This window comes from Scyliorhinus canicula, chromosome 17, assembly GCF_902713615.1.
Source record: "Scyliorhinus canicula chromosome 17, sScyCan1.1, whole genome shotgun sequence".
Lineage (NCBI taxonomy): Eukaryota > Metazoa > Chordata > Chondrichthyes > Carcharhiniformes > Scyliorhinidae > Scyliorhinus > Scyliorhinus canicula.
In genome coordinates this window covers 126,997,304-127,141,482 of record NC_052162.1, presented here as the reverse complement: position 1 = coordinate 127,141,482, position 144,179 = coordinate 126,997,304, and the positions used below count along the sequence as shown (strand labels likewise).

The 144,179-nt window shown below is 48.0% G+C and overlaps 3 protein-coding genes and 1 pseudogene across 3 annotated transcripts; 3 read left to right on the top strand and 1 right to left on the bottom strand.

Moving 5' to 3' along the window:
* Positions 1-4,661: 4,661 nt before the first annotated feature.
* On the bottom strand, positions 4,662-6,112 carry LOC119951748 (gastrula zinc finger protein XlCGF49.1-like; the record flags this gene model as incomplete). Its single annotated transcript, XM_038775062.1, has 1 exon — positions 4,662-6,112. A coding segment is annotated over one exon (633 nt), but the record flags the coding sequence as incomplete, so codon positions are not given.
* A 34,911-nt stretch (positions 6,113-41,023) lies between these two features.
* LOC119951612 lies at positions 41,024-112,272 on the top strand (annotated as a pseudogene).
* Positions 112,273-121,165: 8,893 nt separating this feature from the next.
* Positions 121,166-122,266, top strand: LOC119952017 (zinc finger protein 239-like). The gene has a single exon (XM_038775482.1). It carries the CDS (start codon positions 121,247-121,249, stop codon positions 122,099-122,101), a length of 855 nt encoding a protein of 284 aa, XP_038631410.1. The 5' UTR covers positions 121,166-121,246; the 3' UTR covers positions 122,102-122,266.
* A 19,387-nt stretch (positions 122,267-141,653) lies between these two features.
* LOC119951611 (zinc finger protein 239-like) lies at positions 141,654-142,673 on the top strand. Its single transcript, XM_038774792.1, has 2 exons — positions 141,654-141,664; positions 141,731-142,673. Exons 1-2 carry the CDS (start codon positions 141,654-141,656, stop codon positions 142,506-142,508), a joined length of 789 nt encoding a protein of 262 aa, XP_038630720.1. The 3' UTR covers positions 142,509-142,673.
* Positions 142,674-144,179: the final 1,506 nt, after the last annotated feature.

The window sequence follows — 144,179 nt, the reverse complement described above, 5'->3', positions numbered from 1 at the left end:
CACCACTCCTACGAATGAATTTAACTCGACCCATACAGCGGTTGTCTCTGAAATGACTTCTGAATTGGAGGAATAGGCAATAAAACTGACCAAACGATCAACAACTGCATCCCATGAATGAATTTTTAAAATTATTTTCCTGTCCCCTTAAATGTCAGCCATCTCCTGGGGAAAGCAGCCCGTTAATTGTGAACATTGGGAAAGAGGCCATCCTTTTAGCCAGACAAATAAATGTGACAAGCTGGGGGAGCAAAGGATGTCAATGTCTTTAAGAGAGAGAGAGAGAGAGACCTGGGCCAACCTTTCCAGAGTCTGCACCCTCCCTGGATTCACTTCCTTTCCCTTCAGTTGCTGCAAGTGACCAATTGAAGGTGAGAATGAGAAAAGAAATGGAAAGGGGGAGAAAAGAAAGTGTTTTACTCACAGATGTTGGAGAGGAGGAGGGTTCAGTCGGTGTGAAGCTCTGTCGTCCCACAAAGCGCGCGCTCTGATTGGCTGGAGGACCTGAGTCATTCCGGTTCCCCAATCTTCCCATTGGTCAACAACTCAGCCGAAGGTCAGAGGTCGGGCTTTCAGCCCCACATGCGCAGTCCCGGGGAAGGGGGAGGTCGCTGAGCGGCTTCTCGCTCTGGCCCGAGCCGTCTGCCGGTGGCCTGGAAACCCTGTCTGGAGGAGGTGGGTGGGGAACAATGGGTGGGGGCGGGGCTCCCGTGTCCGCGCCGGGCATGCGCACTGGAGCCCGCTGACGTCACCACGGGCAGAGTGATTCCTATTAGCTGATCCCGGCAGGGTTTTCTTGTGACGTCACAATGCGGAAGTAAGACGAAAAATTCCTCCTCTGCAACATCTGGGAGGAAATCAATGTTTCCCCCTTTCCATTTCTTTCCTCATTCTGGGGGGGGGGCATTGGGGACTTGCAGCAACTGAAGGGAAAGGAAGTGAATCCAGTCTATATATTACACACATTTTCTGTCCAGTATTGTAGACATACATCCGTCTGGCAGCCTGCAGGAAGATTTTCAGGTCTCTGTGTCCAGGACAGGAAGCAGTGAGCAGGGATCTGTCAGTCAGCCTGAATCAGCACCTTCAGGAGAATTGGGAGGGTGAATATTAGATACAGCAGAGTGAGAATGGAGGGAGAGTGTGTGGGGTGGAGATTTAGAGCTTTTGGGGAATGAGAGGAAGGAATGTTTCATAGAAACTAAATTGTCTGTTCTGAATTTCTATTATGTACTGACAGTGATGATTTATGTAAACTCCTTTTATCGGCTATCGGAACGAGAGGATTTACAGACAGAAATTTCACACCAAACGTCATATCAAAAAGTGAATGTCAGATTCTAAGAACCTACATATCATTGGCCTTTGAATCTAGAAGGATAAATGTTTGGCTATTCTGTCTGTTTCCAATGATATTAAGCATCAATGTGAAGAAACAGCATCAAGACAAACAGACAATCAAGTGGGAGTGTTCCAGTGCACTGACTGAGGAAAGAGCTTTAAGTAGTGACCCTGGCTGAAACAAATGGTACCATTCAGATAAATTGTTGACTCTTCAGTCCAAGCGCGAGCTTCACTCCCTTCCACCTGAGGGATTTAAACATTAGGAACACCCCCGGTTCCTCATGGCCTTCCAGATTCCTGCTCCCACAGCTGGTTCACAGCTCCTGCTCCCGCAGCTGGTTCACAGCTCCTGCTCCCGCAGCCGGTTCCCAGCTCCTGCTCCCGCAGCCAGGTTCCCTGCTCCTGCTCCCGCCGTCGGTTCCCTGCTCCTGCTCCCGCAGCCGGTTCCCTGCTCCTGCTCCGGCAGCCGGTTCACTGCTCCTGCTCCGGCAGCCGGTTCACTGCTCCTGCTCCGGCAGCCGGTTCACTGCTCCTGCTCTTGCAGCCGGTTCACTGCTCCTGCTCCCACAGCTCCTGCTCCCACAGCTGGTTCCCAGCTCCTGCTCCCACAGCTGGCTCCCTGGTCCCACAGCTGGTTCACAGCTCCTGCTCCCACAGCTGGTTCACAGCTCCTGCTCCCACAGCTGGTTCACAGCTCCTGCTCCCACAGCTGGTTCACAGCTCCTGCTCCCACAGCTGGTACACAGCTCCTGCTCCCACAGCTGGTTCACAGCTCCTGCTCCCACAGCTGGTTCACAGCTCCTGCTCCCACAGCTGACTGCTTCCACGCTAACTGCAGACTGCCTGCTTTCTGCGAGAAACACCTAGAATTCCAACCAAGGCTCCACCCTGAATCACTGATCCCCATGGTCACACAGACTCATTGGGATGTCCAACAGATGTTCATATTAATCGACTTTTAGCTTCAAAACCAAACCATTCGACACTGAGGTCTGCATGAAGAATTCACCTCTGTAACAAAGACAGGACAGTAATTGTCAGACTCGATGTCTCCAGGTCTCCAGCTAAAATAGCCCAGCTGCCCTTTTACAGATCTTACCCTTCCAGCTTTGACTTCTTCTGTCAACATGGGCCACACCTTGTGATTGGGAATTCCCTGAGGGTGTTTTTATCAAATCCAGAATTTCCATTTATCTTACATTTAAAAGAAAACCAAATCTCAAACTAAAAGTTATTCTGTTCTGTGTTCTGGCCGTGGTAACGATGGACAGAGAACATCTGGTTCTTTCACTGGAAAGATGATTTACCTACAAACACGTGGAAAGCAAACTAACAAACTACAATTCAGACAATGACTAATAAATTCAGTGAATTCTCCTGCAGCTACTCTAAGTGTGACCATCTTCTTGTCCGCCTCACTGCCAACTGGCGGGTGTCTCGAGTCACATGATGGATCTCTATCACCACCAGCTGGTTGGAAGTCACATATCTAACTATGTACAGAACTGTGCACAGGCATATCAACACATCCCCCTTACTCTGGAACTGTTATACATTTACATAGAAATGTCACTGCATCATATGTTGAAATGCAACTGTGCTTACACAACATGACATGCTTGATAATGTTAAACGTGACCGTTGTGCACAGCTGATTACAAGATTCTCTGTCGTTTCTCATGGTCTTGGGCCGAGCAGTTGCAATGCCAGGCTGTGATGCAGCCAGAGGTGCATCTGAAAAAATTGGTTAGAGTCAAATTGGTGAGGGTCAGTGTGGACAGGCCGCGTTTCCTTACTTTTGTGAGGAAGTATGTGCGCTGTTGTGTTTTATTTGTTGTGACGTTGATGTGCATGGACGAGGACAGATTGTTGATGATTTGCACACCTAGGAATTTGAAGCTGTCAAACATCTCCACCTCGTCACCATTGATGCAGACAGGGGTGTGGACGGCACTTCCCTTCCTGAAGTTGATGACCAGCTCCTTAGTTTTGCTGACATTGAGGGAGAGATTGTTGATGTTGCTCCATGCTACTAAGTTCTCTATCTCCCTCCTGTACTGACTCATTGTTGTCTGAGATCCAGGGCAGGGCTATGGGCCGGATGCAGGAAGCAGGGATTAGAAAGGGCACCTGGGTCTCCTCGGGCTGGTATGGACAAGATGGAACGAATGAAATGAAAAAGAAAACGAAAATCACTTAGTGTCACAAGTAGGCTTCAAATGAAGTGACTGTGAAAAGCCCCTCGTCGCCACATTCCGGCGCCTGTTCGGGGAGGCTGGTACGGGAAATGAAATGTGCTGCTGGCCTGCCTTGGTCTGCTTTTAAAGCCAGCGATTTAGCCCTGTGCTAAACCACTACAATGCCCTCTTTCTGGGCTGTAACTTTTCGAGTGGTTCTCTGGAGGAGGGATTTTAACCACAAGGCTCATATGGAGAAGCCGGGATTGTTCACTTTGGAGCAAAGGAGGTTGAGGGGTGATTGGATATAGGTGAACAAGACAAAGAAAAGCTGCTCCCATTAGATGATGGGAGAAGGACAAGGGGGACACACATTTAAGCTTTAGTACGAGGAAGATATATATCATTGTTCTCCACTGTCGCTGGGTCCAAATCCTGGAACTCCCTCCCTGACAGCACTGGGGGTGTTACTGGGCTGTTACCGACACCACACAGACTTCAGCAGTTCAAGAAGGTGCCTCACCCACCACCTTCTAAAGCAGCAATTAGGGATGGAGAACAAATGCTGGACCCAAGCCAGAAACACCACATCCCATGAAAGAATGAAAATAGAAAGATGTGAGTGTGGGGGGAGGTGCACAGTGAGTGGTAATGACCTGGAACTCGCTGCCCGTGAGGATGGTGGAAGCAGACACCCTGAACTATTTCAAAATGAAAGTTGGATGGGCACTTGAGGGAAATGGGACTGACCGGTTTGCTCCACAGGAGCCAGCATGAAGTCAATGGGCTGAATGGCCTTCTTCCCTTCCCGAATGACTCTCTGGTCTGAAGAGAACAATTTCAGCTGCTCCAGTAACTCCAACTAACTGAAGTCCCTCAATCCTGGTGCCGTTCTCGTAACTCTCCTCAGCCCCCCCCCCCCCCACTGAGTCCAGCAGAGAGAAACCCTCTGACCTTCCCACTTCACCAAGTGTCAGAATGAACATGGTTCAGTCCTGGGTGAGATTAACAGCAGCAATAACAGCCGAGTCCAACCCCTGTCATCACTCGTGAACTCGCTGGTAGCTGCGCAGGGTGGATAACAGGGAAAACGCTTCCCACACACACAGCAGATAAACGGCCAGATATTCACTGATTTATTGCTTTACGGATTTATTGGTGCCTTTAAGAATTGATGCAACACATTTCTTAATTCAGCACAGACAGTGAATGGAATATCCACAAGGCTAATGTGGAAAGATAGTCATTGTTTCAGATAATAAATAAGAACTGCTAAGCTGGAATCTAACAATGTTCCATGAAAAGTTGCTTCAAAGCCCCTTGTAATGAACAAACCATTGTCCCTCAACAAAATCTGTCGTGAAAATGCATCACAACCTGAACAACAGCAACATTCAGTAGTAAAAATGTATCAAAGCTTTAGCAACAGCAAGATTAATGCAAGCACCTTATATTTGTAGGATTGGTACATGTAGCGGGGGCACATAGACATTTCATTAATATGATGGACATTAATAAATGTTAAGTAATGCCCAATGCTTGGATAACAAATCATTTTCTCAGTGATAGACAGATATTTGAATAAATCAGGAAGCTTCAGCTGAGAAGCAGAAACCAATGAGAGTAAATGAGGGATTAGATCATTGATCAGAATTTCATTAAGAATAAGGCTTCATGATTAAAGTTTTGTTCTGAACTTATGCTTGAATAAATTCTGAACCATCTATTGATGTTCTAATATTTTCTTATGTTTTTGTTTAACTCTCGTTATTATGTTTTGATGTATTAATGGATCTAAGATTTGATTTATTTTTTTCAATTTTAGAGAATCAAGGTGAATGTTGAGCAAATACGGTTGTATTTTAGACACCTCAAAGCAACGGGACCTGTGACTCTTATTTGAAGATAAAATCAGAGTTCGTATCACAGCCTCTTGTCGATGTAAACCTACAGGTAGGTTAACCGAGAGAATCCCTTCCCCAACTCGGAGCAGGTGAATGGCCTCTCCCCAGTGTAAATTCGCTGGTGTTTGAGCAGGTAGGTTGATCGAGTGAATCCCAGCCCATACTTGGAGATGGTGAATGGCTCTCCTTACTGTGAATTCGCTGGTGTGACAGCCGGGAGGATGAATCGCTGAATCCCTTCCCACACTCAGAGCAGGTGAACGGCCTCTCCCTGGTGTGAAGTCGTTGGTGTGACACCATGTTGGATGATTTGGAGAATCTCCTCCCACAGTCCGAGCAGGTGAATGGCCTCTCCCCAGTGTGAACTCGCTCGTGGACCCGCAGGTTGGATAACTCACTGAATCCCTTCCCGCACTGGGAGCAGGTGAACGGCCTCTCCCCGGTGTGGACTCGCTGGTGTACCCGCAGGTTGGACAACCGAGTGAATCCTGTCCCACACACTGAGCAGGTGAATGGCCTCTCCCCAGTGTGGACTCGCTGGTGTGACTGCAAGTTACACAACCGAGTGAATCCTGTCCCACACACTGAGCAGGTGAACGGCCTCTCCCCAGTGTGAACTTGCTGGTGCGACCGCAGGCTGGATAACTGAGTGAAACCCTTCTCACACTGAGAGCAGGTGAACGGCTTCTCCCCAGTGTGAACTCGCTGGTGTTTCTGCAGGGTGAATAAGTGAGTGAATCCCTTCCCACACCGAGAGCAGGTGAACGGCCTCTCCCCAGTGTGACTGCGTCGATGAGCTTCCAGTCGTGATGGGGCACTGAATCCCTTCCCACAGTCCCCACATTTCCACGGTTTCTCCATGGTGCGGGTGTCCTTGTGTCTCTCCAGGTTCTCCAGTCAGTGCTCTGGAACACTCTCACACGGGTGTGTGTGTCTCGGTGCTTTTCCAGTCACACTGATGTTTAAAGCATTCTGAAACAGACAGAACAAACATTTCTCCTTCTCGATTTAAAGGCCGATGATATTCCAGTCCCGATGAATTGAGCGACGCTGTCGGATGTTGACGTGAAGTTTGCTTTGAGATTTCTGTCTGTAAATCCTCACCTTCTGAAATCCTGTAAAAGGGGTTTACACAATCATCACAGTCAGTACAGGATAGACATTCAGAACAGACAATTCTAGTTCCTATGAATATTCGATCCCTTCTCCTTCCCAAAAGTCATCCAATACTCACTCCACCCAATATATACCCTCACAATTCTTGTTAAGGTACGATTTAATTTGAGCAATAGATCCATGGTCACTGTTTCATGTCCCAGACAGACAGACCTTAAAATCTTTCTCCATTTGTATCTATAGCAAAGTGGCCATGGTCCCAGATAACCATGGTCTGCTTTCCCCTTTGCGGGGAGAGCTGCCTGGTGATGATTTAATCTGACCATCACCACACCTCAGGCGAGGGGCAAGGTTGAGAAAGTGGGCCTTCATTAATAACCTCAGCCAGTACGGGAATTGAACCCACGCTGTTGGCGTCGCTCTGCATCTCGAACCAACTGTCCAGCCATCTGAGCTAAACCGGCCCCTGTATATATAACTGAACTGATAATGAGCAATATACTGAACCCTATGTGGAAGGAGGATGTGAGAAATCTGGAACTGACAGATAATCTAAATGACTGAAGGGGAGGCAAAGTGCAAACTCCACACAGACAGTGACCCGGGGACGGGATCGATTCCGGGCCTTCGGCACAGTGCATGGTGCAGTGGTATTATCACAGGATCAGTAATCCAGAGATCCAGGATAATGTTCTGGGGAGAACAGCAAATTACTGCAGATGCTGGAATCTGAAACAAAAACAGAAAATACTGGACAATCGCAGCAGGTCTGACAATATCTGTGAGGAGAGAAGGGAGCTAACGTTTCCAGTCTGGATGACTCTTTGTCACAGCAGATGCTTTGTAAATGCTCTGGGGAGCAGGGTTCAAATCCCACCACAGCAGATGGTGCAATTTGAATTCAGTAAAAATCTGGAATTAAAAGTCTGATGATGACCATGGAACCATTGCCGATTGTCGTAAAAACCCAACTGGTTCGTTCATGTCATTTAGGGAAGGAAATCTGCCGTCCTTACCTGGTCCGGCCTACATGTGACCCCAGATCCACAGCAATACATAGAAATGTTTTTTTAAAATGTATTTTATTACAAACATGTATTAAAACAGGTGACAGCAAATAAACAGCCCGGGAAACATACTTCCCAGCTATCAACTTGACAGTTTGTACAAATTGTTTCCCTTTTCCACCCACACCCACCCTGCGACGAACAGCCCCTCAAACACAGTCACAAACATCCCCCAGCTTTTCTCAAACCCCTCTGCAGAGCCCCTTAACTCATACGTTATCTTCTCCAACCGCAGGAAGTCGTACAGGTCACCCAACTAAGCCGCTACCCCCAGTGGCAATGCCAACCGCCACTCCAGTAAAATCCACCACCATAAATCAGGGAGGCGAAGGCCACAACATTGGCCTTCCTCCTCTCCATGAGCTCCGGCTTCTCTGAAACCCCAAATATCGCCACCAAAGGGTCCGGGTCCACCTCCTCCTCCACTATCCCGGCTAAGGCCGCAAACACTCGCGCCCAGAATCTTCCCAATTATACACAACCGCAAAACATGTGCGCGTGATTCGCTGGCCCCCGCCCACACCCATCTGCTACCTCCTGAAAAAACCCACTCATTCTCGCCCAAGTCATTTGCACCCACCACCTAGAGCTGTATCAGGCTCATCCTTGCACAAGAGGAGGTCCCGTTTACCCTTTGCAGTGCCTCACCCCATGCTCCCCAACTGATCTCCCCTCCCAACACATCCCCAAAGGTTCTCTCATAACAAGATTGCCAACAAAGCCTTTCTCATTGCACAACACCCAGTCCAAGTTGGGCTGTTTCCTTGTTGGTTCCTCACCATATTGGTCCAGAAAACCATCCCGAGTACACTCCAGAAATTCTTTCTCTTTAGAGTGACTAATTTGACTCACCCAATCTATCTGCAGCTTAAAGTCACCCATAATCACAGATGTTCCTTTATCACATCCATCTCTGATTTCCTGTCTAATGCTATTCCCAACGTTACCAATACAGTTTGAGGGTCTGTGTACCACCCAGACAAATGTATTTCGCCCCCTTGGTGTTTCTCAACTCGACCCATACAGTGATTGACTCTTAAATGCCCTCTGAATTGGAGGAATACGAAATAAACACTGACTAAACGAGCAACAACTGCATCCTTTGAATTATTTTTTTCCCCTTTCTTTTTATAAATTTGGTGCACACAATTAAGTTTTTCCAATTAAGGTGCAATTTACCATGGCCAATCTACCTAACTTCCACATCTATGGCTTGTGGCGGCGAAACCCACGCAAACACAGGGAGAATGTGCAAACTCCACACGGACAGTGACCCAGAGCTGGGATCGAACCTGGGACCTCAGCGCCGTGAGGCAGCAGTGCTAAGACACTGCGCCACCGTGCTGCCCCCATGTATGAATTTTTAAATATTATTTTCCTATCCCCTTAAATGTCAGCCATCTCCTGGGGAAAGCAGCCCCTTAATTGTGAACATTGGGAAAGAGACCATCCTTTTAGCCAGACAAATAAATGTGTCAAGCTGAGGGAGCAAAGGATGTCAATGTCTTTAAGAGAGAGAGAGAGACCTGGGCCAAGCTTTGCAGAGTCTGCACCCTCCCTGGATTCACTTCCTTTCCCTTCAGTCGCTGCAAGTGACCAATTGAAGGTGAGAATGAGAAAAGAAATGGAAAGGGGGAGAAAAGAAAGTGTTTTACTCACAGATGTTGGAGACAGGAGGAGGTTTCAGTCTGTGTGAATCGACAATTTCAGACACCGGAAGTCCGCGGTTTGATCTGAACCAAGAGAGTACTTCCGGTCCTCCAATCTTCGCATTGGTCAACACCTCAGCCGGAAGGTCAGAGGGCGAGCTCTCAGCCGCACATGCGCAGTCCAGGAGAAGGGGGAGGTCACTGAGCGGCTTCTCGCTCTGGCCGGAGCCCTGGAAACCTTGTCTGGAGGAGGTGGGCGGGGACCAATGGGTGGGGCCGGGGCTCCCGGGTTCTGCGCAATGGAGCCCGGTGACGTCACCACGGATCAGTAATTCCTATTGGCTGATCTTGGCAGGGCTCCCTTGTGACATCACAATGCGGAGGTTGGACTAAAACTTCCTCCTCTGCAACATCTGGGAGGAAATCAATGTTTCCCCCTTTCCATTTCTTTCCTCATTCTGGGGGGACATTGGGGACTTGCTGCAACTGAAGGGAAAGGAAGTGAATCCAGTCTGTATATTACACACATTCTCTGTCCAGTAATGTAGACATACATCTGTCTGGCAGCCTGCAGGAAGATTTTCAGGTCTCTGTGTTCAGGACAGGAAGCAGTGAGCAGGGATCTGTCAGTCAGCCTGAATCAGCACCTTCAGGAGAATTGGGAGGGTGAATATTAGAGCAGGGTGAGAATGGAGGGAGAGTGTTTGGGATGGAGACTTGCAGATCTTGGGGAATGAGAGGAAAGAATATTCCACAGAAACTAGAATTGTCTGTTCTGAATTTCTATTCTGGAACTCCCACCCTGACAGCATTGTGGGTGTCACCGGTCTGTTGCCGGGGTGTTACCGACACCACACAGACTTCAGCAGTTCAAGAAGGTGCCTCCCCCAACACCTTCTAAAGCAGCAATTAGGGACGGACAACAAATGCTGGGCCTGGCCAGAAACACCACATCCCATGAAAGAATGAAAGTATAAAGATGCGGGTGCGGAGGGAGGTGCACAGTGAGTGTGGAACTCGCTGCCCGTGAGGATGGTGGAAGCAGACACCCTGAACTATTTCAAAATGAAATTTGGATGGACATTTTAGGGAAACGGGACTGACCAGTTTTCTCCACAGAGAGCCAGCATGGTATCAATGGGTTGAATGGCCTCCTTCCCGAATGGATCTTATGGTCTGAAGAGAACAATTTCCTCCAGTCTCTCCAAATAACTGAAGTCCCTCATCCCTGGTTCTCCTAAATCTCCTCACCCCCCTCACTGAGTCCAGCAGAGAGAAACCCTCTGACCCTCCCACTTCACCAAGTGTCAGAATGAACATGGTTCAGTCCTGGGTGTGATTAACAGCAGCAATAACAGCAGAGCCCAAACACTGTCATCACTTGTGAACTCGCTGGTAGCTGCGCAGGGTGGATAACAGGGAAAACGCTTCCCACACACACAGCAGATAAACGGCCAGATATTTACTGATTGATTGATTCACTGATATATTGCTTTATTGATGCCTTTAAGAATTGATGCAGTACATTTCTTAATTCAGAGCACAGACAGTGAATCTAATATCCACAAGGCTAATATGGAAAGATAGTCATTGTTTCAGATAATAAATAAGGACTGCTAAGCAGGAATCTAACATTGTTTCATGAAAAATTGCATAAAAGCCCCATGTAATTAATAAACCATTGTTACTCAAGACAATCTGTAATGAAAATGTATCATAGCCTTAGCAACAGCAACATTTAGTAATAAAAATGTATCAAAGCCTCAGCAACAGCAAGGTTAATGCAAGCACCTTATATTTGTAGGATTGGTACAAGGGGCGGGAGCACGTAGACATTTAATTAATTTGATGGAGATCAGTAAATCTTAAGAATTGACGAATGCTTGGATAACAAATCATTTTCTAAGTGATAGACAGATATTTGAATAAATCAGGAAGCTTCAGCTGAGAATTAGAAACCAATGGGAGTAAATGAGGGATTAGACCATTGATCAGAATTTCATTAAGAATAAGGCTTCATGATTCAAACTTTATTCTCAACTTACGCTTGCAGAAATTCTGAACCATGTATTGATTCTCTTTATTATGTTATGATGTATTATTTGATCAAAGTTTTGATTTAGTTTTTCTATTAAAGAGAATCAAGGTGAATGATTCGCAAATAAAGTTGTATTTTTGGACTCCTCCAGTCAACCAAGCCTGTAACTCTTAATTGAAGATAAAATAAGAGATCGTATCACCGCCTCTTCCCGATGTGAACCTGCTGGTGTTTGAGCAGGTAGGTTGACCGAGTGAATCCCTTCCCACACTCGGAGCAGGTGAACGGCTTCTCCTTACTGTGAGTGCGCTGGTGTGTCAGCCGAGTGGATGAATCGCTGAATCTCTTACCACACACAGAGCAGGTGAATGGCCTCTCCCTGGTGTGAACTCGCTGGTGTGTCACCAGGTTGGATGACTTAGAGAATTTCTTCCCACAGTCCGAGCAGGTGAACGGCTTCTCCCCGCTGTGGACTCGTAGGTGTACCCGCAGGTTGGATAACTCACTGAATCCCTTCCCACACTGGGAGCAGGTGAATGGCCTCTCCCCGGTGTGGACTCGCTGGTGTGTCTGCAGGTTGCACAACCGAGCGAATCCTGTCCCACACACAGAGCAGGTGAATGGCCTCTCCCCAGTATGGACTCGCTGGTGTCTCTGCAGGTTACACATCCGAATGAATCCCTTCTCACACTGAGAGCAGGTGAACGGCCTCTCCCCACTGTGACTGCGTCGATGAGCTTCCAATTGGGATGGGGCTCTGAATCCCTTCCCACAGTCCCCACATTTCCACGGTTTCTCCATGCTGCGGGTGCCCTTGTGTCTCTCCAGGTTCACCGCCCAGTTGAGGCCTCGTCCACACACAGAACACGTGTACGGTCTCTCCCCGCTGTGAATGGTGTGATGTTTTTCAGGCTGTGTAACTGGTTAAAGCTCTTTCCACAGTCAGTGCTCTGGAACACTCTCACTCCGGTGTGTGTGTCTCGGTGCTTTTCCAGTCACACTGATGTTTAGAGCATTCTGAAGCAGACAGAACAGACAAACATTTCTCTTTCTAGATTTAAAGGCCGATGATATTCCAGTCCCGATGAATTGAACGACGCTGTCGGATGTTGATGCGAAGTTTGCTTTGAGATTTCTGTCTGTAAATCCTCACCTTCTGAGATGCTGTAAAAGGGGTTCACACAATCATCACTGTTAGTACAGGATAGACATTCAGAACAGACAATTCTAGTTTCTATGAACATTCGATCCCTCTCCTTCCCAAAAGTCATCCAACACTCACTCCACCCAATATATACCCTCCCAATTCTTGTTAAGGTACGATTTAATTTGAGCAACAGATCCATGGTCACTGTTTCATGTCCCAGATAGAGAGACCTTAAAATCTTTCTCCATTTGTATCTATAGCAAAGTGGCCATAGTCCCAGATGACCATAGTCTGCTTTCCCCTTTGCGGGGGGAGCTGCCTGGTGGTGATTTAATCTGACCATCACCACACCTCAGGCGAGGGGCAAGGTTGAGAAAGTGGGCCTTCATGAATAACCTCAGCCAGTACGGGAATTGAACCCACGCTGTTGGCGTCGCTCTGCATCTCGAACCAACTGTCCAGCCGTCTGAGCTAAACTGGCCCCTGTGTATCTAACTGAAGTGATGATAATAATAATAATAATAGCTTATTGTCACAAGTGGGCTTCAATTAAATTACTGTGAAAAGCCCCTGGTTGCCACATTCCGGCGCCTGTTTTGGGAGGTTGGTACGGGAATTCAACCCGTACTGCTGGTCTTGGTCTGCATTAGGGTGATCATGGCTCGGCACAACATCGAGGGCCGAAGGGCCTGTTCTGTGCTGTTCTATGTTCTATTACAAGCCAGCTCTCTGTCTTCGCCCACTGTGTTAAACCAAATAACGAGCAAACTAAGAGTTCTGACGACACCAGGTTAAAGTCCAACAGGTTTGTTTCAATTCACTAGCTTTCGGAGCACAGCTCCTTCCTCGGGTGAATGAGGAAACCCACGGGGAGAACGTGCAGGCCCCCCGCACAGACAGTGACCCAAGCCGGGAATCGAACGTGGTGCTGTGAAGCAACAGTGCTAACCACCGTGCTGGCGTGCCGCCATAAGTTTGCCGCCCAAGAACGTCATATCTTCAACACCAAACTGGCATTTGGCCACGTTTAATCTGAGACCACACTTACAATTTTATTTTTCTCAACACTTCGACAAGCCTTTAGCTGAGCTCTTCTTTTGTTGAACCCGAAACAATGATATCGTCTACGTACACTCTTGACACCTGGAATTTCTTCTACACGTTCTATGGCCCTACGGAAAGTTTCAGATGCTGAAAGAATACCAAATGGCATTCGGAGAAATCAGTCATGCCCGAATGCAGTGTTGAAGGTGCACAGCTTTCTGCTTTCCTCATCCAGCTCAAGTTGCCAAAAACCCTGCTGAGCATCTAGTTTGCTGAAGCAGGTCGCTCCGGACATCTCGCACACAATCCCTTCTCTTTTCACAATTGGACAATGCTCTCTCTTTATATTTAAATTGAGATCTTCGGGATCCATGCAGATTCGCAGGTCATTATTTTACCCAGTCCGTTGGTTCTTCAATTCGTTGTGTCACCTCAGGTTTGTCATCCTGTCCAAGTCATTTTTTTTAGTCGATCTTTTCTGTTGGCTGGTACTCACCTTGGTGTATGTATGACTGGTTGCTCATTCTCTTCCAGGTGGATCCGACACGCGAATGGCAAAACTCCAAATCCTTGAAATATTTCGGGAAATGCTGGAAGGATTGAATCCACTGATGTATTTTTGAGTGATTGCAGCACAGTCAGCACTGAATCCTCTTATTACCAATTCCAGTGCTTCACAGGCTTCCACTCTCAGTAGTGATTCACATTTAGTCTCGACAATGGAAGGCTTCACTTTATGCATTTTATTCTTTGCACTGACATCTAGTTCGCATTCTCCTAGACTGTGAATTCTTTTGCTGTTATAATCTTTCAAAAAAAAAAAGAGTGCGGCACGGTGGCGCATTGGTTAGCACTGCTACCTCACACCGCTGAGGGCCCGGGTATAATCACAGCCCCGGGTCACTGTCCGTGTGGAGTTTGCACATTCCTTAAGATACAGGAGCAGAATTAGGCCACTCGGCCCATCGACGTCTGCACTGCCATTCAATCATGGCTGATATTTTCTCATCCCCGTTCTCCTGCCTTCTTCCCATAACCCCTGATCCCCATTCTCCCTGTGTCTGCGTGGGTCTCCCTCCCGCCTGTAACCCAAAAATATGCAGGGTAGGTGGATTGGCCACAATAAATTGCCCATTACTTGGGGAAATTAAAAAAAAAAACACTGCGCCTCTGCCTCTGAGAAGTGGGGCGTGTCAGCGATTTATGAGGTTATTGTGGGAGAAGACAAGGCATCACTTGAGAGGATTAAGGCAAAGTGGGAGGAAGAGTTGGGGTAGGACATGGAGGAGGGGTTGTGGTGTGAGGTGCTCTCCGGAGGGTGAATGCGTCAACTTTGTGCATGAGGTTGGGGCTGATACAGTTGAAGGTGGTGTATAGGGTGCACCTCACAAGGGCGAGGATGAGCCAACTCTTTGAGGGGGTAGAGGATTTTGTGAACGGTGTGTGGTGGTTGGGGGGGGGGCTGCAAATCACTTCCATATGGTTTGGTCCTGTCTGAGACTGGAGGGGTATTGGAGGGAGGTCTTTAGGGTAATATCAAAGGTGATACATGTAAGACAAGTTTGCGGATGATACTAAGATTGCAGGAGTTGGAGATGGTGATGATGATTGTCAGAGAATACAGCAGGGTATAGATAGGCTGCAAAAACAGGCAGAGAAATTGCAGATGGTATTTAACCTGGACAGATGCAAGGTGATGCATTTTGGTAGTTCCAATTCAGGTGGGAGCTACAAAATAAATGGCGGATTCATCAGGAGAGTAGAGACACAGAGAGATCTGGGCGTGCAGATCCACAGATCCTTAAAAGTGGCAGCACAGGTGGAAATGGTGGTAAAGAAAGCATATGGCATGCTTGCCTTCATAGGATGGGGATTAAGTATAAAAGCTCGTAAAATCATGTTACAATTATATTGAACGTTGGTTCGGCCACATTTGGAATACTGTGTCCAATTCTGGTCACCGCACTACCAGAAGGATGTGGAGGCTTTGGAGAGAGTACAGAAAAGGTTTACCAGGATGTTGCCTGGTATTGAGGGTATTAGCTCTGAGGAGGGATTGAATAAACTGGGATTGCTCTCCCTCGAGAGTCAGATAGAACATAGAACATTACAGCGCAGTACGGGCCCTTCGGCCCTCGATGTTGCGCCGACCCGTGAAACCATCTGAAGCCTATCTGACCTATACTATTCCATTTTCATCCATATATCTAACCAGTGACCACTTAAATGCCCTTAAATTTGGCGAGTCTACTACTGTTGCAGGTGGGGCGTTCCACACCCCTACTACTCTCTGAGTAAAGAAACTGCCTCTGACATCTGTCCTATATCTACCACCCCTCAATTTAAAGCTATGTCCCCTCGTGTTGGTCATCACCATCCGAGGAAAAAGACTCTCACTGTCCACCCTATCTAACCCTCTGACTATCTTATATGTCTCTATTAAGTCACCCCTCAGCCTTCTCCTCTCTAACGAAAACAACCTCAAGTCCCTGAGCCTTTCCTCATAAGACCTTCCCTCCATACCAGGCAACATCCTAGTAAATCTCCTCTGAACCCTTTCCAAAGCTTCCACATCCTTCCTATAATGTGGTGACCAGAACTGCACGCAGTACTCCAGGTGTGGCCACACCAGAGTTTTGTACAGCTGCAGCATGACCTCGTGGTTCTGAAACTCAATCCTCCTACTGATAAAGGCTAGCACACCATATGCCTTCTTAACAGCCCTATTAACCTGGGTGGCAACTTTCAGGGATTTATGTACCTGGATGCCGAGATCTCTCTGTTCATCTACACTACCAAGAATCTTGCCATTAGCCCGGTACTCTGCATTCCTGTTACTCCTTCCAAAGTGAACCACCTCACACTTTTCCGCATTAAACTCCATCTGCCACCTCTCAGCCCAGCTCTGCAGCTTATCTATGTCCCTCTGTAACCTATAACATTGATCAGCACTGTCCACAACTCCACCGACCTTTGTGTCATCTGCAAATTTACGAACCCATCCTTCTACACCCTCTTCCAGGTCATTTATAAAAATGACAAACAGCAGTGGCCCCAAAACAGATCCTGAGGGGCGACCTGTTAGAAGTTTATAAAATCATTAGGGGTATAGACAGGGTGAACAGTTGGAGGCCTTTTCCCAGGGTGGAAATGACAATTACAAGGGGGCACAAGTTCAAGGTGAGGGGGGAGAGGTTCAGTGGAGATGTGCGGGGGGTTTTTTTTTTTTTACACAGAGGGTGGCGGTGGCCTGGAATGCACTGCCAAGTGAGCTGGTTGAGACACGTTGGTGACCTTTAAGACTTATCTGGATAGGCACATGAACAGACGGGGTATAGAAAGATACAGGCAGTTGGTCTAGACAGGACATGTGATTGGCGGAGGGCCGAAAGGCCTGTTCCTGCACTGTATTGTTCTGTTCAATACCCTGAGCCTTTCCCCCATATCACTTGATCCCTTCAGTCCCAAGAGCTATATCTAATTCCTTCTTGAAATGACACAACGTTTGGGCCTTGTGGTAGTGAATTCCACAGAATCACCACTCTCTGGGTGAAGAAATTTTGCGTCACCTCAGTCCTAAAAGGTTTACCCCTTACCCTCAAACTATCGCCCCTCGTTCTGGACTCCCCTACCATCGGGCACGTTCTTTCTGAATCTACCCTGTCTAATTCTAGTAGAATTTTGTACGTTTCTATGAGATCCCCTCTCACTCTTCTAAACTCTAATGAATATAATGCTAACCGACTTGGTTTATCCTCATTTGACAGCCCCGCCATCCCAGGAGTCAGCCTGGTAAATCTTCGCTGCAATCCCTCCACAGCAAGAACATCCTTCCTCAGATAAGGACACCAAAACTGCATTCAATACTCCAGGTGTGGCCTCACCAATGCCCTATACAATTGTAGTGAAACATCCCTATTCCTATACTCAAATCCTCTTGCTATGAAGGCCAACAAACCATTTGCCTTCTTTACTGCCAGCTGTACCTGCGCACTTACTTTCAGCGACTGATGCACAAGGACACTAAGGTCTCTCTGAATATCCACCTCTCTCAATTTACACCCATTCAAATAATAATCTGCCTTCCTATTTGATGGTTGCCGGTAGCATGGTAGCATGGTGGTTAGCATAAATGCTTCACAGCTCCAGGGTCCCAGGTTCGATTCCCGGCTGGGTCACTGTCTGTGTGGAGTCTGCACGTCCTCCCCCTGTGTGCGTGGGTTTCCTCCGGGTGCTCCGGTTTCCTCCCACAGTCCAAAGATGTGCAGGTTAGGTGGATTGGCCATGCTAAATTGCCCGTAGTGTCCTTAAAAAGTAAGGTTAAGGGGGGGGTTGTTTGGTTACGGTTATCGGGTGGATACGTGGGTTTGAGTAGGGTGATCATTGCTCGGCACAACATTGAGGGCCGAAGGGCCTGTTCTGTGCTGTACTGTTCTATTTTTGCTACCGAAGTGGATAACTTCATATTTATCCACATTATACTGCACCAGTCACGCATCAGCCAACTCACTCAGTCCAAATCCCGCTGAACCATCGCTACATCCTCACAGCTCACCCTCACACCCATCTGCAAATTTGGAAATAATCCATTTCTTTCTCTCATTCAAATCATCAATGTATACTGTGAATAGTTGTGGTCTGAGCACAGATGCCTGTGGTACCCCACTCGTCACTGCCTGCTAATCGGAAAAGGACCATTTATTGCAACTTTTTCTTTTCTATCTGCTCACCAGCTTTCTATCTGTCTCAAGCCACTACCCGCAAGCCCATGCATTTTAACTTTACATAATAATCTGCCATGAGAGACCTTATCGAAAATCCTCTGAAATTCTAAATAAATCACATCCACCAGTTCTCCCTGGTCAACTCTACCATTTAAATGTTCGAAGAATTCCTGTAGATCTGTCAATCATGATCTCCCTTCTGTAAATCCATGCTGACTTTGTCTCATTACACCACTGTTTTCCAAATGCTGTGCTATGAATCCTTGATAATGGACTCCAGAAACTTCCCTGCTCCCAACGTCAGGCTCATTGGTCTATAGTTTCTGGTTTTCTCTTGCTTCCTTTTTGAATAGCAGAGTTATATTAGCTCACCTCCAATCTGTGGGAACCATTCCACAGTCATAGAGTCTTACAGCATGGAAAGGGACCCTTCGGCCCATCGGGTCCACGCCAACCATCAAGCAGCTAACTATTCTAATCCCATTTTCCAGGACTTGGTCCTGTAGCCTTGTATGCATTGGCATTTCAAGGGCTCATCTAAATACTTCTGAAAAGTTGTGAGGGTTCCCGCCCCTACCACCCTTTCAGGCAGCGAGTTCCAGATTCCCACCACCCTCTGTGAAAAAGATTGTTTTCGCATTTCCTCGAAACCTCCTGCCCATGATATTAAATCTATGCCCTCTAATTATTGACCCCTCCACAAAGGGGAAAGGTATCTTCCTTTCCATCGTAGCTACATCCCTCATAGCTTTATACACCTCAATCAGGTCCCCCCTCAGCCTTCTCTGCTCCAGACAAAACCCCAACCTAACCAGTCTCTCCAAAGAATGTTGGAAAGTGACCACCAATGGATCTACTTCTTCTAGGGCCATTTCCTGAAGTTCTCTGGGATGAAGTTTATCAGGCCCTCGAGATTTATCCATCCTCTGTCCCATTAATTTTCCCAAAACCATCTCTTTACGAAAGCCAATTCCCGTCAGCTCCTCACAAAACTTGTGTTACTCAAAACGTCCGGTACATGACGTCCGGTGGCGGCGATGACGTAGTAAACCGCGCGTTTGGGAGCTCTCGATTCAAACGGACCTTTCAGCTCTTTTTAGAGCCCAAAACGGAATTTCTTCAACGTCTCCCGGTGGGAGAAGTTGTGGTGATCAACTTTCCCCGCAGTCCATGACTCGAACTCGGAGTGGAAAGGGGGAAAAAACGGCAGCAGCTCCCCAGAAAAAACGGTGGAAGGATTCCAAAATGGCGGCCAGCGGAGCACCAGAGGAGTGGAGGCTGTGGGCGCAGGAGCAGCAAGCTGCTCTCCCGCGCTGTTTTGCAGATTTCAAGGCTGAGGTGCTGAGCTCTCTGCAGGAAACGAACAGAAGGCTCTCGGAGATTCAGACGACCCAGGGTGCTGCCATCCAGGCGTTGCAGGCGCAGGCCGCTGAACGAGAGGAGGAGGCCGTGGTCCTCGTGAGTAAGGTGGAGGGGCACGAGGCACTCCACAAGAAGTGGCAAGACCGCTTCGAGGAGCTTGATCACCGCATGAGGCAGAAGAATCTGAGGATCTTGGGCCTTGCGGAGGAGCTGGAGGGGTCGGATCTGACAACCTACGTGGCTACGATGCTGAACTCGCTGGTGGGGGCAGGATCTTTCCATCTGCCCCTGGAACTGGAGGGAGCCCACAGAGTACTGGCCAGGAGGCCTAAGGAGAATGAACCCCCGCGTGGGGTGCTGGTGAGTTTCCACCGGTTCAGTGATCGGGAGTGTGTGCTGCGCTGGGCCAAGAAGGTGAAGAGCAGCAAGTGGGAGAATGGGGTAGTACGGATCTACCAGGATTGGAGTGCGGAGGTGGCTAAGCGGCGGTCCGGGTTTAATTGAACGAAGGAAGTGCTCTATAAGAAGAAAATAAAGTTTGGAATGTTGCAGCCTGCGCGCCTGTGGGTAACTTATTCGGACCGGCATTATTATTTCGATTCCCTGGAGGAGGCGTGGGCCTTCGTGCGGACGGAAAAGCTGGACTCGAACTAGGGGTTCGGGGTCAGTTGTAATGCTTTATTGCTGGTTTCTGCTGTTGCTGTGTTTTTTCTGTACTTTTGATATGGTTATTTATTGGGGTGTTGTTCTATTTTTTTGCTGTGGGGCATTGTTTTTTTTTTTATAAATGTTTTTATTCAGTTTTCGTATTTTATATTGAACAAATTACAAATTGTTAGGAGAGAGAAAAAAAAAACAAACAAAAACAAACACGCAAAAATTAACACACATATTTACAGGTAAGCATCTTCGTAGTAGTAACTGCGCCCCCCCCCCCCCCCCCTCCCCCCCTCAACATGTTTATTTAGCTTGGTTTTGGGCCTTAGCTAGCCATCGAACCCCCGTAACGAACCTGTAGCCCCCCCCCCCCTCCCGCTACCTTCCCCCGACTATTCTTCCTCTTGTACATTGGCCACAAATAGGTCCCGGAACAGTCGCATGAATGGCTCCCACGTTCTGTGGAAGCCGTCGTCCGACCCTCGGATGGCAAATTTGATTTTCTCCATTTGGAGAGATTCCGAGAGGTCGGACAGCCAGTCCGCAGCTCTGGGCGGTGCTGCTGACCGCCAGCCAAACAGGATTCTACGGCGGGCGATCAGGGAGGCAAAGGCAAGGGCATCCGCCCTCCTCCCCAGGAATAGATCTGGCTGTTCTGAAACCCCGAAGACCGCCACTATCGGGCATGGCTCCACCCTCACTCCCACCACTTTGGACATTACCTCGAAGAAGGCTGTCCAGTACTCCACGAGTCTGGGGCAGGACCAGAACATGTGGGCGTGGTTGGCCGGGCCTCTTTGGCACCGTTCACATCTGTCTTCCACCTCCGGGAAGAACCTACTCATACGGGTTCTTGTTAAGTGGGCTCTATGTACCACTTTTAGTTGCGTCAGGCTGAGCCTTGCGCACGTGGAGGTGGAGTTGACCCTATGCAGTGCTTCGCTCCAGAGTCCCCACCCGATCTCCATCCCCAGGTCGTCCTCCCATTTCCTCCTTGTTGCGTCCAGTACGGTGTCGTCCCTATCTACCAGTCGGTCATACATGTCACTACAGTTCCCTTTCTCTAGGATACTTGCGTCCAGTAGGTCTTCCAGTAGTGTCTGTCGTGGCGGTTGTGGGTACGTCCTTGTCTCCTTTCGTAGGAAGTTTTTGAGCTGCAGGTACCGTAGCTCGTTCCCCCCAGCTAGCTGAAATTTCTCTGTCAGTTCGTCCAGTGTTGCGATCCTGTCGTCCGTGTATAGGTCCCTGACTGTCAGTGTCCCCCCGTCCTGCCTCCACCTTTTGAAGGTGGCGTCGGTCAGTGCTGGTTTGAACCTATGGTTGTTGCAGATGGGAGCCCTGTTCGACATTTTGGTCAGGCCAAGTTGCTGCCGCAGTTGGTTCCAGGATTGGAGGGTGGCTGTCACCACTGGGCTGCTGGAGTGTTTTTTGGGTGGGGATGGGAGTGCTGCCGTGGCGAGGGCCCGGAGGGAGGTTCCCATGCAGGAGGCCTCCTCCGCACGCACCCACTCAGCTTCTGGCTCCTGGATCCATCCCCTTACTCGCTCGGCTGTTGCTGCCCAGTGGTAGAATTGTAGATTCGGGATGGGCTAACCCTCCCCTGGTTTTTGTTTTTTGTAAGACCTTCTTTGGGATCCTAGCATTTTTACCCCCCCATACGAACGCCATGATGAGTTTGTCCAGCGCTTTGAAAAAGGCCTTGGGGATGTAGATCGGAATGGATCTAAACAGGAAGAGGAACCTGGGCAGTACGTTCATTTTGATCGTCTGAACTCTCCCCGCGAGGGAGAGCGGGAGTGTGTTCCATCTTTGCAGGTCCTTTTTAACTTCCTCCGTCAGGCTGGTGAGGTTCCATTTGTGGATCCCTTTCCAGTCATGGGCTATTTGGATCCCCAGGTAGCGGAATTTATGTCGGGCTTGTTTGAACGGCAGCCCCTTTAGTGCTGCCCCCCCCCCCCCCCCCTTGCGGGTGTAATGGGAAGATCTCACTTTTGCTCATGTTGAGTTTGTAGCCCGAGAAGGCTCCAAACTCTTTCAGGAGCGCGATGATTCCGTCCATGCTGCTTTGTGGGTCCGAGATATAGAGGAGCAGATCATCCGCATAGAGTGAGACTCTGTGCTCTCTACCTCCCCTTCGGATCCCCCTCCAATTTTTTGCTGCCCTGAGCGCGATTGCTAGCGGTTCGATTGCTAGTGCGAACAGCAGCGGGGACAGTGGGCATCCTTGTCTGGTGCCCCTGTGCAGCTGGAAGTATTGGGAGTTGGTATTGTTGGTCTGTACACTCGCCATGGGAGCGTTGTACAGGAGCTTTACCCAAGCGGTGAACCCTGTTCCAAGCCCGAACCGCTCCAGTACCTCTATGAGGTATTTCCATTCGACTCTGTCGAAGGCCTTTTCTGCGTCCAGGGAGACGATCACCTCTTGTGTTCTCTCCCCGGAGGGGGTCATTATCACGTTCAGCAGGCGTCTGATGTTCGCGGTCAGCTGTCTACCTTTGACAAAGCCCGTCTGGTCCTCTGTGACCACCTCAGGTACACAGTCTTCTAGCCTTTTGGCTAGGATTTTGGCCAGTATTTTGGCGTCTGCATTCAGCAGAGATATGGGTCTGTATGACCCACATTCCGTTGGGTCTTTGTCTTTCTTAGGTATCAGCGAGATTGAGGCCTGTGCTAACGTGGGTGGCAACGTGCCCCTAGCTAGCGAGTCTGTGAACATCTCCCGCATGTGCGGGGCCAGCGCTGTCGCAAATTTTTTGTAGAAGTCCGCCGGGAATCCGTCCGGTCCCGGCGCCTTCCCCGTCTGCATGGAGCTAATGCTGTCCATGATCTCTCCCAGTGCTAGTGGTGCTTCCAGATCCCGTTTTCTGCCCTCTCCCACAACTGGTATGTTCAGTCCGTCAAGAAACCGGTTCATCCCAGCCTTCCCCGTTGGGGGCTCTGAGGTGTACAGCTCTTGGTAGAAGGCCTTGAAGGTTTTGTTAATCTTCTCTGGTTCTGTTTCCAACGTGCCTCTGGTATCTCTGATTTGCGCGATTTCTCTGCTGGCTGCCTGCTTTCTCAGCTGGTGGGCCAACAGGCGGCTGGCTTTGTCTCCGTGTTCGTATAGGGCCCCGCGTGCCTGGCGGAGTTGGTGTACTGCTTTCCTGGTGGAGAGCAGGTCAAAGTTCCTTTGTAATTCTTTTCTCTCCGCCAGGAGTTCTACAGTCGGGGCCTCGGAGTATTTATGGTCTACCTCCAGTATGGAGTCGACCAGCTTCTGCCTAGCCACCCTTTCCTCCCTATCTCTTTGCGCTTTGTAGGCTATGATTTCCCCTCTTAGTACGGCCTTAAGCGCTTCCCAGAACGTGGAGGGTGAGACCTCCCCGTTTTGGTTGATCTCAGTGTACTCCGCTATGGCCTGCGCTATCCTTTCGCTGAAGGCCTTGTCAGCTAGTAAGGCACCGTCCAACCTCCATTTGGGGCGCTGGGCCCTTCCCGTCTCTAGCCGCACATCCATGTAGTGTGGAGCGTGGTCTGATATCACAATTGCGGAGTATTCCACCTTGTCTATCTCTGGAAGCACCGTTTTCCCCACCACAAAGAAGTCAATTCTGGTGTACACGTTGTGTACTGGGGAGAAGAAAGAGAATTCTTTCTCCCCCGGGTGGGCGAATCTCCAGGGGTCTACTGCTCCCATCTGCTCCATATAGTGGCTGAGTTCCCTTGCCATGTTTGAGGTTTTCCCCGTTCTGGGGTTTGATCTGTCCGTCGTTGGGTCCTGTACACAGTTGAAGTCCCCCCCCATGATTAGTCGGTGCGTCGCTATGTCCGGGATTTCTGCCATGGTCTTTTGGATGAAGCTCGTGTCGTCCCAGTTGGGCGCGTACACGTTAACTAGAACTACCGGCGCCCCATCCAGGGCCCCGCTGACCATGACATACCGTCCCCCTGGGTCCGTAACCGTCTTTGTCGCCCTAAACATTGTCCTCTTGCCAATCAGGATCGCCACCCCCCTGGCCCTTGCCCCATAACAGGAATGATAGGTTTGTCCCACCCAGCCCTTTCTTACCCGCAGTTGGTCCCGCTCCCTCAAGTGCGTCTCTTGGAGGAAGACTATGTCGGCCCTCATGTTTCTAAGGTGGGTGAGGACTCTAGATCTCTTCACTGGGCCGTTAAGTCCCCTTACGTTCCAGGTGACTATTCTGGTGGGGGGCTTCTGCCCCCTTGCTCCTGTGGGGTTAACCATATTTGTCCGGTGGACGCGCCCCTGCCCTCTGGGGTTTCCCTATGTTAGGGGGCCGTCCAGGATGTCCACTATCACTGCTCTCCCCATGCGGTCGGGTCCCTGCGCTCCGGGGTTCCCCCTTGTCCCGGGGACACCCGCCATGGCCGTCCACTTTGTGTCCGCCACGCGGGTAGTCCCCTGCACTCCGGGGGGCCCCTTCACCCACAGACCGTACTGGGTGGGTGCTTGCAGCAGTTCCCTGTTTCGAGCCCTTGTCTGTGGCACTTTGTGGCCCTATTCCCTTACTGGCCTCTTTTGTCCCTTCGTCCCTGCGTTTCCCCTCCCTGGTCTCTCGCCCCCCGGGTGCCCCCCCCCCCCCGCTCTATCCCTTTCGGGGATACCCCTGTGTACCCCTCCATTGCCCCTCTCTCCCCCATTCCTGTCCCCATTTGCTCTCCCACCTTTGATGGGTGATCCCCCCCCTCCCCTGCCTGGCGCCTTCCCCCCTGTTGGGGGTGCGCTGCGGCCCTGCTCTGTTGCGCGCCCCCTTCGCTAGCTTTCCTGCTAGCACGGTGGCTCCCCTCTCGGAGGTTGCTGTCCCGCTTCCCCTCTCCCCTCTCCAGTACTCCCGTTCCCTCGTGCCGGGGCCTGGCCTCCCACCTGGAGCGGGCCCTAGGGCATTGGGTTGTTTTCCGTTCTGGGTGTTTCTGCCAGGGGGGAGGGGGCTGGCTTTGCCTCGCCCCTCCCCACCCCCCCGTCGGCATGACGTGTCTCCTTGCCATGGGCCCCTCGTCCCTACTTCCCATGGCGTTTTTCCAGCCCGTGCTCCTCGACAAATCTATTCGCCTCGGCAGGGGCTGTAAAGAAATATTCCTTGTGTTGGTATGTGACCCAGAGTTTTGCTGGGTACAGCATACCAAAACGTACTTTGTTCTTATAGAGAGCTGCTTTCGCTCTGTTGAACTCCGCCCGTCTCTTAGCTATGTCCGCTCCAAAATCCTCGTAGATTCGGATGGCGTGCCCGTCCCAATTGCAGGCTCTATTCTCCTTGGCCCAGCGCAGGATTGTCTCCCTATCCCGGTACCGGTGCAGTCTGGCTATAACTGCTCTCGGTTTTTCCCCTTCCTTGGGCTTCGGGCGCAGTGACCGATGAGCTCTGTCCATTTCCGGTGGGGTGGGAAAAATTTCCCGCCCCACTAAGGAGCCCAGCATCGCAGCCACGAATGTTGTGGGATTTCTACCCTCTATCCCCTCTGGCAGGCCCACTATCTTGATATTTTGCCTTCTCGAGCTGATCTCCTGGTCGTCTACCCTGCCCTTCAGGCTCCCCTGTGTTGCACTCAGTTTCACCATTCCCCTCTCCAGGGATATGACCCGGTCGCTCGCGTCAGTCGCTGCCTTCTCCAGCTCTTTAATGGTTGCCCCCTGGGCTTCCAGTATCTTCCCTTGGGCTTCCAGTATCTTCCCTTGGGCATCCACTTTCTTCTCCAATCTGGTCAGAACCTGCTGCACCCCTGACATGGCCCTGGTCGCTGCTGCCTGTGCTGCGGCCTCTGCGTCTGCTTTTAACTCTGCCTTGAATGCCTGCAGCTGCTCCCTCACCACCTCGGCAAAGGCTTCCTTCCAATTCACGCCCCCCTCTAACCCCAGGGGAGAGGTTGCCCGCCCGTCCAGCTCTTCTGGATGCGGCGAAGCATCCTTCCCGCCGCTTCGCGTGTTGACTCGTTCGCCCGAGCTGGCTTTCCCTTTGCCCAGTCTACTTCCGGTGCCCCCTTTCTCTTGGCTCCTTTCTGGCACCTTTTTCTCCCCCTTCCCCTTCATCTTTTCTTCTCTACTTGTTCTTCTTTTTCCCCCTTTTCCGCACCCTATTTTTATTTTATTTATTATTATATATCTATATATATATATATATATTTTTTTTTTTTTTAATTTATTTCCCCTACCCCTTTTCTCTTTACCAGTTTTCTTTTGGGAAGAACAGAAATACAAGTCTCTTTTTTCTTTTTTCCCCACTCAACCAGGAGAGAGAGTCCCTTTGTCTTTGCCACGTGGTGGTCACAGCAGTTGGGGGGGGGGGGGAGGGGCAAGTGGGCCGGTGGTCGCTGCTGGTTGGGGGGGGGGGGGGGTCCCCGCTGCTGGTTGGGGGGGGGGGTCCCCGCTGCTGGCTGGGGGGGGGGGGGGGTTGTGTCCCCGCTGCTGGCTGGGGGGGGGGGGGGTTGTGTCCCCGCTGCTGGCTGGGGGGGGGGGGGGTTGTGTCCCCGCTGCTGGCTGGGGGGGGGGGGGGGGGTTGTGTCCCCGCTGCTGGCTGGGGGGGGGGGGGGGGGTGTCCCCGCTGCTGGCGGGGGGGGGGGGGGGGGGGGGTCCCCGCTGCTGGCTGGGGGGGGGGGGGAAAGAGAAGAGGGGCCCGCCGCCGCCGCACCGCTCCTGGCCCGCGTGGGGGGGGGGGGGGAGAAGAGGGGCCGCCGCCGCCGCACCGCTCCTGGCCCGCGTGGGGGGGGGGGGGGGAGAGAGAAGAGGGGCCGCCGCCGCCGCACCGCTCCTGGCCCGCGTGGGGGGGGGGGGGGGGGAAGAGAAGAGGGGCCGCCGCCGCCGCACCGCTCCTGGCCCGCGTGGGGGGGGGGGGGGGGGGGAGAGAAGAGGGGCCGCCGCCGCCGCCGCCGCACCGCTCCTGGGTCGCGTGGGGGGGGGGAGAGAAGAGGGGCCGCCGCCGCACCGCTCCTGGGTCGCGTGGGGGGGGGGAGAGAAGAGGGGCCGCCGCCGCACCGCTCCTGGCCCGCGTGGGGGGGGGGGGGGGGGGGGGGGGAGGGAGAGGGGATGGACCTGCTGCTGTTGGGCCCCCCTGTCGCCGCTCCGGCTCCTCCGCTCCGGCTCCTCCGCTCCCGCTCCGGCTCCGGCTCCTCGGCTCCCGCTCCGGCTCCTCGGCTCCTCGGCTCCTCCGCCCCGGCTCCTCGGCTCCTCGGCTCCCCGGCTCCTCCGCTCCGGCTCCTCGGCTCCCCGGCTCCTCGGCTCCCCGGCTCCTCGGCTCCCCGGCTCCTCGGCTCCCCGGCTCCTCGGCTCCTCGGCTCCCCGGCTCCTCGGCTCCGTCTCCTCGGCTCCCGCTCCGGCTCCTCCGCCGTCCGGCCTGTCGGGGGGGGGGGGGGGGGGGGGGGGCTGTTCCTCCTGCTGTCCACCGCTTGCGGGAGCCCCTCTCCCTGCGACCTCCTCGCTCGCCGCCCGGAAGTCTGTGGGGCATTGTTTGAGTTGTGCATCTTGCGGGGAGGGTTGGGGGGGTTTGTTGTATTCTGTATAGGGTTGGGGGTATGGAGTGGGGCTGGTATTTGGGAGCTGGTCAGAAGGGTGTGGTGGGGCAGTGCGAAAGCGCGGGGTTTCCTCTGGTTTCCCGCATTGTGGGGCTGGAGATGGTGGGGGGCGGGGCCTTTACTGGCTCCTTCCCGCGCTGGGGCGGTGCCTTGAGGAGTGACAGGAGGGGGGACGATCCCACTCTGGGAGGGGTCGGGGTTTTTGGCGGGAGTTTCCGGGGTCAGCAGAAGTTAGCTGACCCACTGAAGTACAATGGAGGACGGTTCACGGCTAGGAGGGTTCCTAGCCTGTGGGGGAGGGAGGGGGGGAAAGGGGAATACCGGGTTGCTGCTGGTAGGGTCAGGAAGGAGCTGGTGGGGACCGGGGGGATAGAGGTGAGGGGTTGTCGCTGTGGGGACTGGGTCGGAAAGGGGGTGCTGGCCTGGGGCAGGCTAGTCGATGGGGGAGGGGGGGGCGGGACGCCCTCTGATTTGGTTGGTCACCTGGAATGAGAGGACTGAATGGGCCGGTGAAGCGGTCGAGGGTACTGGCTCATCTGAGGGGGCTAAAGGCAGATGTGGCAATGCTTCAGGAGGCCCACCTGACGGTGGCGGACCAGATCCGTCTGAGGAAGGGGTGGGTGGGGCAGGTTTTTCATTCCGGGTTGGATGTGAAGAACCAGGGAGTGGCGATTCTGGTGGGGAAAAATGTGTCGATTGAGGCATCGGAGGTGGTGGCGGATAAGGGGGGTAGGTATGTTATGGTTAGGGGCAGGCTACAGGGAGAGAAGGTGGTACTGGCTAGTGTGTATGCCCCAAATTGGGACGATGCGGGCTTTATGAGGCGTATGCTGGGACGGGTCCCGGATCTGGAGGCGGGAGGTCTGATCATGGGGGGGGGGGGACTTCAATAGGGTGTTGGGTCCTTCACTGGATCGGTCCAGCTCTAGGACGGGTAGGAGGCCGGCGGCGGCCAAGGTACTGAGAGGGTTTATGGACCAGATGGGAGGGGTGGATCCATGGAGGTTTGTGAGGCCGAGGGCACGGGAGTACTCTTTCTTCTCCCACGCACATAGGGTTTATTCTCGGATAGACTTCTTCGTGGTGAGTAGGGGACTGATTCCAAGAGTGGAGGAGGCCGAATATTCGGCCATTGCAATCTCCGACCACGCTCCGCATTGGATGGAATTGGAGATGGGGGAGGTGCGGGACCAGCGCCCGTTGTGGCGGTTGGATGTGGGGTTGTTGGCGGAGGAGGAGGTGTGTAGGAGGGTCCGGGCAAGTATTGAGGGGTACCTCGAGGTGAATGATATGGGGGAGGTTCAGGTGGGGGTGGTCTGGGAAGCCCTGAAGGCAGTGATTCGTGGGGAGCTGATATCCATCCGGGCACACAGGGAGAGGAGCGAGAGGAGTGAGAGGGATAGACTGGTGGGAAAGATGCTGGAGGTAGATAGGAGGTACGCAGAGGCACCAGAGGAGGGACTGTTGGGGGAGAGGCGCAGCCTATAGGCTAAATTTGATCTGTTGACCACTAGAAAGGCGGAGGCACAGTGGAGGAAGGCACAAGGGGCAGTGTATGAACATGGTGAAAAGGCGAGTAGGATGCTGGCTCATCAGCTCCGCAAGCGGGATGCGGCTAAGGAAATTGCTGGAGTGAGAGACAAGAGTGGGAATGTGGTGCGGAAGGGGGTAGAGGTGAATGAGGTCTTCAAGGACTTTTACGGGGAACTGTACCGGTCGGAGCCAGCGGTGGAGAGGAGGGGAATGGAGAGTTTTGTCGACGGGCTATCTTTCCCGAAGGTGCAGGAGGAGAAGGTAGAGGGGTCAGGGCGCCGATTTAGCTGGAGGAGCTAGTTAAGGGGATCGGGCAGATGCAGTCAGGGAAGGCACCGGGGCTGGATGGGTTCCCGGTAGAATTTTATAAAAAGTTTGTGGACCTAGTGGGCCCCCTGCTGGTGCGAACACTTAATGAAGCGTGGGAAGGGAGGACTTTGCCCCCGACAATGTCGCGGGCGCTGATTTCTTTAATGTTAAAGAGGGACAAGGACCCCCAGCAGTATGGTTCATACAGGCCCATATCTCTCCTCAACGTAGATGCCAAGGTACTGGCAAAGATCCTGGCCACCAGGATAGAGGACTGTGTGCCAGGGGTTGTACACGAGGACCAGACAGGGTTTGTGAAAGGAAGGCAGCTGAACACGAATGTGCGGAGATTGTTTAATGTCATCATGATGCCGGCGATTGAGGGGGAGGCAGAGATAGTGGTGGCGCTGGATGCGGAGAAGGCCTTCGATAGAGTGGAGTGGGGCTACTTATGGGAGGTGTTGGGGAGGTTTGGATTTGGTGAAGGGTTTATTAGATGGGTGAGGCTGCTATATGAGGCCCCAATGGCGTGCGTGGCCACGAATGGGAGGAGGTCGGAGTACTTCCGGCTTTACCGAGGGACCAGGCAGGGTTGCCCCCTGTCCCCCTTGTTGTTTGCATTGGCAATCGAACCGTTGGCGATGGCGTTGAGGGATTCAGGGAGGTGGAGGGGTTTGGTGCGGGGTGAGGAGGAACATAGGGTGTCGTTGTATGCCGATGACCTGCTACTGTATGTGGCGGACCCGGTGGGAGGGATGCCGGGGGTGATGGAGCTGCTAGCTGAGTTTATGACCTTTTCAGGCTATAAACTAAATCTAGGCAAGAGTGAGGTGTTTGTGGTGCACCCTGGGGACCAGGAGGAGGGAATTGGTAGGTTCCCGCTTAGGTGGGCAGGGGAGAGTTTTAGGTACCTGGGGGTGCAGGTGGCCAGGGACTGGGGGACTCTTCACAAGCATAATTTCACCAGGCTTGTGGATTAGATGGAGGAGGAGTTCAAGAGGTGGGACATGCTGCTATTGTCGTTGGCGGGGAGGGTGCAGTCTGTCAAAATGATGGTGCTTCCGAGGTTCTTGTTCCTCTTTCAGTGCCTGCCCATTTTTATCCCCAGGGCCTTCTTTAGGAGGGTGACTAGCAGTATTTTGAGCTTTGTGTGGGCACATGGGACTCCGAGAGTGAAGAGGGTTTCGAGGGAGGGATAGAGGCAGGCTGGCGCTGCCCAACCTTTTGGGGTACTATTGGGCGGCCAATGTGTCAATGGTGCGTAAATGGGCGATTGGGGGGGGGGGGCGTGGAAAAGAATGGAGATGGCGCCTTGTAGAGGTACGAGCCTGGGTGCCATGGTAACGGCGCCGTTGCCGCTCTCTCCTAAGAGGTATACCACGAGTCCGGTGGTGGCGGCGACCCTGAGAATCTGGGGACAGTGGAGACGGCATAGGGGGAAAACAGGGGGCTCGATGGAGGCTCCATTAGGTGGAAATCATTGGTTCATCCCGGGGAACACTGATGGGGGATTTAGGGGGTGGCAGAGGGTGGGCATCCGTAAATTGAGGGACCTGTTTATTGGCAGGAGGTTTGCGGGCCTGGGGGAACTGGAAGATAAATTTGGGCTACCCCAAGGGAACATGTTCAGATACTTGCAGGTAAAGGTGTTTACTAGGCGACAGGTGGAGGAATTTCCTTTGCTGCCCTCGCGGGGGGCGATGGACAGAGTGCTTTCGGGGTTGTGGGTCAGAGAGAGGAAGGTGTCTGACATTTATAAGGTAATGCAGGAGGTGGAGGAGTCGTCAGTGGAGGAGCTGAAGGATAAATGGGAGGGGGAACTTGGGGAGCAGATAGAGGACGGGACTTGGGCGGAGGCCTTGGAGAGAGTCAACTCTTCCTCTTCATGTGCGAGGCTTAGTCTCATCCAATTCAAGGTGCTGCACCGGGCCCATATGTCTGTGACTCGGATGAGTAGGTTCTTTGGGGGTGAGGACAGGTGCACCAGGTGTTCGGGGAGTCCAGCGAACCATGCCCATATGTTCTGGGCATGCCCGGCACTGGAAGAATTCTGGAAGGGGGTGGTGGGGACGGTGTCGAGGGCGGTTGGATCCAGGGTCAAACCAAGTTGGGGACTCGCGATTTTTGGAGTTGCGGTAGAGCCGGGAGTGCAGGAGGCGAAAGAGGCCGGTGTCCTGGCCTTTGCGTCCCTAGTAGCCCGGCGAAGGATCTTGCTGCAGTGGAAGGATGCAAGGCCCCCCAAGTGTGGAGACCTGGATCAGTGACATGGCGGGATTTATAAAATTGGAGAGGGTCAAATTTGCCCTGAGAGGATCAGTACAAGGGTTCTATAAACGGTGGCAGCCTTTTCTGGACTTTCTGGCTCAAAGATAGGAATCTTGGTCAATAGCAGTTCACCTATTCATTCCTTGAATGTCTGCCATTGCCTGTCCACAGTCTTTCCTTTTAGTAATGATTCCCAGTCCATCATTGCCAGCTGATGCCTCATACTATCAGAGTTACCTTTATTGAGTTTCAGGACTCATGTCTCAGAATCAACTACCTCACGATTCACCTTGATAAAGAATCCACCATCTTATGGTCACACATCTATCTGTAAAGGTTCTCTCACAGCTAGATTGCAAATGAATCCTTTCTCATTGAACAACACCCAGTCCAAGATAGCCTGTCCCTTGTTGGTTCCTCAACATATTGGTCCTGAAAACCATCCCGTAAACACTCCAGAAATTATTTCCCTATTGTAGTGACTAATTTGACTCACCCAATCACATGCAGATTAAAGTCACCCATAATCACAAATGTTCCTTTATCACATCCATCTCTGATTTCCTATCTAATGCTATTCCCAACGTTACCAATGCAGTTTGAGGGTCTGTGTACCACCCAGACAAATGTATTTTGCCCCCTTGTGTTTCTCAACTCGACCCATACAGTGGTTGACTCTGAAATACCCTCTGAATTGGAGAAATAGGAAACAAACACTGACTAAACGAACAACAACTGCATCCTTTGAATGAATTTTTAAAAATTATTTCCTGACCACTTAAATGTCAGCCATCTCCTGGGGAAAGCAGCCCTTTAATTGTGAACAATGAGAAAGAGACCATCCTTTTAGCCAGACAAATAAATGTGTCAAGCTGAGGGAGCAAAGGGTGTCAATGTCTTTAAGAGAGAGAGAGAGAGACCTGGGCCAAGCTTTGCAGAGTCTGCACCCTCCCTGGATTCACTTCCTTTCCCTTCAGTTGCTGCAAGTGACCAATTGAAGGTGAGAACGAGAAAATAAATGAAAAGGGGGAGAAAAGAAAGTGTTTTACTCACAGATGTTGGAGACAGGAGGAGGTTTCAGTCTGTGTGAAGCTCTTTAATCCCATAAAGCCCGCGCTCTGATTGTCTGGAGGACCTGAGTCCTTCCGGTCCTCCAATCTTCCCATTGGTCAACACCTCAGCCGGAAGGTCAGGGGGCGACCTCTCACCCGCACATGCGCAGTCCCGGGGAAGGGGAGGTCACTGAGCGGCTTCTCACTCTGAAGCACTCCCCCCCCTCCCTCCTTATCCTCTCCCATTGTTCCCCGCCCCCCTCCTCCAGACAAGGTTTCCAGGCAACCGGCTGACGGCTCCGGCCAGAGGGAGAAGCCGCTCGGTGACCTCCCCAGGACTGCGCATGTGCGGGTGAGAGCCCGCCCCCTGACCTTCCGGCTGAGGTGTTGACCAATGGGAAGACCGGAGGACCGGAAGGACTCTCTTCGTTCAGATCAAACCGCGGACTTCCGGTGTCTGAAAATGGCGCTTCGCACAGACTGAAACTTCCTCCTGTCTCCAACATCTGTGAGTAAACACTTTCTTTTCTCCCCCTTTCCATTTCTTTTCTCATTCTCACCTTCAATTAGTCACTTGCAGCAACTGAAGGGAAAGGAAGTGAATCCAGGCACGGTGGTGCAGTGGTTAGCACTGCTGCCTCATGGCGCCGACGTCCCAGGTTCGATCCCGGCTCTGGGTTACTGTCCATGTGGAGTTTGCACATTCTCCCCGTGCCTGCGTGGGTTTCACCCCCACAACCCAAAGATGTGCAGGGTAGGTGGATTGGTCATGCCAAATTGCCCCTTAATTGGAAAAAATGAATTGGGTACTCTAAAGTTAAAAAATAAAAAGGAAAAAAAATTCATTGATTGGATGCAGTTGTCGCTCGTTTGGTCAGTATTTATTGTCTACTCCTCCAATTCAGAGGGCATTTTAGAGTCAACCACTGTATGGGTCGAGTTAAGAAACACCAAGGGGGTGAAATACATTTGTTGGTGTGGTACACAGACCCTCAAACTGCATTGGTAATGTTGGGAATAGCATTAGACAGGAAATCATAGATCATAGAATTTACAGTGCAGAAGGAGGCCATTCGGCCCATCGAGTCTGCACCGGCTCTTGGAAAGAGCACCCTACCCAAGTTCAACACCACCACTCTATCCCAATAACCCAGTAACCCCACCCAACACTAAGGGCAATTTTGGACACTAAGGGCAATTTATCATGGCCAATCCACCTAACCTGCACATCTTTGGATTGTGGGAGGAAACCGGAGCACCCGGAGGAAACCCACGCACACACGGGGAGGATGTGCAGACTCCGCACAGACAGTGACCCAAGCCGGAATCGAACCTGGGACCCTGGAGCTGTGAAGCCATTGTGCTATCCACAATGCTACCGTGCTGCCCAGAGATCAGAGATGGATGTGATAAAGGAACATCTGTGATTATGGGTGACTTTAAGCTGCATATAGATTGGGTGAGTCAAATTAGTCACAGTGCAATAGAGGAATTTCTGGAATATACACGGGATGGTTTTCTGGACCAATATGCTGAGGAACCAACAAGGAAACAGGCCATCTTGGACTGGGTGTTGTGCGATGAGAAAGGCTTTGTTGGCAATCTAGTTATGAGAGAACCTTTTGGGGATGTGTGACCATAATATGATAGAATTCTTTATCAAGGAGAATAGTGAGGTAGCTGATTCTGAGACTGGAGTCCTGGATCGCAATAAAGGTAACGATGAGGCATGGGTTGACTGATGGACTGGGAAACATTACTGAAAGGAAGGAAAGTGTACAGGCAATGGCAGGCATTCAAGGAATGAATAGGTGAACTCCAAAAATTGTTTATTCTTATTTGACACGAGAGTAGAGAGGGAGCTGTGGCCAAACCATGGCTTGCAGGGAAATTAGAGATAGTATTAGATTCAAAGAAGAGGCATACAAATTAGCAAGAAAAAGCAACAGACCTGAGGACTGCGAACAGTTTAAAATTCAGCAAAGTCCGGCCAAGGGATTGATTAAGAAGGGGAAAATACAATATGAAAGTAAGATAGCGGGAAACAATAAAAGCAAACTGTAAAGTGTCCAACGGAATGTGAAGAGAAAATGTCTGATTAAAACTAATGTTGGCCCCTTGCAGTCAGAAACGGGGGATTAACATCCCAGGCCCAAAACTCTCATTCCAGGTTAAGCAGTGTTTCACTTGCATCTCTTTCAATTTGGTCTATTGCATTTGCTGCTCCCAATGTGGTCTCCTCTATATTGGAGAGACCAAACATAGACTGGGTGGTCGCTTTGCTGAGCATCTTCGGTCTGTGCGCATTCAGGACCCTGACCTTCCCGTTGCTGGCCATTTTAACACAGGGGCCTGCACCCATGCCCACATGTCTGTCCTTGGCCTGCGGCCATGTTCCAGTGAAGCTCAACGCAATCTAGAGGAACAGCATCTCCTCTTCCAGTGAGGCACGCTACAGCCTTGCAGTCTCAACATCATAAGACCAGCAGACCATTAGACATAGGAGCAGGATTACACCACTCGATCCATCAAGTCTGCTCCGCCATTCAATCATGGCTGATATTTCTCATCCCCATTCCCCTGCCTTCTCCCCATCACCCCTGATCTCCTTATTGATCAAGAACATATCTAACTCTGTCTTAAAGACACTCAGTGAATTGGCCTCCACAGCCTTCTGCGGCAAAGAGTTCCACAGATCCATCACCCTCTGGCTGAAAAAAATTACTCCTCATCTCTGTTTTAAACGATCGTCCTTTTAATCTGAAATGGTGTTGAATTCAACAACTTCAGATGATTAGCTCTAACCGAGCTTGACCACTTTTTTTCATTCCTTTCCGTTTTAACTATTGTTATGGGCCAGGATTCAGAGAACCCCAAAGTGTATCATGGAGTTCACCTGACCCACAACTTTTACTAGATTGTGGTATGGGGAGCACACGGCCCACTCTACAGGTGTGGTACAGCCGGAATGGAAAAGTATTTTTTAAAGCAAAACAATGTTTATTCTATTAACTCAAGTTAACCTTTTTAAAACATACAGTGAACATCTTAGCAACCATCAATTCCAATACAACTCCCAAATACTACAACACTAAGTAAACCTTTAAGCTTTCCTTTTAACGTCCATAAGACTTAAAACACCTTTTAACCAGAAGCACATCAGGTTAAAGTCACTACTGTTATTAGTTTTAAATCACTAGGATCGATTTACAGTCTTTAGATTACAGAGAGAGACTCTAATACACCTTCTGGCTGTGACTGCAGCTATCCAGCTCTGAAAATGAAACTACAACACATTCTGCAGCGAACAGCCGAAAACAAAAGTAAAAAGCTGACAGACAGCCCAGCTCCACCCACTCTCTGACATCACTGCAGTAGTAAACACCCATTTCTTAAAGGTACTCTCACTACAGATATTTATATACACACCCATTTCTTAAAGGTACTCACACATGACACTGTCTTTTACCCTTGATTTCTTTCTTGTCTTTCCTTATACATATTACCCCCCCACTCTTTCCACCTATCTTATGCTCCCTTTACTTACCTTTTCTCACCTTTGCTTCCCCCCCCCCCCCCTTTTCTCATTTTACCTCCCACCCATGTCCTTCCACATCTCCATCTGTCACAGATTTTAGTTTCTCTGCTGTTTGGCCGTTTACATCTTTTATTCTCACTGGGGGCTGCCATTAACACTCCCCTTGGTTTCTGTGTCTGTGACACACCCCACAGTGCCATGTGTTTTTTCTTTCCACTCAGGGTTTGATTTGAAATCGAGGGGATTGGCGATTTTATTGAACAGCCGGTCGTGTTGGTAAACGCGTGTGCACCAAACTGGGATGATGTGGGTTTTATGAGAGGGTTGGTGGCAGCGATCCTGGATTTGGCCACGCAGCAGTTGATCACTGGTGGAGATTTTCTGTGTCTTCGAGCTGAGGGTGGATAGGTCAAGCTCCAGGTTGGTGGGTAGGGTGCAAATGGAGCTGGGGTGGGGTTATGGAGAGGATGGGTATGGTGGATCCATGGCGCTTTCAGAACCGGGGGGGGGGGGGAGGGAATATTCCTTCTTTTCACATGTCTATCATGTGTATTCAAGGATTGATTACTTTGTAGTGAGTCGGGTGATTTTGGTTGGGGCGGAGGGGGCAGAGCATGCGAGGATAGGTGTGTCTCGGACCGTGCGCCCCATTGGCTGGAGATTCGCGTTCGATCGGGTCAAGAGCAGAGGTCGGGGTGGAGGTTTGATTCGGGGTTGTTGGCGGATGGAGGTTTCTGTGATAAGGATCAGGCAGCGAGTAAGGCATATGTGGAGTTGAATCAGAAAGTGGAGGTGTCGGCAGCCATTTTGTGGGAAGCACTGAAGGCAGTGGCCAAGGGGAAATTATTTTGTTTGAGACTCGTGTGGATAGGGAAAGGAGGGAGGAACATGACCGTCTAGTGAGCAAGATAGTGGAGGTGGATAGGGAGTATTCGAGGATGCCCACCGCGGAGGGAATGGCGGGGAGGACAAAAAAGGCAGGGACAGTTTGACAGGCTGACAATGGGGAGGGCGGTAGGGCTATTATGTAAGGCAAGAGGGGAGCAATATGAGTATGGGGAGAAGGCGAGCCGCATGCTGGCACACCAGCTACAGAGGCAGGCCCTGACCAGGGAAATATTGAAGATATGGACTGCGGCTGGAGATGTGGTGTCGGAGCCTGAGAAGATAAACAAAGCGTTTCGGGAGTACTACCTGGGACTTTAGGGGAGGGATAAGGGGCGATTTCCGGACAAGCTGGAGTTTCCCCAGGTGAAGGAAGCAAAGAGGGAGGCGTTGGAAGAGGCCCTGGGGCTGAGGGAGGGTGCTGTATATTATCAGGGGTATGAAGTCAGGGAAGGCCCCAGGGCCGCATGGGTACCCGGCGGAATTTTATAAGGTATTTGCGACAAACCTGGCACCTCATCTGTTGGGGGCGTTTAATGAAGTGCTGGTGGAGAAGGGGGAGTTGCAGGAGACGATGACACAGGCAGTAATTACACTAATCCCAGAAAAAGGGAAGGGCCTGGTGGACTGTGGGTCGTATAGACCCATATCTCTATTGAACACGGATGTGAAAGTATCGGCTACGTTGTTGGCGGGGAGGATGGAGCAGTGTGTCCCGCGGGTGGTTGCAGAGGATCAAACAGGCGTCGTGAAGGGCAGGCAGCTCACGAGTAATTATTTTTTAATAAACATTTTATTGAGATATTTATGGTTTTACAACAACAACAAAATAAACATAGAAACATAGAAAATACAGCACGATGTTGTGCCGAACTTTTGTCCTAGATTAAGAACAAATTAATCTACACCCCAGCATCCTACCATAATCCATGTACCTATCCAATAGCTGCTTGAAGGCCCCCAATGTTTCTGGCTCAACTACTTCGACAGGCAGTGCATTCCAAGCCCTCACTAATCCTCGGGTAAAGAACCTACCTCTGACATCCCCCCTATATTTTCCACCATTCGCCTTAAACTTATGCCCCCTTCTAATGGTTTGTTCCACCCGAGGAAAATGTCCATGACTGTCTACTCTATCTATTCCTCTGATCATCTTATAAACCTCTATCAAGTCGCCCCTCATCCTTCTCCGTTCTAATGAGTAAAGGCCGAGCACCCTCAACCTTTCCTCGTAAGACCTACTCTCCATTCCAGGCAACATCCTGGTAAATCTCCTTTGCACCTTTTCCAAAGCTGCCACATCCTTCCTAAAATGAGGCGACCAGAACTGCACACAGTACTCCAAATGTGGCCGGACCAAGGTTTTGTCCAGCTGCATCATCACCTCACGGCTCTTAAATGCAATCCCTCTGCTAATGAACGCTAGCACACCATAGGCCTTCTGCACAGCTCTATTCACTTGAGTGGCAACTTTCAAAGATCTATGAACATAGACCCCAAGATCTCTCTGCTCCTCCACATTGCCAAGAACCCTACCATTAACCCTGTATTCCACATTCATATTTGTCCTTCCAAAATGGACAACCTCACACTTGTCAGGGTTTCACTCCATCTGCCACGCCTCAGCCCAGCTCTACATCCTATCTGTGTCTCTTTGCAGCCAACAACAGCCCTCCTCACTATCCATAACTCCACCAATCTTCGTATCATCTGCAAATTTACTGATCCATCCTTCAACTCCCTCATCCAAGTCATTAATGAAAATCACAAACAGCAGAGGACCCAGAACTGATCCCTGCGGTCTGCCACTGATAACTGGGCTCCAGGCTGAATATTTGCCATCCACCACCAGGAGGTGCATTAGTTAATCCACTGTACGCCCCCATCTCGAACAGAGAGGGGGAGGGGCATTAGTAAACAATATACATGAAAAGACAAACACAGTGCAAAAGTCGTCGTCCTCCCTTACAGGTGCCACCTCCGCTCACAAGAAATCTAAGACGCTGTTGAATGTAGTGATGAGTCTGTCAGGGGCTCTGGTACTGGAGGTGGTGGTAACCATGGACGCGGAGAAGGCATTTGAGAAATGGGAAACAGTTGTACAAACTGTTTAGTTGATTGCTGGGAAGTATGTTTCCCGGGCTGTTTATTTGCTGTCACCTGTTTTAATACATGTTTGTGATGAAATATATTTAGAAAAACATTTCTATGTAAGCTGTGGATCTGGGGTCACATGTAGGCCGGACCAGGTAAGGACGGCAGATTTCCTTCCCTAAATGACATGAACGAACCAGTTGGGTTTTTACGACAATCGGCAATGGTTCCATGGTCATCATCAGACTTTTAATTCCAGACTTTTACTGAATTCAAATTGCACCATCTGCTGTGGTGGGATTTGAACCCTGCTCCCCAGAGCATTTACAAAGCATCTGCTGTGACAAAGAGTCATCCAGACTGGAAACGTTAGCTCCCTTCTCTCCCCACAGATATTGTCAGACCTGCTGCGATTGTCCAGTATTTTCTGTTTTTGTTTCAGATTCCAGCATCTGCAGTAATTTGCTGTTCTCCCCAGAACATTATCCTGGATCTCTGGATTACTGATCCAGTGATAATACCATTGCACCATGCGCAGTGGCTAGCACTGTGCCGAAGGACCGGGTTCGATCCCGACCCAGGGTCACTGTCCGTGTGGAGTTTGCACATTCTCCCCGTGTCTGTGTGGGTCCCACCCGCCTTTTGAAATACTTTGCCTCCCCCTTCCGTCATTTAGATTGTCTGTCAGTTCCAGATTTCTCACATCCTCCTCCCACATAGGGTTCAGTATATTGCTCATTATCAGTTCAGTTATATACACAGGGGACAGTTTAGCTCAGACGGCTGGACAGTTGGTTCGAGATGCAGAGCGACGCCAACAGCGTGGGTTCAATTCCCGTACTGGCTGAGGTTATTCATGAAGGCCCACTTTCTCAACCTGCCCCTCGCCTGAGGTGTGGTGATGGTCAGATGAAATCACCACCAGGCAGCTCTCCCCGCAAAGGGGAAAGCAGACTATGGTCATCTGGGACTATGGCCACTTTGCTATAGATACAAATGGAGAACGGTTTTAAGGTCTGTCTGGGACATGAAACAGTGACCATGGATCTGTTGCTCAAATTAAATCGTACCTTAACAATTATTGGGAGGATATATATTGGGTGGAGTGAGTGTTGGATGACTTTTGGGAAGGAGAAGGGATTGAATGTTCATAGAAACTAGAATTGTCTGTTCTGAATGTCTATCCTGTACTGACAGTGATGATTGTGTAAACCCCTTTTACAGCATCTCAGAAGGTGAGGATTTACAGACAGAAATCTCAAAGCAAACTTCACGTCAACATCCGACAGCGTCGCTCAATTCATCGGGACTGGAATATCATCGGCCTTTAAATCTAGAAAGAGAAATTTTGTCTGTTCTGTCTGCTTCAGAATGCTTTAAACATCAGTGTAACTGGAAAAGCACCGAGACACACACACCCGAGTGAGAGTGTTCCAGAGCACTGACTGTGGAAAGAGCTTTAACCAGTTACACAGCCTGAAAAACATCGCACCATTCACAGTGGGAGAGACCGTACACGTGTTCTGTGTGTGGACGAGGCATCAACTGGGCGGTGAACCTGGAGAGACACAAGGACACCCGCACCATGGAGAAACCGTGGAAATGTGGGGACTGTGGGAAGGGATACAGAGTACCATCACGACTGGAAGCTCATCGACGCATTCACACTGGGGAGAGGCCGTTCACCTGCTCTCAGTGTGAGAAGGGATTCACTGAGTTATCCACCCTGCAGAAACACCAGCGAGTTCACACTGGGGAGAGGCCCTTCACCTGCTCTCAGTGTGAGAAGGGATTCAGTCAGTTATCCGACCTGCAGAAACACCAGCCAGTTCACACTGGGGAGCGACGATTCACCTGCTCTCAGTGTGAGAAGGGATTCACTCGGTTATCCAGCGTGCAGAGACACCAGCGAGTTCACACTGGGGAGAGACCCTTCACCTGCTCTCAGTGTGAGAAGGGATTCACTCGGTTATCCAGCCTGCGGTTACACCAGCGAGTTCACACTGGGGAGAGGCCGTTCACCTGCTCTCAGTGTGAGAAGGGATTCACTTGGTTATCCGAGCTGCGGGCGCACCAGCGAGTTCACACTGGGGAGAGACCCTTCACCTGCTCTCAGTGTGAGAAGGGATTCACTCGGTTATCCAGCCTGCGGTCACACCAGCGCGTTCACACTGGGGAGAGGCCGTTCACCTGCTCTCAGTGTGGGAAGGGATTCACTCAGTCATCTCACCTGCAGATACACCAGTCAGTTCACACTGGGGAGCAACCATTCACCTGCTTTCAGTGTGAGAAGGGATTCACTCGGTTAACCAGCCTGCAGAGACACCAGCGAGTTCACACTGGGGAGAAACCGTTCATCTGCTCTCAGTGTGGGGAGGGATTCACTCGGTTAACCAGCCTGCAGGCACACCATCGAGTCCACACTGGGGAGAGTCCATTCATCTGCTCTCAGTGTGAGAAGGGATTCACTCGGTTATCCAGCCTGCAGAGACACCAGAGCGTTCACACTGGCGAGAGGCCATTCACCTGCTCTGTGTGTGGGACAGGATTTGCTCAGTTGTCCACCCTGCAGACACACCAGCGCGTCCACACCGGGGAGAGGCCATTCACCTGCTCCCAGTGTGGGAAGGGATTCAGTCAGTTATCCGGCCTGCGGGTACACCTACGAGTCCACACCGGGGAGAAGCCATTCACCTGCTCGGACTGTGGGAAGAAATTCTCTAAGTCATCCAACCTGGTGACACATCAGCGAGTTCACACTGGGTAGAGGCCGTTCACCTGCTCTGTGTGTGGGAAGGGATTCAGCGATTCATCCTCCCGGCTGTCACACCAGCGAATTCACAGTAAGGAGAAGCCATTCACCTGCTCCGAGTGTGGAAAGGGATTCAATCGGTCAACCTACCTGCTCAAACACCAGCAGGTTCACATCTGGAAGAGGCTGTGATACGAACAATCCCTTATTTTATCTTCAATTAAGAGTCACAGGCCTGGTTGATTGGAGGAGTCCAAAAATGCAACTTTATTTGCGAATTATTCACCTTGATTCTCTTCAATAGAAAAAACTAAATCAAAACTTTGATCAAATAATACATCAAAACATAATAAAGAGAGTTAGAAAATCAATACATGGTTCTGAATTTATTCAAGCGGAAGTTCAGAATAAAGCTTTAACCATGAAGACTTATTCTTAATGAAATTCTGATCAATGGTCTAATCCCTCATTTACTCTCATTGGTTTCTAATTCTCAGCTGCAGCTTCCTGATTTATTCAAATATCTGTCTATCACTTAGAAAATGATTTGTTATCCAAGCATTGGTCATTACTTGAGATTTACTAATCTCCATCAAATTGATTAAATGTCTACGTGCCCCCGTCACATGTACCAATCCTGCAGATATAAGGTGCTTGCATTAACCTTGCTGTTGCTAAGGCTGTGATACATTTTCATTCCAGAATGTGTTGAGGAACAATGGTTTATTAATTACAAGGGGCTTTTCTGCAACTTTTCATGAAACAATGTTAAATTCCTGCATCACAATTATTATTTATTATCTGAAACAATGACTATCTTTCCACATTAACCTGTGGATATTCCATTCTCTGTCTGTGCTCTGAATTAAGAAATGTGCTGCATCAATTCTTAAAGGCACCAATAAATCCGTAAAGCAATAAATCAGTGAATCAATAAATCAGTAAATATCTGGCCGTTCATCTGTGTGTGTGGGAAGGGTTTCCCTGTTATCCATCCTGCGCAGCTACCAGCGAGTTCACAAATGATGACAGGGGTTGGACTCTGCTGTTATTGCTGCTGTTAATCACACCCAGGACTGAACCATGTTCATTCTGACACTTGGTGAAGTGGGAGGGTCAGAGGGTTTCTCTCTGCTGGACTCAGTGGGGGGGGCTGAGGGGATTTACGAGAACGGCACCAGGAATGAGGGACTGCAGTTAGTTGGAGAGACTGGAGCAGCTGAAATTGTTCTCTTCAGACCATAGAGTCATTCAGGCAGAGAAGAAGGCCATTCAGCCCATTGATCCCATGCTGGCTCTCTGTGGAGCAAACTGGTCAGTCCCATTTCCCTCAAGTACCCATCCAAATTTAATTTTGAAATAGTTCAGGGTGTCTGCTTTCACCATCCTCACGGGCAGCGAGTTCCAGGTCGTTACCATTCACTGTGCACCTCCCTCCACACCTGTGCACCTCCTCCCACACCCGCCCTTAAATGTGTGTCCCCCTCGTCCTTGACCCATCAGCTAATGGGAGAAGCTTTTCTTTGTCTTGTCCACCTATATCCAGTCTCCCCTCGACCTCCTTCGCTCCAAAGTGAACAATCCCGGCTTCTCCGTCTGAGGCTTGTGGTTAAAATTCCTCCTCCGTAGAACCATCGAAAAGTTACAGCCCAGAAAGAGTCCATTCCAGTGGTTTAGCACAGGGCTAAATCGCTGGCTTTGAAAGCGGACCAAGGCAGGCCAGCAGCACGGTTTATTTCCCGTACCAGCCTCCCCAAACAGGCGCCGGAATGTGGCGACGAGGGGCTTTTCACAGTAACTTCATTTGAAGCCTACTTGTGACATGAAGCGATTTTCATTTTCTTTTTCATTTCATTTGTTCCATCTTGTCCATACCAGCACAAGGAAACCCAGGTGCCCTTTCTAATCCCTGCTTCCTGCATCCGGCCCATAGCCCTCTAGTTTATACCCCTGGATCTTAAACAACAATGAGTCAGTACAGGAGGGAGACAGAGAACTTAGTAGCATAGTGCGACAGCAACAATCTCTCCCTCAATGTCAGCAAAACTAAGGAGCTGGTCATCAACTTCAGGAAGGGAAGTGTCGTCCACACCCCTGTCTGCAACAATGGTGACGAGGTGGAGATGTTTGACAGCTTCAAATTCCTAGGTGTGAAAATCATCAACAATCTGTCCTGGTCCATGCACATCGACGTTACAACCAAGAAAACACAACAGCGCGTATCCGTCCTCGGAAAAGTAAGGAAACTCGGCCTGTCCACATTGACTCTGACCGATTTTTACAGATGCACCGCTGGCTGCATCACAGCCTGGCATTGCAACTGCTCGGCCCAAGACCATGAGAAACTACAGAGAATCTTGTAACCAGCAGTGCACAAGGGTCACGTTTGAAATTATCAAGCATGTCATGTTGTGTAAGCACAGTTGCATTTTGACATATGACAGTTTAAAATTATGATGCAGATCAGGGTTTGTAAGACGCATTTACATTTCTATGTAAATATATTACAGTTCCAGAGGAAGGGGCATGTGTTGAAAGGCCTGCGCACAGTTCTGTACATAGTTAGATATGTGACCTCCAACCAGCTGGTGGTGATAGAGATCCATCATGTGACTCGAGACACCCGCCAGTTGGCAGTGAGACGGACAAGAAGATGGTCACACTTAGAGTAGCTGCAGGAGAATTCACTGAATTTGTTTATTAGTCATTGTCTGAATTGTAGTTTGTTAATTTGCTTTCCACGAGTTTGTTGGTAAATCACCTTTCCAGTGAAAGAACCAGATGTTCTGTGTCCATCGTTACCACGGCCATAACACAGAACACAACAACTTTTAGTTTGAGATTTGGTTTCTTTAAAATTTAAGATAAATGGAAATTCTGGGATTTGATACAAACACCCTCTGGGAATTCGCAATCACAAGGTGTGGACCATGTTGACTGAAGAAGTCAAAGCTGGAAGGGTAAGATCTGTGAAAGGGCAGCTGGGCTCTTTTAGCTGGAGACCTGGAGACATCGGGTCTGACAATTACTGTCCTGTCTTTGTTACAGAGGTAAATTCTTCATGCAGACCTCAGTGTCGAAAGGTTTGGTTTTGAAGCTAAAAGTCGATTAATATGAACATCTGTTGGACATCCCAATGAGTCTGTGTGACCATGGGGATCAGTGATTCAGGGTGGAGCCTTGGTTGGAATTCTTGGTGTTTCTCACAGAAAGCAGGCAGTCTGCAGTTAGCGTGGAAGCAGCCAGCTGTGGGAGGGAGCTGTGAACCGGCTACGGGAGCAGGACCTGTGAACCAGCTGTGGGAGCAGGAGCTGTGAACCAGCTGTGGGAGCAGGAGCTGTGAGCCAGCTGTGGGAGCAGGAGCTGGGAACCAGCTGTGGGAGCAGGAGCTGTGAACCAGCTGTGGGACCAGGAGCTGGGAACCAGCTGTGGGAGCAGGAGCGGTGAACCAGCTGTGGGAGCAGGAGCGGTGAACCAGCTGTGGGAGCAGGAGCTGTGAACCAGCTGCGGGAGCAGGAGCTGTGGGAGCAGCTGTGGGAGCAGGAGCTGGGAACCAGCTGTGGGAGCAGGAGCTGGGAACCAGCTGTGGGAGCAGGAGCTGTGGGAGCAGGAGCTGTGAACCAGCTGCGGGAGCAGGAGCTGTGAACCAGCTGTGGGAGCAGGAGCTGTGAACCGGCTGCAGGAGCAGTGAGCCAGCTGTGGGAACAGGAGCTGTGAGCCAGCTGTGGGAACAGGAGCTGTGAGCCAGCTGTGAAACAGACAGAATAGCCAAATATTTATCCTTCTAGATTCAAAGGCCAATGATATCTAGGTTCTCATAATCTGACATTCAGTTTTTGATATGACGTTTGGTGTGAGATTTCTGTCTGTACTCTCCTGATAGCCGAGAAAGGAGTTTACATAAATCATCACTGTCAGTACATAATAGAAATTCAGAACAGACAATTTAGTTTCTATGGAACATTCCTTCCTTTCATTCCCCAAAAGCTCTAAATCTCCATCCCACACACTCCCTCCATTCTCACTCTGCTCTATCGAAGATGCACCCTCCCAATTCTCCTGAAGGTGCTGATTCAGGCTGATTGACAGATCCCTGCTCACTGCTTCCTGTCCTGGACACAGACCTGAAAATCTACCTGCAGGCTGCCAGACAGATGTATGTCCACAATACTGGACAGAGAATGTGTAATATACAGACTGGATTCATTTTCTTTCCCTTCAGTTGCAGCAAGTCCCCAATGTCCCCCCAGAATGAGGAAAGAAATGGAAAGGGGGAAACATTGATTTCCTCCCAGATGTAGCCGAGGAGGAAGTTTCAGACCAACTTCCGCATTGTGACGTCACAAGGGAGCCCTGCCAGGATCAGCCAATAGCAATCACTCTCCTCCGCAGTGACGTCTGCGGGTTCCAGTGCGCAGGCCCGGCGCGGACACGGGAGCCCCACCCTCACCCGTTGTTCCCGCCCTCCAGACAAGGTTTCCAGGCAACCGGCAGACGGATCGGGCCAGAGCGAGAAGCCGCTCAGTGACCTCCCCATCCCCGGAACTGCGCATGTGCGGCTGAGAGCCCGCCCTCTGACCTTCCGGCTGAGGCATTGACCAATGGGAAGATTGTGGAACCGGAAGGACTCGTCCTCTCGCCAATCAGAGCGCGGGCTTTGTGGGACTAAAGAGCTTCACACAGACTGAAACTTCCTCCTGTCTCCAACATCTGTGAGTAAAACACTTTCTTTTCTCCCCCTTTCCATTTCTTTTCTCATTCTCACCTTCAATTGGTCACTTGCAGCAACTGAAGGGAAAGGAAGTGAATCCAGGGAGGGTGCAGACTCTGGAAAGCTTGGCCCAGGTCTCTCTCTCTCTCTTAAAGACATTGACATCCTTTGCTCCCTCAGCTTGACACATTTATTTGTCTGGCTAAAAGGATGGTCACTTGCCCAATGTTCACAATTAAAGGGCAGCTTTCCCCGGGAAATGGCTGACATTTAATGGGACAGGAAATTAATTTTAAGAGTTTCATTCATGGGATGCAGTTGTCGCTCGTTCGGTCAGCTTTATATCGGAAACCAAACGTAGACTGGATAATCACTTTGCTGAGCATCTTCGGTCTGTTCGCAAACAAGGCCCTGACCTTCCCGTTGCTGGCAATTTTAACAGAAGACCCAGCTCCCATGCCCACATGTCTGTCCTTGGCCTGCGGCCATGTTCCAGTGAAGCTCAACGCAATCTGGAGGAGCAACATCTTATTTTCCAGTTAGGCACGCAACAGCCTTCCAGTCTCAACATCGAATTCAACAACTTCAGATGTTGAGCTCCACCCCACCTTGACCCCTTTTTTTTCATTCCATTTCACTTTAACTTTCTTTTACCTTTTATTTCTTTCTTGTCTTTCCTTATATATTTCCCCCACTCCTTTCCCAGGCCTTCACCCCCCCCCCCTTTATTTACCTTTTCTCACCTTTGCTTCCCCTTCCACCCTTTTTCTCATTGTCCCTCTCTCCCACACATGTCCCCCCTGCCCCCACATCTGCATCTGTCACAGCTCACTCTCTGATTTTAGTTTCTCTGCTGTTTGGCCTTTCACACCTTTTATTCTCTCTGGGGCTGGGTGTTGGTTATCTATAATCTTGTTTGATTTTTTTTTCTGATTTTGTTTGTTTCAATGAAAATGCCTGAATAAAATATATTTTAAAAAATGAATGGAGAAACAGGCTTGAAGGGCCACATGGCCTCCTGCTTCTATTTTCTTTTTATGTTTCTATGTATTGAAGGGGGCCATCTGGGATGGGCTGGGTACAGGGTGGAATTAAGGGGGAAGGAGTTAAGTGGAGAAGATGACGGATGGGAGAGGGGATTGCAGGAATAAGCCTCCGGTAAGGGTGGTACCGTGGAACGTCCGGGGACTGAATGGAGTGGTTAAAACAGGGGAGGGCAAACTTTTCCATGCAAGGGCCACATTCAGAAATTCACAATTTTAAAGGGCCACATAGTATATTAAGTAAAATAATTACTTCACCCGGTTATGATTCTGGGCGCCTCATATAGAACATAGAACATAGAACAGTACAGCACAGAACAGGCCCTTCGGCCCTCGATGTTGTGCCGAGCAATCATCACCCTACTCAAGTCAACGTATCCACCCTATACCAGTAAGCAACCCAACAGCCCCCCCCCCCCCCCCCCCCCATTAACCGTAAAAAAAAATGTTTTTTTTTTAATTAAAAAATTTTTTTTTTATGACTTGGTGGGCCGCATAAAGAGCCCGCGGGCCGTAGTTTGCCCACCCCTGGGTTAAAAGGTCGCATGTAGGGCAGCAGGGTAGGGCAAAGCGGCAGCAGGGTAGCATGGTGGTTAGCATAAATGCTTCACAGCTCCAGGGTCCCAGGTTCGATTCCCGGCTGGGTCACTGTCTGTGTGGAGTCTGCACCCCCTGTGTGCATGGGTTTCCTCCGGGTGCTCCGGTTTCCTCCCACAGTCCAAAGATGTGCGGGTTAGGTGGATTGGCCATGCTTAATTGCCCGTAGTGTCCTAATAAAAGTAAGGTTGGGGGGGGGGGGGGGGGTTGTTGGGTTACAGGTATAGGGTGGATACGTTGGTTTGAGTAGGGTGATCATTGTTCGGCACAACATTGAGGGCCGAAGGGCCTGTTCTGTGCTGTACTGTTCTATGTAGGTCTTCGCTCACCTCAGGAACTTGAAAGTGGGGGTGGTCTTTCTGCAGGAAGGACCTCGTTAGGTTACGGAAGGGGTGGGTCGGGCAGGTTTTCCACGGTGGTGTTGGTAAACGTGGATGCACCAAATTGGGATGATGTGGGTTTTATGAGAGGGTTGGTGGCAGCGATCCCGGATTTGGCCACGCAGCAGTTGATTGTGGGAGATTTTAACTGTGCCAGGATGAGCCAATAGGGATCACTGCTCTGAGGTGACGTCTCCGGGTTCCAGTGCGCAGGCTCGGCGCGGACAAGGGAGTCCCGCCCCCACCCATTGTTCCCCGCCCACCTCCTCGAGACAAGGTTTCCAGGCAACCGGCTGACGGATCCGGCCAGAGCGAGAAGCCGCTCAGTGACTTTCCCCGGGACTGCGCATGTGCGGCTGAGAGCCCGCCCCCTGACCTTCCGGCTGAGGTGTTGACCAATGAAGAAGGAGTCTCTTCGTTCAGAAAAACCGCGGACTTCCGGTGTCTGAAAATGGCGCTTCACACAGACTGAAACCTCCTCCTGTCTCCAACATCTGTGAGTAAAACACTTTCTTTTCTCTCCCTTTCCATTTCTTTTCTCATTCTCACCTTCAATTAGTCACTTGCAGCAACTGAAGGGAAAGGAAGTGAATCCAGGGAGGGTGCAGACTCTGGAAAGCTTGGCCCAGGTCTCTCTCTCTTAAAGACATTGACATCCTTTGCACCCTCAGCTTGACACATTTATTTGTCTGGCTAAAAGGATGGTCTATTTCCCAATGTTCACAATTAAAGGGCTGATTTCCCCAGGAAATGGCTGACATTTAAGGGGACAGGAAAATAATTTTAAAAAAGTCATTCATGGGATGCAGTTGTCGCTCGTTCGGTCAGCATTTATATGGGAGACCAAACATAGACTGGATAATTGCTTGGCTGAGCATCTTCGGTCTGTTCGCAAACAAAACCCTGACCTTCCTGTTGCTGGCCATTTTAACACAAGACCCAGCTCCCATGCCCACATGTCTGTCCTTGGCCTGTGGCCATGTTCCAGTGAAGCTCAATGCAATCTGGAGGAACAACATCTTATCTTCCAGTGAGGCACGCAACAGCCTTCCAGTCTCAACATCAAATTCAACAACTTCAGATGATTAGCTCCACCCCACCTTCACCGCTTTTTTTCATTTCATTTCACTTTAACTTTCTTTGATCCTTTATTTCTTTCTTGTCTTTCCTTTTATATATTCCCCCCACTCTTTTCCCCTATCTTCACCCCCCCCCTTTATTTACCCTTTCTCCCCTTTGCTTCCCCTTCCACCCTTTTTCTCATTTTCCCTCTCTCCCACACATGTCCCCCCTGCCCCCACATCTGCATCTGTCACAGCTTACTCTCTGATTTTAGTTTCTCTGCTGTTTGGCCTTTCACACCTTTTATTCTCTCTGGGGGCTGGGTGTTGGTTATCTATAATGTTGTTTGATTTTTCTTCTGCTTTTGTTTGCTTCAATTAAAATGCCTGAATAAAATATATTTTTATAAATGAATGGAGAAACAGGCTTGAAGGGCCAAATGGCCTCCTCCTGCTTCTATTTTCTTTTTATGTTTCTATGTATTGTATTGAAGGGGGCCATCTGGGATGGGCTGGATACAGGGTGGAATTAAGGGGGAAGGAGTTAAGTGGAGAAGATGACGGATGGGAGAGGGGATTGCAGGCATAAGCCTCCGGTAAGGCTGGTACCCTGGAACGTCCGGGGACTGAATGGGCCGGTTACAAGGTCTTCGCTCACCTCAGGAACTTGAAAGGGGGTTGGTCTTTCTGCAGGAGAAGCATCTCCTTGCGAAGGACCACGTTAGGTTATGGAAGGGGTGGGTCGGGCAGGTTTTCCATTCGGGGTTTGATTTGAAATCGAGGGGAGTGGTGATTTTAATGAACAGCTGGTGGTGTTTGTAAATGTGGATGCACAAAATTGGGATGATGTGGGTTTTATGAGAGGGTTGGTGGCAGCAATCCCGATTTGGCCACGTCCCAGTTGATCGTGGGAGGAGATTTTAACTGTGTCCGGGGTTTGATCCGGGGTTGTTGTTGGATGGAGGTTTTTGTGATAAGGTGCGGGCGGTGATTAAGGAGCATGTGGAGTTGAATCAGAATGGGGAGGTATTGGCAGTCACTTTGTGGCAAGCAATGAAGGCAGTGTGTCGTATTCAATATTTTCCCCGCTTCCGGACTGTGATAGAAAGATGCAAACATGATTCATTAGGTAAGCAAAACTGAACTTTATTTACGAATTAGAATTGCTAGCAGTAATGGCAGAGACTAGAAGTCGGAAAGCAGTCAAGTACAAACTACTGAGTCCGTCCCAAGTCTGCGATAGTACAGAAGAATAAGAGGATTTTTATACATTATAGGATCAAGATAACCCGAATACAACTTGGTAAGGAATTAGAAAGAAAGTAAAACACAAGTAATAATCGTTACAATGGCGTCACCTTGCTGACCTTTCGGGGACTGGAGCCTCATATCATTATCTTGTCTTTGTTTTAAGAAATGGACAAATTTGTTTACGTACAGGAATGTCGTATTCAATATTTTCCCCGCTTGACTGTGATAGAGAAATGCAAACATGATTCATTAGGTAAGCAAAACTGAACTTTATTTCCGAATTAGAACTGACTGCTAGCAGTAATGGCTGATACTTGGAGTCGGAAAGCAGTCAAGTACAAACTGCGGAGTCCGTCCCAAGTCTGCGATAGTACAGAAACAGAAGGCGATTCTTATACATTATAGGATCAAGATAACATGAATACAACTTGGTCAGGAATTTGATCGAAAGTAAAACATAAGTAATAATCGTTACTTTAGGGGAATGGAGTTTCATATCATTATCTTGTCTTTGTTTTAAGAACGGGACAAATTTGTTTACGAACAGGAAGAGACAGCTTTTCAGCTTGGTATTTATTGAGACTGCTTCTAGGTTCATGACGAACAAGCCTTATCTAGACTCTCAGAGTCACCCAGTCATCAGGTCATGTTGACCTCGGCTGTATCTGTGTATTTTGTATCTGTGTCTTAGGTTAAATTCAATTGTACCAAGAAGACTTGACTAGTTTTCCCATCATGCCATTATTTGCTTCACACAATACCACACTCCCCCCTTTTGTCATATCATGACAACCAGCTAAATAGGTATATCCATGATTTGTTTGAAAATGCATTTACACAAGCAGGAAAGCAATCCTATTCCTAGTAGCAGTAGAATAAAGGCCTTAAAGATCCAGTCAAATAATCCATGACCCAACCACCCTAGCCAACCCAGCGGGTTATAGTCGTGAAATTCGCAGCCAATTTCTTGAATTTGAGCAGCCTGTCTCTTAATATGGTCGGCCAGGTTAGTGATATTTTCAGAGCCATCTGGAATGTAAGTACAGCACTCTTGGCCTATGATAGTGCACGTTCCTCCCTGCGAGGCTAACAGATAATCCAAAGCCAGTCGATTTTGTAATGCCACGGTCCGGACAGCCACTAGCTCAGCTGAGACCTCGGCCAGTGCCTGTCCAGTGTCCCTGGCTTCTGTTGCAGTTACGTTTGCCAGATGTTCCAATGCTGAGGCCATGTAGATCAGTTCGTTGGATGCCTTGCCTGTTCCGTACAAGGGAAAGGCCATCATAAGGAATTGTTCCGTTTTAGAAATTGTTCTTTTTGCTCGCGAGGGGGAGTGCTTAAGGGTGGGTCGGTGACGCATTTGGGGTGTGACATATCCCAAAAAGCAGGATCCTGTCCAATCAATGGGGAGCCACAGATATGCTTTAGTGCCGCATATGAAATAGGTTCCATTGTAGGCTGTAAAATCATCAGCTGATGTCATCCAGGGGATTGTATTGGTAGGTTGCACCTACTTTGCCCCATTAACTTTCCTTTCCCTGATTTATTAAAACATATGGGACCTTGAACATTATACGAGTGGACAGTGAGGGAGGGTGGAGTCAGGACATGATTATAGGTAGGTTGATACGAAGCTGAAAATCCGCTCCATTGTTGTCCTAGTTTCTTTCTGTCCCAGTTTTTTTTACCAACACGAGGTCTCCGGTTTTGACCACTGGATATCGAGGGACGGCTGTCCCTGTCATTACTGGTAGATGTACCTGTTTTACCTGTGAGTGAAGAAACTTCAAAGAAAGTGTTAATTGCATCAAATAGTTCTGCATTTGTTCCCCCATCACATGGAGGTCTACTCCCTCTAGGGGTTTTTCATGGGCATCCCAGGGAGTCCTGATTGGCCGACCATAGACTATCTCTGCAGCTGACAGTCCGGTCCGCGAATGGGGAGTCACTCGCATGTGAAACAGTGCCAAGGGTTATACTTTTAGCCAATTTAACCCAGTTTCTTCAGTTAATTTAGATAATTTTTCTTTTAAAGTCCCGTTGGCTCTTTCCACAATTCCTGCTGCCTGCGGGTGATACGCGCAGTGCAGTTGCTGTTTAATTACAAGGGCTTTGCACAATTCAGTATTGATCCGAGCTACAAAATGTGGTCCATTGTCTGAGCTCACTATTTTGGATACCCCAAAACGAGGAATGACTTCCGTTAACAACAACTTCACTACTGTATGTGCCGTACAATTAGTGGTGGGGAAGCCTTCAATCCATTTACTAAACACATTGATTATTACTAAACAATATTTATAGCACTGTGCTTTTGGCAATTTGATAAAATCAAGCTGTATACAAGCAAAAGGATCATCTGGCAAGGGGTGGTTCCCGGAGGACCTTTACTCTTATTATGTTTCATGGAAATGACGCATCGATCCAGCCGCGTTTGCTGTATTCAAATCTGGGTGCCACCAAGTTTTTAGGAGTAGCTGCACCACTCCCTCCTTGCCAAGATGGGTACAAGAATGCAAATAATCAACAAGTAACAGCCATGAAGAATTCGGAATACAAACTTGACCAACTGGAGTCAGCCAGAGGTCTCGCGTCAAGGAGTGCGAACACCTCATTGACTTCCATAGTGTTCGCTCAGAATCAGAGGCGTCCCTCTGCAAATTTTGAACTTCAGCTATCTCTGGCATGCCCTTCATCCTTAATGCAGGTACCTGGTTTAGAACCTGATTAGCCCCACTGGGAACAATTAAAGAGGTTGATGAAGCTGCAGTTTTAGCAGCTGAATCAGCACGGGCATTTCCTAATTGAACAGAAGTGTCACCCTTCGTGTGTGCAACAGATTTAATAACTGCCAATTGACGGGGAAGCTGAATGGCATCGAGGAGATTTTTAACCCAAAGAGCATTTTGAATGGGAGTTCCCACAGAGGTGAGAAAACCTCGCTGTTGCCAGAGGCGGCCGAAATCATGGGTCATGCCAAAGGCGTACCTAGAATCAGTGTAAACATTAGTACTTTTGTCTGTGGCCAAAATACATGCTTGAGTAAGGGCGAATAGCTCGGCTTTTTGTGCAGAGACAGGGGTCTGGAAGGCTGCTGCTTCCTGCACGTCAGTGTCGGTTACCACGGCATATCCCGACTGTGGGACGCCAAATGGGGAAATGGAGGAACTGCCATCAACATAAAAAATTAGATCTGGATTATCAATAGGCCTGTCTGTTAAATCCGGGCGAGTTGCGGTAAGGAAGTGGTTCCGAAGCAAACAATCGTGTGGTGGTTAAGGTTATCGGGGGCTGTTCGAGGAACACAGCAGGATTTAAGGTTGAACAATAATGAAAAGAGAGGTAGGGGTTTTGCAATAGTGAAACCTCATAGCGGCTCAATCGCGCTTGAGTCAGATGCTGGGTTTGCTGAGACGTTAGGAGAGCCACAACAGTGTGTGAAGTATGCACTTGTACTTGCTGGTGAAGGGTTAGATTGGAGGTTGCCTGGACTAACAAATGGACAGCAGCAAGAATTTGGGTGAAAAGGTCTGTTATACATAGGTCGTCCTAGCGCTGGGGCGGTAGCCAGGGTGTTTTTCAGAGTAATAAAAGATTGCTTTGCTGAATCAGGTAGTTCAAACTTAAGAGGAGCATTTTGAGAGGAGTACGGAGTTAATTCTTTAGTATGCACAGTAACATTAGGAATCCATTGTCTGCAAAAGTTCACTAATCCTAAAAAGGCTCGCACCTGCTTGGGCGATGTAGGAAATGGGGTCTACAGTTTTGGAGTAATGCGTTCTTGAGTAAGGGAGCGATCAGTAGCACTTATAAGGACACCCAAAAATTTGACTTGTCGTTGACCTTTATGAACTTTAGCGGGCGGGATCACGTATCCCCATGAATGGAGACAGATGAGCAGGTAAAAGGTGTCACGCTGGTTAGCGATGAAATCAGGGCTGGCAAGGAGTAAGTCATCAACATATTGAATGATGGTGGAGCCACCAGGAGGTGCTAATGTCGCTAACTGGGAGTGGCCGAACGCCATTCGGATGGTCTACCTATCTTAGGAACTGGAAGAATCGGGGTGTTACAGGGTGATTGGCACGGTATCAAAATTCCCTGTTGAAGGAACGATTAAATCAGAACCGAGACTCCTTCTTCAGCCTTTGGCCGCAAAGGATACTGTGAAATAGAGGGCAAGGGCATATCAGGTTTGATTCTAATAACAACGGGAGGGACATTAGTGAGATCAACTTCGTGTTTGGAGGCTGCCCATAAATCTGCGGGTAGTTCAGGAGTCGTAGATTGGGCTGAATGATGATGGTGCAGTGTGCCAATGTGTACAAATGGGCGTTTAAAATATTCTAAAGTGCCTGCGGGTAGGGTTTGACTATCATTAAGGAAAGGATCAGCTTGTCCTCTTAGTGCAGCTGCCAGAAATCCCAAGGACTTGGCACAGTAGCCTTTGTTGACAGAAAGGGTCACGTGGGGTGATACAAGTCTCGATTGATGCCATAGGCTGTGGGGTAAATCAACAAGAAAGGCAGACCCTTCTTTTGTCTTGGTGAATGCTCTCCAAATCGGGCGAGGTTACTGTATGATCGTAGCAAAGAGTGACATGTGGATTGGGAATATCTAAGGGAGGTGAAAAGTGTGAGGGATCAAAATCAATCGACCACCACTGTGGAGTAGTGAATAGGGGAAAGTTTCGAAGCTGGGCCTGCGGGATAGGTGATATGGTAATGCGGTTATCAAGGCTTGGGTCACTATATTCTCTCATCTGGACTCTATCGGGTGTTTTAAACAGTGGTACTCAGGGTTAACGTTAGCTGCCAGCATAGAATACTGAGCAATCAGACGCAGGCACAGAAGTTATTAAATTCTGCAGCTGGTGACCTCGTATTTGAGACAGTTCTATAAACATTCCATTATCAATGCACTGTATTACCGCTCCGAATTTGCAGTGTCTATCTGGACAGCCTGAAACGATCTGAAGTTATTTTAGACAAGAATCCATTGTTAAGTTCTTAACCATAATCTTGTATTAACTTTGCTCCCCTTTTTTCATTTTGGGAGATTTGTCATCCTCAGATATTCCTGAACAAAAACTAATGGAGTGTTTTAGCCCCTTTCTAATCAAGCTGGATAGCCTAACTTGGTTCTTTTCCCATCTGTGCATTCCGTTTTCAAGACCTGTCAATTCTATACCCAATTTTAATTCTTTATCCTGCCAGCTGGCTAACAAGGAGGCATCCTTCAATTTTGGACAATATTCCCTCCATTGAGCAACTAACTTTTTAGCAGTTGACGTCCTATTATTTTCACAAATCACTTATTGAGCTTCTATTACTGTTGATAGGTCTTTAGTTGTTCACACAGCGTTTGCAGTACGCTGCCATTTTAAAAAGTTGTATCTAAAGTTTTACCCATTGCACACTTTGTCTGATGCCAGATGGTCCTTCTGATTATAATTTTAACAATTGATTAAGGAAATTACGTGTGTGATGTTTTATGTCAGGGTCCGCACGCTTTTTGCCCTGTTTATGTGTTGTTAAGCAGAGTTATCCGCATCTGCAGGAGATTACAATTTAAATCACGGAGTAATCGCGCTCCGTACAAACCAATTAACAGCTCGAAGGTGACACCGTAAAGATTCTATGCCACCCGCCTTACAAAGTTAACGGGAACCTTTTATCGCGAAGGCTTCAGGTAATAACAAGGACCATGTTGGCATCGATATCTCTTTACCTCTTTCAAATAATCACAGCTTGAAACATAATTTTTAAAGTCAAAGTCTAAAAAATGAAATATGAATTCTTTCCCTCTCTCTCTTATCTATCTCTCTCCCTCTCTACATAACTCTGTCTGTCTTTGGAACTCTTGTTGCTCTTTCTCTTTATCTGCCTACCTCTCCATCTCTGCCTCTCCCTGACTCGCTCTCTTTCGCTATCTCTAACAGTTCCTGTCTCTTGTCGCTGTCTCTCTCTCTCTCCTTCAATCTCTTCCTCTGTCTCTCTTTCTCTCTCTTGGATTCAGCCCTTGTCCTTGCAGACAAATTTTGAACAAAAATTTTTCATTCTCTTTCGAAAACTTTATCTGTGTTATTCCATTTAAGTCAATTTGCACTGATTAATCTTAGAGGCATTATCTGTTCTCTGAGATGTATTTCTTTGTTTGTCAATTCAGAAAAGACCAACTGTCTGCTGAAATGGTTAATGTTTCTTGCAGAATCTAAGGGGCGGGGAACTTGGCGTGATGCCATTTACGTCTTTTCACGCAATCTAAAAACTTATTCATATTTCAATTACTCTTATTTGTAAAGTTACTTTCTTTTAAACTGATATAGTGTGAACTGAACAACTTTGGAACATTTTGGGAAGCTTGAGAACATTTGCAAGAGGAAATATGAATGTTTTGCCATTAGTTTAAAAACAATTCGAGTACGCATTTTGTTGTCCTTCAGAAGAACCACTTGTTATCATAATAAGGCCAGTACAACATTCCAAGCAGTAGTTAGTTAACATCATCTGATCTACTAAATTTCATTCAAAAACAATGTTAAACTTTAGTCATTATTGCCAGCATGCTTCTAAATTGGTAACTTATTAACTTCACTTCTATAATTTCCTTATTGTGGATCTTTTAATCAACATCTTTTAGTCAATTATCATGTCTTCCGTAGAGAAGGGTTGTTCGATATTTACGGCTTGCGTCTGTGACCGAGTGCGTGTCACTAAGGGGGATACGTTAGCAGGAGTTTCATTGGTAATGGGATCAGAAGTGGGAGTCAGGACTTGGGAAAGTAGAATTGTAAGATCGGGGAGCGCAAAATGAGGGTGGGGTCCAGGGTTCAAATTCTCCTCGTCTTCCGTATCGCTTGAATATGGGAACATCGGCATGCCAGAGCAACTGGGAGGATCCTCCTTTCCTATAATCTTACGAGCTAGCCCTATTTGTCTGGTGAGAGGAGGTTTCTTATTGCTGAATTGCTTTTTTAGTGTTTTGACTGTTTTCTATCCCAAAGCTCACATTACAATTTTAAAGTCTCCCAATCTTTCGCTTTACCGTTCACACACTCATTAATCCCTTTTGCGGGTGTTATCTCTCAAACTCATTAATAGTGATTGTTCATTGCATTAAGTGGACTGTTTTTTCCACTGTAAAATTAAACAATTTGAAGCCGGCATTTTTTTTTTCCAGATTGCTTTTTTTTCTGCATCAATGCTATTGTCAAAGTTCCAAGATCCCTGTGTAACCTAGTGGCCAGATATCGTTACCTAATTTATTGTTTAAAGCAGCGCTGCAGCCAATCTTTGAATATTACGTTCTTGAGAAGGGGTTTCTAAACACATGAAAATAGTTTTGTCTAAAGCTTGTCGCATAATGTCAGTAAAATGTGCCCCAGGCAAAAAAAAACGCTCAAACAAAATTTCTGGTACCAAATCAAATTGGAGGGTCCTTGACCCCAAAAAAATTACTGACAGGGTCCTAACCCAAAAAACTTAATCAAAGGGTCCCTGGCCCCAAAAAATTTCTGACAGGGTCCCTGACCCCAAACTTATTGACAGCCTGTATAAATGCGGATGAAAAACAAGATCAACAAGGTCCCTGACCTGCGGCTAATTACACAAAAAAAAACCTTAGGTTATGTGAAATCAGTTTAAATTCAATTGCACCAAGAAGACTTGACTAATTTTCCCATCATGCCATTTTTTGCTTCACACAATACCACAAGTGGCCAGTGGTGGGGGGGGGGGGGGGATTATTTTGTTTGAGACTCGTGTGGATAGGGAAAGGAGGGAGGAACATGACCGTCTAGTGAGCAAGATAGTGGAGGTGGATAGGGAGTATTCGAGGATGCCCACCGCGGAGGGAATGGCGAGGAGGAAAAAAATTGCAGAGGCAATTTGACAGGCTCACAACAGGGAGGGCCGTAGGGCTATTATGTAAGGCAAGAGGGGAGCAATATGAGTATGGGGAGAAGGCGAGCCGCATGCTGGCACACCAGCTACAGAGGCAGGCCCTGTCCAGGGAAATATTGAAGATATGGACTGTGGCTGGGGATGTGGTGTTAGAGCCTGAGAAGATAAACAAAGCGTTTCGGGAGTACTACCTGGGACTTTACGAGGGGGATAAGGGGCGATTTCCGGACAAGCTGGAGTTTCCCCAGGTGAAGGAAGCAAAGAGGCAGGCATTGGAGGAGCCCTGGGGCTGAGGGAGGGTGCTGTATATTATCAGGGGTATGAAGTCAGGGAAGGCCCCAGGGCCACTTGGGTACCCGGCGTAATTTCATAAGGAATTTGTGACGGACCTGGCACCTCATCTGTTGGGGGCGTTTAAAGGATCGCTGGCGATGGGGGAGTTGTTGGAGATGATCACACAGGCAGGATGGAGGAGTCTGTCCCGACATGGGTATGGTTGCTGTATGTGGTGCCAAGAGCGAGTGTGAGGATGTATAATATGAGTTTGCGAAGTTTGGCTGAGGCTGGGGTGCCGGCTGTCGCCGTTGCTGTTTGCCCTGGCCATAGAGCCATTGGTGATGGCTCTCAGAGGGTCGGTGGAGTGGTGGGGGATTATGAGGGGACACAGGGATCAGTGGGTGTAGCTCTCTGTCGATGACCTCTTGCTGGCGAGTATGGGAAGGATTATGGGCCTGCTGGGGAGTTTTGGAGGGTTCTCAGGGTACAAACTGAATGTAGGGAAAAGCGAGGTTTTCCCGGTGAATGAGCTGGCACAGCGGGCTAATGGGGATTCCATCTATGGGAGGGAGGGATAGGTTTAGGTATTTAGGGATTCAGGTAGCGAGGGAATGGATGGGGCTCCATAAGTGGAACTTAACGAAGCTGGTGGAGGAAGCCAGCGAGGATGTTAAGAGGTGGGATACACTGCAGTTGACGTTGGCGGGGAGGGTCCAAGTGGTGAAAATGAATATTCTGCCGAGGGTCTTGTTTATCTTTCAGGCTCTCCCGATCTTTCTACCAAACGCATTTTTACGGAAATTGGCCACGATCATTTTGGACTTTGTATGGGTGGGGAAGGTGCCGAGGGTGGGGAGGACCCTGCTACAGAGGCAGCTGGGGGGGGGGGGGGGGGGGTTGGCATTGCCAAAGCTGTTTCATTATTATTGGGCGGTGAATGTGTACAAGGTGCGGCGGTGGTGGGAAGGAGAAGGGGGAGAGTGGGTTAGGATGGAGGAGGAATATTGTCAGGGGTCTAGTTCTGTTTGTTGTGAATTTAGTGTACCCAATTCGTTTTTTCCCATTCGGGCAATTTAGCGTGGCCAATCCACCTACCCTGCACATTTTTGGGTTGTGGGGACGAAACCCACGCAGACACGGGGAGAATGTGCAAACTCCACACGGACAGTGACCCAGAGCCGGGATCGAACCTGGGACCTCGGTGCCGCGAGGCACTGGTGCTAACCACTGTGCCACCGTGCTGCCCTCATGAGGGGTCTAGTTTGAGGGCTGTGGTGACGGCGTTGCCAATGGCTCCGAGTAGGTACTCAGGGGGCCCGGTGGTGCAGTGCACGGTGAAGATATGGGATCAGTTGAAGAGGCATTTTCGGGTGGAAGGGATGTTGGTGTTAAGGCCGCTTTGTGAGAATAATGGGTTTGAGCCGGGGGGGGGGGTTGGGTGGATAGTGTATACAGGAGGTGGAGGGAAGGGCCTGGTCAAGGTGAGGGTCTGTATTTGGAGGAAGGGTTCGCCAGTCTCGAGGTGCTAAGGGAGAGGGTAGCGCTGCCGAGGGAGAGTGAGTTCAGGTATCTGCCGGTTAGGGACTTTGCAGAAAAGGTCTGGAGGGTGTCGTATTCAATATTTTCCCCGCTTCCGGACAGTGATAGAAAAATTCAAACAGCATTCATTAGGTAAGCAAAACTGAACTTTATTTACGAATTAGAACTGCTAGCAGTAATGGCTGAGACTTGAAGTCGGATGGCAGTCAAGTACAAACTGCTGAGTCCATCCCAAGTCTGCGATATTACAGAAGAATAAGGCGATTTTTATACATTATAGGATCAAGTTAACATGAATACAGCTTGGTCAGGAATTTGATCGAAAGTAAAACATAAGTAATAATCGTTACAATGGCGTCACCTTGCTGAACTTTAGGGGACTGGGGTCTCGTATCATTATCTTGTCTTTGTTTTAAGAGATGGACAAATTTGTTTACGTACAGGAAGAGACAGTTTTTTAGCTTATCGTATATATTTAGACTGGTCTGGTCTCATGACGAACGCGTCTTATCCAAGTTTTAGAGTCACCCAGTTCTCAGGTCAAGTTGACCTCGGCTGTTTGTATTTGTGTATTTTGTATCTGTGCCTTAGGTTATGTGAAGTCAGTTTAAATTGAATTGAACCAAGAAGACTTGACTAGTTTTCCCTTCATGCCATTATTTGCTTCACACAATACCGCAAGGGGGTTTCCTAGATTGCCAGGATACACCCTGCTGGAGCGACTGCTGCTTCCGGATGTGGAAGGGGAGGGAAGAATTGAGGATATATACAAGTGGCTGGGGGAGCAGGGAGGTGAGCTGGTGGTGAAGATCAAGGAGAAATGGGAAGCGGTGTTGGGAGGGGAGATCAGTTGGGGAGTGTGGAGTGAGGCACTGCAAAGGGTAAACAGGACCTCCTATTGTGCAAGGATGAGCCTGATACAGCTGAAGATGGTGGGTGCAAATGAGTCGGACGAGAATGTGTGGGTTCTTTCAGGGGGTAGCAGATGAGTGTGAGAGGTGTGGGCGGGGGCCAGCGAATCACGAGCACATGGTTTGGGGTTGTGTATAATTGGAAGGATTCTGGGCGGGAGTGTTCACGGTCTTAGCCAGGATAGTGCAGGTGGAGGTGGACCCAGATTCTTTGGTGGCGATATTTGGGGTTTCAGAGAAGCCGGAGCTCATGGAGAGGAGGAAAGCCAATGTCGTCACCTTCACCTCTCGGATTGCACAGTGGCAAAGTTTACTAGAGTGGTGGTCGGCATCACCACCGGGGTAGCGGCTTGGTTGGGTGACCTGTACGACTTCCTGTGGTTGGAGAAGATAACGTCTGAGTTAAGGGGCTCTGCAGAGGGGTTTGAGAAAAGGTGGGGGATGTTTGTGACTGTGTTTGAGGAGCTGTTCATCGCAGGGTGGTGGGGGGTGGTAAAGGGAAACAATTTGTACAAACTGTGTAGTTGATTGCTGGGAAGTATGTTGCCGGGCTGTTTATTTGCTGTAACCTGTTTTAATACATGTTTGTAATAAAATACAATGAAAAAAAACATTTCTCTGTATTGCTGTGGATCTGGGGTCACATGTAGGCCGGACCAGGTAAGGACGGCAGATTCCCTTCCCTAAATGACATGAACGAACCAGTTGGGTTTTTACGACAATCGGCAATGGTTCCATGGTCATCATCAGACTTTTAATTCCAGACTTTTACTGAATTCAAATTGCACCATCTGCTGTGGTGGGATTTGAACCCTGCTCCCCAGAGCATTTACAAAGCATCTGCTGTGACAAAGAGTCATCCAGACTGGAAACGTTAGCTCCCTTCTCTCCCCACAGATATTGTCAGACCTGCTGCGATTGTCCAGTATTTTCTGTTTTTGTTTCAGATTCCAGCATCTGCAGTAATTTGCTGTTCTCCCCAGAACATTATCCTGGATCTCTGGATTACTGATCCAGAGATAATACCATTGCACCATGCGCAGTGGCTAGCACTGTGCCGAAGGCCCGGGTACGATCCCGGCCCCGGGTCACTGTCTGTGTGGATATTGCACATTCTCCCCGTGTCTGCGTGGGCCCCACCCGCCTTTTGAAATACTTTGCCTCCCCCTTCCGTCATTTAGATTGTCTGTCAGTTCCAGATTTCTCACATCCTCCTCCCACATAGGGTTCAGTATATTGCTCATTATCAGTTCAGTTATATACACAGGGGCCGGTTTAGCTCAGACGGCTGGACAGTTGGTTCGAGATTCAGAGCGACGCCAACAGCATGGGTTCAATTCCCGTACTGGCTGAGGTTATTCATGAAGGCCCACTTTCTCAACCTTGCCCCTCGCCTGAGGTGTGGTGATGGTCAGATTAAATCACCACCAGGCAGCTCTCCCCGCAAAGGGGAAAGCAGACTATGGTCATCTGGGACTATGGCCACTTTGCTCTTGATACAAATAGAACATAGAACATAGAACAGTACAGCACAGAACAGGCCCTTCGGCCCTCAATGTTGTGCCGAGCCATGATCACCCTACTCAAACCCACGTATCCACCCTATACCCGTAACCCAACAACCCCCCCCCTTAACCTTACTTTTATTAGGACACTACGGGCAATTTAGCATGGCCAATCCACCTAACCCGCACATCTTTGGACTGTGGGAGGAAACCGGAGCACCCGGAGGAAACCCACGCACACAGGGGGAGGACGTGCAGACTCCACACAGACAGTGACCCAGCCGGGAATCGAACCTGGGACCCTGGAGCTGTGAAGCATTTATGCTAACCACCATGCTACCCTGCTGCCCCTTATGGAGAATGGACAACGATTTTAAGGTCTGTCTGTCTGGGACATGGAACAGTGACCATGGATCTGTTGCTCAAACTAAATCGTACCTTAACAAGAATTGTGAGGGTATATATTGGGTGGAGTGAGTGTTGGATGACTTTTGGGAAGGAGAGAGGATTGAATGTTCATAGAAACTAGAACTAAAGTGAGAATGGAGGGAGAGTGTGTGGGATGGAGATTTACAGCTTTTGGGGAATGAGAGAGGAAAGAATGTTCCAGAGAAACTAGAATTGTCTGTTCTGAATGTACTGAATGTACTGACAGTGATGATTGTGTGAACCCCTTTTACAGGATCTCAGAAGGTGAGGATTTACAGACCGAAATCTCAAAGCAAACTTCACGTCAACATCCGACAGCGTCGCTCAAATCATCGGGACTGGAATATCATCGGCCTTTAAATCTAAAAAGAGAAATGTTTGTCTGTTCTGTCTGCTTCAGAATGCTTTAAACATCAGTGTGACTGGAAAAGCATCGAGTCACACACATCCGAGTGAGAGTGTTCCAGAGCAATGACTGTGGAAAGAGCTTTAACCAGTTACACAGCCTGAAAAACATCACACCATTCACAGCGGGGAGAGACCGTACACGTGTTCTGTGTAAGGACGAGGCCTCAACTGGGCGGTGAACCTGGAGAGACACAAGGACACCCGCACCATGGAGAAACCGTGGAAATGTGGGGACTGTGGGAAGGGATTTAGTGCCCCATCACGGCTGGAAGCTCATCGACGCAGTCACACTGGGGAGAGGCCGTTCACCTGCTCTCGGTGTGAGAAGGGATTTGCTCAATTATCCAACCTGTGGGTACACCAGCGCGTTCACACTGGGGAGAGGCCGTTCACCTGCTCTCAGTGTGGGAATGGATTCGCTCTGTTATCCAGCCTGCAGAAACACCAGCGGGTTCACACAGGGGAGAGGCCGTTCACCTGCTCTCAGTGTGGGAAAAGATTCGCTCGGTTATCCAACCTGCGGACACACCAGCGAGTTCACACTGGGGAGAAGCCATTCACCTGCTCTCAGTGTGGGAAGGGATTCACTCGGTTATCCAACCTGCGGACACACCAGCGAGTTCACACTGGTGAGAGGCCGTTCACCTGCTCTCATTGTGAGAAGGGATTCATGGACTTATCCACCCTGCGGACACACCAGCGAGTTCACACTGGGGAGAGGCCGTTCACCTGCTCTCAGTGTGGGAAGGGATTCACTCGGTCATCTCACCTGCAGATACACCAACGAGTTCACACTGGGGAGAGGCCATTCAGCTGCTCTCAGTGTGGGAAGGGATTCAGCAATTCATCCTCCCGGCTGTCACACCAGCGCACTCACAGTAAGGAGAGGCCGTTCACCTGCTCCGAGTGTGGGAAGGGATTCACTCGGTCAACCTACCTGCTCAAACACCAGCAAGTTCACATCGGGAAGAGGCTGTGATACGATCTCTCATTTTATCTTCAAATAAATGTCACAGGTCCAGTTGATTGCAGGTGTCTGAAAATACAACTTTATTTGCTAAACATTCACCTTGATTCTATTAAATAAAAAAACTTAATAAAAACCAATAATACATCAAACATAATAAAGAGAGTTAGAAAATCAATACATTGTTCAGAATTTCTGCAGAATAAAGTTTGAATCATGAAGCCTTATTCTTAATGAAATTCTGATCAATGGTCTAATCCGTCATTTACTCTCATTGGTTTCTAATTCTCAGCTGCAGCTTCCTGATTTATTCAAATATCTGTCTATCACTTAGAAAATGATTTGTTATCCAAGCATTGGTCATTACTTGAGATTTACTAATCTCCATCAAATTGATTAAATGTCTACGTGCCCCCGTCACGTGTACCAATCCTGCAGATATAAGGTACTTGCATTAACCTTGCTGTTGCTAAGGCTGTGATACATTTTCATTCCAGAATGTGTTGAGGAACAATGGTTTATTAATTACAAGGGGCTTTTCTGCAATTTTTCATGAAACAATGTTAAATTCCTGCATCACAATTATTATTTATTATCTGAAACAATGACTATCTTTCCACATTAACCTGTGGATATTCCATTCTCTGTCTGTGCTCTGAATTAAGAAATGTGCTGCATCAATTCTTAAAGGCACCAATAAATCCGTAAAGCAATAAATCAGTAAATATCTGGCCGTTTATCTGCTGTGTGTGTGGGAAGGGTTTCCCTGTTATCCACCCTGCGCAGCTACCAGCGAGTTCACAAATGATGACAGGGGTTGGACTCTGCTGTTATTGCTGCTGTTAATCACACCCAGGACTGAACCATGTTCATTCTGACACTTGGTGAAGTGGGAGGGTCAGAGGGTTTCTCTCTGCTGGACTCAGTGAGGGGGCTGAGGAGATTTACGAGAACGGCACCAGGAATGAGGGACTGCAGTTAGTTGGAGAGACTGGAGCAGCTGAAATTGTTCTCTTTAGACCATAGAGTCATTCAGGCAGAGAAGAAGGCCATTCAGCCCATTGATCCCATGCTGGCTCTCTGTGGAGCAAACTGGTCAGTCCCATTTCCCTCAAGTACCCATCCAAATTTAATTTTGAAATAGTTCAGGGTGTCTGCTTTCACCATCCTCACGGGCAGCGAGTTCCAGGTCGTTACCATTCACTGTGCACCTCCCTCCACACCTGTGCACCTCCTCCCACACCCGCCCTTAAATGTGTGTCCCCCCTCGTCCTTGACCCATCAGCTAATGGGAGAAGCTTTTCTTTGTCTTGTCCACCTATATCCAGTCTCCCCTCGACCTCCTTCGCTCCAAAGTGAACAATCCCGGCTTCTCCGTCTGAGGCTTGTGGTTAAAATTCCTCCTCCGTAGAACCATCGAAAAGTTACAGCCCTGAAAGAGTCCATTCCAGTGGTTTAGCACAGGGCTAAATCGCTGGCTTTGAAAGCGGACCAAGGCAGGCCAGCAGCACGGTTCATTTCCCGTACCAGCCTCCCCGAACAGGCGCCGGAATGTGGCGACGAGGGGCTTTTCACAGTAACTTCATTTGAAGCCTACTTGTGACATGAAGCGATTTTCATTTTCTTTTTCATTTCATTTGTTCCATCTTGTCCATACCAGCACAAGGAAACCCAGGTGCCCTTTCTAATCCCTGCTTCCTGCATCCGGCCCATAGCCCTCTAGTTTATACCCCTGGATCTTAAACAACAATGAGTCAGAGTACAGGAGGGAGACAGAGAACTTAGTAGCATAGTGCGACAGCAACAATCTCTCCCTCAATGTCAGCAAAACTAAGGAGCTAGTCATCAACTTCAGGAAGGGAAGTGTCGTCCACACCCCTGTCTGCATCAATGGTGACGAGGTGGAGATGTTTGACAGCTTCAAATTCCTAGGTGTGAAAATCATCAACAATCTGTCCTGGTCCATGCACATCGACGTTACAACCAAGAAAACACAACAGCGCGTATCCGTCCTCGGAAAAGTAAGGAAACTCGGCCTGTCCACATTGACTCTGACCGATTTTTACAGATGCACCGCTGGCTGCATCACAGCCTGGCATTGCAACTGCTCGGCCCAAGACCATGAGAAACTACAGAGAATCTTGTAACCAGCAGTGCACAAGGGTCACGTTTGAAATTATCAAGCATGTCATGTTGTGTAAGCACAGTTGCATTTTGACATATGACAGTTTAAAATTATGATGCAGATCAGGGTTTGTAAGACGCATTTACATTTCTATGTAAATATATTACAGTTCCAGAGGAAGGGGCATGTGTTGAAAGGCCTGCGCACAGTTCTGTACATTGTTAGATATGTGACCTCCAACCAGCTGGTGGTGATAGAGATCCATCATGTGACTCGAGACACCCGCCAGTTGGCAGTGAGACGGACAAGAAGATGGTCACACTTAGAGTAGCTGCAGGAGAATTCACTGAATTTGTTTATTAGTCATTGTCTGAATTGTAGTTTGTTAATTTGCTTTCCACGAGTTTGTTGGTAAATCACCTTTCCAGTGAAAGAACCAGATGTTCTGTGTCCATCGTTACCACGGCCATAACACAGAACACAACAACTTTTAGTTTGAGATTTGGTTTCTTTAAAATGTAAGATAAATGGAAATTCTGGGATTTGATACAAACACCCTCTGGGAATTCGCAATCACAAGGTGTGGACCATGTTGACTGAAGAAGTCAAAGCTGGAAGGGTAAGATCTGTGAAAGGGCAGCTGGGCTCTTTTAGCTGGAGACCTGGAGACATCGGGTCTGACAATTACTGTCCTGTCTTTGTTACAGAGGTAAATTCTTCATGCAGACCTCAGTGTCGAAAGGTTTGGTTTTGAAGCTAAAAGTCGATTAACATGAACATCTGTTGGACATCCCAATGAGTCTGTGTGACCACAGGGATCAGTGATTCAGGGTGGAGCCTTGGTTGGAATTCTTGGTGTTTCTCACAGAAAGCAGGCAGTCTGCAGTTAGCTTGGAAGCAGCCAGCTGTGGGAGCAGGAGCTGTGAACCAGCTGTGGGAGCAGGAGCTGGGAACCAGCTGTGAGAGCAGGAGCTGTGAACCAGCTGCGGGAGCAGGAGCTGGGAACCAGCTGCGGGAGCAGGAGCTGGGAACCAGCTGCGGGAGCAGGAGCTGTGGGAGCAGGAGCTGTGAGCCAGCTGTGGGAGCAGCAGTAGTGACCCAGCTGTGGGAGCAGGAGCTGTGAACCGGCTGCAGGAGCAGTGAACCAGCTGTGGGAGCTGTGAACCAGCTGTGGGAGCAGGAGCTGTGAGCCAGCTGTGGGAACAGGAGCTGTGAGCCAGCTGTGAAACAGACAGAATTGCCAAATATTTATCCTTCTAGATTCAAAGGCCAATGATATCTAGGTTCTCATAATCTGACATTCAGTTTTTGATATGACGTTTGGTGTGAGATTTCTGTCTGTACTCTCCTTCTGATAGCCGAGAAAGGAGTTTACATAAATCATCACTGTCAGTACATAATAGAAATTCAGAACAGACAATTTAGTTTCTATGGAACATTCCTTCCTTTCATTCCCCAAAAGCTCTAAATCTCCATCCCACACACTCCCTCCATTTTCACTCTGCTCTATCTAAGATGCACCCTCCCAATTCTCCTGAAGGTGCTGATTCAGGCTGATTGACAGATCCCTGCTCACTGCTTCCTGTCCTGGACACAGACCTGAAAATCTACCTGCAGGCTGCCAGACAGATGTATGTCCACAATACTGGACAGAGAATGTATAATATACAGACTGGATTCATTTTCTTTCCCTTCAGTTGCAGCAAGGGATGTCCCCAATGTCCCCCCAGAATGAGGAAAGAAATGGAAAGGGGGAAACATTGATTTCCTCCCAGATGTTGCCGAGGAGGAAGTTTCAGACCAACTTCCGCATTGTGACGTCACAAGGGAGCCCTGCCAGGATCAGCCAATAGGAATCACTCTGCTCCGCAGTGACGCCTGCGGGTTCCAGTGCGCAGGCCCGGCGCGGACACGGGAGCCCCACCCTCACCCGTTGTTCCCGCCCACCAGACAAGGTTTCCAGGCAACCGGCTGACGGCTCCGGCCTGAGCGAGAAGCCGCTCAGTGACCTCCCCATCCCCGGAACTGCGCATGTGCGGTTGAGAGCCCGCCCTCTGACCTTCCGGCTGAGGCATTCACCAATGGGAAGATTGTGGAACCGGAAGGACTCGTCCTCTCGCCAATCAGAGCGCCGGCTTTGTGGGACTAAAGAGCTTCACACAGACTGAAACTTCCTCCTGTCTCCAACATCTGTGAGTAAAACACTTTCTTTTCCCCCCCTTTCCATTTCTTTTCTCATTCTCACCTTCAATTGGTCACTTGCAGCAACTGAAGGGAAAGGAAGTGAATCCAGGGAGGGTGCAGACTCTGGAAAGCTTGGCCCTCTCTCTCTCTTAAAGACATAGTAAGAGTCTTACAACACCAGGTTAAAGTCCAACAGGTTTGTTTCAAACACGAGCTTTCGGAGCACGGCTCCTTCTTCAGGTGAATGGAAAGGCTTGTTCCAGAAATGTTTATATAGACACAGTCAGAGATGCCCCGGAATGCGAGCACCTGCAGGCAATCAAATCATCAAAGATGCAGAGAGAGAGGTAACTCCAGGTTAAAGAGGTGTGAATTGTCCCAAGCCAGTTCAGTCGGTAGGCCTCTGCAAGTCCAGGCTTGTTGGTGGGGGCCGAATGTAATGCGACATGAATCCCAGATCCCGGTTGAGTCCGCATTCATGCGTGCGGAACTTAGCTATAAGTTTTTGCTCAGCAATTTTGCGTTGTCGCGTCTCCTGAAGGCCTCCTTGTAGAATGCTGACCCGGAGATCAGAGGCTGAATGTCCTTGACTGCTGAAGTGTTCCCCAACTGGAAGGGAACAGTCCTGCCTGTTGATAGTCGCACGATGCCGTTTATTCGTTGTCGTATGTCTTAAAGACATAGACATCCTTTGCTCCCTCAGCTTGACACATTTATTTGTCTGGCTAAAAGGATGGTCACTTGCCCAATGTTCACAATTAAAGGGCTGGTTTCCCCGGGAAATGGCTGACATTTAATGGGACAGGAAATTAATTTTAAGAGTTTCATTCATGGGATGAAGTTGTCGCTCGTTCGGTCAGCTTTATATCGGAAACCAAACGTAGACTGGATAATCACTTTGCTGAGCATCTTCGGTCTGTTCGCAAACAAGGCCTGACCTTCCCGTTGCTGGCACTTTTAACAGAAGACCCTGCTCCCATGCCCACATGTCTGTCCTTGGCCTGCGGCCATGTTCCAGTGAAGCTCAACGCAATCTGGAGGAGCAACATCTTATCTTCCAGTTAGGCACGCTACAGCCTTCCAGTCTCAACGTCAAATTCAACAACTTCAGATGTTGAGCTCCACCCCACCTTGACCCCTTTTTTTCATTCCATTTCACTTTAACTTTCTTTTACCTTTATTTCTTTCTTGTCTTTCCTTATATATTTCCCCCCCTCCTTTCCCCGGCCTTCACCCCCCCCCCCCCCCCCTTTATTTACCTTTTCTCCCCTTGGCTTCCCCTTCCACCCTTTTTCTCATTTTCCCTCTCTCCCACACATGACCCCCTGCCCCCACATCTGCATCTGTCACAGCTCACTCTCTGATTTTAGTTTCTCTGCTGTTTGGCCTTTCACGCCTTTTATTCTCTCTGGGGCTGGGTGTTGGTTATCTATAATCTTGTTTGATTTTTTTTTCTGATTTTGTTTGTTTCAATGAAAATGCCTGAATAAAATATATTTAAAAAAATGAATGGAGAAACAGGCTTGAAGGGCCAAATGGCCTCCTGCTTCTATTTTCTTTTAGTGTTTCTATGTATTGAAGGGGGCCATCTGGGATGGGCTGGGTACAGGGTGGAATTAAGGGGGAAGGAGTTAAGTGGAGAAGATGACGGATGGGAGAGGGGATTGCAGGAATAAGCCTCCGGTAAGGGTGGTACCGTGGAACGTCCGGGGACTGAATGGAGTGGTTAAAACAGGGGAGGGCAAACTTTTCCATGCAAGGGCCACATTCAGAAATTCACAATTTTAAAGGTCCACATAGTATATTAAGTAAATAATTACTTCACCCGGTTATGATTCTGGGCGCCTCATATAGAACATAGAACATAGACAGTACAGCACAGAACAGGCCCTTCGGCCCTCGATGTTGTGCCGAGCAATCATCACCCTACTCAAGTCAACGTATCCACCCTATACCAGTAAGCAACCCAACAGCCCCCCCCCCCCCCCCCCCCCATTACCTTAAAAAAAAATGTTTTTTTTTAATTAAAAAAAAAAAATTTTATGACTTGGTGGGCCGCATAAAGAGCCCGCGGGCCGTGGTTTGCCCACCCCTGGGTTAAAAGGTCGCATGTAGGGCAGCAGGGTAGGGCAAAGCGGCAGCAGGGTAGCATGGTGGTTAGCATAAATGCTTCACAGCTCCAGGGTCCCAGGTTCGATTCCCGGCTGGGTCACTGTCTGTGTGGAGTCTGCACCCCCTGTGTGCGTGGGTTTCCTCCGGGTGCTCCGGTTTCCTCCCACAGTCCAAAGATGTGCGGGTTAGGTGGATTGGCCATGCTAAATTGCCCGTAGTGTCCTATAAAAGTAAGGTTGGGGGGGGGGTTGTTGGGGTTACAGGTATAGGGTGGATACGTGGGTTTGAGTAGGGTGATCATGGCTCGGCACAACATTGAGGGCCGAAGGGCCTGTTCTGTGCTGTACTGTTCTAGTAGGTCTTCGCTCACCTCAGGAACTTGAAAGTGGGGGTGGTCTTTCTGCAGGAAGGACCTCGTTAGGGTTACGGAAGGGGTGGGTCGGGCAGGTTTTCCACGGGGTGTTGGTAAACGTGGATGCACCAAATTGGGATGATGTGGTTTTATGAGAGGGTTGGTGGCAGCTATCCCGGATTTGGCCACGCGAGCAGTTGATTGTGGGAGATTTTAACTGTGCCAGGATGAGCCAATAGGGATCACTGCTCTGAGGTGACGTCTCCGGGTTCCAGTGCGCAGGCTCGGCGCGGACAAGGGAGCCACGCCCCCACCCATTGTTCCCCGCCACCTCCTCGAGACAAGGTTTCCAGGCAACCGGCTGACGGATCCGGCCAGAGCGAGAAGCCGCTCAGTGACCTTCCCCGGGACTGCGCATGTGCGGCTGAGAGCCCGCCCCCTGACCCTTCCGGCTGAGGTGTTGACCAATGAAGAAGGAGTCTCTTCGTTCAGAAAAACCGCGGACTTCCGGTGTCTGAAAATGGCGCTTCACACAGACTGAAACCTCCTCCTGTCTCCAACATCTGTGAGTAAAACACTTTCTTTTCTCTCCCTTTCCATTTCTTTTCTCATTCTCACCTTCAATTGGTCACTTGCAGCAACTGAAGGGAAAGGAAGTGAATCAGGGAGGGTGCAGACTCTGGAAAGCTTGGCCCAGGGTCTCTCTCTCTTAAAGACATTGAATCCTTTGCACCCCTCAGCTTGACTCATTTATTTGTCTGGCTAAAAGGATGGTCTGTTTCCCAATGTTCATAATTAAAGGGCTGATTTCCCCAGGAAATGGCTGACATTTAAGGGGACAGGAAAATAATGTTTTTAAAAAGTCATTCCATGGGATGCAGTTGTCGCTCGTTCGGTCGCATTTATATGGGAGACCAACATAGACTGGATAATCGCTTGGCTGAGCATCTTCGGTCTGTTTGCAAACCAAAACCCTGACCTTCCTGTTGGCGGCCATTTTAACACAAGACCAGCTCCCATGCCCACATGTCTGTCCTTGGCCTGTGGCCATGTTCCAGTGAAGCTCAATGCAATCTGGAGGACAACATCTATCTTCCGTTAGGCCGCAACAGCCTTCCAGTCTCAACATACAAATTCAACAACTTCAGATGATTAGCTCCCACCCCACCTTCCACCGCTTTTTTTCATTCCATTTCAACTTTAACTTTCTTTGAATCCTTTATTTCTTTCTTGTCTTTCCTTTTATATTTCCCCCCACCTCCTTTTCCCCTATCTTCACCCCCCCCCCCTTATTTACCCTTTCTCCCTTTGGCTTCCCCCTTCCACCCTTTGTCTTATTTTCCCTCTCTCCCACACATGTCCCCCCTGCCCACACACTTGCATCGTCCACCGCTTACTCCTCTGATTTAGTGTTCGCTGCTGTTTGGCCTTCACACTCTTTTATTCTCTCTGGGGGCTGGGTGTTGGTTATCTATAATGTTGTTTGATTTTCTCTTTCTGTGCTTTTGTTTTGCTTTCAAATTAAAATGCCTGAATAAAATATATTTTATTAAATGAATGGAGAAACAGGCTTGAAGGGCCAAATGGCCGCCTCTGCTTCTATTTGCTTTTTAGTTTTCTATGTATTGAAGGGGCCATCTGGGATGGGCTGGATACAGGGTGGAATTAAGGGGGAAGGAGTTAAGTGGAGAAGATGACGGATGGGGAGGGATTGCAGGCATAAGCCTCCGGTAAGGCTGGTACCCCTGGAACGTCGGGGACTGAATGGGCCGGTTTACAGGTCTTCGCTCACCTCAGGAACTTGAAAGGGGTTGGTCTTCTGCAGGAGAAGCATCTCCTTGCGAAAGGACCACGTTAGGTTATGGAAGGGGTGGGTCGGGCAGGTTTTCCATTCGGGGTTTGATTTGAATCGAGGGGAGTGGTGATTTTAATGAACAGTGGTGGTGTTGTAAATGTGGATGCACAAATGGGATGATGTGGGTTTTATGAGAGGGTGGTGGCAAGCAATCCGATTTTGGCACGTCCCAGTTGATCGTGGGAGGAGATTTTAACTTGTCCGGGGTTGATCCGGGGTTGTTGTTGGATGGAGGTTTTTGTGATAAGGGTGGGCGGTTGATTAAGGAGCATGTGGAGTTGAATCAGACTGGGGAGGTATTGGCAGTCACTTTGTGGCAAGCAATGAAGGCAGTGTGTCGTATTCAATATTTTCCCACGCTTCCGGACTGTGATAGAAGATGCAAACATGATTCATTAGGTAAGCAAAACTGAACTTATTTACGAATCTGAGTCGAGAGACTAGAAGTCGGAAAGCAGTCAAGTACAAACTACTGAGTCCGTCCCAAGTCTGCGATAGTACAGAAGAATAAGAGGATTTTTATACATTATAGGATCAAGATAACCCGAATACAACTTGGTAAGGAATTAGAAAGAAAGTAAAACACCAGTAATAATCGTTACAATGGCGTCACCTTGCTGACCTTTCGGGGACTGGAGCCTCATATCATTATCTTGTCTTTGTTTTAAGAAATGGACAAATTTGTTTACGTACAGGAATGTCGTATTCAATATTTTCCCGCTTGACTGTGATAGAGAAATGCAAACATGATTCATTAGGTAAGCAAAACTGAACTTTATTTCCGAATTAGAACTGACTGCTAGCAGTAATGGCTGATACTTGGAGTCGGAAAGCAGTCAAGTAAAACTGCTGAGTCCGTCCCAAGTCTGCGATATTACAGAAAAAGAAGGCGATTCTTATACATTATAGGATCAAGATAACATGAATACAGCTTGGTCAGGAATTTGATCGAAAGTAAACATAAGTAATAATCGTTACTTTAGGGGAATGGAGTTTTCATATCATTATCTTGTCTTTGTTTTAAGAACGGGACAAATTTGTTTACGAACAGGAAGAGGACAGCTTTTCAGCTTGGTATTTATTGAGACTGCTTCTAGGTTCATGACGAACAAGCCTTATTCTAGACTCTCAGAGTCACCCCAGTCATCAGGTCATGTTGACCTCGGCTGTATCTGTGTATTTTGTATCTGTGTCTTAGGTTAAATTCAATTGTACCAAGAGACTTGACTAGTTTTCCCATCATGCCAATTATTTGCTTCACACAATACCACACTCCCCCCTTTTGTCATATCATGACAACCAGCTTAATAGGTCTATCCATGATTCGTTTGAAAATGCATTTACACAAGCAGGCAAGCAATCCTATCCCTAGTAGCAGTAGAATAAAGGCCTTAAAGATCCAGTCAAATAATCCATGACCCAACCACCCTAGCCAACCCAGCGGGTTATAGTCGTGAAATTCGCTGCCAATTTCTTGAATTTGAGCAGCCTGTCTCTTAATATGGTCGGCCAGGTTAGTAATATTTTCAGAACCATCTGGAATGTAAGTACAGCACTCTTGGCCTATGATAGCACACGTTCCTCCCTGCGAGGCTAACAGATAATCCAAAGCCAGTCGATTTTGTAATGCCACGGTCCGGACAGCCACTAGCTCAGCTGAGACCTCGGCCAGTGCCTGTCCAGTGTCCCTGGCTTCTGTTGCCGTTACGTTTGCCAGATGTTCCAATGCTGAGGCCATGTAGATCAGTTCGTTGGATGCCTTGCCTGTTCCGTACAAGGGAAAGGCCATCATAAGGAACTGTTCCGTTTTAGAAATTGTTCTTTTTGCTCGCGAGGGGGAGTGCTTAAGGGTGGGTCGGTGAGCATTTGGGTGTGACATATCCCAAAAAGCAGGATCCTGTCCAATCAATGGGAGCCAACGATATGCTTTAGTGCCGCATATGAAATAGGTTCCATTGTAGGCTGTAAAATCATCAGCTGATGTCATCCAGGGGATTGTATTGGTAGGTTGCACCTACTTTGCCCCATTAACTTCCCTTTCCCTGAATTATTAAAACATATGGGACCTTGAACATTATACGAGTGGACAGTGAGGGAGGGTGGAGTCAGGACATGATTATAGGTAGGTTGATACGAAGCTGAAAATCCGCTCCAGTGTTGTCCTAGTTTCTTTCTGTCCCAGTTTTTTTTTCCCAACACGAGGTCTCCGGGTTTGACCACTGGATATCGAGGGACGGCTGTCCCTGTCATTACTGGTAGATGTACCTGTTTTACCTGTGAGTGAAGACACTTCAAAGAAAGTGTTAATTGCATCAAATAGTTCTGCATTTGTTCCCCCATCACATGGAGGTCTACTCCCTCTAGGGGTTTTTCATGGGCATCCCAGGGAGTCCTGATTGGCCGACCATAGACTACTCTGCAGCTGACAGTTCGGTCCGCGAATGGGGAGTCACTCGCATGTGAAACAGTGCCAAGGGTAATACTTTTAGCCAATTTAACCCAGTTTTCTCAGTTAATTTAGATATTTTTTCTTTTAAAGTCCCGTTGGCTCTTTCCAAATTCCTGCTGCCTGCGGGTGATACGCGCAGTGCAGTTGCTGTTAATTACAAGTGCTTTGCACAATTCAGTATTGATCCGAGCTACAAAATGTGGTCCATTGTCTGAGCTCACCATTTTGGATACCCCAAAACGAGGAATGACTTCCGTTAACAACAACTTCACTACTGTATGTGCCGTACAATTAGTGGTGGGGAAGGCTTCAATCCATTTACTAAACACATCGATTATTACTAAACAATATTTATAGCACTGTGCTTTTGGCAATTCGATAAAATCAAGCTGTATCCAAGCAAAAGGATCATCTGGCAAGGGGGTGGTTCCCGGAGGAACCTTTACTCCTTATTATGTTTCATGCAAATGACGCATCGATCCAGCCGCGTTTGCGCTGCTATTCAAATCTGGGTGCCACCAAGTTTTTAGGAGTAGCTGTACCACTCCCTCCTTGCCAAGATGGGTACAAGAATGCAAATAATTAACAAGTAACGGCAATAAAGAATTCGGAATACAAACTTGACCAACTGGAGTCAGCCAGAGGTCTCGTGTCAAGGAGTGCGAACACCCTCATTGACTTCCATAGTGTTTCGCTCAGAATCAGAGGCGTCCATCTTCAATTTTTGAACTTTCAGCTATCTTCTGGCATGCCCTTCGTCCTTTATGCACGGTACCGGGTTTAGAACCTGATTAGCCCCACTGGAACCATTAAGAGGTTGATGAAGCTGCAGTGTTAGCAGGCGTGAATCCGCACGGGCCATTTCTCTAATTGAACAGAAGTGTCACCCTTTGTTTGCGCAACCGACATTTAAGAACTGCCAATTGACGGGGGAAGCGGAATAGCATCGAGGCAGGATTTTTAACCCAAGTGCATTTTGAATGGGAAGTTCCCACAGAGGTGAGAAAACCTCGCTGTTGCCATAGAGCGGCCAAATCATGGGGTCACGCCAAAGGCATACCTAGAATCAGTGTAAACATTAGACTTTTGTCTGTGGCCAAAATACTGCTTGAGTCAGGGCGAATAGCTCGGCTTTTTGTGCAGAGACAGGGTCTGGAAGGCTGCTGCTTCCTGCACGTTCAGTGTCGGTTACCACGGCATATCCCGACTGTGGGACACCAAATGGGGGAAATGGAAGAACTGCCATCAACATAAAAAATTAGATCTGGATTATCAATAGGCCTGTCTGTTAAATCCGGGCGAGGTGCGGTAAGGAAGTGGTTCCGAAGCAAACAATCGTGTGGTGGGTCTCAAGGTTATCAGGGGGGCTGTTCGAGGAACACAGCAGGATTTAAGGTTGAACAATAATGAAAGAGAGTAGGGGTTTTGCAATAGTGAAACCTCATAGCGGCTCAATCGCGCTTGAGTCAGATGCTGGGTTTGCTGAGACGTTAGGAGAGCCACGATAGTGTGTGAAGTATGCACTTGTACTGGCTGGTGAAGGGTTAGATTGGAGGCTGCCTGGACTAACAAATGGACAGCAGTAAGAATTTGGGTGAAAGGGTCTGTCAAACATAGGTCGTCCTAGTGCTGGGGCGATAGCCAGGGTGTTTTTCAGGGTAATAAAGATTGCTTTGCTGAATCAGGTAGTTCAAACTTAAGAGGAGCATTTGAGAGGAGTACGGAGTAATCTTTAGTATGCACAGTAACATTAGGAATCCATTGTCTGCAAAAGTTCACTAATCCTAAAAAGGCTCGCACCTGCTTGGGCGATGTAGGAAATGGGGTCTACAGTTTTGGAGTAATGCAGTTCTTGAGTAAGGGAGCGATCAGTAGCACTTCTAAGGACACCCAAAATTTGACTTGTCGTTGACCTTATGAACTTTAGCGGGCGGATCACGTATCCCCATGAATGGAGACGGATGAGCAGGTTAAAAGGGTCACGCTGGTTAGCGAATGAAATCAGGGCTGGCAAGGAGTAAGTCCTCAACATATGAATGATGTTGGAGCCACCAGGAGGTGCTAATGTCGCTAACTGGGAGTGGACCGAACGCCATTCGGATGGTCTACCTATCTTAGGAACTGGAAGAATCGGTGTGTTACAGGGGATTGGCACGGTATCAAAATCCCCTGTTGAAGGAACGATTGAATCATGACCCGAGACTCCTCTTCAGCCTTTGGCCGCAAAGGATACTGTGAAATAGAGGGCAAGGGCATATCAGGTTTGATTCTAATTAACAACGGGAGGGAACATTAGTGAGATCAACTTCGTGTTTGGAGGCTGCCCATAATCTTGCCGGGTTTAGTTCAGGAGTCGTAGATTGGGCTGAATGATGATGGTGCAGTGTGCCAATGTGTACAAATGGGCGTTTTTAAATATTCTAAAGTTGCCTGCGGGTAGGGTTTGACTATCATTAAGGAAGGATCAGCTTGTCCTCTTAGTGCAGCTGCCAGATAATCCAAGGACTTGGCACAGTAGCCTTTGTTGACAGAAAGGGTCACGTGGGGTTGATACAAGTCTCGATTGATGCCATAGGCTGTGGGGTAAATCAACAAGAAAGGCAGACCCTTCTTTTGTCTTGGTGAATGCTCTCCAAATCGGGCGAGGTACTACTGTATGATCGTAGCAAAGAGTGACATGTGGATTGGGAATATCTAAGGAGGTGAAAAGTGTGAGGATCCCAATCAATCGACCACCATGTGGAGTAGTGAATAGGGGAAAGTTTCGAAGCTGGGCCTGCGGGATAGGTGATATGGTAATGCGGTATCAAGGCTTGGGTCACTATATTCTCATCTGGACTCTATCGGGTGTTTTTAACAGTGGTACTCAGGGTTACGTTAGCTGCCAGCATAGAATACTGAGCAATCAGCGCAGGCTACAGAAGTTATTAAATTCTGCAGCTGGTGACCTCGTATTTGAGACAGTTCTATAAACATACCATTATCAATGCACTGTATTACCGCTCCGAATTTGCAGTGTCTATCTGGACAGCCTGAAACGATCTGAAGTTATTTTAGACAAGAATCCATTGTTAAGTTCCTAACCATAATCTTGTATTAACTTTGCTCCCCTTTTTTCATTTTGGGAGATTTGTCATCCTCAGATATTCCTGAACAAAAACTAATGCAGTGTTTTAGCCCCTTTCTAATCAAGCTGGATAGCCTAACTTGGTTCTTTTCCCATCTGTGCATTCCGTTTTCAAGACCTGTCAATTCTATACCCAATTTTAATTCTTTATCCTGCCAGCTGGCTAACAAGGAAGCATCCTTCAATTTTGGACAATATTCCCTCCATTAGAGCAACTAACGTTTTAGCAGTTGACGTCCCTATTATTTTCACAAATCACCTATTGAGCTTCTATTACTGTTGATAGGTCTTTAGTTGTTCACACAGCGTTTGCAGTACGCTGCCATTTTAAAAGTTGTATCTAAAGTTTTACCCATTGCACACTTGTCTGATGCCAGATGGTCCTTCTGATTACAATTTTAACAATTGATTAAGGAAATTACGCGTGTGATGTTTTATGTCAGGGTCCGCACGCTTTTTGCCCTGTTTATGTGTTGTTTAGCAGAGTTATCCGCATCTGCAGGAGATTATAATTTAAATCACGGAGTAATCGCGCTCCGTACAAACCAATTAACAGCTCGAAGGTGACACCGTAAAGATTCTATGCCACCCGCCTTACAAAGTTAACGGGAACCTTTTATCGCGAAGGTTTCAGGTAATAACATGGACCATGTTGGCATCGATATCTCTTTACCTCTTTCAAATAATCACAGCTTGAAACATAATTTTTAAAGTCAAAGTCTAAAAAATGAAATATGAATTCTTTCCCTCTCTCTCTTATCTATCTCTCTCCCTCTCTACATAACTCTGTCTGTCTTTGGAACTCTTGTGCTCTTTCTCTTTATCTGCCTACCTCTCCATCTCTGCCTCTCCCTGACTCGCTCTTCGCTATCTCTAACAGTTCCTGTCTCTTGTCGCTGTCTCTCTCTCTCTCCTTCAATCTCTTCCTCTGTCTCTCTTTCTCTCTCTTGGATTCAGCCCTTGTCCTTGCGGACAAATTTGAACAAAAATTTTTCATTCTCTTTCGAAAACTTTATCTGTGTTATTCCATTTAAGTCAATGTGCACTGATTAATCTTAGAGGCATTATCTGTTCTCTGAGATGTATTTCTTTGTTTGTCAATTCAGAAAAGACCAACTGTCTGCTGAAATGGTTAATGTTTCCTGCAGAATCTAAGGGGCGGAGGAACTTGGCGTGATGCCCATTTACGTCTTTTCACGCAATCTAAAAACTTATTCATATTTCAATTACTCTTTTTTGTAAAGTTACTTTCTTTTTAAACTGATATAGTGTGAACTGAACAACTTTGGAACATTTTGGGAAGCTTGAGAACATTTGCAAGAGGAAATATGAATGTTTTGCCATTAGTTTAAAAACAATTCCAGTACGCATTTGTTGTCCTTCAGAAGAACCACTTGTTATCATAATAAGGCCAGTACAACATTCCAAGCAGTAGTTAGTTAACATCATCTGATCTACTAAATTTCATTCAAAAACCATGTTAAACTTTAGTCATTATTGCCAGCATGCTTCTAAATTGGTAACTTATTAACTTCACTTCTATAATTTCCTTATTGTGGATCTTTTAATCAACATCTTTTAGTCAATTATCATGTTTTCCGTAGAGAAGGGTTGTTCGATATTTACGGCTTGCGTCTGTGACGAGTGCGTGTCGCTGAGGGGGATACGTTAGCAGGAGTTCATTGGTAATGGGATCAGAAGTGGGAAGTCACGGACTTGGGAAAGTGGAATTGTAAAATCGGGGAGCACAAAATGAGGGTGGGGTCCAGGGTTCAAATTCTCCTCGTCTTCCGTATCGCTTGAATATGGGAACATCGGCATGCCAGAGCAACTGGAGGATCCTCCTTTCCTATAATCTTACGAGCTAGCCCTATTTGTCTGGTGAGAGGAGGTTTCTTATTGCCGAATTGCTTTTTTAGTGTTTTGACTGTTTTCTATCCCCAAAGCTCACATTACAATTTTAAAGTCTCACAATCTTTCGCTTTACCGTTCACGCACTCATTAATCCGTTTTGCGGGTGTTATCTCTCAAACTCAATTAATAGTGATTGTTCGTTGCGTTAAAGTGGACTGTTTTTTCCACTGTAAAATTAAACAATTTGAAGCCGGCATTTTTTTTTTCCAGATTGCTTTTTTTTTCTGCATCAATGCTATTGTCAAAGTTCCAAGATCCCTGTGTAACCTAGTGGCCAGATATCGTTACCTAATTTATGTTTTAAAGCAGCGCTGCAGCCAATCTTCGAATATTACGTTCTTGAGAAGGGTTTCTAAACACATGAAAATAGTTTTGTCTAAGTTTGTCGCATAATGTCAGTAAAATGTGCCCCAGGCAAAAAAAACGCTCAAACAAATTTCTGGTACCCAAATCAAATTGGAGGGTCCTTGACCCCAAAAAAATTACTGACAGGGTTCCTAACCCAAAAAACTTAATCAAAGGGTCCTGGCCCCAAAAATTACTGACAGGGTCCCTGACCCCAAACTTATTGACAGCCTGTATAAATGCGGAATGAAAAACGAGATCAACAAGGTCCCTGACCTGCGGCTAATTACACAAAAAAAATACCTTAGGTTATGTGAATCAGTTTAAGTTCAATTGCACCAAGAAGACTTGACTAATTTTCCCATCATGCCATTTTTTTGCTTCAACACAATACCACAAGTGGCCTCGTGGTGGTGGTGGTGGGTGGGGGGGGGGGGGGGGGGGGGGGGGGATTATTTTGTTTGAGACTCGTGTGGATAGGGAAGGAGGGAGGAGCATGACCGTCTAGTGAGCAGATAGTGGAGGTGGATAGGGAGTATTCGAGGATCCCACCGCGGAGGGAATGGCGAGGAGGGAAAAAGTTGCAGGGGCAGTTTGACAGGCTGACAACGGGGAGGCGGTAGGGCTATTATGTAAGGCAAGAGGGGAGCAATATGAGTATGGGGAGAAGGCGTCCGCATGCTGGCACACCAGCTACAGAGGCAGGCCCTGTCCAGGGAAATATTGAAGATATGGACTGTGGCTGGGGATGTGGTGTTAGAGCCTGAGAAGATAAACAAAGCGTTTCGGGAGTACTACCTGGGACTTTACGAGTGGGATAAGGGACGATTTCCGGACAAGCTGGAGTTTCCCCAGGTGAAGGAAGCAAAGAGGCAGGCATTGGAGGAGCCCTGGGGCTGAGGGAGGGTGCTGTATGTTATCAGGGGTATGAAGTCAGGGAAGGCCCCGGGGCCACTTGGGTACCCGGCGGAATTTCATAAGGAATTTGTGACGGACCTGGCACCTCATCTGTTGGGGGTGTTTAAAGGAGCGCTGGCGATGGGGGAGTTGTTGGAGATGATCACACAGGCAGGATGGAGGAGTCTGTCCCGACATGGGTACGGTTGCTGTATGTGGTGCCAAGAGTGAGTGTGAGGATGTATAATATGAGTTTGCGAAGTTTGGCTGAGCCTGGGGTGCCCGCTGTCGCCGCTGCTGTTTGCCCTGGCCATAGAGCCATTGGTGATGGCTCTCAGAGGGTCAGTGGAGTGGTGGGGGATTATGACGGGGACACAGGGATCAGTGGGTTTAGCTCTCTGCCGATGACCTCTTGCTGTATGTTTCGGATCCGCTGGTGAGTATGGGAAGGATTATGGGCCTGCTGGGGAGGTTTGGAGGGTTCTCAGGGTACAAACTGAATGTAGGGAAAAGCGAGGTTTTCCCGGTGAATGAGCTGGCACAGTGGGCTAATGGGGATTCCATCTATGGGAGGGAGGGATAGGTTTAGGTATTTGGGGATTCAGGTAGCGAGGGAATGGACGGGGCTCCATAAGTGGAACTTAACGAAGCTGGTGGAGGAAGCCAGGGAGGATGTTAGGAGGTGGGAAACACTGCAGTTGACGTTGGCGGGGAGGGTCCAAGTGGTGAAAATGAATATTCTGCCGAGGGTCTTGTTTATCTTTCAGGCTCTCCCGATCTTTCTACCAAACACATTTTTACGGAAATTGGCCACGATCATTTTGGACTTTGTATGGGTGGGGAAGGTGCCGAGGGTGGGGAGGACCCTGCTACAGAGGCAGCTGGGGGGGGGGGGGGGATTGGCGTTGCCAAAGCTGTTTCATTATTATTGGGCGGTGAATGTGTACAAGGTGCGGCGGTGGTGGGAAGGAGAAGGGGGAGAGTGGGTTAGGATGGAGGAGGAATATTGTCAGGGGTCTAGTTCTGTTTGTTGTGAATTTAGTGTACCCAATTCGTTTTTTCCCATTCGGGCAATTTAGCGTGGCCAATCCACCGACCCTGCACATTTTTGGGTTGTGGGGACGAAACCCATGCAGACACGGGGAGAATGTGCAAACTCCACACGGACAGTGACCCAGAGCCGGGATCGAACCTGGGACCTCGGTGCCGCGAGGCACTGGTGCTAGCCACTGTGCCACCGTGCTGCCCTCATGAGGGGTCTAGTTTGAGGGCTGTGGTGACGGCGTTGCCAATGGCTCCGAGTAGGTATTCAGGGGGCCCGGTGGTGCAGTGCACGGTGAAGATATGGGATCAGTTGAAGAGGCATTTTCGGGTGGAAGGGATGTTGGTGTTAAGGCCGCTGTGCAAGAATAATGGGTTTGAGCCGGGGGGTTGGGTGGATAGTGTATGGAGGAGGTGGAGGGAGGTGGGGCTGGTCAAGGTAAGGGATCTGTATTTGGAGGAAGGGTTCACCAGTCTTGAGGTGCTAGGGGAGAGGGTAGAGCTGCCGAGGGAGAGTGAGTTCAGGTATCTGCAGGTTAGGGACTTTGCAGAAAAGGTCTGGAGGGTGTCGTATTCAATATTTTCCCCGCTTCCGGACAGTGATAGAAAAATTCAAACAGCATTCATTAGGTAAGCAAAACTGAACTTTATTTACGAATTAGAACTGCTAGCAGTAATGGCTGAGACTTGAAGTCGGATGGCAGTCAAGTACAACCTGCTGAGTCCATCCCAAGTCTGCGATATTACAGAAGAATAAGGCGATTTTTATACATTATCGGATCAAGTTAACATGAATACAGCTTGGTCAGGAATTTGATCGAAAGTAAAACATAAGTAATAATCGTTACAATGGCGTCACCTTGCTGAACTTTAGGGGACTGGGGTCTCGTATCATTATCTTGTCTTTGTTTTAAGAGATGGACAAATTGTTTACGTACAGGAAGAGACAGTTTTTTAGCTTATCGTATATATTTAGACTGGTCTGGTCTCATGACGAACGCGTCTTATCCAAGTTTTAGAGTCACCCAGTTCTCAGGTCAAGTTGACCTCGGCTGTTTGTATTTGTGTATTTTGTATCTGTGCCTTAGGTTATGTGAAGTCAGTTTAAATTGAATTGAACCAAGAAGACTTGACTAGTTTTCCCTTCATGCCATTATTTGCTTCACACAATACCACAAGGGGGTTTCCTAGATTGCCAGGATACACCCTGCTGGAGCGACTGCTGCTTCCGGATGTGGAAGGGGAGGGAAGAATTGGGGATATATACAAGTGGCTGGGGGAGCAGGGAGGTGAGCTGGTGGTGAAGATCAAGGAGAAATGGGAAGCGGTGTTGGGAGGGGAGATCAGTTGGGGAGTGTGGAGTGAGGCACTGCAAAGGGTAAACAGGACCTCCTATTGTGCAAGGATGAGCCTGATACAGCTGAAGATGGTGGGTGCAAATGAGTCGGACGAGAATGTGTGGGTTCTTTCAGGGGGTAGCAGATGAGTGTGAGAGGTGTGGGCGGGGGCCAGCGAATCACGAGCACATGGTTTGGGGTTGTGTATAATTGGGAGGATTCTGGGCGGGAGTGTTCACAGTCTTAGCCAGGATAGTGCAGGTGGAGGTGGACCCAGATTCTTTGGTGGCGATATTTGGGGTTTCAGAGAAGCCGGAGCTCATGGAGAGGAGGAAAGCCAATGTCGTCACCTTCACCTCTCGGATTGCACAGTGGCAAAGTTTACTAGAGTGGTGGTCGGCATCACCACCGGGGTAGCAGCTTGGTTGGGTGACCTGTACGACTTCCTGTGGTTGGAGAAGATAACGTCTGAGTTAAGGGGCTCTGCAGAGGGGTTTGAGAAAAGCTGGGGGATGTTTGTGACTGTGTTTGAGGAGCTGTTCGTCGCAGGGTGGGTGTGGGTGGAAAAGGGAAACAATTTGTACAAACTGTGTAGTTGATAGCTGGGAAGTATGTTGCCGGGCTGTTTATTTGCTGTAACCTGTTTTAATACATGTTTGTAATAAAATACAATGAAAAAAAACATTTCTATGTATTGCTGTGGATCTGGGGTCACATGTAGGCCGGACCAGGTAAGGACGGCAGATTCCCTTCCCTAAATGACATGAACGAACCAGTTGGGTTTTTACGACAATCGGCAATGGTTCCATGGTCATCATCAGACTTTTAATTCCAGACTTTTACTGAATTCAAATTGCACCATCTGCTGTGGTGGGTTTTGAACCCTGCTCCCCAGAGCATTTACAAAGCATCTGCTGTGACAAAGAGTCATCCAGACTGGAAACGTTAGCTCCCTTCTCTCCCCACAGATATTGTCAGACCTGCTGCGATTGTCCAGTATTTTCTGTTTTTGTTTCAGATTCCAGCATCTGCAGTAATTTGCTTTTATACCCAGAACATTATCCTGGATCTCTGGATTACTGATCCAGAGATAATACCACTGCACCATGCGCAGTGGCTAGCACTGTGCCGAAGGCCCGGGTACGATCCCGACCCCGGGTCACTGTCTGTGTGGAGTTTACACATTCTTCCCATGTCTGCGTGGGCCCCACCCGCCTTTTGAAATACTTTGCCTCCCCTTCAGTCATTTAGATTGTCTGTCAGTTCCAGATTTCTCACATCCTCCTCCCCCATAGGGTTCAGTATATTGCTCATTATCAGTTCAGTTATATACACAGGGGCCGGTTTAGCTCAGAAGGCTGGACAGTTGGTTCGAGATTCAGAGCGACGCCAACAGCGTGGGTTCAATTCCCGTACTGGCTGAGGTTATTCATGAAGGCCCTCTTTCTCAACCTTGCCCCTCGCCTGAGGTGTGGTCATGGTCAGATTAAATCACCACCAGGCAGCTCTCCCCGCAAAGGGGAAAGCAGACTATGGTCATCTGGGACTATGGCCACTTTGCTATAGATACAAATAGAACATAGAACAGTACAGCACAGAACAGGCCCTTCGGCCCTCAATGTTGTGCCGAGCCATGATCACCCTACTCAAACCCACGTATCCACCCTATACCCGTAACCCAACAACCCCCCCCTTAACCTTACTTTTATTAGGACACTACGGGCAATTTAGCATGGCCAATCCACCTAACCCGCACATCTTTGGACTGTGGGAGGAAACCGGAGCACCCGGAGGAAACCCACGCACACAGGGGGAGGACGTGCAGACTCCACACAGACAGTGACCCAGCCGGGAATCGAACCTGGGACCCTGGAGCTGTGAAGCATTTATGCTAACCACCATGCTACCCTGCTGCCCCTTATGGAGAATGGAGAACGATTTTAAGGTCTGTCTGGGACATGGAACAGTGACCATGGATCTGTTGCTCAAACTAAATCGTACCTTAACAAGAATTGTGAGGGTAGATATTGGGTGGAGTGACTTTTGGGAAGGAGAGAGGATCGAATGTTCATAGAAACTAGAACTGAAGTGAGAATGGAGGGAGAGTGTGTGGGATGGAGATTTACAGCTTTTGGGGAATGAGAGAGGAAAGAATGTTCCAGAGAAACTAGAATTGTCTGTTCTGAATGTACTGAATGTACTGACAGTGATGATTGTGTGAACCCCTTTTACAGGATCTCAGAAGGTGAGGATTTACAGACCGAAATCTCAAAGCAAACTTCACGTCAACATCCGACAGCGTCGCTCAAATCATCGGGACTGGAATATCATCGGCCTTTAAATCTAAAAAGAGAAATGTTTGTCTGTTCTGTCTGCTTCAGAATGCTTTAAACATCAGTGTGACTGGAAAAGCATCGTGTCACACACACCGGAGTGAGAGTGTTCCAGAGCACTGACTGTGGAAAGAGCTTTAACCAGTTACACAGCCTGAAAAACATCACACCATTCACAGCGGGGAGAGACCGTACACGTGTTCTGTGTGTGGACGAGGCCTCAACTGGGCGGTGAACCTGGAGAGACACAAGGACACCCGCACCATGGAGAAACCGTGGGAATGTGGGGACTGTGGGAAGGGATTCATAGCCCCATCACGACTGGAAGCTCATCGACGCAGTCACACTGGGGAGAGGCCGTTCACCTGCTCTCGGTGTGAGAAGGGATTTGCTCAATTATCCAACCTGTGGGTACACCAGCGCGTTCACACTGGGGAGAGGCCGTTCACCTGCTCTCAGTGTGGGAATGGATTCGCTCTGTTATCCAGCCTGCAGAAACACCAGCGGGTTCACACAGGGGAGAGGCCGTTCACCTGCTCTCAGTGTGGGAAAAGATTCGCTCGGTTATCCAACCTGCGGACACACCAGCGACTTCACACTGGGGAGAAGCCATTCACCTGCTCTCAGTGTGGGAAGGGATTCACTCGGTTATGCAACCTGCAGACACACCAGCGAATTCACACTGGGGAGAGGCCATTCACCTGTTCTCATTGTGAGAAGGGATTCATGGACTTATCCACCCTGCGGACACACCAGCGAGTTCACACTGGGGAGAGGCCGTTCACCTGCTCTCAGTGTGGGAAGGGATTCACTCGGTCATCTCACCTGCAGGTACACCAACGAGTTCACACTGGGGAGAAGCCATTCACCTGCTCTCAGTGTGGGAAGGGATTCAGCAATTCATCCTCCCGGCTGTCACACCAGCGCACTCACAGTAAGGAGAGGCCGTTCACCTGCTCCGAGTGTGGGAAGGGATTCACTCGGTCAACCTACCTGCTCAAACACCAGCAAGTTCACATCGGGAAGAGGCTGTGATACGATCTCTCATTTTATCTTCAAATAAATGTCACAGGTCCAGTTGATTGCAGGTGTCTAAAAATACAACTTTATTTGCTAAACATTCACCTTGATTCTATTAAATAAAAAAACTTAATAAAAACCAATAATACATCAAAACATAATAAAGAGAGTTAGAAAATCAATACATTGTTCAGAATTTCTGCAGAATAAAGTTTGAATCATGAAGCCTTATTCTTAATGAAATTCTGATCAATGGTCTAATCCCTCATTTACTCTCATTGGTTTCTAATTCTCAGCTGCAGCTTCCTGATTTATTCAAATATCTGTCTATCACTTAGAAAATGATTTGTTATCCAAGCATTTGTCATTACTTGAGATTTACTAATCTCCATCAAATTGATTAAATGTCTACGTGCCCCCGTCACGTGTACCAATCCTGCAAATATAAGGTGCTTGCGTTAACCTTGCTGTTGCTCAGGCTGTGATACATTTTCATTCCAGAATGTGTTGAGGAACAATGGTTTATTAATTACAAGGGGCTTTTCTGCAACTTTTCATGAAACAATGTTAAATTCCTGCATCACAATTATTATTTATTATCTGAAACAATGACTATCTTTCCACATTAACCTGTGGATATTCCATTCTCTGTCTGTGCTCTGAATTAAGAAATGTGCTGCATCAATTCTTAAAGGCACCAATAAATCCGTAAAGCAATAAATCAGTGAATCAATAAATCAGTAAATATCTGGCCGTTCATCTGCTTTGTGTGTGGGAAGGGTTTTCCCTGTTCTCCACCCTGCGCAGCTACCAGCGAGTTCACAAGTGATGACAGGGGTTGGACTCTGCTGTTATTGCTGCTGTTAATCACACCCAGGACTGAACCATGTTCATTCTGACACTTGGTGAAGTGGGAGGGTCGGAGGGTTTCTCTCTGCTGGACTCAGTGAGGGGGCTGAGGAGATTTACGAGAACGGCACCAGGAATGAGGGACTTCAGTTAGTTGGAGAGACTGGAGCAGCTGAAATTGTTCTCTTCAGACCATAGAGTCATTCAGGCAGAGAAGAAGGCCATTCAGCCCATTGATCCCATGCTGGCTCTCTGTGGAGCAAACTGGTCAGTCCCATTTCCCTCAAGTACCCATCCAAATTTAATTTTGAAATAGTTCAGGGTGTCTGCTTTCACCATCCTCACGGGCAGCGAGTTCCAGGTCGTTACCATTCACTGTGCACCTCCTCCCACACCCGCCCTTAAATGTGTGTCCCCCTCGTCCTTGACCCATCAGCTAATGGGAGAAGCTTTTCTTTGTCTTGTCCACCTATATCCAGTCTCCCCTCGACCTCCTTCGCTCCAAAGTGAACAATCCCGGCTTCTCCGTCTGAGGCTTGTGGTGAAAATTCCTCCTCCGTGGAACCATCGAAAAGTTACAGCCCAGAAAGAGTCTATTCCAGTGGTTTAGCACAGGGCTAAATCGCTGGCTTTGAAAGCAGACCAAGGCAGGCCATCAGCACGGTTCATTTCCCGTACCAGCCTCCCCAAACAGGCGCCGGAATGTGGCGACGAGGGGCTTTTCACAGTAACTTCATTTGAAGCCTACTTGTGACACTCAGCGATTTTCATTTTCTTTTTCATTTCATTTGTTCCATCTTGTCCATACCAGCCCGAGGAAACCCAGGTGCCCTTTCTAATCCCTGCTTCCTGCATCCGGCCCATAGCCCTGTAGCTTATACCCCTGGATCTTAAACAACAATGAGTCAGTACAGGAGGGAGACAGAGAACTTAGTAGCATAGTGCGACAGCAACAATCTCTCCCTCAATGTCAGCAAAACTAAGGAGCTGGTCATCAACTTCAGGAAGGGAAGTGTCGTCCACACCCCTGTCTGCAACAATGGTGACGAGGTGGAGATGTTTGACAGCTTCAAATTCCTAGGTGTGAAAATCATCAACAATCTGTCCTGGTCCATGCACATCGACGTTACAACCAAGAAAACACAACAGCGCGTATCCGTCCTCGGAAAAGTAAGGAAACTCGGCCTGTCCACATTGACTCTGACCAGTTTTTACAGATGCACCTCTGGCTGCATCACAGCCTGGCATTGCAACTGCTCGGCCCAAGACCATGAGAAACTACAGAGAATCTTGTAACCAGCAGTGCACAAGGGTCACGTTTGAAATTATCAAGCATGTCATGTTGTGTAAGCACAGTTGCATTTTGACATATGACAGTTTAAAATTATGATGCAGATCAGGGTTTGTAAGACGCATTTACATTTCTATGTAAATATATTACAGTTCCAGAGGAAGGGGTATGTGTTCAAAGGCCTGCGCACAGTTCTGTACATAGTTAGATATGTGACCTCCAACCAGCTGGTGGTGATAGAGATCCATCATGTGACTCGAGACACCCGCCTGTTGGCAGTGAGGAGGACAAGAAGACGGTCACACTGAGAGTAGCTGCAGGAGAATTCACTGAATTTGTTTATTAGTCATTGTCTGAATTGTAGTTTGTTAATTTGCTTTCCACGAGTTTGTTGGTAAATCACCTTTCCAGTGAAAGAACCAGATGTTCTGTGTCCATCGTTACCACGGCCATAACACAGAACACAACAACTTTTACTTTGAGATTTGGTTTCTTTAAAATGTAAGATAAATGGAAATTCTGGGATTTGATACAAACACCCTCTGGGAATTCGCAATCACAAGGTGTGGACCATGTTGACTGAAGAAGTCAAAGCTGGAAGGGTAAGATCTGTGAAAGGGCAGCTGGGCTCTTTTAGCTGGAGACCTGGAGACATCGGGTCTGACAATTACTGTCCTGTCTTTGTTACAGAGGTAAATTCTTCATGCAGACCTCAGTGTCGAAAGGTTTGGTTTTGAAGCTAAAAGTCGATTAATATGAACATCTGTTGGACATCCCAATGAGTCTGTGTGACCATGGGGATCAGTGATTCAGGGTGGAGCCTTGGTTGGAATTCTTGGTGTTTCTCACAGAAAGCAGGCAGTCTGCAGTTAGCGTGGAAGCAGCCAGCTGCGGGAGCAGGAGCTGGGAACCAGCTGTGGGAGCAGGACCTGTGAAGCAGCTGTGGGAGGGAGCTGTGAACCGGCTACGGGAGCAGGACCTGTGAACCAGCTGTGGGAGCAGGACCTGTGAGCCAGCTGTGGGAGCAGGAGCTGTGAACCAGCTGTGGGAGCAGGAGCTGTGAGCCAGCTGTGGGAGCAGGAGCTGTGAGCCAGCTGTGGGAGCAGGAGCTGTGAACCAGCTGTGGGAGCAGGAGCTGTGAACCGGCTGTGGGAGCAGGAGCTGTGAACCGGCTGTGGGAGCAGGAGCTGTGAACCGGCTGCGGGAGCAGGAGCTGTGAACCGGCTGCGGGAGCAGGAGCTGTGAACCGGCTGTGGGAGCAGGAGCTGGGAACCGGCTGTGGGAGCAGGAGCTGTGAACCAGCTGCGGGAGCAGGAGTAGTGACCCAGCTGTGGGAGCAGGAGCTGTGAACCGGCTGCAGGAGCAGTGAACCAGCTGTGGGAGCAGGAGCTGTGAGCCAACTGTGGGAGCAGGAGCTGTGAACCAGCTGTGGGAACAGGAGCTGTGAGCCAGCTGTGAAACAGACAGAATAGCCAAATATTTATCCTTCTAGATTCAAAGGCCAATGATATCTAGGTTCTCATAATCTGACATTCAGTTTTTGATATGACGTTTGGTGTGAGATTTCTGTCTGTACTCTCCTGATAGCCGAGAAAGGAGTTTACATAAATCATCACTGTCAGTACATAATAGAAATTCAGAACAGACAATTTAGTTTCTATGGAACATTCCTTCCTTTCATTCCCCAAAAGCTCTAAATCTCCATCCCACACACTCCCTCCATTCTCACTCTGCTCTATCGAAGATGCACCCTCCCAATTCTCCTGAAGGTGCTGATTCAGGCTGATTGACAGATCCCTGCTCACTGCTTCCTGTCCTGGACACAGACCTGAAAATCTTCCTGCAGGCTGCCAGACAGATGTATGTCCACAATACTGGACAGAGAATGTGTAATATACAGACTGGATTCATTTTCTTTCCCTTCAGTTGCAGCAAGGGATGTCCCCAATGTCCCCCCAGAATGAGGAAAGAAATGGAAAGGGGGAAACATTGATTTCCTCCCAGATGTAGCCGAGGAGGAAGTTTCAGACCAACTTCCGCATTGTGACGTCACAAGGGAGCCCTGCCAGGATCAGCCAATAGGAATCACTCTGCTCCGCAGTGACGTCTGCGGGTTCCAGTGCGCAGGCCCGGCGCGGACACGGGAGCCCCACCCTCACCCGTTGTTCCCGCCCTCCAGACAAGGTTTCCAGGCAACCGGCTGACGGCTCCGGCCTGAGCGAGAAGCCGCTCAGTGACCTCCCCATCCCCGGAACTGCGCATGTGCGGCTGAGAGCCCGCCCTCTGACCTTCCGGCTGAGGCATTGACCAATGGGAAGATTGTGGAACCGGAAGGACTCGTCCTCTCGCCAATCAGAGCGCCGGCTTTGTGGGACTAAAGAGCTTCACACAGACTGAAACTTCCTCCTGTCTCCAACATCTGTGAGTAAAACACTTTCTTTTCCCCCCCTTTCCATTTCTTTTCTCATTCTCACCTTCAATTGGTCACTTGCAGCAACTGAAGGGAAAGGAAGTGAATCCAGGGAGGGTGCAGACTCTGGAAAGCTTGGCCCTCTCTCTCTCTTAAAGACATAGTAAGAAGTCTTACAACACCAGGTTAAAGTCCAACAGGTTTGTTTCAAACACGAGCTTTCGGAGCACGGCTCCTTCTTCAGGTGAATGGAAAGGCTTGTTCCAGAAATGTTTATATAGACACAGTCAGAGATGCCCCGGAATGCGAGCACCTGCAGGCAATCAAATCATCAAAGATGCAGAGAGAGAGGTAACTCCAGGTTAAAGAGGTGTGAATTGTCCCAAGCCAGTTCAGTCGGTAGGCCTCTGCAAGTCCAGGCTTGTTGGTGGGGGCCGAATGTAATGCGACATGAATCCCAGATCCCGGTTGAGTCCGCATTCATGCGTGCGGAACTTAGCTATAAGTTTTTGCTCAGCAATTTTGCGTTGTCGCGTCTCCTGAAGGCCTCCTTGTAGAATGCTGACCCGGAGATCAGAGGCTGAATGTCCTTGACTGCTGAAGTGTTCCCCAACTGGAAGGGAACAGTCCTGCCTGTTGATAGTCGCACGATGCCCGTTTATTCGTTGTCGTATGTCTTAAAGACATAGACATCCTTTGCTCCCTCAGCTTGACACATTTATTTGTCTGGCTAAAAGGATGGTCACTTGCCCAATGTTCACAATTAAAGGGCTGGTTTCCCCGGGAAATGGCTGACATTTAATGGGACAGGAAATTAATTTTAAGAGTTTCATTCATGGGATGAAGTTGTCGCTCGTTCGGTCAGCTTTATATCGGAAACCAAACGTAGACTGGATAATCACTTTGCTGAGCATCTTCGGTCTGTTCGCAAACAAGGCCCTGACCTTCCCGTTGCTGGCACTTTTAACAGAAGACCCTGCTCCCATGCCCACATGTCTGTCCTTGGCCTGCGGCCATGTTCCAGTGAAGCTCAACGCAATCTGGAGGAGCAACATCTTATCTTCCAGTTAGGCACGCTACAGCCTTCCAGTCTCAACGTCAAATTCAACAACTTCAGATGTTGAGCTCCACCCCACCTTGACCCCTTTTTTTTCATTCCATTTCACTTTAACTTTCTTTTACCTTTTATTTCTTTCTTGTCTTTCCTTATATATTTCCCCCACTCCTTTCCCCGGCCTTCACACCCCCCCCCCCCCCCCTTTATTTACCTTTTCTCCCCTTGGCTTCCCCTTCCACCCTTTTTCTCATTTTCCCTCTCTCCCACACATGACCCCCTGCCCCCACATCTGCATCTGTCACAGCTCACTCTCTGATTTTAGTTTCTCTGCTGTTTGGCCTTTCACGCCTTTTATTCTCTCTGGGGCTGGGTGTTGGTTATCTATAATCTTGTTTGATTTTTTTTTCTGATTTTGTTTGTTTCAATGAAAATGCCTGAATAAAATATATTTAAAAAAATGAATGGAGAAACAGGCTTGAAGGGCCAAATGGCCTCCTGCTTCTATTTTCTTTTTATGTTTCTATGTATTGAAGGGGGCCATCTGGGATGGGCTGGGTACAGGGTGGAATTAAGGGGGAAGGAGTTAAGTGGAGAAGATGACGGATGGGAGAGGGGATTGCAGGAATAAGCCTCCGGTAAGGGTGGTACCGTGGAACGTCCGGGGACTGAATGGAGTGGTTAAAACAGGGGAGGGCAAACTTTTCCATGCAAGGGCCACATTCAGAAATTCACAATTTTAAAGGTCCACATAGTATATTAAGTAAAATAATTACTTCACCCGGTTATGATTCTGGGCGCCTCATATAGAACATAGAACATAGAACAGTACAGCACAGAACAGGCCCTTCGGCCCTCGATGTTGTGCCGAGCAATCATCACCCTACTCAAGTCAACGTATCCACCCTATACCAGTAAGCAACCCAACAGCCCCCCCCCCCCCCCCCCCCCCCATTAACCTTAAAAAAAAATGTTTTTTTTTTAATAAAAAAAAAAATTTTTATGACTTGGTGGGCCGCATAAAGAGCCCGCGGGCCGTAGTTTGCCCACCCCTGGGTTAAAAGGTCGCATGTAGGGCAGCAGGGTAGGGCAAAGCGGCAGCAGGGTAGCATGGTGGTTAGCATAAATGCTTCACAGCTCCAGGGTCCCAGGTTCGATTCCCGGCTGGGTCACTGTCTGTGTGGAGTCTGCACCCCCTGTGTGCGTGGGTTTCCTCCGGGTGCTCCGGTTTCCTCCCACAGTCCAAAGATGTGCGGGTTAGGTGGATTGGCCATGCTAAATTGCCCGTAGTGTCCTAATAAAGTAAGGTTAGGGGGGGGGTTGTTGGGTTACAGGTATAGGGTGGATACGTGGGTTTGAGTAGGGTGATCATGGCTCGGCACAACATTGAGGGCCGAAGGGCCTGTTCTGTGCTGTACTGTTCTATGTAGGTCTTCGCTCACCTCAGGAACTTGAAAGTGGGGGTGGTCTTTCTGCAGGAAGGACCTCGTTAGGTTACGGAAGGGGTGGGTCGGGCAGGTTTTCCACGGTGGTGTTGGTAAACGTGGATGCACCAAATTGGGATGATGTGGGTTTTATGAGAGGGTTGGTGGCAGCTATCCCGGATTTGGCCACGCAGCAGTTGATTGTGGGAGATTTTAACTGTGCCAGGATGAGCCAATAGGGATCACTGCTCTGAGGTGACGTCTCCGGGTTCCAGTGCGCAGGCTCGGCGCGGACAAGGGAGCCCCGCCCCCACCCATTGTTCCCCGCCCACCTCCTCGAGACAAGGTTTCCAGGCAACCGGCTGACGGATCCGGCCAGAGCGAGAAGCCGCTCAGTGACCTTCCCCGGGACTGCGCATGTGCGGCTGAGAGCCCGCCCCCTGACCTTCCGGCTGAGGTGTTGACCAATGAAGAAGGAGTCTCTTCGTTCAGAAAAACCGCGGACTTCCGGTGTCTGAAAATGGCGCTTCACACAGACTGAAACCTCCTCCTGTCTCCAACATCTGTGAGTAAAACACTTTCTTTTCTCTCCCTTTCCATTTCTTTTCTCATTCTCACCTTCAATTGGTCACTTGCAGCAACTGAAGGGAAAGGAAGTGAATCCAGGGAGGGTGCAGACTCTGGAAAGCTTGGCCCAGGTCTCTCTCTCTTAAAGACATTGACATCCTTTGCACCCTCAGCTTGACTCATTTATTTGTCTGGCTAAAAGGATGGTCTGTTTCCCAATGTTCATAATTAAAGGGCTGATTTCCCCAGGAAATGGCTGACATTTAAGGGGACAGGAAAATAATTTTTAAAAAGTCATTCATGGGATGCAGTTGTCGCTCGTTCGGTCAGCATTTATATGGGAGACCAAACATAGACTGGATAATCGCTTGGCTGAGCATCTTCGGTCTGTTTGCAAACAAAACCCTGACCTTCCTGTTGCTGGCCATTTTAACACAAGACCCAGCTCCCATGCCCACATGTCTGTCCTTGGCCTGTGGCCATGTTCCAGTGAAGCTCAATGCAATCTGGAGGAACAACATCTTATCTTCCAGTGAGGCACGCAACAGCCTTCCAGTCTCAACATCAAATTCAACAACTTCAGATGATTAGCTCCACCCCACCTTCACCGCTTTTTTTCATTTCATTTCACTTTAACTTTCTTTGATCCTTTATTTCTTTCTTGTCTTTCCTTTTATATATTCCCCCCACTCTTTTCCCCTATCTTCACCCCCCCCGCCCTTTATTTACCCTTTCTCCCCTTTGCTTCCCCTTCCACCCTTTTTCTCATTTTCCCTCTCTCCCACACATGTCCCCCCTGCCCCCACATCTGCATCTGTCACAGCTTACTCTCTGATTTTAGTTTCTCTGCTGTTTGGCCTTTCACACCTTTTATTCTCTCTGGGGGCTGGGTGTTGGTTATCTATAATGTTGTTTGATTTTTCTTCTGCTTTTGTTTGCTTCAATTAAAATGCCTGAATAAAATATATTTTTATAAATGAATGGAGAAACAGGCTTGAAGGGCCAAATGGCCTCCTCCTGCTTCTATTTTCTTTTTATGTTTCTATGTATTGAAGGGGGCCATCTGGGATGGGCTGGATACAGGGTGGAATTAAGGGGGAAGGAGTTAAGTGGAGAAGATGACGGATGGGAGAGGGGATTGCAGGCATAAGCCTCCGGTAAGGCTGGTACCCTGGAACGTCCGGGGACTGAATGGGCCGGTTACAAGGTCTTCGCTCACCTCAGGAACTTGAAAGGGGGTTGGTCTTTCTGCAGGAGAAGCATCTCCTTGCGAAGGACCACGTTAGGTTATGGAAGGGGTGGGTCGGGCAGGTTTTCCATTCGGGGTTTGATTTGAAATCGAGGGGAGTGGTGATTTTAATGAACAGCTGGTGGTGTTTGTAAATGTGGATGCACAAAATTGGGATGATGTGGGTTTTATGAGAGGGTTGGTGGCAGCAATCCCGATTTGGCCACGTCCCAGTTGATCGTGGGAGGAGATTTTAACTGTGTCCGGGGTTTGATCCGGGGTTGTTGTTGGATGGAGGTTTTTGTGATAAGGTGCGGGCGGTGATTAAGGAGCATGTGGAGTTGAATCAGAATGGGGAGGTATTGGCAGTCACTTTGTGGCAAGCAATGAAGGCAGTGTGTCGTATTCAATATTTTCCCCGCTTCCGGACTGTGATAGAAAGATGCAAACATGATTCATTAGGTAAGCAAAACTGAACTTTATTTACGAATTAGAATTGCTAGCAGTAATGGCAGAGACTAGAAGTCGGAAAGCAGTCAAGTACAAACTACTGAGTCCGTCCCAAGTCTGCGATAGTACAGAAGAATAAGAGGATTTTTATACATTATAGGATCAAGATAACCCGAATACAACTTGGTAAGGAATTAGAAAGAAAGTAAAACACCAGTAATAATCGTTACAATGGCGTCACCTTGCTGACCTTTCGGGGACTGGAGCCTCATATCATTATCTTGTCTTTGTTTTAAGAAATGGACAAATTTGTTTACGTACAGGAATGTCGTATTCAATATTTTCCCCGCTTGACTGTGATAGAGAAATGCAAACATGATTCATTAGGTAAGCAAAACTGAACTTTATTTCCGAATTAGAACTGACTGCTAGCAGTAATGGCTGATACTTGGAGTCGGAAAGCAGTCAAGTACAAACTGCTGAGTCCGTCCCAAGTCTGCGATATTACAGAAAAAGAAGGCGATTCTTATACATTATAGGATCAAGATAACATGAATACAGCTTGGTCAGGAATTTGATCGAAAGTAAAACATAAGTAATAATCGTTACTTTAGGGGAATGGAGTTTCATATCATTATCTTGTCTTTGTTTTAAGAACGGGACAAATTTGTTTACGAACAGGAAGAGACAGCTTTTCAGCTTGGTATTTATTGAGACTGCTTCAAGGTTCATGACGAACAAGCCTTATCTTAGAATTTCAGAATCACCCAGTTCTCAGGTCATGTTGACCTCGGCTGTATCTGTGTATTTTGTATCTGTGTCTTAGGTTAAATTCAATTGTACCAAGAAGACTTGACTAGTTTTCCCATCATGCCATTATTTGCTTCACACAATACCACACTCCCCCCGTTTATCATATCATGACAACCAGCTAAATAGGTATATCCATGATTCGTTTGAAAATGCATTTACACAAGCAGGCAAGCAATCCTATCCCTAGTAGCAGTAGAATAAAGGCCTTAAAGATCCAGTCAAATAATCCATGACCCAACCACCCTAGCCAACCCAGCGGGTTATAGTCGTGAAATTCGCTGCCAATTTCTTGAATTTGAGCAGCCTGTCTCTTAACATGGTCGACCAGGTTAGTAATATTTTCAGAGCCATCTGGAATGTAAGTACAGCACTCTTGGCCTATGATAGCGCACGTTCCTCCCTGCGAGGCTAACAGATAATCCAAAGCCAGTCGATTTTGTAATGCCACGGTCCGGACAGCCACTAGCTCAGCTGAGACCTCGGCCAGTGCCTGTCCAGTGTCCCTGGCTTCTGTTGCAGTTACGTTTGCCAGATGTTCCAATGCTGAGGCCATGTAGATCAGTTCGTTGGATGCCTTGCCTGTTCCGTACAAGGGAAAGGCCATCATAAGGAACTGTTCCGTTTTAGAAATTGTTCTTTTTGCTCGCGAGGGGGAGTGCTTAAGGGTGGGTCGGTGACGCATTTGGGGTGTGACATATCCCAAAAGCAGGATCCTGTCCAATCAATGGGGAGCCACGGATATGCTTTAGTGCCGCATATGAAATAGGTTCCATTGTAGGCTGTAAAATCATCAGCTGATGTCATCCAGGGGATTGTATTGGTAGGTTGCACCTACTTTGCCCCATTAACTTCCCTTTCCCTGATTTATTAAAACATATGGGACCTTGAACATTATACGAGTGGACAGTGAGGGAGGGTGGAGTCAGGACATGATTATAGGTAGGTTGATACGAAGCTGAAAATCCGCTCCAGTGTTGTCCTAGTTTCTTTCTGTCCCAGTTTTTTTTCCCAACACGAGGTCTCCGGGTTTGACCACTGGATATCGAGGGACGGCTGTCCCTGTCATTACTGGTAGATGTACCTGTTTTACCTGTGAGTGGAGAAACTTCAAAGAAAGTGTTAATTGCATCAAATAGTTCTGCATTTGTTCCCCCATCACATGGAGGTCTACTCCCTCTAGGGGTTTTTCATGGGCATCCCAGGGAGTCCTGATTGGCCGACCATAGACTATCTCTGCAGCTGACAGTTCGGTCCGCGAATGGGGAGTCACTCGCATGTGAAACAGTGCCAAGGGTTATACTTTTAGCCAATTTTACCCAGTTTTTTCAGTTAATTTAGATAATTTTTCTTTTAAAGTCCCGTTGGCTCTTTCCACAATTCCTGCTGCCTGCGGGTGATACGCGCAGTGCAGTTGCTGTTTAATTACAAGTGCTTTGCACAATTCAGTATTGATCCGAGCTACAAAATGTGGTCCATTGTCTGAGCTCACCATTTTGGATACCCCAAAACGAGGAATGACTTCCGTTAACAACAACTTCACTACTGTATGTGCCGTACAATTAGTGGTGGGGAAGGCTTCAATCCATTTACTAAACACATTGATTATTACTAAACAATATTTATAGCACTGTGCTTTTGGCAATTTGATAAAATCAAGCTGTATACAAGCAAAAGGATCATCTGGCAAGGGGTGGTTCCCGGAGGACCTTTACTCTTATTATGTTTCATGCAAATGACGCATCGATCCAGCCGCGTTTGCTGTATTCAAATCTGGGTGCCACCAAGTTTTTAGGAGTAGCTGTACCACTCCCTCCTTGTCAAGATGGGTACAAGAATGCAAATAATTAACAAGTAACGGCAATAAAGAATTCGGAATACAAACTTGACCAACTGGAGTCAGCCAGAGGTCTCGTGTCAAGGAGTGCGAACACCTCATTGACTTCCATAGTGTTCGCTCAGAATCAGAGGCGTCCCTCTGTAAATTTTGAACTTCAGCTATCTCTGGCATGCCCTTCGTCCTTAATGCAGGTACCTGGTTTAGAACCTGATTAGCCCCACTGGGAACAATTAAAGAGGTTGATGAAGCTGCAGTTTTAGCAGCTGAATCAGCACGGGCATTTCCTAATTGAACAGAAGTGTCACCCTTTGTGTGCGCAACACATTTAATAACTGCCAATTGACGGGGAAGCTGAATGGCATCGAGGAGATTTTTAACCCAAAGAGCATTTTGAATGGGAATTCCCACAGAGGTGAGAAAACCTCGCTGTTGCCAGAGGCGGCCGAAATCATGGGTCACGCCAAAGGCATACCTAGAATCAGTGTAAACATTAGTACTTTTGTCTGTGGCCAAAATACATGCTTGAGTCAGGGCGAATAGCTCGGCTTTTTGTGCAGAGACAGGGGTCTGGAAGGCTGCTGCTTCCTGCACGTCAGTGTCGGTTACCACGGCATATCCCGACTGTGGGACGCCAAATGGGGAAATGGAAGAACTGCCATCAACATAAAAAATTAGATCTGGATTATCAATAGGCCTGTCTGTTAAATCCGGGCGAGGTGCGGTAAGGAAGTGGTTCCGAAGCAAACAATCGTGTGGTGGGTCTTCAAGGTTATCGGGGGGCTGTTCGAGGAACACAGCAGGATTTAAGGTTGAACAATAATGAAAAGAGAGGTAGGGGTTTTGCAATAGTGAAACCTCATAGCGGCTCAATCGCGCTTGAGTCAGATGCTGGGTTTGCTGAGACGTTAGGAGAGCCACAACAGTGTGTGAAGTATGCACTTGTACTTGCTGGTGAAGGGTTAGATTGGAGGTTGCCTGGACTAACAAATGGACAGCAGCAAGAATTTGGGTGAAAAGGTCTGTTATACATAGGTCGTCCTAGCGCTGGGGCGGTAGCCAGGGTGTTTTTCAGAGTAATAAAAGATTGCTTTGCTGAATCAGGTAGTTCAAACTTAAGAGGAGCATTTTGAGAGGAGTACGGAGTTAATTCTTTAGTATGCACAGTAACATTAGGAATCCATTGTCTGCAAAAGTTCACTAATCCTAAAAAGGCTCGCACCTGCTTGGGCGATGTAGGAAATGGGGTCTACAGTTTTGGAGTAATGCGTTCTTGAGTAAGGGAGCGATCAGTAGCACTTATAAGGACACCCAAAAATTTGACTTGTCGTTGACCTTTATGAACTTTAGCGGGCGGGATCACGTATCCCCATGAATGGAGACAGATGAGCAGGTAAAAGGTGTCACGCTGGTTAGCGATGAAATCAGGGCTGGCAAGGAGTAAGTCATCAACATATTGAATGATGGTGGAGCCACCAGGAGGTGCTAATGTCGCTAACTGGGAGTGGCCGAACGCCATTCGGATGGTCTACCTATCTTAGGAACTGGAAGAATCGGGGTGTTACAGGGTGATTGGCACGGTATCAAAATCCCCTGTTGAAGGAACGATTAAATCAGAACCGAGACTCCTTCTTCAGCCTTTGGCCGCAAAGGATACTGTGAAATAGAGGGCAAGGGCATATCAGGTTTGATTCTAATAACAACGGGAGGGACATTAGTGAGACCAACTTCGTGTTTGGAGGCTGCCCATAAATCTGCGGGTAGTTCAGGAGTCGTAGATTGGGCTGAATGATGATGGTGCAGTGTGCCAATGTGTACAAATGGGCGTTTAAAATATTCTAAAGTGCCTGCGGGTAGGGTTTGACTATCATTAAGGAAAGGATCAGCTTGTCCTCTTAGTGCAGCTGCCAGAAATCCCAAGGACTTGGCACAGTAGCCTTCGTTGACAGAAAGGGTCACGTGGGGTGATACAAGTCTCGATTGATGCCATAGGCTGTGGGGTAAATCAACAAGAAAGGCAGACCCTTCTTTTGTCTTGGTGAATGCTCTCCAAATCGGGCGAGGTTACTGTATGATCGTAGCAAAGAGTGACATGTGGATTGGGAATATCTAAGGGAGGTGAAAAGTGTGAGGGATCAAAATCAATCGACCACCACTGTGGAGTAGTGAATAGGGGAAAGTTTCGAAGCTGGGCCTGCGGGATAGGTGATATGGTAATGCGGTTATCAAGGCTTGGGTCACTATATTCTCTCATCTGGACTCTATCGGGTGTTTTAAACAGTGGTACTCAGGGTTTACGTTAGCTGCCAGCATTAGAACAGAGAGCAATCAGACGGAGGCACAGAAGTTATTAAATTCTGCAGCTGGTGACCTCGTATTTGAGACAGTTCTATAAACATTCCATTATCAATGCACTGTATTACCGCTCCGAATTTGCAGTGTCTATCTGGACAGCCTGAAACGATCTGAAGTTATTTTAGACAAGAATCCATTGTTAAGTTCTTAACCATAATCTTGTATTAACTTTGCTCCCCTTTTTTCATTTTGGGAGATTTGTCATCCTCAGATATTCCTGAACAAAAACTAATGGAGTGTTTTAGCCCCTTTCTAATCAAGCTGGATAGCCTAACTTGGTTCTTTTCCCATCTGTGCATTCCGTTTTCAAGACCTGTCAATTCTATACCCAATTTTAATTCTTTATCCTGCCAGCTGGCTAACAAGGAGGCATCCTTCAATTTTGGACAATATTCCCTCCATTGAGCAACTAACTTTTTAGCAGTTGACGTCCTATTATTTTCACAAATCACTTGTTGAGCTTCTATTACTGTTGATAGGTCTTTAGTTGTTCACACAGCGTTTGCAGTACGCTGCCATTTTAAAAAGTTGTATCTAAAGTTTTACCCATTGCACACTTTGTCTGATGCCAGATGGTCCTTCTGATTATAATTTTAACAATTGATTAAGGAAATTACGTGTGTGATGTTTTATGTCAGGGTCCGCACGCTTTTTGCCCTGTTTATGTGTTGTTAAGCAGAGTTATCCGCATCTGCAGGAGATTACAATTTAAATCACGGAGTAATCGCGCTCCGTACAAACCAATTAACAGCTCGAAGGTGACACCGTAAAGATTCTATGCCACCCGCCTTACAAAGTTAACGGGAACCTTTTATCGCGAAGGCTTCAGGTAATAACAAGGACCATGTTGGCATCGATATCTCTTTACCTCTTTCAAATAATCACAGCTTGAAACATAATTTTTAAAGTCAAAGTCTAAAAAATGAAATATGAATTCTTTCCCTCTCTCTCTTATCTATCTCTCTCCCTCTCTACATAACTCTGTCTGTCTTTGGAACTCTTGTTGCTCTTTCTCTTTATCTGCCTACCTCTCCATCTCTGCCTCTCCCTGACTCGCTCTCGCTATCTCTAACAGTTCCTGTCTCTTGTCGCTGTCTCTCTCTCTCTCCTTCAATCTCTTCCTCTGTCTCTCTTTCTCTCTCTTGGATTCAGCCCGTGTCCTTGCGGACAAATTTTGAACAAAAATTTTTCATTCTCTTTCGAAAACTTTATCTGTGTTATTCCATTTAAGTCAATTTGCACTGATTAATCTTAGAGGCATTATCTGTTCTCTGAGATGTATTTCTTTGTTTGTCAATTCAGAAAAGACCAACTGTCTGCTGAAATGGTTAATGTTTCCTGCAGAATCTAAGGGGCGGAGAACTTGGCGTGATGCCATTTACGTCTTTTCACGCAATCTAAAAACTTATTCATATTTCAATTACTCTTATTTGTAAAGTTACTTTCTTTTAAACTGATATAGTGTGAACTGAACAACTTTGGAACATTTTGGGAAGCTTGAGAACATTTGCAAGAGGAAATATGAATGTTTTGCCATTAGTTTAAAAACAATTCCAGTACGCATTTTGTTGTCCTTCAGAAGAACCACTTGTTATCATAATAAGGCCAGTACAACATTCCAAGCAGTAGTTAGTTAACATCATCTGATCTACTAAATTTCATTCAAAAACAATGTTAAACTTTAGTCATTATTGCCAGCATGCTTCTAAATTGGTAACTTATTAACTTCACTTCTATAATTTCCTTATTGTGGATCTTTTAATCAACATCTTTTAGTCAATTATCATGTTTTCCGTAGAGAAGGGTTGTTCGATATTTACGGCTTGCGTCTGTGACCGAGTGCGTGTCGCTGAGGGGGATACGTTAGCAGGAGTCTCATTGGTAATGGGATCAGAAGTGGGAGTCAGGACTTGGGAAAGTGGAATTGTAAAATCGGGGAGCGCAAAATGAGGGTGGGGTCCAGGGTTCAAATTCTCCTCGTCTTCCGTATCGCTTGAATATGGGAACATCGGCATGCCAGAGCAACTGGGAGGATCCTCCTTTCCTATAATCTTACGAGCTAGCCCTATTTGTCTGGTGAGAGGAGGTTTCTTATTGCCGAATTGCTTTTTTAGTGTTTTGACTGTTTTCTATCCCAAAGCTCACATTACAATTTTAAAGTCTCCCAATCTTTCGCTTTACCGTTCACGCACTCATTAATCCGTTTTGCGGGTGTTATCTCTCAAACTCATTAATAGTGATTGTTCGTTGCGTTAAGTGGACTGTTTTTTCCACTGTAAAATTAAACAATTTGAAGCCGGCATTTTTTTTTTCCAGATTGCTTTTTTTTTTCTGCATCAATGCTATTGTCAAAGTTCCAAGATCCCTGTGTAACCTAGTGGCCAGATATCGTTACCTAATTTATTGTTTAAAGCAGCGCTGCAGCCAATCTTCGAATATTACGTTCTTGAGAAGGGGTTTCTAAACACATGAAAATAGTTTTGTCTAAAGTTTGTCGCATAATGTCAGTAAAATGTGCCCCAGGCAAAAAAAAACGCTCAAACAAAATTTCTGGTACCAAATCAAATTGGAGGGTCCTTGACCCCAAAAAAATTACTGACAGGGTCCTGACCCAAAAAACTTAATCAAAGGGTCCCTGGCCCCAAATAATTTCTGACAGGGTCCCTGACCCCAAACTTATTGACAGCCTGTATAAATGCGGATGAAAAACGAGATCAACAAGGTCCCTGACCTGCGGCTAATTACACAAAAAAAAACCTTAGGTTATGTGAAATCAGTTTAAATTCAATTGCACCAAGAAGACTTGACTAATTTTCCCATCATGCCATTTTTTGCTTCACACAATACCACAAGTGGCCAGTGGTGGGGGGGGGGGGGGATTATTTTGTTTGAGACTCGTGTGGATAGGGAAAGGAGGGAGGAACATGACCGTCTAGTGAGCAAGATAGTGGAGGTGGATAGGGAGTATTCGAGGATGCCCACCGCGGAGGGAATGGCGAGGAGGAAAAAAATTGCAGAGGCAATTTGACAGGCTGACAACAGGGAGGGCGGTAGGGCTATTATGTAAGGCAAGAGGGGAGCAATATGAGTATGGGGAGAAGGCGAGCCGCATGCTGGCACACCAGCTACAGAGGCAGGCCCTGTCCAGGGAAATATTGAAGATATGGACTGTGGCTGGGGATGTGGTGTTAGAGCCTGAGAAGATAAACAAAGCGTTTCGGGAGTACTACCTGGGACTTTACGAGGGGGATAAGGGGCGATTTCCGGACAAGCTGGAGTTTCCCCAGGTGAAGGAAGCAAAGAGGCAGGCATTGGAGGAGCCCTGGGGCTGAGGGAGGGTGCTGTATATTATCAGGGGTATGAAGTCAGGGAAGGCCCCGGGGCCACTTGGGTACCCGGCGTAATTTCATAAGGAATTTGTGACGGACCTGGCACCTCATCTGTTGGGGGCGTTTGAAGGATCGCTGGCGATGGGGGAGTTGTTGGAGATGATCACACAGGCAGGATGGAGGAGTCTGTCCCGACATGGGTATGGTTGCTGTATGTGGTGCCAAGAGCGAGTGTGAGGATGTATAATATGAGTTTGCGAAGTTTGGCTGAGGCTGGGGTGCCCGCTGTCGCCGTTGCTGTTTGCCCTGGCCATAGAGCCATTGGTGATGGCTCTCAGAGGGTCGGTGGAGTGGTGGGGGATTATGAGGGGACACAGGGAACAGTGGGTGTAGCTCTCTGTCGATGACCTCTTGCTGGCGAGTATGGGAAGGATTATGGGCCTGCTGGGGAGTTTTGGAGGGTTCTCAGGGTACAAACTGAATGTAGGGAAAAGCGAGGTTTTCCCGGTGAATGAGCTGGCACAGCGGGCTAATGGGGATTCCATCTATGGGAGGGAGGGATAGGTTTAGGTATTTAGGGATTCAGGTAGCGAGGGAATGGATGGGGCTCCATAAGTGGAACTTAACGAAGCTGGTGGAGGAAGCCAGCGAGGATGTTAAGAGGTGGGATACACTGCAGTTGACGTTGGCGGGGAGGGTCCAAGTGGTGAAAATGAATATTCTGCCGAGGGTCTTGTTTATCTTTCAGGCTCTCCCGATCTTTCTACCAAACGCATTTTTACGGAAATTGGCCACGATCATTTTGGACTTTGTATGGGTGGGGAAGGTGCCGAGGGTGGGGAGGACCCTGCTACAGAGGCAGCTGGGGGGGTTGTTGGCATTGCCAAAGCTGTTTCATTATTATTGGGCGGTGAATGTGTACAAGGTGCGGCGGTGGTGGGAAGGAGAAGGGGAGAGTGGGTTAGGATGGAGGAGGAATATTGTCAGGGGTCTAGTTCTGTTTGTTGTGAATTTAGTGTACCCAATTCGTTTTTTCCCATTCGGGCAATTTAGCGTGGCCAATCCACCGACCCTGCACATTTTTGGGTTGTGGGGACGAAACCCATGCAGACACGGGGAGAATGTGCAAACTCCACACGGACAGTGACCCAGAGCCGGGATCGAACCTGGGACCTCGGTGCCGCGAGGCACTGGTGCTAACCACTGTGCCACCGTGCTGCCCTCATGAGGGGTCTAGTTTGAGGGCTGTGGTGACGGCGTTGCCAATGGCTCCGAGTAGGTATTCAGGGGGCCCGGTGGTGCAGTGCACGGTGAAGATATGGGATCAGTTGAAGAGGCATTTTCGGGTGGAAGGGATGTTGGTGTTAAGGCCGCTTTGTGAGAATAATGGGTTTGAGCCGGGGGGGGGGGTTGGGTGGATAGTGTATACAGGAGGTGGAGGGAAGGGCCTGGTCAAGGTGAGGGTCTGTATTTGGAGGAAGGGTTCGCCAGTCTCGAGGTGCTAAGGGAGAGGGTAGCGCTGCCGAGGGAGAGTGAGTTCAGGTATCTGCCGGTTAGGGACTTTGCAGAAAAGGTCTGGAGGGTGTCGTATTCAATATTTTCCCCGCTTCCGGACAGTGATAGAAAAATTCAAACAGCATTCATTAGGTAAGCAAAACTGAACTTTATTTACGAATTAGAACTGCTAGCAGTAATGGCTGAGACTTGAAGTCGGATGGCAATCAAGTACAAACTGCTGAGTCCATCCCAAGTCTGCGATATTACAGAAGAATAAGGCGATTTTTATACATTATAGGATCAAGTTAACATGAATACAGCTTGGTCAGGAATTTGATCGAAAGTAAAACATAAGTAATAATCGTTACAATGGCGTCACCTTGCTGAACTTTAGGGGACTGGGGTCTCGTATCATTATCTTGTCTTTGTTTTAAGAGATGGACAAATTTGTTTACGTACAGGAAGAGACAGTTTTTTAGCTTATCGTATATATTTAGACTGGTCTGGTCTCATGACGAACGCGTCTTATCCAAGTTTTAGAGTCACCCAGTTCTCAGGTCAAGTTGACCTCGGCTGTTTGTATTTATGTATTTTGTATCTGTGCCTTAGGTTATGTGAAGTCAGTTTAAATTGAATTGAACCAAGAAGACTTGACTAGTTTTCCCTTCATGCCATTATTTGCTTCACACAATACCGCAAGGGGGTTTCCTAGATTGCCAGGATACACCCTGCTGGAGCGACTGCTGCTTCCGGATGTGGAAGGGGAGGGAAGAATTGAGGATATATACAAGTGGCTGGGGGAGCAGGGAGGTGAGCTGGTGGTGAAGATCAAGGAGAAATGGGAAGCGGTGTTGGGAGGGGAGATCAGTTGGGGAGTGTGGAGTGAGGCACTGCAAAGGGTAAACAGGACCTCCTATTGTGCAAGGATGAGCCTGATACAGCTGAAGATGGTGGGTGCAAATGAGTCGGACGAGAATGTGTGGGTTCTTTCAGGGGGTAGCAGATGAGTGTGAGAGGTGTGGGCGGGGGCCAGCGAATCACGAGCACATGGTTTGGGGTTGTGTATAATTGGAAGGATTCTGGGCGGGAGTGTTCACGGTCTTAGCCAGGATAGTGCAGGTGGAGGTGGACCCAGATTCTTTGGTGGCGATATTTGGGGTTTCAGAGAAGCCGGAGCTCATGGAGAGGAGGAAAGCCAATGTCGTCACCTTCACCTCTCGGATTGCACAGTGGCAAAGTTTACTAGAGTGGTGGTCGGCATCACCACCGGGGTAGCGGCTTGGTTGGGTGACCTGTACGACTTCCTGTGGTTGGAGAAGATAACGTCTGAGTTAAGGGGCTCTGCAGAGGGGTTTGAGAAAAGCTGGGGGATGTTTGTGACTGTGTTTGAGGAGCTGTTCATCGCAGGGTGGTGGGGGGTGGTAAAGGGAAACAATTTGTACAAACTGTGTAGTTGATTGCTGGGAAGTATGTTGCCGGGCTGTTTATTTGCTGTAACCTGTTTTAATACATGTTTGTAATAAAATACAATGAAAAAAAACATTTCTCTGTATTGCTGTGGATCTGGGGTCACATGTAGGCCGGACCAGGTAAGGACGGCAGATTCCCTTCCCTAAATGACATGAACGAACCAGTTGGGTTTTTACGACAATCGGCAATGGTTCCATGGTCATCATCAGACTTTTAATTCCAGACTTTTACTGAATTCAAATTGCACCATCTGCTGTGGTGGGATTTGAACCCTGCTCCCCAGGGCATTTACAAAGCATCTGCTGTGACAAAGAGTCATCCAGACTGGAAACGTTAGCTCCCTTCTCTCCCCACAGATATTGTCAGACCTGCTGCGATTGTCCAGTATTTTCTGTTTTTGTTTCAGATTCCAGCATCTGCAGTAATTTGCTGTTCTCCCCAGAACATTATCCTGGATCTCTGGATTACTGATCCAGAGATAATACCATTGCACCATGCGCAGTGGCTAGCACTGTGCCGAAGGCCCGGGTACGATCCCGGCCCCGGGTCACTGTACGTGTGGAGTTTGCACATTCTCCCCGTGTCTGCGTGGGCCCCACCCGCCCCTTTGAAATACTTTGCCTCCCCTTCCGTCATTTAGATTGTCTGTCAGTTCCAGATTTCTCACATCCTCCTCCCCCATAGGGTTCAGTATATTGCTCATTATCAGTTCAGTGAGATACACAGGGGCCGGTTTAGCTCAGACGGCTGGACAGTTGGTTCGAGATTCAGAGCGACACCAACAGCGTGGGTTCAATTCCCGTACTGGCTGAGGTTATTCATGAAGGCCCACTTTCTCAACCTTGCCCCTCGCCTGAGGTGTGGTGATGGTCAGATTAAATCACCACCAGGCAGCTCTCCCCGCAAAGGGACTATGGCCACTTTGCTATAGATACAAATAGAACATAGAACATAGAACAGTACAGCACAGAACAGGCCCTTCGGCCCTCAATGTTGTGCCGAGCCATGATCACCCTACTCAAACCCACGTATCCACCCTCTACCCGTAACCCAACAACCCCCCCCTTAACCTTACTTTTATTAGGACACTACGGGCAATTTAGCATGGCCAATCCACCTAACCCGCACATCTTTGGACTGTGGGAGGAAACCGGAGCACCCGGAGGAAACCCACGCACACAGGGGGAGGACGTGCAGACTCCACACAGACAGTGACCCAGCCGGGAATCGAACCTGGGACCCTGGAGCTGTGAAGCATTTATGCTTACCACCATGCTACCCTGCTGCCCCTTATGGAGAATGGAGAACGATTTTAAGGTCTGTCTGTCTGGGACATGGAACAGTGACCATGGATCTGTTGCTCAAACTAAATCGTACCTTAACAAGAGTTGTGAGGGTATATATTGGGTGGAGTGAGTGTTGGATGACTTTTGGGAAGGAGAGAGGATTGAATGTTCATAGAAACTAGAACTAAAGTGAGAATGGAGGGAGAGTGTGTGGGATGGAGATTTACAGCTTTTGGGGAATGAGAGAGGAAAGAATGTTCCAGAGAAACTAGAATTGTCTGTTCTGAATGTACTGAATGTACTGACAGTGATGATTGTGTGAACCCCTTTTACAGGATCTCAGAAGGTGAGGATTTACAGACCGAAATCTCAAAGCAAACTTCACGTCAACATCCGACAGCGTCGCTCAAATCATCGGGACTGGAATATCATCGGCCTTTAAATCTAAAAAGAGAAATGTTTGTCTGTTCTGTCTGCTTCAGAATGCTTTAAACATCAGTGTGACTGGAAAAGCATCGAGTCACACACATCCGAGTGAGAGTGTTCCAGAGCACTGACTGTGGAAAGAGCTTTAACCAGTTACACAGCCTGAAAAAAACATCACACCATTCACAGCGGGGAGAGACCGTACACGTGTTCTGTGTGTGGACAAGGCCTCAACTGGGCGGTGAACCTGGAGAGACACACGGACACCCGCACCATGGAGAAACCGTGGAAATGTGGGGACTGTGGAAAGGGATTCATAGCCCCATCACGACTGGAAGCTCATCGACGCAGTCACACTGGGGAGAGGCCATTCACCTGCTCCCGGTGTGAGAAGGGATTTGCTCAATTATCCAACCTGTGGGTACACCAGCGCGTTCACACTGGGGAGAGGCCGTTCACCTGCTCTCAGTGTGGGAATGGATTCGCTCTGTTATCCAGCCTGCAGAAACACCAGCGGGTTCACACAGGGGAGAGGCCGTTCACCTGCTCTCAGTGTGGGAAAAGATTCGCTCGGTTATCCAACCTGCGGACACACCAGCGAGTTCACACTGGGGAGAAGCCATTCACCTGCTCTCAGTGTGGGAAGGGATTCACTCGGTTATCCAACCTGCGGACACACCAGCGACTTCACACTGGGGAGAAGCCATTCACCTGCTCTCAGTGTGGGAAGGGATTCACTCGGTTATGCAACCTGCAGACACACCAGCGAGTTCACACTGGTGAGAGGCCGTTCACCTGCTCTCATTGTGAGAAGGGATTCATGGACTTATCCACCCTGCGGACACACCAGCGAGTTCACACTGGGGAGAGGCCGTTCACCTGCTCTCAGTGTGGGAAGGGATTCACTCGGTCATCTCACCTGCAGGTACACCAACGAGTTCACACTGGGGAGAAGCCATTCACCTGCTCTCAGTGTGGGAAGGGATTCAGCAATTCATCCTCCCGGCTGTCACACCAGCGCACTCACAGTAAGGAGAGGCCGTTCACCTGCTCCGAGTGTGGGAAGGGATTCACTCGGTCAACCTACCTGCTCAAACACCAGCAAGTTCACATCGGGAAGAGGCTGTGATACGATCTCTCATTTTATCTTCAAATAAATGTCACAGGTCCAGTTGATTGCAGGTGTCTAAAAATACAACTTTATTTGCTAAACATTCACCTTGATTCTATTAAATAAAAAAACTTAATAAAAACCAATAATACATCAAAACATAATAAAGAGAGTTAGAAAATCAATACATTGTTCAGAATTTCTGCAGAATAAAGTTTGAATCATGAAGCCTTATTCTTAATGAAATTCTGATCAATGGTCTAATCCCTCATTTACTCTCATTGGTTTCTAATTCTCAGCTGAAGATTCCTGATTTATTCAAATATCTGTCTATCACTGAGAAAATGATTTTTTATCCAAGCATTGGGCATTACTTAAGATTTACTAATCTTCATCATATTAATTAAATGTCTACGTGCCCCCACCACATGTACCAATCCTATAAATATAAGGTGCTTGCATTAGCCTTGCTGTTGGTAAAGCTTTGATACATTTTTGTTGCTAAATGTTGCTGTTGCTAAGGCTTTGATATATTTGTTATGGGCCAGGGTTGAGAGCAGTGCTCTTCAAACTTTTTTTCCGGGGACCCATTTTTACCAACCGGCCAACCTTCGCGACCCACCCCGGCCGGCCTTCGCGACCCACCCCGGCCGGCCTTCGGGACCCAACCCGGCCGACCTTTGTGACCCACCATTTTCTCTGACCTTGTTTGCTGCTGACAAAAAAGGAAGAAATGGTTTTGGGTCCCTTTGGCCCTCGTACCTGCTCCTCCAATGGAACCTGTTGGATGAAGGTGAAGCCTTCCGCTGTCGGAAAGTATGGAGACTCCATCTGTCCAAAGTTCTGCATTTTTTTTTCTGTCAGATTTTATGAAATAAAACCCACCGACCTTGTGAAAAAATTAATAAATGAAAAAAATAAAAAATTAAATGAATAAAGTAAATAAATAAATGAATATACTCCCCCGAACTTGTAAAACAAGAAGCTGCGACATTTCTTTTACACGTTTGTGGCCATTTTGAAGGCAGCTTGCAGCCTGCGTTATTAACAGCCGGCTGCTGCAGCTGTTGCACGCAGATTTGCGCAATCTGGAGCGCCGCGACAGACGGCTCCACCGCCCTCCCGGTACCCACCGGGTGGCACCCTGAGTTTGACAATGCCTGGTTTAGAGAACCCCAAAGTGTATCATGGAGTTCACCTGACCCACGACCTTTAATAGATTCTGGCTATGGCTATGGGGAGCACACGGGCCCACTCTACAATTTATTTATGAAACCAGTTCACACTTTATAAACCCACAGTAAACATCTGAACAACGATCAACACCAATAAATCCCCCAAAGAATACAGTACTCTCTGAGTTAATCTTTCCTTGCAACATCCATAAGACAAAAAGAACCCTTTTTACAGAAAGACATCAGGTTGAATGTCACTGCTGAGAACAGTTACCAGTTTGAAATCACCAAATGAACATTCATGAGCTTGCAGACATTCCGACACATCTTGCTGTGACTGCAGCTTCTCCAAATCTAAAAGGTAAGTAAACACACCCTGTAGCTGCAAGCCCAAAGTGAAAGTCAAAGCAGACAGGCAGCTCCACCCACACTCAGACATCACTGATAAACACCATTTCTTAAAGGTACTCTCACATGTCACATTTTTATTACTAAATGTTGCTGAAGCTGTGATACATTTTCATTACAGATTGTGTTGAGGAACAATGGTTTATTATTTACAAGGGGCTTTTATGCAACTTTTCATGAAACAATGTTAGATTCCTGCGTAGCAGTTCTTATTTATTATCTGAAATAATGCCTATCTTTGCACATTAGCCTTGTTGATATTCCATTCACTGTCTGTGCTCTGAATTAAGAAATGTACTGCATTAATTCTTAAAGGCACCAATAAATCGGTTAATATCTGGCCATTTATCTGCTGTATGTGTGGGAAAGGTTTCCCTGTTATCCACCCTGCGCAGCTACCAGCGAGTTCACGAGTGATGACAGGGGTTGGACTCTGCTGTTATTGCTGCTGTTAATCACACCCAGGACTGAACCATGTTCATTCTGACACTTGGTGAAGTGGGAGGGTCAGAGGGTTTCTCTCTGCTGGACTCAGTGAGGGGGGCTGAGGAGATTTACGAGAACGGCACCAGGAATGAGGGACTTCAGTTAGCTGGAGTTACTGGAACAGCTGAAATTGTTCTCTTCAGACCATAGTCATTCGGGAAGAGAGGGAGGCCATTCAACCCATTGATCCCATGCTGGAGCAAACCAGTCAGTCCCATTTCCCTCAAGCACTCTACCTAGGCTCATTCCCCCAGCTAGGTAAATGGTAAAGTCAACATAGTCCCAGATGACCAAAGGCATATCCCCTTTAAGGGGCGGGTGGGGGGAGCTGACTGCTGGTGATTTAACCTCAGGCAAGGATCAAGTTGACACACTCCCACTGACACTAGTGGGGCGAGTGCAGGCGGGAACCTCGAGCCCTGATCACGCTTCCTTTTCACTCAGCCCCCCCCTCCATTTATTGTGTGCGTGTGGAAGGGGGCAGCCATCGCAAAACCCCTCTTGCACACGTGTTAGTGTAAAAATGAAGCAACCACTTTATTTCACCATCCCCCGAGTTTGTTGTGCAAGTTATTGATTGAGGATTTGAACATGTCTAAAGTGAAGGGTTGGAGAAAAATACCCCACCGTTTTTAACAGGAGAAAGACCCCCCCCCCCCCAACTTCCTGTCCATGACACGTGGGAGATTCAGAGACATAGAAAAGAGTTAGTATTAGAAAGAAAAAGTAAATTCCAAAATTGGATAAGCTGTCAACATCAGTCACAAGGAAGCAAATGAAATTCATTCTGAATGGGATGAGGAAAAATTGGGACATTTCGGGATGGATTCCCCGTTCCCCCGGCCGTGTGTTTCTCGGCAGTGTGCCGTTCGCTGGGTGGTGAGATTCTCTGTTCCTGCCGCCTGTCACTGGGATTTCCCATTGAAGCCCCCCCCCCCCCCCCCCCCCCCCCACGCCGTGGGGTAACCTGCGGGCGGGGGTGCCCTGCCAGCGGGACAGGTGAATTACAGCAGCTGGAGAATTCTGGCCTTCGAATTGTTTGATGATCAGACCAAATGGGAACATCAAACCTTTCCACTTGAACATAAAAAGCTTCTGAGTGATATTCGTAAAGTGGCCCAAGGACGGGATTGGCCAATGAGCAAACGGATTGTTGGTCATGTGTCGGCAAACAACAAGTTCCTTCATTGGTCTTGGAATTTGGTGTGGGAGGGGAAGCTGAGCTGGAAGATTTGCCCAGCTTGAAGCGAGAGGAAGAAATCTCCTGGGGTCCCTACAGTGAGAGGCAGTTAGCCATGTGACAGAAAGCAGTCAGCTTGGAAAGAGCTGTGAAGAAGCTGTGGGAACTGACTGAGAAAAAGCAGAAGGTCTGTCCAAAGTCAGATCAAGAAAGAAGTGGAACCTTCACAAGCAAAAGATCACTTAAAGTTGAATATCCCAACTGAAAAATTGGGGAGAAAATAAAGTGAATTCCAGAGGGCTGTGACATATCTTCAGGTTGGTCCCTAGAGAAGGCGAATAAGCTTTAGAAGCTTTTGTGAGATAAGGAATCTCTTGGGAAGGGAGTAAAGCGTAAAGGAGTCACCGAATAAAGATATAAACTCGAGTGATGAGGTAAGAGAGCTAACTTTCAGTTTATATATACAATAAAGGTGTGTTTTTGTTGAGCAACATGACATTCTATGACGTAGGTCATTTACTGAATTGCTGGCTGTTCAGACTTCTCTTCAAACATTAACAGCCCCTTCCGGGATGGTAATGTTCTCCTTTGTGGCCCGAGCATCTCCAAGGAGAGCGAGAGGCAGGAGAGGAAAGCCAGTCAGGTTCAGGAAGAGATGACCAGGCCATAGACATGTTTGAGTTCCAAAGTGGGACAGGGTGGTGCATTTGTTGCCCTCCTTTGTCACGGATGCAATGTTAGAAACAAAGGCTTTTCAAATTAATCCTTTCACGGGATTGGAGCATCGCTGGCAAGGTCAGCATTTATTGCCCATCCCTGATTTCCCGAGCGGAGGTGAGCCACCTTCTTGGTGCGCGGCAGGACGTATTCACCCATGGAATGGCAGAAGGAGGCCATTCGGCCCAGTGGGGCTGCACCGACACTCTGAAAGAGCACCTGACCTCGGCCCAATCCCCCAGCCTATCCCCGTAACACCACTTCCACCACCCTCGGAGGCAGCGAGTTCCAGGACATGGAGCAATAGGGTGACATAGTGGTTAGCACTGTTGCCTCAAAGAGGGAGAGGTTCTGGGTTTGATTTCGGCCTCGGGTGACTGTGTGGTTTGTACATTCTTCCCGTGTCTGTGTGGGTTTCCTCCAGGTGCTCCGGTTTCTTCCCACTGTCCAAAGATGTGCAGGTTAAGTTGGATTGGTCATGCTAAGTTGCCGCTCAGTGTTGAACGATCAGGTGGGGTTACTGGGATAGGTGAGGGATTGGGCCGAGGGAGGGTGGTCTTTCGGAGGGACGGTGCAGACTTGATGAGCCGAATGGCCGTCTTCTGCACTGTAGGGATTCTATGGCATGACCAATCGCTGCGCATCCCCCCATATCACTAAGCAATAGATTTGTGTAGTGGTTCAGTATACGTATATATATTATGATTCTTGGGCAAACCCCTTAAGAACCAAGAATGTTTTGATGAAATCGATAAAATTTTGAGATTGAAAACACTCAGTCGGCAAATAAAACCACAGGATTCCGCAGCTTGTGAACAAACATAAATAACGTTTACAATACAAAGTCAGAACGATAAAACACTTTACGTTATCTACCTTAAATTCCAACCTTCACTGTGGAATAGAGGGACGTGTAAATAAACACATATAATGAGCTCGAACACACACTACACCATAAATGGCAGGTGCGACCAAGACAGAGTCCATGGAAATCTCACCGTGACGTCAGTAAACATCAGCCAATCTCACTGAAAATCAGTCTCTCGTGAGGAATTCACATGTTCACCTTCAAAGATCTAACCGTGGAATTCTCTCCTTTCCTGGCCCGTACTGCAGACTCGACAGAGCAGAGACAAATGTATTTATTTTGGATCTACCTGCCATGGGGGAAAAACACTATTTAATATCCTGGATGAAATAAATTGAAATCAGCAGCTTTTGCAGATCATTTCAGTGGAGATGTGCTCTCCCAGTTTAAAAGAATATCGGCCCACTGGAAGTCGTGAGACTGGCCAGTTCAGCAGAAAGAAACCCTCCAACCCTCCCACTTCACCAAGTCTCACAATGAACATGGTACAGTCCTGGGTGTGATTAACAGCAGCAAAAACAGCAGAATCCAATCCCTGAGTCCCTTCCCACAATCCCCACATTTCCACGGCTTCTCCATGGTGGTGGTGTCCTTGTGTTTCTCCAGGTCCAATGACCAGTTCCAGCCTCGTGCACACAGAGAACACTTGTACGGTCTCTCGCCACTGAATTGGCCCAAAGGAGTTTACAAAAGTCATCGCTGTCAGAACAGGATAGAAATTCAGAACCGACAATTCTAGTTTCTCTGGAACATTATTTCCTCTCATTCCTCAAAATCTCCACCCCACACACTCTCCCTCCATTCTCACTCTCCTCTTTCTAAGATTCACCCTCCCAATTCTCCTGAAGGTGCTGATTCAGGCTGATTGACAGATCCCTGCTCACTGCTTCCAGTCCTGGACACAGAGACCTGAAAATCTTCCTGCAGGCTGCCAGACAGATGTATGTCTACATTACTGGACAGAAAATGTGTGTAATATACAGACTGGATTCACTTCCTTTCCCTTCAGTTGCTGCAAGTCCCCAATGTCCCCCCAGAATGAGGAAAGAAATGGAAAGGGGGAAACATTGATTCCCTCCCAGATGTTGCCCAGAGGAGGAAGTTTTAGTCCAACCTCCGCATTGTGATGTCACAAGGGAGCCCTGCCAGGATCAGCCAATAGGAATCACTCTGCTCCGTGGTGGCGCGTCTGGGTTCCAGTGCGCAGGCTCGGCGCGAACACGGGAGCCCCGCCCGAGCCTTTGTTCCCCGCCCACCTCCTCCAGACAAGGTTTCCAGGCAACCAGCAGACGGCTCGGGCCAGAGCGAGAAGCCGCTCAGTGACCTCCCCATCCCTGGGACTGCGCATGTGGGTCTGAGAGCCCGCCCCCTGACCTTCCGGCTGAGGTGTTGACCAATGGGAAGATTGGAGAACCGAAGGACTCTCTTCGTTCAGATCAAACCGCAGACTTCCGGTGTCTGAAAATGGCGCTTCACACAGACTGAAACCTCTTCCTGTCTCCAACATCTGTGAGTAAAACACTTTCTTTTCTCCCCCTTTCCATTTATTTTCTCATTCTCACCTTCAGTTGGTCACTTGCAGCAACTGAAGGGAAAGGAAGTGAAGCCAGGGAGGGTGCAGACTCGGGAAAGGTTGGCCCAGGTCTCTCTCTCTCTCTCTCTTAAAGACGTTGACATCCTTTGTTCCCTCAGCTTGACACATTTATTTGTCTGGCTAAAAGGATGGTCTCTTTCCTAATGTTCACAATTAAAGGGCTGCTTTCCCCAGGAGATGGCTGACATTTAAGGGGACAGGAAAATAATTTTTCAATATTAATTCGGGGGCAGCACGGTGGTTCTGTGGTTAGCACTGCAGCCTCACGGCGCCGAGGTCCCAGGTTCAATCCCGGCTCTGGGTCACTGTCTGTGTGGAGTTTGCACATTCTCCCCGTGTTTGCGTGGGTTTCGCCCCCACAACCCATAGATGTGGAAGCTAGGTGGATTGGCCACACTAAATTGCACCTTAATTGGCAAACAATGATTGCGTACACTAAATTTATATTATAAAAAGGGAGAAAAAATTAATTCAAAGGATGCAGTTGTTGCTCATTTGGTCAGTTTCATTGCCTCTTCCTCCAATTCAGAGGGCATTTTAGAGGCAACCACTGTATGGGTCGAGTTGAGAAACACCAAGAGGCGAAATACATTCGTTGGTGTGGTACACAGACTTTCAAACTGCATTGGTAACGTTGGGAATAGCATTAGACAGGAAATCAGAGATGGATGTGATAAAGGAACATCTGTGATTATGGGTGACTTTAACCTGCATATAGATTGGGTGAGGCAAATTCGTCACTACAATAGGGAAAGAATTTCTGGAGTGTACACGGGATGGTTTTGTGGACCAATATGGTGAGGAACCAACAAGGAAACAGGCCATCTTGGATTAGGTGTTGTGCAATGAGAAAGGATTAGTTAGCAATCTAGTTATGAGAGAACCTTTGGGGATGTGTTGGGAGAGGAGATCAGTTGGGGAGCATGGAATGAGGCACGGGACCTCTTGTGCAAGGATGAGCCTGATGCAGCTCTAGGTGGTGGGTGCAAATGACTTGGGCGAGAATGAGTGGGTTTTTTCAGGGGGTAGCAGATGAGTGAGAGAGGTGTGGGCGGGGGCCAGCGAATCACGCGCACATGTTTTGGGGTTGTGTAAAATTGGGAAGATTCTGGGCGGAAGTGTTCGCGGTCTTAGCGAGGATAGTGCCCGGACCCTTTGGTGGCGATATTTGGGGTTTCAGAGAAGCCGGAGCTCATGGAGAGGAGGAAGGCCGATGTTGTGGCCTTCGCCTCCCTGATATATGGCGGCGAATTTTGCTAGAGTGGTGGTCAGCATCGCCGCCGGGGGTAGCAGCTTGGTTGGGTGACCTGTACGAATTCTAGCAGTTGGAGAAGATAACGTATGAGTTAAGGGGCTCTGCAGAGGGGTTTGAGAAAAGGTGGAGTATGTTTGTGACTGTGTTTGAGGAGCTGTTCATCGCAGGGTGGGTGGGGGTGGAAAAGGGAAAAAATTTGTACAAACTGTGTAGTTGATTGCTGGGAAGTATGTTGCCGGGCTGTTTATTTGTGGTAACCAGTTTTAATACATGTTTGTTATAAACTACATTTTAAAAAAACATTTCTATGTTACTAATAATAGTAAGGTTAAGGGGGGGTTGTTGGGTTACGGGTATAGGGTGGATACGTGGGTTTGAGTAGGGTGATCATGGCTCGGCACAACATTGAGGGTCGAAGGGCCTGTTCTGTGCTGTACTGTTCTATGTTCTATGTATTGCTGTGGATCTGGGGTCACATGTAGGCCGGACCAGGTGAACATGGCAGATTCCCTTCCCTAAATGACATGAACGAACCGGTTGGGTTTTTACGACAATCGGCAATGGTTCCATGGCCATCATCAGACTTTTAATTCCAGACTTTTACTGAATTCAAATTGCACCATCTGCTGTGGTGGGATTTGAACCCTGCTTCCCAGAGCATTTACAAAGCATCTGCTGTGACAAAGAGTCATCCAGACTGGAAACGTTAGCTCCCTTCTCTCCCCACAGATATTGTCAGACCTGCTGCGATTGTCCAGTATTTTCTGTTTTTGTTTCAGATTCCAGCATCTGCAGTAATTTGCTGTTATCCCCAGAACATTATCCTGGATCTCTGGATTACTGATCCAGAGATAATACCACTGCACCATGTGCAGTGGCTAGCACTGTGCCGAAGGACCGGGTTCGATCCCGGACCCGGGTCACTGTCTGTGTGGAGTTTGCACATTCTCCCCGTGTCTGCGTGGGCCCCACCCGCCTTTTGAAATACTTTGCCTCCCCTTCCGTCATTTAGATTGTCTGTCGGTTCCAGATTTCTCACATCCTCCTCCCCCATAGGGTTCAGTATATTGCTCATTATCAGTTCAGTTATATACACAGGGGCCGGTTTAGCTCAGACGGCTGAACAGTTGGTTCGAGATGCAGAGCGACGCCAACAGCGTGGGTTCAATTCCCGTACTGGCTGAGGTTATTCATGAAGGCCCACTTTCTCAACCTTGCCCCTCGCCTGAGGTGTGGTGATGGTCAGATTAAATCACCACCAGGCAGCTCTCCCCGCAAAGGGGAAAGCAGACTATGGTCATCTGGGACAATGGCCACTTTGCTATAGATATAAATGGAGAATGGAGAAAGATTTTAAGGTCTCTCTGTCTGGGACATGAAACAGTGACCATGGATCTGTTGCTCAAATTAAATCGTACCTCAACAAGAATTGTGAGGGTATATATTGGGTGGAGTGAGTGTTGGATGACTTTTGGGAAGGAGAGAGGATTGAATGTTCATAGAAACTAGAATTGTCTGTTCTGAATGTCTATCCTGTACTGACAGTGATGATTGTGTAAACCCCTTTTACAGGATCTCTGAAGGTGAGGATTTACATTCACAAATCTCAAAGCAAACTTCACGTCAACATCCGACAGCGTCGCTCAATTCATCGGGACGGGAATATCATCAGCCTTTAAATCGAGAAGGAGAAATGTTTGTCTGTTCTGTCTGCTTCAGAATGCTTTAAACGTCAGTGTGACTGGAAAAGCACCGAGACACACACACCCGAGTGAGAGTGTTCCAGAGCACTGACTGTGGAAAGAGCTCTAGCCAGTTACACAGCCTGAAAAAACATCACACCATTCACAGCAGGGAGAGACCGTACACGTGTTCTGTGTGTGGACGAGGCCTCAACTGGGCGGTGAACCTGGAGAGACACACGGACACCTGCACCATGGAGAAACCGTGGAAATGTGGGGACTGTGGGAAGGGCTACCGAGCCCCATCACGACTGGAAGCTCATCGACGCAGTCACACTGGGGAGAGGCCCTTCACCTGCTCTCGGTGTGAGAAGGGATTCGCTTACTTATCCAACCTGTGGATACACCAGCGCGTTCACACTGGGGAGAGGCCGTTCACCTGCTCTCAGTGTGAGATGGGATTCATTCGGTTATCTAACCTGCAGACACACCAGCGAGTTCACACTGGGGAGAGGCCATTCACCTGCTCTCAGTGTGAGAAGGGATTCGCTCACTTATCCAACCTGCGGACACACCAGCGAGTTCACACTGGGGAGAAGCCTTTCACCTGCTCTGTGTGTGGGAAGGGATTCGCTCAGTTATCCAACCTGCAGAGACACAAACGGGTTCACACTGGGGAGAGGCCATTCACCTGCTCTCATTGTGAGAAGGGATTTGCTCTGTTATCCGACCTGCAGATACACCAGCGAGTTCACACTGGGGAGAGGCCATTCATCTGCTCTCATTGTGAGAAAGGATTCGCTCACTTATCCAGCCTGCGGTCACACCAGCGCGTTCACACTGGGGAGAGGCCGTTCACCTGCTCTCAGTGTGGGAAGGGATTCACTCAGTCATCTCACCTGCGGAATCACCAGCGAGTTCACACTGGGGAGAGGCCATTCAGCTGCTCTGAGTGTGGGAAGAGATTCAGCGATTCATCCTCCCGGCTGTCACACCAGCACACTCACAGTAAGGAGAGGCCGTTCACCTGCTCCGAGTGTGGGAAGGGATTCATTCGGTCAACCTACCTGCTCAAACACCAGCAGGTTCACATCGGGAAGAGGCTGTGATACGACCTCTTATTTTACCTTCAAATAAATGTCACAGGTCCAGTTGATTGCAGGTATCTAAAAATACAACTTTATTTGCTAAACATTCACCTTGATTCTGTTAAATAAAAAAACTTAATAAAAACTTAGATCCAATAATACATCAAAACATAATAAAGAGAGTTAGAAAATCAATAGATGGTTTAGAATTTCTTCAAGTATCAGTTCAGAACAAAGCTTTAATCACGAAGCCTTATTAATGAAATTCTGATCAATGGTCTAATCCCTCATTTACTCTCATTGGTTTCTAATTCTCAGCTGAAGATTCCTGATTTATTCAAATATCTGTCTATCACTGAGAAAATTATTTGTTATCCAAGCATTGGTCATAACTTAAGATTTACTAATCATATTAATTAAATGTCTACGTGCCCCCACCACATGTACCAATCCTACAAATATAAGGTGCTTGCATTAATCTTGCTGTTGCTAAGGCTTTGATACATTTTTGTTGCTAAATGTTGGTGTTGCTAAGGCTTTGATATATTTGTTATGGGCCAGGGTTTAGAGCAGTGTTCTTCAAACTTTTTTTCCCGGGATCCATTTTTACCAAACGGCCAATCTTCGGGACCCAACCCGGCCGACCTTCGCGACCCAACCCAGCCGACCTGCGCGACCCAACATTTTCTCTGACCTTGTTTGCTGCTGACTAAAAAGGAAGAAATGGTTTTGGGTCCCTTTGTCCTCGTACCTGCTCCTCCAATGGAACCTGTTGGATGAAGGTGAAGCCTTCCGCTGTCGGAAAGTATGGAGACTCCATCTGTCCAAAGTTCTGAATTTTTTTTTCTGTCAGATTTTATGAAATAAAACCCACCGACCTTGTGAAAAAATAAATAAATGAAAAAAATAAAAATTAAATGAATAAAATAAATAAATAAATGAATATACTCCCCCGAACTTGTAAAACAAGAAACTGCGACATTTCTTTTACACGTTCGTGGCCATTTTGAAGGCAGCTTGCAGCCTGCGTTATTAACAGCCGGCTGCTGCAGCTGTTGCACGCAGATTTGCGCAATCTGGAGCGCCGCGACAGACGGCTCCACCGCCCTCCCGATACCCACCGGGTGGCACCCTGAGTTTGACAATGCCTGGTTTAGAGAACCCCAAAGTGTATCATGGAGTTCACCTGACCCACGACCTTTAATAGATTGTGGCTATGGCTATGGGGAGCACACGGGCCCACTCTACAATTTATTTATGAAACCAGTTCACACTTTATAAACCCACAGTAAACATCTGAACAACGATCAACACCAATAAATCCCCCAAAGAATACAGTACTCTCTGAGTTAATCTTTCCTTGCAACATCCATAAGACAAAAAGAACCCTTTTTACAGAAAGACATCAGGTTGAATGTCACTGCTGAGAACAGTTACCAGTTTGAAATCACCAAATGAACATTCATGAGCTTGCAGACATTCCGACACATCTTGCTGTGACTGCAGCTTCTCCAAATCGAAAAGGAAAGTAAACACACCCTGTAGCTGCAAGCCCAAAGTGAAAGTCAAAGCAGACAGGCAGCTCCACCCACACTCTGACATCACTGATAAACACCATTTCTTAAAGGTACTCTCACATGTCACATTTTTATTACTAAATGTTGCTAAAGCTGTGATACATTTTCATTACAGATTGTGTTGAGGAACAAATGTTTATTATTTACAAGGGGCTTTTATGCAACTTTTCATGAAACAATGTTAGATTCCTGCGTAGCAGTTCTTATTTATTATCTGAAATAATGACTATCTTTGCACATTAGCCTTGTAGATATTCCATTCACTGTCTGTGCTCTGAATTAAGAAATGTACTGCATTAATTCTTAAAGGCATCAATAAATCGGTTAATATCTGGCCATTTATCTGCTGTGTGTGTGGGAAAGGTTTCCCTGTTATCCACCCTGCGCAGCTACCAGCGAGTTCACGAGTGATGACAGGGGTTGGACTCTGCTGTTATTGCTGCTGTTAATCACACCCAGGACTGAACCATGTTCATTCTGACACTTGGTGAAGTGGGAGGGTCAGAGGGTTTCTCTCTGCTGGACTCAGTGAGGGGGCTGAGGAGATTTACGAGAACGGCACCTGGAATGAGGGACTTCAGTTAGTTGGAGAGAGTGGAGCAGCTGAAATTGTTCTCTTCAGACCATAGAGTCATTCGGGAAGAGAGGGAGGCCATTCAACCCATTGATCCCATGCTGGCTCTCTGTGGAGCAAACCGGTCAGTCCCATTTCCCTCAAGCACTCTACCTAGGCTCTTTTCCCCAGCTAGGTAAATGGGAAAGTCACCATAGTCCCAGATGACCATAGGCATATCCCCTTTAAGGGGCGGGTGGGGGGTGCTGACTGCTGGTAATTTAACAAGGGGGCAGCCATCGCAAAACCCCTCTTGCACACGTGTAGGTGTGTAAAAATGAAGCAACCACTTTATTTCACCATCCCCCGAGTTTGTTGTGCAAGTTATTGATCGAGGATTTGAACATGTCTAAAGTGAAGGGTTGGAGAAAAATACCCCACCATTTTTAACTGGAGAAAGACCCCCCCCCCCCCCCCCCCCCAACTTCCTGTCCATGACACGTGGGAGATTCAAAGACTTAGAAAAGAGTTAGTATTAGAAAGAAAAAGTAAATTCCAAAATTGGATAAGCTGTCAACATCAGTCACAAGGAAGCAAATGAAATTCATTCTGAATGGGATGAGGAAGAATTGGGACATTTCGGGATGGATTCCCCGTTCCCCCGGCCGTGTGTTTCTCGGCAGTGTGCCGTTCGCTGGGTGGTGAGATTCTCTGTTCCTGCCGCCTGTCACTGGGATTTCCCATTGAAGCCCCCCCCCCCCCCCCATGCCGTGGGGTAACCTGCGGGCGGGGGTGCCCTGCCAGCGGGACAGGTGAATTACAGCAGCTGGAGAATTCTGGCCTTCGAATTGTTTGATGACCAGACCAAATGGGAACATCAAACCTTTCCACTTGAACATAAAAAGCTTCTGAGTGATATTCATAAAGTGGCCCAAGGACGGGATTGGCCAATGAGCAAACGGATTGTTGGTCATGTGTCGGCAAACAAGTTCCTTCATTGGTCTTGGAATTTGGTGTGGGAGGGGAAGCTGAGTTGGAAGATTTGCCCAGCTTGAAGCGAGAGGAAGAAATCTCCTGGGGTCCCCACAGTGAGAGGCAGTTAGCCATGTGGCAGAAAGCAGTCAGCTTGGAAAGAGCTGTGAAGAAGCTGTGTGAACTGACTGAGAAAAAGCAGGTCTGTCCAAAGTCAGATCAAGAAGGAAGTGGAACCTTCACAAGCAAAAGATCACTTAAAGTTGAATATCCCAACTGAAAAATTGGGGAGAAAATAAAGTTAATTCCAGAGGGCTGTGACATATCTTCAGGTTGGTCCCTAGAGAAAGCGAATAAGCTTTAGAAGCTTTTGTGAGATAAGGAATCTCTTGGGAAGGGAGTAAAGCGTAAAGGAGTCACCGAATAAAGATATAAACTCGAGTGATGAGGTAAGAGAGCTAACTTTCAGTTTATATATACATTAAAGGTGTGTTTTTGTTGAGCAACATGACATTCTATGACGTAGGTCATTCACTGAATTGCTGGCTGTTCAGACTTCTCTTCAAACATTAACAGCCCCTTCCGGGATGGTAATGTTCTCCTTTGTGGCCCGAGCATCTCCAAGGAGAGCGAGAGGCAGGAGAGGAAAGCCAGTCAGGTTCAGGAAGAGATGACCAGGTCATAGTCATGTTCCAAAGTGGGACAGGGTGGTGCATTTGTTGCCCTCCTTTGTCACGGGTGCAATGTCAGAAACAAAGGCTTTTCAAATTAATCCTTTCAAGGGATTGGAGCATCACTGGCAAGGCCAGCATTTATTGCCCATCCCTGATTTCCCGAGCGGAGGTGAGCCGCCTTCTTGGTGTGCGGCAGGACGTATTCACCCATGGAATGGCAGAAGGAGGCCATTCGGCCCAGTGGGGCTGCACCGACACTCTGAAAGAGCACCTGACCTCGGCCCAATCCCCCAGCCTATCCCCGTAACCCCACTTCCACCACCCTCGGAGGCAGCGAGTTCCAGGACATGGAGCAATAGGGTGACATAGTGGTTAGCACTGTTGCCTCAAAGAGGGAGAGGCTCTGGGTTCGATTCCGGCCTCGGATGACTGTTGGGTTTGCGCATTCTTCCCGTGTCTATGTGGGTTTCCTCCGGGTGCTCCGGTTTCTTCCCACTGTCCAAAGATGTGCAGGTTAAGTTGGATTGGTCATGCTAAGTTGCCACTCAGTGTTGAACGATCAGGTGGGGTTACTGGGATAGGTGAGGGATTGGGCCGAGGTAGGGTGGTCTTTCGGAGGGACAGTGCAGACTTGATGAGCTGAATGCCTGTCTTCTGCACTGTTAGGATTCTATGACATGACCAATCGCTGCGCATCCCCCCATATCACTAAGCAATAGATTTGTGTAGTGGTTCAGTATACGTATATATATTATGATTCTTGGGCAAACCCCTTAAGAACCAAGAATGTTTTGATGAAATCGATAAAATTTTGAGATTGAAAACACTCAGTCGGCAAATAAAACCACAGGATTCCGCAGCTTGTGAACAAACATAAATAACATTTACAATACAAAGTCAGAAAGATAAAATACTTTACGTTATCTACCTTAAATTCCAACCTTCACTGTGGAATAGAGGGACGTGTAAATAAACACATGTAATGTGCTCGAACACACACTACACCATAAATGGCAGGTGCGACCAAGACAGAGTCCATGGAAATCTCACCGTGACGTCAGTAAACATCAGCCAATCTCACTGAAAATCAGTCTCTCGTGAGGAATTCACATGTTCACCTTCAAAGATCTAACCGTGGAATTCTCTCCTTTCCTGGCCCGTACTGCAGACTCGACAGAGCAGAGACAACTGTATTTATTTTGGATCTACCTGCCATGGGGGAAAAACACTATTTAATATCCTGGATGAAATAAATTGAAATCAGCAGCTTTTGCAGATCATTTCAGTGGAGATGTGCTCTCCTAGTTTAAAAGAATATCGGCCCACTGGAAGATGTGAGACCGGCCAGTTCAGCAGAAAGAAACCCTCCAACCCTCCCACTTCACCAAGTCTCACAATGAACATGGTACAGTCCTGGGTGTGATTAACAGCAGCAGAATCCAATCCCTGAGTCCCTTCCCACAATCCCCACATTTCCACGGCTTCTCCATGGTGGTGGTGTCCTTGTGTTTCTCCAGGTCCAATGACCAGTTCCAGCCTCGTGCACACAGAGAACACTTGTACGGTCTCTCGCCACTGAATTGGCCCAAAGGAGTTTACAAAAGTCATCGCTGTCAGAACAGGATAGAAATTCAGAACCGACAATTCTAGTTTCTCTGGAACATTATTTCCTCTCATTCCTCAAAAGCTTCATCCCACACACTCTCCCTCCATTCTCACCCTCCTCTTTCTAATATTCACCCTCCCAATTCTCCTGAAGGTGCTGATTCAGGCTGACTGACAGATCCCTGCTCACTGCTTCCAGTCCTGAACACAGAGACCTGAAAATCTTCCTGCAGGCTGCCAGACAGATGTCTGTCTACATTACTGGACTGAAAATGTGTGTAATATACAGACTGGATTCACTTCCTTTCCCTTCAGTTGCTGCAAGTCCCCAATGTCCCCCCAGAATGAGGAAAGAAATGGAAAGGGGGAAACATTGATTCCCTCCCAGATGTTGCAGAGGAGGAAGTTTTAGTCCAACCTCCGCATTGTGACGTCACAGAAAAACCCTGCGTGAATCAGCCAATAGAGATCACTGTGCTCCGTGGTGGCGCGTCTGGGTTCCAGTGCGCAGGCTCGGCGCGAACACGGGAGCCCCGCCCGAGCCTTTGTTGCCCGCCCACCTCCTCCAGACAAGGTTTCCAGGCAACCGGCAGACGGCTCGGGCCAGAGCGAGAGGCCGCTCAGTGACCTCCCCATCCCTGGGACTGCGCATGTGGGTCTGAGAGCCCGCCCCCTGACCTTCCGGCTGAGGTGTTGACCAATGGGAAGATTGGAGAACCGAAGGACTCTCTTCGTTCAGATCAAACCGCAGACTTCCGGTGTCTGAAAATGGCGCTTCACACAGACTGAAACCTCTTCCTGTCTCCAACATCTGTGAGTAAAACACTTTCTTTTCTCCCCCTTTCCATTTCTTTTCTCATTCTCACCTTCAATTGGTCACTTGCAGCAACTGAAGGGAAAGGAAGTGAATCCAGGGAGGGTGCAGACTCTGGAAAGCTTGGCCCAGGTCTCTCTCTCTCTTAAAGACATTGACATCCTTTGTTCCCTCAGCTTGACACATTTATTTGTCTGGCTAAAATGATGGTCTCTTTCCCAATGTTCACAATTAAAGGGCTGCTTTCCCCAGGAGATGGCTGACATTTAAGGGGACAGGAAAATAATTTTTCAATATTAATTCGGGGGCAGCACGGTGGTTCTGTGGTTAGCACTGCAGCCTCACGGCACCGAGGTTCCAGGTTCAATATCGGCTCTGGGTCACTGTCTGTGTGGAGTTTGCACATTCTCCCCGTGTTTGCGTGGGTTTCGCCCCCACAACCCATAGATGTGGAAGCTAGGTGGATTGGCCACATTAAATTGCACCTTAATTGGCAAATAATGATTGCGTACACTAAATTTATATTATAAAAAGGGAGAAAAAATTAATTCAAAGGATGCAGTTGTTGCTCATTTGGTCAGTTTCATTGCCTCTTCCTCCAATTCAGAGGGCATTTTAGAGGCAACCACTGTATGGGTCGAGTTGAGAAACACCAAGAGGCAAAATACATTCGTTGGTGTGGTACACAGACTTTCAAACTGCATTGGTAACGTTGGGAATAGCATTAGACAGGAAATCAGAGATGGATGTGATAAAGGAACATCTGTGATTATGGGTGACTTTAACCTGCATATAGATTGGGTGAGGCAAATTCATCACTACAATAGGGAAAGAATTTCTGGAGTGTACACGGGATGGTTTTGTGGACCAATATGGTGAGGAACCAACAAGGAAACAGGCCATCTTGGATTAGGTGTTGTGCAATGAGAAAGGATTGGTTAGCAATCTAGTTATGAGAGAACCTTTGGGGATGTGTTGGGAGAGGAGATCAGTTGGGGAGCATGGAATGAGGCACGGGACCTCTTGTGCAAGGATGAGCCTGATGCAGCTCTAGGTGGTGGGTGCAAATGACTTGGGCGAGAATGAGTGGGTTTTTTCAGGGGGTAGCAGATGAGTGAGAGAGGTGTGGGCGGGGGCCAGCGAATCACGCGCACATGTTTTGGGGTTGTGTAAAATTGGGAAGATTCTGGGCGGAAGTGTTCGCGGTCTTAGCGAGGATAGTGCCCGGACCCTTTGGTGGCGATATTTGGGGTTTCAGAGAAGCCGGAGCTCATGGAGAGGAGGAAGGCCGATGTTGTGGCCTTCGCCTCCCTGATATATGGCGGCGAATTTTGCTAGAGTGGTGGTCAGCATCGCCGCCGGGGGTAGCAGCTTGGTTGGGTGACCTGTACGAATTCTAGCAGTTGGAGAAGATAACGTATGAGTTAAGGGGCTCTGCAGAGGGGTTTGAGAAAAGGTGGAGTATGTTTGTGACTGTGTTTGAGGAGCTGTTCATCGTAGGGTGGGTGGGGGTGGAAAAGGGAAAAAATTTGTACAAACTGTGTAGTTGACTGCTGGGAAGTATGTTGCCGTGCTGTTTATTTGTGGTAACCAGTTTTAATACATGTTTGTTATAAACTACATTTTAAAAAAACATTTCTCTGTATTGCTGTTGATCTGGGGTCACATGTAGGCCGGACCAGGTAAGGATGGCAGATTTCCTTCCCTAAATGACATGAACGAACCAGTTGGGTTTTTACGACAATCGGCAATGATTCCATGGTCATCATCAGACTTTTAATTCCAGACTTTTACTGATTTCAAATTGCACCATCTGCTGTGGTGGGATTTGAACCCTGCTCCCCAGAGCATTTACAAAGCATCTGCTGTGACAAAGAGTCATCCAGACTGGAAACGTTAGCTCCCTTCTCTCCCACAGATATTGTCAGACCTGCTGCGATTGTCCAGTATTTTCTGTTTTTGTTTCAGATTCCAGCATCTGCAGTAATTTGCTGTTCTCCCCAGAACATTATCCTGGATCTCTGGATTACTGATCCAGAGATAATACCACTGCACCATGCGCAGTGGCTAGCACTGTGCCGAAGGACCGGGTACGATCCCGGCCCCGGGTCACTGTCCGTGTGGAGTTTGCACATTCTCCCCGTGTCTGCGTGGGCCCCACCCGCCTTTTGAAATACTTTGCCTCCCCTTCCGTCATTTAGATTGTCTGTCAGTTCCAGATTTCTCACATCCTCCTCCCACATAGGGTTCAGTATATTGCTCATTATCAGTTCAGTTAGATACACAGGGGCCGGTTTAGCTCAGACGGCTGGACAGTTGGTTCGAGATGCAGAGCGATGCCAACAGCGTGGGTTCAATTCCCGTACTGGCTGAGGTTATTCATGAAGGCCCACTTTCTCAACCTTGCCCCTCGCCTGAGGTGTGGTGATGGTCAGATTAAATCACCACCAGGCAGCTCTCCCCGCAAAGGGGAAAGCAGCCTATGGTCATCTGGGACTATGGCCACTTTGCTAAAGATACAAATGGAGAAAGGTTTTAAGGTCTGTCTGGGACATGAAACAGTGACCATGGATCTGTTGCTCAAATTAAATCGTACCTCAATAAGAATTGTGAGGGTATATATTGGGTGGAGTGAGTGTTGGATAACTTTTGGGAAGGAGAGAGGATTGAATGTTCATAGAAACTAGAATTGTCTGTTCTGAATGTCTATCCTGTACTGACAGTGATGATTGTGTAAACCCCTTTTACAGGATCTCAGAAGGTGAGGATTTACATTCACAAATCTCAAAGCAAACTTCACGTCAACATCCGACAGCGTCGCTCAATTCATCGGGACGGGAATATCATCAGCCTTTAAATCGAGAAGGAGAAATGTTTGTCTGTTCTGTCTGCTTCAGAATGCTTTAACCATCAGTGTGACTGGAAAAGCACCGAGACACACACACCCGAGTGAGAGTGTTCCAGAGCACTGACTGTGGAAAGAGCTCTAACCAGTTACACAGCCTGAAAAAACATCACACCATTCACAGTGGGGAGAGACCGTACACGTATTCTGTGTGTGGACGAGGCCTCAACTGGGCGGTGAACCTGGAGAGACACACGGACACCCGCACCATGGAGAAACCGTGGAAATGTGGGGACTGTGGAAAGGGATACAGAGCCCCATCACGACTGGAAGCTCATCGACGCAGTCACACTGGGGAGAGGCCGTTCACCTGCTCTCGGTGTGAGAAGGGATTCGCTTACTTATCCAACCTGTGGATACACCAGCGCGTTCACACTGGGGAGAGGCCGTTCACCTGCTCTCAGTGTGAGATGGGATTCATTCGGTTATCTAACCTGCAGACACACCAGCGAGTTCACACTGGGGAGAGGCCATTCACCTGCTCTCAGTGTGAGAAGGGATTCGCTCACTTATCCAACCTGCGGACACACCAGCGAGTTCACACTGGGGAGAAGCCTTTCACCTGCTCTGTGTGTGGGAAGGGATTCGCTCAGTTATCCAACCTGCAGAGACACAAATTGGTTCACACTGGGGAGAGGCCATTCACCTGCTCTCATTGTGAGAAGGGATTTGCTCTGTTATCCGACCTGCAGATACACCAGCGAGTTCACACTGGGGAGAGGCCATTCATCTGCTCTCATTGTGAGAAAGGATTCGCTCACTTATCCAGCCTGCGGTCACACCAGCGCGTTCACACTGGGGAGAGGCCATTCATCTGCTCTCAGTGTGGGAAGGGATTCACTCAGTCATCTCACCTGCGGAATCACCAGCGAGTTCACACTGGGGAGAGGCCATTCAGCTGCTCTCAGTGTGGGAAGAGATTCAGCGACTCATCCTCCCGGCTGTCACACCAGCACACTCACAGTAAGGAGAGGCCGTTCACCTGCTCCGAGTGTGGGAAGGGATTCATTCGGTCAACCTACCTGCTCAAACACCAGCAGGTTCACATCGGGAAGAGGCTGTGATACGACCTCTTATTTTACCTTCAAATAAATGTCACAGGTCCAGTTGATTGCAGGTGTCTAAAAATACAACTTTATTTGCTAAACATTCACCTTGATTCTGTTAAATAAAAAAACTTAATAAAAACTTAGATCCAATAATACATCAAAACATAATAAAGAGAGTTAGAAGATCAATAGATGGTTTAGAATTTCTTCAAGTATCAGTTCAGAACAAAGCTTTAATCACGAAGCCTTATTAATGAAATTCTGATCAATGGTCTAATCCCTCATTTACTCTCATTGGTTTCTAATTCTCAGCTGAAGATTCCTGATTTATTCAAATATCTGTCTATCACTGAGAAAATTATTTGTTATCCAAGCATTGGTCATAACTTAAGATTTACTAATCATATTAATTAAATGTCTACGTGCCCCCACCACATGTACCAATCCTACAAATATAAGGTGCTTGCATTAATCTTGCTGTTGCTAAGGCTTTGATACATTTTTGTTGCTAAATGTTGGTGTTGCTAAGGCTTTGATATATTTGTTATGGGCCAGGGTTTAGAGCAGTGTTCTTCAAACTTTTTTTCCCGGGATCCATTTTTACCAAACGGCCAATCTTCGGGACCCAACCCGGCCGACCTTCGCGACCCAACCCAGCCGACCTGCGCGACCCACCATTTTCTCTGACCTTGTTTGCTGCTGACTAAAAAGGAAGAAATGGTTTTGGGTCCCTTTGGCCCTCGTACCTGCTCCTCCAATGGAACCTGTTGGATGAAGGTGAAGTCTTCCGCTGTCGGAAAGTATGGAGACTCCATCTGTCCAAAGGTTGGCATTTTTTTTTCTGTCAGATTTTATGAAATAAAACCCACCGACCTTGTGAAAAAATTAATAAACGAAAAAAATAAAAATTAAATGAATAACATAAATGAATATACTCCCCCGAACTTGTAAAACAAGAAACTGCGACATTTCTTTTACACGTTTGTGGCCATTTTGAAGGCAGCTTGCAGCCTGCGTTATTAACAGCCGGCTGCTGCAGCTGTTGCACGCAGATTTGCGCAATCTGGAGCGCCGCGACAGACGGCTCCGAGACCCTCCCGATACCCACCGGGTGGCACCCTGAATTTGACAATGCCTGGTTTAGAGAACCCCAAAGTGTATCATGGAATTCACCTGACCCACGACCTTTAATAGATTGTGGCTATGGCTATGGGGAGCACACGGGCCCACTCTACAATTTATTTATGAAACCAGTTCACACTTTATAAACCCACAGTAAACATCTGAACAACGATCAACACCAATAAATCCCCCAAAGAATACAGTACTCTCTCAGTTAATCTTTTCTTGCAACATCCATAAGACAAAAAGAACCCTTTTTACAGAAAGACATCAGGTTGAATGTCACTGCTGAGAACAGTTACCAGTTTGAAATCACCAAATGAACATTCATGAGCTTGCAGACATTCCGACACATCTTGCTGTGACTGCAGCTTCTCCAAATCTAAAAGGAAACTAAACACACCCTGTAGCTGCAAGCCCAAAGTGAAAGTCAAAGCAGACAGGCAGCTCCACCCACACTCAGACATCACTGATAAACACCATTTCTTAAAGGTACTCTCACATGTCACATTTTTATTACTAAATGTTGCTAAAGCTGTGATACATTTTCATTACAGATTGTGTTGAGGAACAAATGTTTATTATTTACAAGGGGCTTTTATGCAACTTTTCATGAAACAATGTTAGATTCCTGCGTAGCAGTTCTTATTTATTATCTGAAATAATGACTATCTTTGCACATTAGCCTTGTAGATATTCCATTCACTGTCTGTGCTCTGAATTAAGAAATGTACTGCATTAATTCTTAAAGGCATCAATAAATCGGTTAATATCTGGCCATTTATCTGCTGTGTGTGTGGGAAGGGTTTCCCTGTTATCCACCCTGCGCAGCTACCAGCGAGTTCACGAGTGATGACAGGGGTTGGACTCTGCTGTTATTGCTGCTGTTAATCACATCCAGGACTGAACCATGTTCATTCTGACACTTGGTGAAGTGGGAAGGTCAGAGGGTTTCTCTCTGCTGGACTCAGTGAGGGGGCTGAGGGGATTTACGAGAACGGCACCAGGAATGAGGGACTTCAGTTAGCTGGAGTTACTGGAGCAGCTGAAATTGTTCTCTTCAGACCATAGAGTCATTCGGGAAGAGAGGGAGGCCATTCAACCCATTGATCCCATGCTGGCTCTCTGTGAAGCAAACCGGTCAGTCCCATTTCCCTCAAGCACTCTACCTAGGCTCTTTCCCCCAGCTAGGGAAATGGGAAAGTCACCATAGTCCCAGATGACCATAGGCATATCCCCTTTAAGGGGCGGGTGGGGGGAGCTGACTGCTGGTGATTTAATCTCAGGCAAGGATCAAGGTTGGGAAGCTCCCACTGACACTAGTGGGGAGAGTGAAGGCAGGAACCCCGATCCCTGATCACGCTTCCTTTTCACTCAGCCCCCCCCCCCCCTCCATTTATTGTGTGCGTGTGGAAGGGGGCAGCCATCGCAAAACCCCTCTTGCACGTGTTAGTGTAAAAATGAAGCAACCACTTTATTTCACCATCCCCCGAGTTTGTTGTGCAAGTTATTGATTGAGGATTTGAACATGTCTAAAGTGAAGGGTTGGAGAAAAATACCCCACCGTTTTTAACTGGAGAAAGACCCCCCCCCCCCGCCCCCCACTTCCTGTCCATGACACGTGGGAGATTCAAAGACTTAGAAAAGAGTTAGTATTAGAAAGAAAAAGTTAATTCCAAAATTGGATAAGCTGTCAACATCAGTCACAAGGAAGCTAATTAAATTCATTCTGAATGGGATGAGGAAGAATTGGGACATTTCGGGATGGATTCCCCGTTCCCCCGGCCGTGTGTTTCTCGGCAGTGTGCCGTTCGCTGGGTGGTGAGATTCTCTGTTCCTGCCGCCTGTCACTGGGATTTCCCATTGAAGCCCCCCCCCCCCCAACGCCGTGGGGTAACCTGCGGGTGGGGGTGCCCTGCCAGCGGGACAGGTGAATTACAGCAGCTGGAGAATTCTGGCCTTCGAATTGTTTGATGATCAGACCAAATGGGAACATCAAACCTTTCCACTTGAACATAAAAAGTTTCTGAGTGATATTCGTAAAGTGGCCCAAGGACGGGATTGGCCAATGAGCAAACGGATTGTTGGTCATGTGTCGGCAAACAACAAGTTCCTTCATTGGTCTTGGAATTTGGTGTGGGAGAGGAAGCTGAGCTGGAAGATTTGCCTAGCTTGAAGCGAGAGGAAGAAATCTCCTGGGGTCCCCACAGTGAGAGGCAGTTAGCCATGTGGCAGAAAGCAGTCAGCTTGGAAAGAGCTGTGAAGAAGCTGTGTGAACAGACTGAGAAAAAGCAGGTCTGTCCAAAGTCAGATCAAGAAGGAAGTGGAACCTTCACAAGCAAAAGATCACTTAAAGTTGAATATCCCAACTGAGAAATTGGGGAGAAAATAAAGTGAATTCCAGAGGGCTGTGGCATATCTTCAGGTTGGTCCCTAAAGAAAGCGAATAAGCTTTAGAAGCTATTGTGAGATAAGGAATCTCTTGGGAAGGGAGTAAAGCGTAAAGGAGTCACCGAATAAAGATATAAACTCGAGTGATGAGGTAAGAGAGCTAACTTTCAGTTTATATATACAATAAAGGTGTGTTTTTGTTGAGCAACATGACATTCTATGACGTAGGTCATTCACTGAATTGCTGGCTGTTCAGATTTCTCTTCAAACATTAACAGCCCCTTCCGGGATGGTAATGTTCTCCTTTGTGGTCCGAGCATCTCCAAGGAGAGCGAGAGGCAGGAGAGGAAAGCCAGTCAGGTTCAGGAAGAGATGACCAGGCCATAGACATGTTTGAGTTCCAAAGTGGGACAGGGTGGTGCATTTGTTGCCCTCCTTTGTCACGGGTGCAATGTCAGAAACAATGGCTTTTCAAATTAATCCTTTCACGGGATTGGAGCATCGCTGGCAAGGCCAGCATTTATTGCCCATCCCTGATTTCCCGAGCGGAGGTGAGCCTCCTTCTTGATGCGCGGCAGGACGTATTCACCCATGGAATGGCAGAAGGAGGCCATTCGGCCCAGTGGGGCTGCACCGACACTCTGAAAGAGCACCTGACCTCGGCCCAATCCCCCAGCCTATCCCCGTAACCCCACTTCCACCACCCTCGGAGGCAGCGAGTTCCAGGACATGGAGCAATAGGGTGACATAGTGGTTAGCACTGTTGCCTCAAAGAGGGAGAGGTTCTGGGTTCGATTTCGGCCTCGGGTGACTGTGGGGTTTGTACATTCTTCCCGTGTCTGTGTGGGTTTCCTCCGGGTGCTCCGGTTTCCTCCCACTGACCAACGGTGTGCAGGTTTAGTTGGATTGGTCATGCTAAGTTGCCGCTCAGTGTTGAACGATCAGGTGGGGTTACTGGGATCGGTGAGGGATTGGGCCGAGGTAGGGTGGTCTTTCGGAGGGACGGTGCAGACTTGATGAGCCGAATGGCCGTCTTCTGCACTGTAGGGATTCTATGACATGACCAATCGCCGCGCATCCCCCCATATCACTAAGCAATAGATTTGTGTAGTGGTTCAGTATACGTATATATATTATGATTCTTGGGCAAACCCCTTAAGAACCAAGAATGTTTTGATGAAATCGATAAAATTATGAGATTGAAAACACTCAGTCGGCAAATAAAACCACAGGATTCCGCAGCTTGTGAACAAACATAAATAACATTTACAATACAAAGTCAGAAAGATAAAATACTTTACGTTATCTACCTTAAATTCCAACCTTCACTGTGGAATAGAGGGACGTGTAAATAAACACATATAATGAGCTCGAACACACACTACACCATAAATGGCAGGTGCGACCAAGACAGAGTCCATGGAAATCTCACCGTGACGTCAGTAAACATCAGCCAATCTCACTGAAAATCAGTCTCTCGTGAGGAATTCACATGTTCACCTTCAAAGATCTAACCGTGGAATTCTCTCCTTTCCTGGCCCGTACTGCAGACTCGACAGAGCAGAGACAAATGTATTTATTTTGGATCTACCTGCCATGGGGGAAAAACACTATTTAATATCCTGGATGAAATAAATTGAAATCAGCAGCTTTTGCAGATCATTTCAGTGGAGATGTGCTCTCCCAGTTTAAAAGAATATCGGCCCACTGGAAGTTGTGAGACCGGCCAGTTCAGCAGAAAGAAACCCTCCAACCCTCCCACTTCACCAAGTCTCACAATGAACATGGTACAGTCCTGGGTGTGATTAACAGCAGCAGAATCCAATCCCTGAGTCCTTTCCCACAATCCCCACATTTCCACGGCTTCTCCATGGTGGTGGTGTCCTTGTGTTTCTCCAGGTCCAATGACCAGTTCCAGCCTCGTGCACACAGAGAACACTTGTACGGTCTCTCGCCACTGAATTGGCCCAAAGGAGTTTACAAAAGTCATCGCTGTCAGAACAGGATAGAAATTCAGAACAGACAATTCTAGTTTCTCTGGAACATTCTTTCCTCTCATTCCTCAAAAGCTTCATCCCACACACTCTCCCTCCATTCTCACCCTCCTCTTTCTAAGATTCACCCTCCCAATTCTCCTGAAGGTGCTGATTCAGGCTGATTGACAGATCCCTGGTCACTGCTTCCTGTCCTGGACACAGAGACCTGGAAATCTACCTGCAGGCTGCCAGATATATGTCTGCATTACTGGACAGAAAATGTGTGTAATATACAGACTGGATTCACTTCCTTTCCCTTCAGTTGCTGCAAGTCCCCAATGTCCCCCCAGAATGAGGAAAGAAATGGAAAGGGGGAAACATTGATTCCCTCCCAGATGTTGCAGAGGAGGAAGTTTTAGTCCAACCTCCGCATTGTGACGTCACAGAAAAACCCTGCCAGGATCAGCCAATAGGAATCACTCTGCTCCGTGGTGGCGCGTCTGGGTTCCAGTGCGCAGGCTCGGCGCGGACACGGGAGCCCCGCCCGAGCCTTTGTTCCCCGCCCACCTCCTCCAGACAAGGTTTCCAGGCAACCGGCTCGGGCCAGAGCGAGAAGCCGCTCAGTGACCTCCCCATCCCTGGGACTGCGCATGTGGGTCTGAGAGCCCGCCCCCTGACCTTCCGGCTGAGGTGTTGACCAATGGGAAGATTGGAGAACCGGAAGGACTCTCTTCGTTCAGATCAAACCGCGGACTTCCGGTGTCTGAAAATGGCGCTTCACACAGACTGAAACCTCCTCCTGTCTCCAGCATCTGTGAGTAAAACACTTTCTTTTCTCCCCCTTTCCATTTCTTTTCTCATTCTCACCTTCAATTGGTCACTTGCAGCAACTGAAGGGAAAGGAAGTGAATCCAGGGAGGGTGCAGACTCTGCAAAGCTTGGCCCAGGTCTCTCTCTCTCTTAAAGACATTGACATCCTTTGTTCCCTCAGCTTGACACATTTATTTGTCTGGCTAAAATGATGGTCTCTTTCCTAATGTTCACAATTAAAGGGCTGCTTTCCCCAGGAGATGGCTGACATTTAAGGGGACAGGAAAATAATTTTTCAATATTAATTCGGGGGCAGCACGGTGGTTCTGTGGTTAGCACTGCAGCCTCACGGCGTTGAGGTCCCAGGTTCAATCCCGGCTCTGGGTCACTGTCTGTGTGGAGTTTGCACATTCTCCCCGTGTTTGGGTGGGTTTCGCCCCCACAACCCATAGATGTGGAAGCTAGGTGGATTGGCCACACTAAATTGCACCTTAATTGGCAAACAATGATTGCGTACACTAAATTTATATTATAAAAAGGGAGAAAAAATTAATTCAAAGGATGCAGTTGTTGCTCATTTGGTCAGTTTCATTGCCTCTTCCTCCAATTCAGAGGGCATTTTAGAGGCAACCACTGTATGGGTCGAGTTGAGAAACACCAAGAGGCGAAATACATTCGTTGGTGTGGTACACAGACTTTCAAACTGCATTGGTAACGTTGGGAATAGCATTAGACAGGAAATCAGAGATGGATGTGATAAAGGAACATCTGTGATTATGGGTGACTTTAACCTGCATATTGATTGGGTGAGGTAAATTCGTCACTACAATAGGGAAAGAATTTCTGGAGTGTACACGGGATGGTTTTCTGGACCAATATGGTGATGAACCAACAAGGAAACAGGCCATCTTGGATTAGGTGTTGTGCAATGAGAAAGGATTAGTTAGCAATCTAGTTATGAGAGAACCTTTGGGGATGTGTTGGGAGAGGAGATCAGTTGGGGAGCATGGAATGAGGCACGGGACCTCTTGTGCAAGGATGAGCCTGATGCAGCTCTAGGTGGTGGGTGCAAATGACTTGGGCGAGAATGAGTGGGTTTTTTCAGGGGGTAGCAGATGAGTGAGAGAGGTGTGGGCGGGGGCCAGCGAATCACGCGCACATGTTTTGGGGTTGTGTAAAATTGGGAAGATTCTGGGCGGAAGTGTTCGCGGTCTTAGCGAGGATAGTGCCCGGACCCTTTGGTGGCGATATTTGGGGTTTCAGAGAAGCCGGAGCTCATGGAGAGGAGGAAGGCCGATGTTGTGGCCTCCCTGATACATGGCGGCGAATTTTGCTAGAGTGGTGGTCAGCATCGCCGCCGGGGGTAGCAGCTTGGTTGGGTGACGTGTACGAATTCTAGCAGTTGGAGAAGATAACGTATGAGTTAAGGGGCTCTGCAGAGGGGTTTGAGAAAAGGTGGAGTATGTTTGTGACTGTGTTTGAGGAGCTGTTCATCGCAGGGTGGGTGGGGGTGGAAAAGGGAAACAATTTGTACAAACTGTGTAGTTGATTGCTGGGAAGTATGTTTCCCGGGCTGTTTATTTGTGGTAACCAGTTTTAATACATGTTTGTTATAAACTACATTTTAAAAATACATTTCTATGTAAGCTGTGGATCTGGGGTCACATGTTGGCCGGACCAGGTAAGGACGGCAGATTCCCTTCCCTAAATGACATGAACGAACCAGTTGGGTTTTTACGACAATCGGCAATGGTTCCATGGCCATCATCAGACTTTTAATTCCAGACTTTTACTGAATTCAAATTGCACCATCTGCTGTGGTGGGATTTGAACCCTGCTCCCCAGAGCATTTACAAAGCATCTGCTGTGACAAAGAGTCATCCAGACTGGAAACGTTAGCTCCCTTCTCTCCCCACAGATATTGTCAGACCTGCTGCGATCGTCCAGTATTTTCTGTTTTTGTTTCAGATTCCAGCATCTGCAGTAATTTGCTGTTATCCCCAGAACATTATCCTGGATCTCTGGATTACTGATCCAAAGATAATACCACTGCACCATGCGCAGTGGCTAGCACTGTGCCGAAGGACCGGGTACGATCCCGGCCCCGGGTCACTGTCTGTGTGGAGTTTGCACATTCTCCCCGTGTCTGCGTGGGTCCCACCCGCCTTTTGAAATACTTTGCCTCCCCTTCCGTCATTTAGATTGTCTGTCAGTTCCAGATTTCTCACATCCTCCTCCCACATAGGGTTCAGTATATTGCTCATTATCAGTTCAGTTATATACACAGAGGACAGTTTAGCTCAGACGGCTGGACAGTTGGTTCGAGATGCAGAGCGACACCAACAGCGTGGGTTCAATTCCCGTACTGGCTGAGGTTATTCATGAAGGCCCACTTTCTCAACCTTGCCCCTAGCCTGAGGTGTGGTGATGGTCAGATTAAATCACCACCAGGCAGCTCTCCCCGCAAAGGGGAAAGCAGACTATGGTCATCTGGGACTATGGCCACTTTGCTATAGATATAAATGGAGAATGGAGAAAGATTTTAAGGTCTCTCTGTCTGGGACATGAAACAGTGACCCTGGATCTGTTGCTCAAATTAAATCGTACCTCAACAAGAATTGGGAGGATATATATTGGGTGGAGTGAGTGTTGGATGACTTTTGGGAAGGAGAGAGGATTAAATGTTCATAGAAACTAGAATTGTCTGTTCTGAATGTCTATCCTGTACTGACAGTGATGATTGTGTGAACCCCTTTTACAGGATCTCAGAAGGTGAGGATTTACATTCACAAATCTCAAAGCAAACTTCACGTCAACATCCGACAGCGTCGCTCAATTCATCGGGACGGGAATATCATCAGCCTTTAAATCGAGAAGGAGAAATGTTTGTCTGTTCTGTCTGCTTCAGAATGCTTTAAACATCAGTGTAACTGGAAAAGCAGCGAAACACACACACCCGAGTGAGAGAGTTCCAGAGCGCGGACTGTGGAAAGAGCTTTAACCAGTTACACAGCCTGAGAAAACATCACACCATTCACAGCGGGGAGAGACCGTACACGTGTTCTGTGTGTGGACGAGGCCTCAACTGGGCGGTGAACCTGGAGAGACACACGGACACCCGCACCATGGAGAAACCGTGGAAATGTGGAGGCTGTGGGAAGGGATACAGAGCCCCATCACGACTGGAAGCTCATCGACGCAGTCACACTGGGGAGAGGCCATTCACCTGCTCTCGGTGTGAGAAGGGATTCGCTTACTTATCCAACCTGTGGATACACCAGCGCGTTCACACTGGGGAGAGGCCGTTCACCTGCTCTCAGTGTGAGATGGGATTCATTCGGTTATCTAACCTGCAGACACACCAGCGAGTTCACACTGGGGAGAGGCCATTCACCTGCTCTCAGTGTGAGAAGGGATTCGCTCACTTATCCAACCTGCGGACACACCAGCGAGTTCACACTGGGGAGAAGCCTTTCACCTGCTCTGTGTGTGGGAAGGGATTCGCTCAGTTATCCAACCTGCAGAGACACAAGCGAGTTCACACTGGGGAGAGGCCATTCACCTGCTCTCATTGTGAGAAGGGATTTGCTCTGTTATCCGACCTGCAGGTACACCAGCGAGTTCACACTGGGGAGAGGCCATTCATCTGCTCTCATTGTGAGAAAGGATTCTCTCACTTATCCAGCCTGCGGTCACACCAGCGCGTTCACACTGGGGAGAGGCCGTTCACCTGCTCTCAGTGTGGGAAGGGATTCACTCAGTCATCTCACCTGCAGATACACCATCGAGTTCACACTGGGGAGAGGCCATTCAGCTGCTCTCAGTGTGGGAAGAGATTCAGCGATTCATCCTCCCGGCTGTCACACCAGCACACTCACAGTAAGGAGAGGCCGTTCACCTGCTCCGAGTGTGGGAAGGGATTCATTCGGTCAACCTACCTGCTCAAACACCAGCAGGTTCACATCGGGAAGAGGCTGTGATACGACCTCTTATTTTACCTTCAAATAAATGTCACAGGTCCAGTTGAATGCAGGGTCTAAAAATACAACTTTATTTGCTAAACATTCACCTTGATTCTGTTAAATAAAAAAAACTTAATAAAATCTTAGATCCAATAATACATCAAAACATAATAAAGAGAGTTAGAAAATCAATAGATGGTTTAGAATTTCTTCAAGTATCAGTTCAGAACAAAGCTTTAATCACGAAGCCTTATTAATGAAATTCTGATCAATGGTCTAATCCCTCATTTATTCTCATTTGTTTCTAATTCTCAGCTGCAGCTTCCTGATTTATTCAAATATCTGTCTATCACTGAGAAAATTATTTGTTATCCAAGCATTGGTCATAACTTAAGATTTACTAATCATATTAATTAAATGTCTACGTGCCCCCACCACATGTACCAATCCTACAAATATAAGGTGCTTGCATTAATCTTGCTGTTGCTAAGGCTTTGATACATTTTTGTTGCTAAATGTTGCTGTTGCTAAGGCTTTGATATATTTGTTATGGGCCAGGGTTTAGAGCAGTGTTCTTCAAACTTTTTTTCCCGGGATCCATTTTTACCAAACGGCCAATCTTCGGGACCCAACCCGGCCGACCTGCGCGACCCAACCCAGCCGACCTGCGCGACCCAACCCAGCCGACCTGCGCGACCCACCATTTTCTCTGACCTTGTTTGCTGCTGACTAAAAAGGAAGAAATGGTTTTGGGTCCCTTTGGCCCTCGTACCTGCTCCTCCAATGGAACCTGGTGGATGAAGGTGAAGCCTTCCGCTGTCGGAAAGTATGGAGACTCCATCTGTCCAAAGGTTGGCATTTTTTTTTCTGTCAGATTTTATGAAATAAAACCCACCGACCTTGTGAAAAAATTAATAAACGAAAAAAATAAAAATTAAATGAATAACATAAATGAATATACTCCCCCGAACTTGTAAAACAAGAAACTGCGACATTTCTTTTACACGTTTGTGGCCATTTTGAAGGCAGCTTGCAGCCTGCGTTATTAACAGCCGGCTGCTGCAGCTGTTGCACGCAGATTTGCGCAATCTGGAGCGCCGCGACAGACGGCTCCGAGACCCTCCCGATACCCACCGGGTGGCACCCTGAATTTGACAATGCCTGGTTTAGAGAACCCCAAAGTGTATCATGGAGTTCACCTGACCCACGACCTTTAATAGATTATGGCTATGGGGAGCACATGGGCCCACTCTAAAATTTATTTATGAAACCAGTTCACACTTTATAAACCCACAGTAAACATCTGAACAACGATCAACACCAATAAATCCCCCAAAGAATACAGTACTCTCTGAGTTAATCTTTCCTTGCAACATCCATAAGACAAAAAGAACCCTTTTTACAGAAAGACATCAGGTTGAATGTCACTGCTGAGAACAGTTACCAGTTTGAAATCACCAAATGAACATTCATGAGCTTGCAGACATTCCGACACGTCTTGCTGTGACTGCAGCTTCTCCAAATCTAAAAGGAAAGTAAACACACCCTGTAGCTGCAAGCCCAAAGTGAAAGTCAAAGCAGACAGGCAGCTCCACCCACACTCAGACATCACTGATAAACACCATTTCTTAAAGGTACTCTCACATGTCACATTTTTATTACTAAATGTTGCTAAAGCTGTGATACATT

What these genes read in the sequence shown, in the direction of transcription:
- LOC119952017 (XM_038775482.1), top strand. Translation starts at nt 121,247, where the DNA reads ATGGAGAAACCGTGGAAATGTGGGGACTGTGGGAAGGGCTACCGAGCC.